We start from the raw sequence: 144,179 nt of genomic DNA, 5'->3' as shown, positions 1-144,179 counted from the left end.
TGTTAATCAGAACTCTTTAGATAAAAACTAAATATGTAAAAGTAAAAATGTTCCTAAATTCTTAGAGAGCAAATACGCAAAATCTTGGCTAAGAGAGAACAGCAATTTCCACTGATATCCCCTCTTTTTGTAGCCCAGTGACCCCTCCTCCCCACTGTGCCCCACCTATCAGCTTCCACCTGGTTCCTTGCAATTTGACTACTTTATATGTGTTGTATCTTGATATGCCAAATATTGCTTGGTTAAAAGATATTTTTGTAGTAGGATTGTTACTGATTTGTATGACAATTTTGGGTTGTTGTGGTATCTATCTGTTACCTTTGTGTATTACTTGTTTGAAAGGGTTGTGTTCACAGAAAGCACCTGTTCTCACAGTCATGCAACTTCAATTGCGTGATGTGACATGCCGAGTAGTATAGGAACCTTAATTGGATGAATAATCTCCTTTGTTATAATTTTGGCAACATGAATTCCGATTGTCATTCATTGTTGCAAAATTAGGGGGGGGGGGGATTATGTGAACAGAAAATAGCCTGAATATTATATTTGATATTTGATATAAAAAGAATCTATATAACTGAAGATTCAAGAGAATTCTTTCTTTCTGTCAAAGCTAAGGTAAGTTACAAAGCAGGGAAGATCTTATCATATCACTAAGGAATTTAGTCCTGGAACAGGACTAAGGATTAAAAACAGCATCTCTCATAGTCCAAAATACATCTTCAGCTAGATAAACGTAATAAATACAGATGTCAAATACAAACGTTTAAAGGTTAGAAGACAGGTAAAATCTAATGAGATAAAGTTTTTTCTATATTTTAATGAACTCTGAAATGATAGTGAAATATATGAAAAGTATATATAACATGTATTCTATTTGAATCACATATTATAAAAATGGCTATTATTTTAACTGTTTTTAGTGAATAAGATGCATGTGAAATCATTTAATACTAGAAGAGGTCACTTTGGAACATAGCCCTCTTCAGAAATGTGGGAAACTGGTTAACTTGATTGAAAGGTTGAAAATAGTTTTATTGCCTGACCTATGGAAGAGGCAAACAAATTAGCATCGTGAAATTTGTGTTTGTGTTAAACTGTTAAAATTTGATTTTATGGTGGAGGGTATGTATGTAAGAAAATCATGGAGTATGCATTTTGAAAGTATAAGAACTGAGAACTGTGTCTGGTAAATTGTGACTCTAGCACAGAGACTAAATTTGAACAGTAAAAATACTCTCTTTAAAACCTAAGTTTTTGGAAATTTTCTTTCTAACTTTTAAACGTGACTGATCTGGGCCAGAAAGGGTTACATCTCGACATATGCACTAATCTTAACCAAAGGGCAATTTCAAGGCTTAGTATTCTTGCAGTTCACAGCAGTAAATCTGAAAAGGATTATGAGATGAAAAATCAAGCTATGAATCCAAAAAGACAACAAGACCTAGTCTCAGTTCTAATGTTCCAAAACATCAGTCAAGCCAAATGGAATCTACTCACCACATAGGGCAATCCATTTCAAGCTCTGATGATTGCACCATAACTTCCAGGTTTTCCTATGTTCTTAAAGCATATAAGTATGACCCAGATTTTAGCACTTTAAATCCACCATGAATTCCCACATGAAAATTCAGCATGGAGTCAACTCTCCATAAAGGGCCACACCCAGAGGTGGGATCCAACCAGTTCTCACCACTTCTCTAGAAGTGGTTACTAATTTTTTCTGAGTGCCGAGAAGGGGCTACTAAAGCAACCTGGATTAGTTTCTTGCATAATATATTGGTTCTCAAAATTGGACATGAACAAATTTGCGACACTTGTACCTAGGGGTGACCCCATGCTCAGGCCGGATTTTTGAATATAATAATTGTCTTTGAATCTGAAATATGTGTATTCAAATATTATTTCAAATAAGGAGATCAAAAAATTGATCTAGATAAGTGGCTATAGGCTCTAGTATAGAGGCAGAATGCCTCTAGCCACTTATCTAGATCAATTTTTACAACCATTTGTAAAAAATATGCCTTCCTATATTAAGGACACAACACACTTGATTAACAAATTGGAGGGCAGTAAATATCCAAAAGGGTCTATTCTAGTGACTATAGATGTAGTATCATTGTACACCAATGTACCCAATGAAGAAGCTAGATTGATACTTCTAAACAAATTAGACACTAGAGAATCCAAACACCCTCCCACACATTTTTTGATCTCCTTATTTGAAATAATATTTGAATACACATATTTCAGATTCAAAGACAATTATTATATTCAAAAATCCGGCCTGAGCATGGGGTCACCCCTAGGTCCAAGTGTCGCAAATTTGTTCATGTCCAATTTTGAGAGCTACTAAAGCAACCTCCCTGCCCAATAGGGACTGGAGGTGCGTGTGTGCAGTGGCACCACTGTTTGAATTCCACCACCATCAGAACCTGTTATTAAAAATTTTGGATCCCACCAATGGCCTCATTTTAATGAAATTCTCAGTACTGTGACAAGAGCTTCACTCAAACATATGGTTCTCTTCCTCAGAGATAAGAGGATCTTACACATGCAAAAGCAACCAGTACCTAAGGACTAAGAAGTCAAAGAAAAGGTAGCCATTAACCATTCTTCTGCAATTTTCAGTTTTCAGATGCTGGATTTTAAAGCTCATCTCTTAAATGAGCTGTGTCATACTAGCTTTTTTCTTAGTACTGATGGAGGGAGCTCCTGGACAAGTCATGTAACCAAAAGTCTTGAGCTGCATGTTTTTAATTATCGAACAGCTTAATAAAGGCTGATTCTGTGCCTTTAAAACTCTAGGGAGGAAGAGGGATCAAATATCTGGCATCTGTAACTGACTTGCTATTATGCAGATTAAAATGATACTTTGGTGTTTAGATTATTTGACATAAACACATCTGGGTGATTGTCTTGGGGTAAATTTGTTGAAAACCCACATCTCTATGTTATCACCTCATTATATTGTCTTTTGGCCTCTGAAGGGCTTTTAGTACTTTCATGGATAGCCGCCCTCATTTAGCTGAAAGGAGAAAGAAAAGATCAGACCTTTGACGTGAGCCTTATCATGTGCTAAACATTTAGGGTATAAAAACAAAACAAATGGATCAGTTCTGTGGCCATAGGGCATGGAAAGGAAAATCCTTTGGACAACTTGCAAGCACCTTGGTCAGAAAGAACATACTCAGGTCATTCTATTCAGACTCTAAGATCTGAATTTCTTATTAACCCCCCTTCATTGGTTTTCATTTTTCTGAAAGGTGTTAGGATTTTACAAGTGCCTGCTTCATTCAGTCAAGCAAGAGTTAACTGTTAAAATCACATGACTAGAATTATGTATGCTTCTGGAAAGATCTCTCTTTTTCTTCTTCCAGCAAAAAAAAGAGATGCAGACACACAGGCACAGTCTGAACAGACACCCAGACTGAGCAATTGCATAGAGTTTGCTGTTAGTGTAAAGTAATTTGCTATCTAGTAAAGTTATACAAAACCACTCACTTGCATCTCTTCTCTATTATTTGCTCAGCTTGCAATACAACAAAAGATTAAGAGCACTGAAGTTTCCATTGCATATACTTTTCTCTTTGATGCAAAGTGAGTTGCTTTTATAAATGAAGCTCCTAAAGAAGCAAGAGGTCAGATGAAGAAGCTTCAGGCAGTGCCTCTAACCCAATATTCGGTAAAATTCGGATTCGGGTTTATTCAGACATAAAATTATCTGTATACCCAATTAAGACAAATATCATATTCGGTATCCTGAATATATTTGGGTATCCTCAATAATTCGGGTCCGTCTGATTTTTTTGGTGTTTTGTGGTGTTTTGGAGGTTTTGGTCAGCAGGTGGCACATGAAGGGGGTGGCACCAAAGAGCGGGGGTTTGTTAGGATTTTACAATTGCCTGCTTCATTTGGTCAAGGAAGAGTGAACTGTTGAAATCACATGACTAGAATCACATGAGCTTCTTGAAAGATCACTCTTTTTCATCTTCTAGCAAAAGGAGAGAGGCAGACAGACAGACTGAACAGACACCCACACTGAGGATTTGCATAAAGTTTGCTGTTCCTATATTTAGTGTAAAGTCATTTGTTGTCCAGTAAAGTTCTACAAAACAACTCACTCGCATCTCTGCCCTATTATTTGCTCAGCTAATTCATTGCAATACAACAAAAGGTCATTGTGACTCAGTGGCATTCAAAACACATGCTACTTCCATCAATAGAAATTGCTGCGGCAGCAAAAAAAAAAAACACCACCAGAGTCTCAGAGTGGATTTGGCACACTGGGGAAGCCCAGATGGTATTACGTGTGATACTTCTTCTACATGAGGAGAGGCTCAACAGAAGCAACCACGTTGTACTGTCATCCTTCCAGGCTATAGTTTTTGCAGAAGCTTTTTGAGGCCAACAATAAAAAGGGTAAATTAGACCTCACACATACACGGTAGAGTCCAAGACTCCTGTAGAAATATTCATTATGCTTATTTGACTGAAATACACCATTAGAAACAGCTTCCTAATTGAACCTTGCAAATGTTTAGTCATTTCTCTCCCAGTAGAATCTATCAGCTGCAATGGACATTGCAAAATTGGCAGTGGTAACATTACAGCTTATTGCCTTAAGGACCAGCACTGTAGCATTTTCAGATATTTTCCTGCCCCAGGCTGACAAACCACATTTAGCACCTTGTTGCTTATAAGATCCGGAGTAGGGCCTGGCTCCCTGCCACACCTATAAAGTTATTACCATTTATATAGACTCTTAGATCCGAACCAAGCAACTGATGGTCTGGTAATGTAGTAATGTGAACATGTATGGATGAACACTGCAGATGCCTGGAAATGCTGAGTTGTTCTTGATGTTTATGTAGCAATATGTCTTATATCAGACTGTCCCTGAATAAAACCAATTCAATAACTGTTTGTTCATTTACATATGAAGGTGACAATTTAAAAAAGCCATTGTGAATGGTTATCCCCTGTTCCTAGTTTTCGTCGTTTAAATTGTGCATAAAGTCTCTCAAAACTATCTACAAATGTAATTAAGAACAATTTCTTAAGTGGAAATAGATAATGTATTTCTGATGGCACAGCTATGTTAGAAAGTAGCAGTCCTGTGTTAAGTGGCTCTTCCTCTTCCATCATATCTAGTTACAACGTGATATAGAACAGCAAACTCTAATCTGGAGAACTGGATTTGTTTCCCCACTGCTACACATGAAGCCTGCTAGGTGACCCTGGGCTAATCACAGTTCCCTCCAAACTCTCTCAACCTCTCCTACTGTTACCGCCAGGAAAATATAAAAATATTTTCCTCAGCCTATCGCCAGACTGCACTGGCTAAGGACCAGAGCAAGAGACCAGTGTTACCTGGTTACCCTCCATAGGGTCTGGAAAGGACATGTATATGTGGTTGTGCCAGTATTTCACATGGTTTTCTCCCTGCTTTTATTTCTTCTAAGACTTAGTGTAAGCCCCTCAGTGTTGGATTTATTGTTTGCCTAATGTTTATGCTTATGTCAATCAATCAATCAATCAATCAATCAATCAATCAATCAATCATTGATTGATTGATTGATTGATTGATTGATTGATTGATTGATTGATTGATTGATTGATTGATTGATTGATTGATGGGATTTCTATACCGCCCAATCCCCAAAGGGCTCTGGGCGGTGTACAACATGGATTCCACATACAGTATATAAACAAAACCCCATTAAATTAAAATGTAAGTTTAAAAGTTTAAATATTTAAAACGCAGCAGTAATTCAGTAAAATGGCGTCAGCAATACCCCAGATTAAACCCTCCCAAAAAAGGGGGAACAAGACAGTAACAAAAGTGGGTCCCCTAGATGACAGGGGGACTCCGAAAACCGGAGGAATAGAGTAGAAGGGGCACCTAATCAGCGGCTGGGCACTCCAAAAGCCCAGTGGAACAACTCAGTCATACATCTTAACTAGGTTTTCCAGTTGATTCAAGGTTTATTAATGTTAGTTTAGGATATTCTTGTTTACATATATATATGTGGGTGCTCTTTATTATATTGTAAGTTCTTTAGGATTGCATCTAATGTTTAAATTAGAAATGTTACTTTAGATATTTGTATCTGTTAGTAAAAGCAATAGCTTGTAGCAACTGATATTAAGACCCAAGGAAGTTAGTCCTGGAATTCAGTTTGGACCAACACCTGATAAATCTCTTTAGCAAAAACAAAGACCCTTTGGGAATTACAAATTGAATCTGATGACGGCACCCCAGATGTCCCAGCCGTTGAAGAACGTGCCAAGACCGCCATTGGACCATTTGAACTTTCTTTTGTTGTGGGACTGAAGCCTAGGAGCCTCAAGGCATAACCCAAGGAAGCCACCCATCTGATAATCAGATGGCTGGGTGCGTTAACAGCCTCATCCAGTTTTATTAATGGACACTCTCCGCTCCCTGTTCCTGCGCTCTTGTAAAGTCTCACGGGAAGACGCCTGACAGTTGTAACTGTACCTTTCTTTTATGTGTTGGTGTTTCTTTATTGTTACGAGGTAAGAGGCCTGCCCTCTTAACCTGCCCCCTTGCCCTCTTTTGATCTTCGTGTATAAAAGGTCCTGCACTCGGCTACGACCGCGCAGTCCCCTGCCTGAGCTGTATCAATCACTTTAGAATAATGATATTTTGTTTTCGAAGAACACCGGCTTCCTGCGCCTCACTACATTGCCTGAACTAAAATTGCTTAATGTTACCTGAGCAGCAACGGTAACACTACCTCACAGGGTGCCTGTTATGAGGGAAGGAAAGGTGATTGTAAGTTGCTTTGATACTTTTGGTGGAGAAAAGCAGGATATAAAAACCAACTCTTCTTCTTCTAATTCAAGTATTAAGTCCTAATATCCCCTTCGGGGATGGGGCTGTATAAAAGTCTAATAAAATTAATTAATTAATTAATTAATTAAGTGACTACATGTCCTAACATCTAGTATAAGTTGCCCAGTGTTGCTCTGTCTTCTTTTTCTCATGATCATTTGCTGTTGGAAATGCATATCATAATCATGGTGGGATAAGGAGTCAGCTGACATTATTTGCAAGAATATAAGGAAGCCATTTCTGGCAGCAGCCTCTATGCTGTTTGTAATGTGTTTCAGTATTTAGGCACAGTGTGTTAATTTTCAATATACAGTCTGTGAAAAACTGCAATTCAGAAGATTATTTCATTCCAGTAGCTCCCGGCGCCATCTGACCCTGTATCAGTTTTACAGTACAAACTCTGCAGCTTTTCAAAAGGTGAGTTTGTCAAGTGTCCTATGATGCAGAGTGGCATTATTACTTATCAGTGAGATCTCCCCCCCCCCCTTTTTTTTAATTTTTAAAAAAGCCTCTATTGCAATAGCCAAGCTGTCCAGGGGAACACCTAAATCATCATGTTAATGAAAGGGATTCCATAGGGATGCATTTATTGAACACTGCCCTTTCTCTGTCATAATTAGCATTACTATCAACAAGCCATAAGAGCCAGTGGATTTGCGAAGTCCAACATAAACAATTCACAACTGTTCAGTAAAAGCACACAACCACGCATGTCCAAGTTAAGTAAAAAGAAATTTCAGGCTAAGGAGCAGACAGAGGTCAAAAGGGAGACCTGGAAATATGAAGACTGTAAGGAGAATCTTGCAAAGTTCTGTATTACTTTACATTCTTCCTGTGAAGTTTGTGGGACACTTTGCATGCCTGAAAACGTGTTGTAAAACTCAGAATATAAATACTGCCAATAGGATAGTATTTGTAACAAAAGACATTGTTCTCTGGAGGATCATTATTTTGCAGCTGGTGGGAGGAGACAGAATCATGATGAATAATAGATGCTTTACTTGTATTTTGGGCGTTTTGGTTTTAATTCATAAATGCTAATAACAGCCTGAGGACCAGTTGCACTAAAGCCAAGCAATGTTATGCATCCTTCATCAAATTTAACTCTGCTCTACTATGCATAGTTGTCAGTACACATCTTTTCTTCACAAGGCCAACGCAGTTTGTGCCTGTAGAACTATAATAGATGACCAACAGTATTTTGGCTTGTATCTTACTATATTGGTCAGTAAAGCTGGAAGCCTTTCTCTAGCCATAGGTGCCTTTCTCCATCATAAGTGACTTTTCTTTGAATTTCTCAGATATTGATTTTACTTTTTCTTGCAGCACAGTGGGGAGAAGGAAGCTGGTTTGAGAGACTTTTTGGAGTTGGGCACCAGCTGATTGGCACCTGTTAGCCTTTCTGCCTGTGAATCCTTTTGAATTTCTATCTCCTTGGAGGAGACTCTTGGGCCCCTTGCGCACCCGCAAAATAATGCGTTTTCAAACCACTTTCACAACTGGTTGCAAGTGAATTTTGCTATTCCGCACAGCTTCAAAGAGCACTGAAAGCAGTTTGAAAGTGCATTATTTTGCGTGTGCGGAATGAGCCTTGGACAACTGGGCACATGCTAGAGAGATCACTTTGGTTGTTCTCAGTTCATTTTGATATGCGCTCAGCAATGGGCTCCAGATAGAGATAGGGTTGCCAGCCTCCAGAGACCAGAAACCTTCCAGAATTGCATCCAATCTCCACATTCCATAAATCACTTCTTTATTTATTACTTCTTTATTTAAAACACTTATTCTATTTATCCTGGAGAAATGGCTGCTTCTAAAGGTGCCTTCCCTCCCTCAACCCCCACTTCCCAAGACTTCACAGTCAAATCTTCAGGAATTTTTGAGCCTGGAGCTATTTATAGTAACTCTAGATAGAGAACACTCAAAGCTCATGATTATGCTGTTGGTTCTGGCAGCAGTTGGAGGAGCTCAGGCTATATAGGACTCTGGGGAGGCTGTCCAGCAGACTCTATCCCAATGAACTAAGGTTAGCTGGACTTTAAGATGTTGTAATTTCAAATAATGCCAGTCTGGCAAACTACATCTTTTTGGTAAGGGAAGGCATGGGAGAGGGCTTTGATAATAACCACGATCCTTGAGGTGCAGCTTAGTGGGAGCTATGAAGACTTGGAAGGCTGCCTACCATAGGCAATCTTCCCAAGGATGGGGCAGGGGCTGATCCAGGTGTCAGTCTTAATTTAAGTCCAGGTTTGTTGGCTGATATAGTTATTTACCCTTCACTCTATCAGGGGAACTTAATGGGATTCATGTGCTGGTGGCAAGCAGCAATCACTATTAACTCTTCCATTTTCAGGAAAGCCAGGCAGGAATTCCCTGCTAGGGGCATGCACCATTTTTTCCTGGTGTTTTTCAGGTTGGGTTATAAAAGACCTGGATTTGTTTTAAGATGAAAAAAGCACAAAGCCCATACCAGTTTTTGTTTTCTTGAGGGGGGAGGGGCTGCAGGTCTTACATATCCCCTCAGCTGATCACTGCACACAACTCTACTGGGAGAGCTGTGTGCAGGGATCAGTTGACCTAATCCCTGCACACAGCACTACTAGCTGCCATGTTGCTTCTGAAGCCTGCTAGGGGGATCTGAGGCATGGCCTGTATCTGAGGATGATGGGCAGGGGTTGATCAAGCAGCAAGCTGGTCCCTCCTCATGCAGTGCAGGTCAAGTTGCTTGAACTGTGTGCAGAACAACTTAAGTGGGTAACCTTGGGCATCATTTGAATGAAGTGTTAGCCCTCAGACCAGGTCTGGGGCCTTGGGGCGTTCATCTAGCTAGGGGTATATCTCCCTCAATTGTCACAAAGTCTTGGCAAGGAGGAGCCAAAGCTCAAATTTCAAAGCCAGGTTGGTCTCACCCATAAATTCAAAGATGCACAAACAAAAGGAGACTTAACTTTTTGCATCCCACCAACTGCACTTCAAATGGGTTTAGAATGGGATTTGATCTGTGGGCCTTTCATCTCTCCTTTGATCAATAAATAATTGAATAAACGTGACCCATTTTATCTACCAAATGAGAGGCTGACTCTGCTTATTCATCTGTCTGTAAGCAAAGAAAATGTATGCCTCCTAGTCCTCCTGTGTTTCCTATTCTTAATTCTTTTGGTCTACTGCTCCAGACAGTATTCCATTATGAGAGGACAATCAAAGAAAACATTTTTGCCCTGACAGACACAGATCTCCACAACCTTAGGGAAGGAAAAGAGAGTAAACTGTATGAGAATATTAAGATCTGTCTGGGCTCGTTTGTCTGACATGTTAGTTGCCATACTACTCGTAGTAGTTTGTTTTTAACTGCAATTTTATTAAGCTATGTCCTGTTTTAATGGTTTATATTCATTTATTGGCTGCCTTGGCATCTTCTTAGTGGAATAGCATTTCCAAGAAATAAATATAATTGCAGTACCATCTTAAGCAATTACACCCTTCTCAATCCATTGAAGTAATTAAAAAAAAACCTCCTCTGCTTAGCATGGCGCTGCTAAGCTGAAAGATCCAAGTTACTTCATTGCTAGCACAGAACTTTGAGATGCAGACTCCATGGAAATGATAGAAACTTGAGCAGATGCATATGTCTGTTCTGTGCATGTCCCATTCAATGAAATGTGCTCTTTGTAAATAGTAGTGGATAAATGTGCCCTGGAATGCTTACCACTGAGTAACACTTGTTTGCCAACACCGTGGAAGAACTGCTTGCTGCTGTGCCACACCCTTGGTCCAACGGGGTGTCAGGGTCTGCAATCCTAAGAACACTTCCCTGGGAGTAAGGGTCATGGAATATAGTGGGAATTATTTCTGAGCAGATTTGTTTAGGTTCACATTCATGCCATTTAAACTGGGAATATCAGGATTCAGCCTAGAACTTCCTGCATGAAAACCATGTGCTCTGCCATTGAGTGACAGCTGAAGCACCCATCTTGATTGACTGCTATTTGAAATAAAACTGCAATATATCATTTAGGCATTATCCCCAAGTTTCTGCTTCTTGTATGTTTTCCCATGCCAATTCCACATGTTTTTGCAGCTGGTAGCTGACATTGATAGCCAACATTTACAGCTAATGTTGGCTAGAGTATTCCCAAAAGCATGTCTCTATTTTTGCTATGTTTCCATATCTTCTAAAGGTTTTTGCATTAGTTTAAACATTCATCTTACAATTTGCATCTCCCCATAGGATAGGGTTTTTTTAAAAAAAAGATTTGACAGACAAGTTAAGATTCTCTGCTTAATACTGCATTGCTTTTTTGTGTCAGTAAAGTCCACACCAGAATTTCATCTTTTTCAGTGCTCGTGTATTACCTCTATCTGTGGGTTCTGTGGGGCAGAACTTGAAAGGAGTTGCAAATAACTAAATTTAAAACAAAATGGTTTACTTCTCTTAACAGATAACACTTTTTAAACATTAACATTTAACATTTTACAGTCCTGTTAAGTTGCATTTCAAGTTCTTATATTTACAGTCGACTGATAATGCCAAGTCCAATTCTTTGCTGGTGGTTGGCTTTTGAAGACTTCAGAGGCTTGGTGAACGGGATTCAAGATGATGAAGGTCCCCAAAAGAACTCCCATCAAACTACATACACAGAAAGCCCTGAAACAATAAATTTTAACATTTATAATACAGCAAAAAATAAATAACTCCCTTCCCACTAGTTCCCAACAACTTTGCAGTTACCTTAAACAAGGTGTTAAGAGCTCATAAAGAAATAAATCAAGGTCCCAGCCTTGTAGCCTTGCTTCCTCCAACCTCCCCAGTTTTTGCAGCCTCCTGCTGCTTTGAGTCTCCACCCCTTTCTGGGTCAACCCATTCTGAACATAGGGATTACACTCCCAATGGACTCATCAATGGCTATTACTTGACACAAGTCATGGCATACAAGTGGAATTCTTTTCATAACTGTTTTATATGTTGAGTCCTGGTAAAACCCAGTTAAATTTGTATTTTTTACTGTCAGTTATGCAAGATTGTTTTTATATAATTCCATCGAGACAGTTCTCAGGCCCCTTCCTCACAGCAAATGTATAACTGGTTGCAGTTGGAATAAAGGAACATCTGTTCCTGTTTTTGCGTTCACATGCATCTGTGCAGGCAGAGGTTGGAGCCCACGAAACAATCCGGGTTGCTGTCGTGTCTTCACATGGAAACATGTCTATTTTTTTTATTTACTTCCCACTGTTGCAAAGCTACACAGGGATGCACAAATGAAGCCATACTGATATACCGATATACTCAATATATAACTATCTGCACCTGAGTAGCTAAGCAGATGTAAGCCGCAAAACTTAAAAAAGGAAAACGGAGGTGAATAAAGTGCCTCCTGCCCAGCTGTTTGCTCGTGAGCAGCTGCAACCAGGGGCATACTGCCCTAGGGACATGGGGACACCAAAGTCTTTTGGTCACATGGGGGGGTGCTGGACAAAACACTGTGGTGCCTCGCCCCGCTCCCAGGCTCCCTGGTGCCCAGCTCCTGCCCTCTGCAGGGACTGGGGAGAGCAGGAGCCGTCCTCCAGAGACGTGGGCTCTGAAGCGGGCGGCAGCGCCCCACCCTCCCAGGTTCCCTGAAGCCTGGCTCCTGCCCTCCCAGGGCCTGGGGAGAGCAGGAGCCAGCCTCCAAGGATGTCGTAGGGCTGGGCCCTGCCCCAGGCCTCCGTGCTTTCAAAAGCTCTGGCTTTCAAAAGTAGGCCTGCACAAAGGACAGGGGCAGGGGCAGACAGAAAGACTCTGGGTGCCATTCTCCCCCACCCACCCCCCAATACACCTCTGGCTGCAACCTGGGACTTTTGAAAAGACATGCTAATTGAAAAGACTGCGATTCTCAAAAAAACCAGTTTTGGGGAATTAAGACAGGGCAGGCTCATTTTAGGGGTGGGATCTGTGTGAAGTTTCCCCCTCCCACCATTAGCTTTTTTATTCTTCTACACCAGTGTTTACTGGCCCATATGGAATGGACCTCAAATAGCTTCTACCAGTTATTTTGTGATACTATTTACATGCAATGTTCACTGCAAAACTTTGTCCACTTTAATCCTATGGGAAGAAGGGTTTTTTTCCAATTATCTCAGGTCTATGGGTGAGAGAGTACAATTTCCTCAATACTGCTCTGGGAATAATCATTTGATATAAGTTAGGTTGAGAGAGAATAACAAGAGCATCATTGCCCATCAAACTTTATTACCCAGTGGGGATTTGAACCCTGGTCTCCACAGTTAAAAGTCCAGCCTCCTCTGGCTCCCTGCTCCCCGCGTGTTTCACTTTTGGCAGGCTATGTTTTGGCACCAATTGTAGTGTTTTTCCAACTATCTAAAGGTACTTTCATATCTACTGGAATGGAAAGGGAAAGGAGAAATGGCATTTTAAGCTGCTTAGACTTTGACTGACTCAAGCTGCTTATGGAATGCAGTCCCCTTGCTTAAGGAGCCAGAAGTATTCACACACTCTACTGACACCAAGTGGGATCTTTAGCTTGGCTGATGCATCAGAATTTTACTTGTGTTCAGTCAACAATTGGAGTGTTCTTTTCTGGAAATTCTTGGCTTATGTTAGTTTGTTGAAGTTGTATGTACCCTGCCTGCTGGTTTATGTCCTCATAAAGTGGTTTCCAATGTTTAAACAATAAAGTGTAGTGTAGGACTTACCTTGAGACTTCATTGCTGTCTGGGTGAGGAGGGGGTTGATGTCATCTCCAGTGCTGGCTTCATGTTGCCCAGAGGTCAAAGCCATTAGAGACTGGGCCGGTGCTGGGGCTGTCCTGCTACATCTGGCAGCTGGTGGTGGGACTGGGACAGGCATGGTTATAAAAGGGCAGTGGAGATGGGCCTTACCTTAAACACCCTTCTGGGACCAATATGCACGCATGTGACAAAATGTACCATTGACCACCCTTTGAAAGGAGGTAATGTTGATTATAAGACAATTATAAATCCACATTTTACCTCGGTATCTATTAATTACCTCAACAAATTGCACTTCTGTTTCAGAAACAAAAGAAAGAAATGTAACAAAATTTCAGACCTGAAAACTGGACAGAATGCCGACAGTCCTGCATAAAAGGAATATGAGATTTTTGGGTTGATTCCACACGTACAAATATAACAGGTTGACGAAAAGAAATATCCTGGTTTGGGGAAGAACTGCACATGGGTCCCTTTCCCAAAGCGGGAAATATGCTGTGTGGAATCAACCTTGGTATCCCAAAGCTTGGATGTTTTAATTTCCGTTTTGCCCCAAAAAGTGACAGCAACAGCAACTCAGAACAAGCTCCACATAGTTTGGCTTGTTACCACAAGACTTAATTTTTTTTAAATCCCTTATGATAAAGAAACTTTTCCGAAATGTCAAAACACCTGCACCTTAGCACTGTGCATTTCTTACATTCTGAAATGAACTAAATATATGGTATAATGAAGCATTACAGCAGGACATTTCCTCAAGGAAGGGGTTATTCCATCCTAAGAACCCATACAGGTGGTTTTTATGCCTCGATGAATGGAGATGTACAGCATTTCTGTATACACTCAGTTACTGATGGGAAGAAAAGACCTAGGAAACAGTTATGGTAGAAGCTTTAACAGTTCAGAGAGAAGCAGTCCACATAACAAATGCCACTAATAAGACTGATGAAAGAATTATTCAGAATAAGAGACAACTAGTTGGGGGAAACTGCAGCTGTTTAGCTGCCTCCATTTTTACAGGCGTGATGTTTGAGTGCCATGATTCTCAAATTGAAAACTGTGCCTGAAAAAAAAAATACAATAATAGTATCAAACCTCCCAAAACATTGGCATGCTAAAAATCATGTCTTTAAAAAAAACCCTGACCTGAAATTCTTGAAGTGCGCACCTCTTGGTGGGGGGAGCCCTTGATCAGTGTTGTGGCACTGGAGAAAATAAAATAAGTTGTCCTGGATTTCCAGGGCCATTGGCAATGACTTCTATCCACTTGTGCTATATGTGTTGATAAATTCACTTCCTGTCGTTGCAGTATAGTGCAAGAAGATAGGGAATACATCTCTGTAATGAACTCTACAACATACTTTTGAAAACAGAAAAGGGCTGAACCAGCTATTGGATCAGGACGAGAAAAAGCAGCAAAGTGGCTTGTAAAATGGTAAACAGTGAATAATTTACCCCCAGTCTACTTTTTTTACAACCAGACTTTTCACTCCTGAAAATGCAATGTAGTGCTGTTGTTACACAACACAGTCATTTGCTTCTTTAGAGAGCCAGTGTGGGGTAGCAGTTAAGAGTAGTAAACTCTAATATAGAGAACCCAATTTGATTCTCCACTCCTCCGCATGAGCAGCAGATTCATATTTGGTGGACTGGATTTGTTTCCTCGCTCCTACACATGAAGACTGCTGGGTGACCTTGGGTTAGTCACAGTTCTTTGGAAATCTCTCAGCTGCACCTACCTCACAAAGTGTCTGCTATTGGGAGGGGGGGAGGAAGGGAAAGGAGTTTATAAGCTGCCTTGAGTCTCCTTACAGGAGAGAAAGGCAGGGTATATGTCCAAACTCCTCCTCCTCTTCTTTTCTTGACTGCTGTAGTGATGGAATTTAAAATTTGAAGACATTCCTTAACATTTAATATTGTTAAGGAACTGGTCATTTGTGGACTTGCTGCCCTTAGGTTTACGCCAGTTTCAATGTCAGAGCCATTTCCATGCGGGCATTAAGTAATGGCGACCTGGAGGCAATTGGTAAAACGCCGCCTCCAGGCCATCGCCATTCGCACAGGGGCGCGCAGCTGCAGCGCAGCCAGCGCTGCCCTAAACGCCGCCACCGCTCGGCGCCGGCCCGAAGCCGGGCGTATTCCCAGAGCGCTTGGGAAGCGCTCTTTTGCCAGGAGACTACGCCGCCCGTGGAAGCCGCTGCCGAAGCGACATGAAGCAGCGGCTTCGCCCGCCTCCCCACCCGGCACTTACCTTGTCCCTGCCATGGGCCTCCGGCGTGTAGCGCCGAGGCCTGCGGGACACGCCACTACCCCGCCTGGCTACTCAGGCGGCAGGTCCCCAGGCCTCGTGTCCCCAGGACAAGCCACGGCGGGCCGAAAGCGGGCGAGGCGCTCCAGCGAAATGGCGCATCTCCTTTTCCGGCAGGACCGTCCCTGTGGGCCGGTCCGAAAATCTTCCCGAGTTGGCTGGTCGGGCGCTAATGCGCCCCGACCTGGCAATAGCGTTCCAGCTGCTCCGGCCTGCAAGCCGAAATGGCTCAGTTTGTTAGAGCAAGGTTTAAAGGCTGCCATACAAGATGGTTTGGTTGAATGGTTGATTCTTTTTCTTTTTTGGACTAATACTTCCAAATATTAGGAAACAACACTTTCAGCGTTTGCTTTTGCAATCCAAATTGAAACCTATAGTTTCAAACTTAACTTTGCAAAGGTTTTTTCCCTGAGCTTTTTAATTCTCCAAACTTTCCTAAATGGTCTACCTTTTAAAAAAGCATTGATGTCAAATGGAGGGACACAGAGAGTTAGACAGCAGAATCTGCATTCATTACAGGACATCTGCACATGCCTTGATGATCCCTTTGCTGCACTTAATTGAAAGAGCTGAGACTGTAAAAGATTGGCAAGTTCACAGAGATACTGCCTTTCATGGAAAGGTGTAATAGTCTCCAAGTGCATTATGGGTTTCAGCTCGTGATTCTCCACAGGGCATGTTTTTTTTTCTATGTACAAAATTGGATGGCTGATGTGAAGAACTGAAATCCAAGAGATGAACACTTTTAAAACCACTGGGGATGATTTTCGAAAAAATATGCACTTAATTACATTCTCATTTGATGTAAATCAAACTTTCCTGCTTTCCTCTGACAAATGTTGCAGACTATGTAGCAGTTATAATCCTGTAAATAGAAATGCAGCTGCTTATCTTTCTGCAGTTTAACTTTATGACTGCTACCTCACAATATGGAGACAAGAAAGCTTCTTCTTCCACTCATTCCCTCTACTGTGTTGCCCATAAATCCTTGTAAGCCCAGGGACCATACAATGCAAAAGGAATATAGGATAGACTACATGTTAACCAGAGCAAAGACTTTTCAGCAATATTTGAGGAAATGCCCTCTCATAGTGAAACTGTGCAATCCAGCCTAAGAATGTGTCTTGAGACTCCATGAGATAGTCTTAAAGTTTTTGGAATTGCAATAGGACCAGTGCTTGTGAGATCTCCAAAATAATGCCCAGCCATCAGATAGAGCAATGAAGGCAACCTCCTGATTAGATTCCCAAAGACAGGACCATTTTCTGCTGATGGCCCTATGACAGACTGCAAAGAAAGAATTATAATTTTTTTAACTGCATTGATTCTGTCTAAAGAAAAGAATTCAATATGCTTACCTTCAGACCTGTGGCACAGGAAGCCTAGGAACAGGAGGAGCCAACTGATTGGCTGTGGTCTCCTGCACTCTGGGCAAGTAACAGCTTGATGCAGAAAGGTGAGGAGGTTATCTCCCTTGTGAACATGGTCTGAGAGGCTTTTGATTGGTATCATTCTTGCTGTTAAGAACTGTCTGTCTTAACGAAAGTGAAAACTAAATATCTCTGAGGGGGTAGTCCTATCTAAGTATGTGGCAGGCACTACTGTTTACAGCCTGAGTGCTGGGAGAAAGCAATTATACACTTAGCAAGTATACTGGTGGGTTAGGTTTATAGGGGAAAGTCATATAAATCCGAATAGGAATATCTTCTAGGTAGAAAAGAGTTCCAGTGTACCAGTGAGTCTGGAGTATAGGGATCTGCTTTAAATTTACCTCAGTAAACAGTTTATGTTTAATGATTGAGGGTGTATCTAACTGGAGGGCTGAGTGAATGTACTGTGGTACCTAGCATATGTTAGGACCCTGTGTGTAAGCTAAGGTAATCTAAGATAAAGGAACTGTACAAACTGCATTAACATCTTATGAAACAAGCATCTAAAGCTGAAGCTTACCCAACTGTATCATCAAAGTGCTGTATTGCCAGTGCCTGTGAAATCAAAAATCCCTAAACCTCTGTACCTTAAGATCTCAGGTGTGGGTCTTGTACATGCGTCTCTCTGTATCTGTCAATGGCATCCTTACTGTGCCTCCTGGGAAGTATGACAGGGCTGAGGAAAAGTGCTTCTTGACACCAAACACTACAATTTCTGAAGCAGATTAGTTCCTGAAGGGAAAAAGGCAGGAACAAGCCTGGTCAGTGAGTGGTTTCGCTGCCTGAGGAATTATAGAAGGTGAAGCTGGTGTCCGTGCAGCCCCCAGTATGACAGCGTACTCCTGAAAGGGTGCAAATTTAGGGGATAAAAAGACAAAATTTCAGCTGCAAGTTTAGGTTCAATTTAGCTTTTACATCTCTAAGCTGCTCACCACCATCATGATGCTTATACAACTCTCATACCTCAAGATCAGGTAATGCATAACTCCTTGTTCCCCTCTGATTTCCTTCCTCCATAGTAATTCCCCTCACCTCACTTATTTCCTCTTATTGTGTCTCTGCCTTTCTTGTTGCCCACACAAGCCTGACTTGGTGATATCTGCCAAGCCTGTTCCTCACAACCTCTTCTTGCTGGCCATCTAGCCTACCCCTATTAACTCAACCAATTTTTCTCCAGAACCTGCCAGTGTAGCACAGCCACCTGAGGCACCCCACCAACTGTCTTCCTCTCCATGTCCCCTCATCTTCTCTGACTCTTCCCATTGCTACTACATTCACCCTTCCAACCACTTGCCCTTCCATATCCCTTGCCCACCTTGCTTTCACCTCCTTTCTGCTCTCTTGGGGACACTAGGCCTCTACACAAGGATGGACTCTATATATCTGGCTACTGCAACTGCTTATACCAGGAAGCACTGTGATGGAACATATTTATTTATTTAATACATTTTCTTCCCCGGTGAACTCAGGGCAGCATACATGGATCTGTCCTCTCCATTGTTTTATCCTCACCTATGAGGTAGATTAGGCTTTTTGATTTTTCTTCTTTTCCTTTTCAATCTCTATTGTAATCAGTAACTCAACCTAATTATTCAGGTATGTATCTTCTTTTCCTAAATATATAGCCAACACACACCTCTGTACACACAGACTTAAAAGTCCCAGCAGCAGGGTCAAGGAGACTGAAGGCACAGGTGGCCCATATAACCCGGGTTGCGTTTTTCCATCTTCGTCAGTCTGGCCATTAGAGGCTGGCCCCCTTTCTCGCTTCTCAACACTGACTACAGCCACTGTAACGATCGCATGGAGCTGGTCACCTCCAGACTGGACTATTGTAACTCGCTCTATGCGGGCCTTCCCTTGCGCTTGATCCGGAAACTGAAATTGGTCCAACATCTGCGGCGTTCGGTTGCTTTCCTGACAGAAGAGCGCTTCATTCGCGAACTATATCTCCCCTGTGCTGCACTCGCCTGCATTGGTTACCAAATTTAATTCGAATCAGTGTTCAAGGTGTGGGTGTGTTGACCTTCTAAGGCCTTACACGTCCCCGACTCCTCGTACCTTCGGGACCCACATTACCCAATATGTTCCAGCTGGGTCCTTCCGCGATCAGATCAGCAGGCGTAATTCTACTGGAGATCCCTGGCCCCTCGATGACGCGGCTGGCCTCCACATGGGCCAGGGCCTTTACGGCTCTGGCACCGGCCTGGTGGAACACATTACCACCAGCTGTCCGAGACTCTTAAGTGACCTTAACGGAGAGTTCCGCGCAGGGCCTGTAAGACCTAATTGTTCCACCCGGGCCTTTGCACGGAGGTCCAACCAATCGATAATGCCACCGCCCTCCCCTGCTGGCAGGGTCCCCCTATCGGCAGCATCATTGGGACTCGCATCCTCATTTTTTTTCTGGAAGAGGGAATTTGGTATATGGGTCTCGTGGGGCCCTATTTTAGAATATACTTGTTTTAAGAATTTTATATTTTATGTATGATTTTGTGTTGTGAATCACCTTCTGAGCTCCTAGGTCTGGAGATAGGCAGTATACTCAAGCAGATAAATAAATAAATAAATAAATAAATAAATAAATAAATAAATAAATAACAATAAGATAAGGGCTATTTGTAAAATACCAGTGCCACTTTATTGTAGGGAACAAGCTTTGGGAGATAGGAACTCAGAAGAGAAAGCATGTAGCAGCAGTGGTGTAGTGCCAATGGGGCCGGGAGAGGTGTGACGCCCTAGGCAGAGCAGTGGAGGGGGTGTGACCAGGCCACAGAGGGGGCATGGTGGCGGAGGTGGGCATTCTGGGGTGGGGGTGGAATTTTCAGTTGTCCAAGGTGCCAAGTTTTCTGAAATTCAGTTCCCATTTTTTCCCCTTTGTTGAATCATCTCCTGAAGGCATTTCTTTATGATGAAATGAGCATTGACTCATTTTGGTTTATTCTGCATAGCAAAAATAAGATACCTTGAGGACAGGAAAAAAGGTGTCTTGGGGGGGGAACACAGCTTTTTCCCCACAGCTTTTCTCTCTTGCGGATGCCTTATTTCTGCTCGAGCCATCTTATATTGAAAACACAAAACTACTGATTTTTTACCCCCCAATTCATCTGTAAGTCATCTCCTTTTGGGCCCTTTCCGCATGGGCCAATTAATCTGGGATAATACCGGTAAAACCCATTTTTTTGGGGGGGGGACTTTGTATGGCTTCCACCACTAAAGAGAGGCAGCCCCAGGTTTCCCCCATCCCGAAACGGGTTATTTGAGAATTGCGCTAGTCACAATGCTTTCATTGTAATGCATTTGGCAGCCGCTCATTAGCGAACAGCTGCCTTGGGAAGTGCTTTTCTCGGTTGCACCTCCTGGTTTTTAAAGTCCCCGCCTAGTGGCTGTGTAGCCACGTGGGGTTGCAGGGACATCTCGCAACAGCACAAGACGTCAGCATGACTGTGGGGGCCATGCCTGCCCTCCCTTGTAACTACGCAGCCAAGGGAAATGTTTGGAAAAAAGCCACGCCTCTGTGCAAAGACACAACCACACCCTGCATTGTCTCCGCGGGCTCCAGTTGCTGCCTGCACAGAGACATGCAAACGGGGCAGGAGGGAGAACAGGTTCCTTTATCCTGCTTGCAACCCACTCTCCCTGTGTCGTACTGATAGGGCCTTGCTGTGTGGAGCTGAGGAGACATCTTATTTTTCCTGCCCAACTATTAAAGCTGTCTGGTCAGTTTCCTCCACCTGAGGAAACAGGCTCTGAGCCATAGAAGAGGGCAAAGGATATATTTCTTTCACAAACCTGTACATTCTATACAAGTTACTGTACCCATGTACAAGTATTTCTGTAATGAAATACCCTGAATAAGAATTCTGAAGAATTATATAATGGTTAGTAGCGTCACTGAGGAGATTACAGCAGAGTATTAGCTTCTAGAAATAGTGGGATGAAAAAGTATCAACCCTAATACTGTTTACTCAAAAGTAAGGTAACTAAGTCCCACATTTCTAACAAAACTCAAGCTCTCTGCTTATGAATACAAACTGTGGATTTACAGCCTGTACAAAAATGTAGTTCTGCTCTCTGGGACTGAGTAATTCTTTATTCACGTATAAATAGTATATGAATAATATGACCTCTGTACTTCTCCATAAGCCAAAACTTTCTGCTGAATTGGAAAATTCATCTGATGGCCGGCTCAGAAGGTTGCGTTTTGGGTTTTATCTAAAGGTTGCTCCCCGCCAAAGGCGGGATTGTCATCTGTTTTTCGTTCATTTACCATGCTGAAGTTGTGACAGCACAGACAGCAATCTGGATTTCATTGGTTGGGAAAGCTGCCCTCATAAACCTGACTTAATACATCTGTCCTTTTGGCTGCTTGCACTTGTGCCCATGTGCTCAGCTGGCCTTCTGCCTGCTCAGTGGTGGATGGATCTGCTTCTGTGGTGACAGCCCAAAGAATCTGTTACATTCCCTTTTTCTCCTACAAAAACAAACTTACCCCAAGACTTGAAGAAAGGGAGATGTGTTTATGAGCCGTTCTGGATGACAGCCACAGAGAGGAAGTTTTATTCTACTGAGACAATGTGAAGAGTCACATTTACATGATGTTTCTGTCTGTCCAACCATATATCCACTTGGCATTTTCGCTACCGTCTGAAGAATTCAAGACTGTAAACACAAGCATTTGCGTATGTTGTCAAAGTCTTTCCACGGCTGGATTCAACTTCTAGGTTGTTGTGGGTTTTCAGGCGCAGGCTGTGTGGCTGTGGTGCTGGAAGATCTTAATTCCTAATGTTTCGTGTGATCTCTCTGTGAAGCTTGGCATCTTCAGAGGTGTATCACAGAGGGTCTGTTAACACTCTGTTAGATGCCAGCCACAGATGCAGGAACAAGATCTACCAGACCACAGCCATGCAGCCCAGAAAAACCACAACAAGCTTTTATGTAGTGATTGAGAAGACTAAGCAGGATTTTACAGGAAGGAATAAATAATTATTTTCTAGAAAATAGAAACACCGTCTCAGACGGGATGTTGTGGGATGCCTCGAAGGCAATAATGAGAGGGTATTGTATAGAAATTACAAAAAAAAAGGAACAGAAAAAGGCATTAAATAATGGAAAAAAATATCAATTAGTGGAAAAAATCCAAAGACTGCCAAGAGATAAACTACAGAATAGAAATAATATAACAGGACTATAATGAATTAAAACTACTAAAATGAAACATAGCTGGAAGGAAAATTGGATCAGTCAAGAGTTATGGGAAAAGACATGGCATGGGTCAAAAATCAATTTCGAAAGAACCAATATAAAAGTCAAATGAAACAATCTAGCCAATTATTTAAAGAAAAAAAGAAAGAAAAAACAAAGAGTTAAATCAATAATAAAAGTGAAAACAATGAAAGAATAACAGGAAACATAAAAGAATTAGACAAAGGTTTGCACACAGTTCCTATCAAAATTAATATTTAAAAGGATAGATACAGAAGAAAAGGATAGAAAGAAAATTACATAAAAAAAGATCCTATAACACAGGAGGAGAAGGAAAAACAAAAGTATGGAGGAAGATATAACACAAGAGGAAATAGGCTTGAAAAGTAATAAAAAAGAATTAAAGAACAACAAGTCTCCCTGGTTTAGATGGATTTTGACATGCAGAAGAATTATTACAAAGAAATGGTAGAAATATTAATACCTGAATTGATTACAAAAGGTTATATACAATAAGCATATTAAAGGGACAGAAAATACCAGAAACATGGAGAGAAACAGAAATAATCACTATATTAAAACCAGGACGCATAATCCAGAACAAGGTTGAATCATATAGACCTATAAGTTTACTAAACCAAGGATTATAAAATATTTACTAAAATATTGTCTTTATCAGAATAAGAGGCAATATTACTAAAAAATAATTGGTCAAGATCAATAATGATTCGCGGAAAGAGTAGAGATATTAGCTATCCCATAAGAAATGTATTGAATGTGATAGGTTTTATGGAACATGGAAAGCGATAAAAAAAATATGCCATGATAAAATTAAGATGTCTATAAAGCATTTTGACACAGTTAGCACATGTGCATATTTATCTCCAAAATAATGGAACAATGAGACGGAGTTTAGAAGCGGGATTAATAACCCATATTAAAAAAGAATTATACAAAAAACAATAAAGCAAAGATTATGATAAACAATGGATGGTCGGAAGAAATTGAGGATAGAAAAGAGGTGTGAAAATAAGGATGTCCGGGCTATCTCCATCATTATTAAATGTGAGTAGCAATGGAATAATCTGAATCAGGAGGATAGAATTAGAAATAACGCGATAGTGGATCAAAGGAAAAGGCTATAAAATCAATAAAAAGAAGAAATAAAGAATAAATTTATTTTTGCAGATGATTTTATTACTACTAATAATAACTAATCCTGTAAGAAATCCTTTAAAAAAGAATTAAAAATAATATTAGAGAGACTTTCAAAAAGTATTCTGGTTTACAGTGGTTAATATGGAGAAAACTGAAATCCTGGGAATAAATAATATAGAAAAGAAGAAAAACTACTAGGGAAGGAAATGGTGAAAAGAAGATTAAATATTTAAAGGTATAACGATTAACTCACAAAACAAAGGAAAGGAGAAAAGATGTTTTGAAACATAATTACTGAAATAATATATGGAAAAAAATAGCACTAGCAATTAAAAGGGAGGAAGTAGCAGAAGAACCCTATCTATTTCTAGAGAGAATAGTAGCATTAAAAATGTGTATAATGTGCCAAAACTCTTTCTATCTTATTTCGTACTTTGCCACTAGAGATTAAGAAGAAACAATTTAGAAAAGAATGTGGGACAAGAAGAAAATTAAATTATGGGCATTTAATCAAAAGAAAACCAAGAGTGATGAATAAAAATAGTTTATATGTCTAAAAAACTAATGGGCCAGCCCTGCAAAAATTACAGGAATACTAATACGAGGCATTTTCAAATAAAAAAAGCTTTGATGGGAATTCAAATAGATAAAAAGAGACAGATGGATGAAGTTCGAAAAGAAATGAAATAGAATTTGAACCACGCAATCGGTAGCTTTGGAACTATATTCAAGTTGTTCTAAAAAATAGAAAGACAAAATTAAAAGGCCCTTAGAAGGGCATCAATGGAAATCTAGGAGAAATGGAAGAGGAAAAATGGATGGTCACCAGGGTTACTGGATGCACGAAGCACCACTTGTGAGCATGGCTAGGAATGGGGAAGGAACACAAGCAATAAAGATCTCTACCTGAACAAGAATAGACAAGGAATATACAAGGTAGCACAACTGTACAATGAAAAGAGGAGAATTAATTACCGCTTTCCAAATTTTTTTAGAGAAAGGAGGTAAAAGAAAACTGGATTTACTATTAAAGGAGGAGAATCTGGGGAAAGAACAAAAGAAGCCTCCAGGAGGGAGGAGAAGAGTGTATAATGAAAAAAAGTTGTATATAAAATATGGCATATGAGGAAAGAAAGAAAGGACAAATCTTAGAGTGTTTTATACAAAAAACATGATAGAAGATCAAGGATTTATGATAAGAATCATAATGGAAAAAATGGCAACAAGATGGAGTGAAAAGACATAGAGCTTATTAAAAAGGACTATAGACAATATAAATAAATAAAAAAATATGATAAATATACACAGAACTTCATAGAGAAGAAATTAATATTAAAATGAGGTATATGAACACCTAGGAAACAAGTTGGCATGCATATGATAAGTGAGACTCAGTCAGGAAATGTTGGCATTGTGGAGATAAAAAAGAAATGCAATATATATACCCATATGTGGCTAGAATGTGCCAAATGTAAAAATAAATATGTGGGGAAAATGTGATAAAATACACTTAGAAAAAAAAAATATGTAAAAGGAGTGAAAAATAAAGATAAATATAGATTTACTATTTATAGGTATAGTGGATCATATCATAATGAGAACAAAGAAAAAAAGAAAACTTTTCAAATTCATGATCAGAGCTGACCCATGCAGTAATAGCATTTGGGGTGGAAAAGGACAAAAAATCTGGACAATGCAGAAATGGTTGGGAATATATATGGGAACAAATACAATTAGAAATTTTTCAGGCACAATGTCAAAGAAATCAAAAATATGGCAAAGAAAAACACAAAAGGGACATATGAGAGGAGATTTTGAGATGGAGATTCAAAGAGACTTGGCTAAAACGAAATTGGAATTACAGAAGAAAAATGGAAGACAAGAAGATTGAAAGAGAATGGACTTCCAGCTGCTACATCTAAAAGAAGAGAGAGAAGAAGGAGGGGGAGAAATAAGGGAAAGATATGTGGAGGGATGTACTTCCATAAAGTTACACACATTATAAATCTGTAATAATTCCGAAATATCAATAAAAATATTTAAAAAAAAAAAGAGAAGACTAAGCAGGGGACAATCCTAAGCAGGTCTACTTGGATATTTAAAATGCTTACTCCAGAAAAGTGTTCCTAAGATTTCAGCTTTAGGATTTCAGTCTGGGAGTAGAGTTGCCAGTTCCAAGTTAGAAAATATGGGGATTTTGAGTGTAGAGTCTGAAGAAGGCAGGGTTTGAAGAAGGAAGGATTTCAGTGGAGTACAATGCCATAGAGTCCACATTCCAAAGCAGCCATTTTCTTTAAGTGAATTGGTCTCTGTCACTTGGAGATCAGCAATCATAGCAGGAAATCTCCAGCTACCACCTAGAGGTTGGCAACCCTATAGAGTATTCTCAAGGCCATATTTGTTGCAGTTCAGTTCTAAACCCACTGACTTCAATTAATTTAGACGGGAATAACTCTGTTTTAGGGTAGCACTGTTATTGTCTTATTAGGTCTTCAGACAATATATGCAGCTCCTGTTTGATACGGGATGACCGCTGTATTAATCCCAGACTCCTGTATTAATATATCCTTTGAAATTTAAGAGCAACAATGAAACAATGTACTTTGCTAGCCTGGAAAACCTCTCATTGTGTTGCTGCTTTAAGGCTAAACCAGAAGTACAGGAATTAATTTTCTGCTTATAGAGAGAAAGCACTTCTGTGAAGATTGGCACAGTATTTCTCCATGTGCTGTAAGGCACTGCTCTGATCCCACAACCAATGGCCGGGTGCAGGATTGTAGGAGTGGATAAGCTGAACCAGCAATTGATTCCTGACCAAAGAAAGCCACTTTAGATGTGCCATTATAAGCTTCACCTCCAAATTCCATATTAGAGGCCATGGAAGAGCATGAAAAAAATGCACTCAATTAAAGGAACCAATCCAAAAAAAACTCAAAACACCTTCACACACTTGGAAAGTAGTCACATGGATAATTTGGAAAGTACTCAGCCATCTATCAAGTACCGCAAAGCCAGTGAGAAAGGCATTTCTGGATTAAAGTGATTTGAATATATTGCGAAATCTAGAGTCTGAGCTGGGTAGCCGATGTCAAAGAATTGATAAAATGAATGGATTACACCACTGAACCAGGTATCTGTTGAGACTTTGGAAGATGAATTCACAATCGTAATTCATTAGCATGTGCAAATCCTACCCCCGAGGGATTGATGGGATGAAAGAAGACTGCAAACTGGAAGAATAGGCTGAAAAAACATGTACTTTGGTTTACTGTTTTGCTTTAATTGAATTTGCAGTTCTGCCCTGGTTTCAGAATCTGTGCTCTCAGAGAGTCAGCTAAAGCACAGTGACAAAAAAAAAAGTTAAAGTAATGGGAAATATCAGATTCTTGAGTGGTGTCCAGTATTGGACAAAAATAGACAGAAAGATTCTCACTGCAAATTTGCCACTGGAATGAAAGGCTTGTTTTTGCAATGTCTTCACTAAAGTCCTCTTCATAGGAAGGGGGATGTGGAAGAGTAAAATACTTCTGAAAGCGGAGGAGATTTTTTCTTGACGCGCTTGTCCCCAGCCATGAAGATTTCAATACTAAGTTGGGTGGATTACATTATGGAACAAACACGCAGCATGCGGGCCACATGTGACAGAGCCCCAGAAGAACATGGGAGGGTCAAAAAATTTACAAATGGCAAACATCAAGGATTTCTCCCACCCTTTCAATAGTGTGATTGCTCCCAGAATTCAGTATTTTGAAAATGGGTATAGAATTTAACATGGGGGCCTGTTTCTGAGTTACATGAACACAGGAAGCAACGCTATATTGAATAAAACACTTGATCCATCAGAGTCAGTATTGGTCACTGTCTTTCTCATTACCTGTTGCTTGAGCCTTCTAACTGGAGATGCTGCTGAGTAAACCTGGGACTTTCTGCATGGCAAGCAGATGCTCTACATTGAATCATGTTCCCTCCCCAATCACGACCACATGATTCAGATTCAACACATGAGAAGGCACAAATACGTTTTTTATTTTATTCGCCTTCATTTATATCCCACTTTTCTCTCCAATGGGGGGTCCCCAATGGGATTTTTTTTTTTGCAATATTCTCCCCTTCTCCATTTTATCCTCACAACAACCTCACAAGATAGGTTAGGCTGAGAGTGCATGACTGGCCCAAGGTTACCCATCAAATTTTGGAAATTAGGAGAGGTAGCTAATACCCTGAATTAGGAGAGGTAGCTAATGCCCTGACAGTAAGGGCTGTTCAACAGTGGAATGCATTACCTTGGACTGTGGTGGAATCTCCTTCTTTGGAGGTTTTTAAAGAGAGGCTGTATGGCCATCTGTCAGGAGTGCTTTGATTGTGTGTTTCTGCATTGCAGGGGGTTGGACTTGATGGCCCTTGGGGTCTCTTCCAACTCTATGATTCTATGATACCCCAAAGGATAGGGTTAGAATTCAAAATGACCTGGACAGATTAGAGAGCTGGGCCAAAAAAAAGAAGAAGAATTTCAACCGAGGTAAGTGTAAGATACTACACTTAGGCAGAAAAAAATGAGATGCACGGCTGTAGTATACTGGCTTGACAACAGTACATATGAAATGGATCGGGGAGTCTTAGTAGACCACAAACTGAACATGAGTCAGCAATGTAATGCAGCAGCCAAGAAAGCCAATGCAATTCTGGGCTGCATCAATAAGAGTACAGTGTCTAGATTGAGGGATGTAATAGTACCACTCTATTCTGCATTGGTCAGACCTCTCCTTGAATGCTGTGTCTAGTTTTGGGCACCACAATTCAAGAAGGATATTGACAAGCTGGAATGGGTACAGAGGAGGATGACCAAAATGGTAAAATGTATGGATCCCATGCCCTTTGAGGAGAGGCTTAGGAAGCTGGGTATGTTTACTCTGGAGAAGAGGAGGTTAAGGGATGACATGATAGCCATGTTTAAATATTTGAAGGGATGTCATGTTGTAGATGGAGCAAGCTTGTTTTCTGTTGCTCCAGAGACAAGGACAAAAAGTAATGGATTCAAGGTGCAGGAAAAGAAATTTCACCTAACCACTAGGAAGAACTTCCTGTAAAACTCTCAGTTCACAGAACAACTCTCTTGATGGGTTCAAGGATTTTATTCATGACAGCAGAGTAACAGCCTAAGGCTGATTCCACATGGGCCAAAAACAGCAGTGTGAAAACAGTGTGAAAATGGTGTAAAGGGGTTTGAAATGGTGTAAAAGGGTTTATACTGTTTTCACACTGTTTTCACACCACTGTTTTTGGCCCATGCGGAATCAGCCTAAGAGAGTTCTGGCAAAATGGCACCAGAACTCTTGATAATATAATTAAGCAATCCCTTCCCCCTCCCCATGTTAACCAGTACAGAACTGAAAAACACAATCAACTACAGAAGCTCAAACACCTGTAAGGCAGAGGCAAGGCATAAGCAAAGCACATTCCCCTAACTTCCCTCCCCCCTTAGGAATGGCATCCTGACACTTCCTGGTGGTAAGGAATGTTCAGCAGTGTAATACATTGCCTTGGAGTGTGGTGGAGTCTCCTTCTTTGGAAGTGTTTAAACTGAGGCTGGATGGCCATCTGTCAGGAATGCTTTGATTGTTCATTCCTGCATGGCAGGAGGTTGAACTGGATGGCCCTTGTGGTCTTTTCCAGCTCTATGATTCTGAGTTTCCATGCAGAGTAAAGGTTTGAACTCAGATCTCTCACATCTAGTCTGATACTCTCTAACCGCTATGCCATATTAGCTTTCTTATCAATATCAGCCGCAATTATTAAATTTTATCCTTTGTGGATATGATCAGCTCTGTTAGAAACATTGTTCAGTTCTTGTAAGAAACATCTTTCATTAAACAATAATCTTTTCATCCATAGGTTGAGGACTGAGACTGGGGTGAGGGGAGTGCATGTCAAAATGTGAAGGCATTTTGAGGTTGAAAATAAACTCGATGACACTTCTGAGAAATGTATTAGATCCAGCTTCTGACTTAAGAAATCCAATAAATGATTTAATATTAGATTGCAATGATTCTAGATCAAGAGTGGGGATGATGGTAAAGTATTTAAAATGACCACTTCATTCTCTCTATTTGCTTTGCATGGGGATGTTTGGAGACTCATTTCGTCAGAAAGAATACTAACACAACTTGTTGGAATAGAAATCGGCCGCAGCCCAAAATTTATTTAACACATAACCAAGAAACCTTGAAGCTGGGCGAAAGCATGCCCAGAGCATCATCCTAGTAAGGTATGCAAACCACTGAACCTGGATTTATAGGGCAGCCCAAGCTGAACCCCATACGGCCCTTCGGACAGAACCCCTCTCCGGCACATCCCCCCAGGGCACGGAACAGGAAGTTACTAAGTGCCACATGGACGAAAATCCAATTTGTGACACCCCTCCCTGCCGGGCAGCGAGCTCTCAGCTGCAGCCTTCCCCAGGCTTAACTGGCTTTCGAGAGCTCATACTCGCCACCACGGACCTCATAAGAGGCCCTGAGGGTGGGAGAGGTCCGGCATGCAAAGCTTCTGCCTTCCCCAACATGAGGATGTGGCTCTTTATGCCCTACCGCCACCGAAGCGCTGTCACCAGCGGCTCCCGCCCCAGCTTCAGCAGCCCAGAGTCTCACAGCCCAGTGCGTACGCCGTACATAAAGTCACTGCAACAGAGCAGACGACGGATTTCGGCCAGCTCAATGTCGAGACGGCTAAGCCACTCCAGCTTGAGAACATGGCGGACATCGTATGCAACCAGATGTCCCTGGCCCTACCGTCCGATGAAGTGGACTCCGTCACGGGTGTAAAACAATGCTGGCAGAGCATGAGACAAATCAACATGGGGAATTAACATCCCCTCCACATACTCCGAAAAGTACCAAGCCCTTGGACTGGGCGGTGACCGACGAAACGCTTGGACCTGACTTTGTTAACTCTGGCCGGAGACTACACGGCGTTTCCTCCAAGTCCTCCCGGCTCCAGCAAAGCACTCCACCAGAACAACTTGGATTTCGGCATCTTGGCGCACGGCTGAAACAACTGAAAGTCTTCCCTCATGGCGTTCTGCAAGCGCTTACTCCCTCTGAAAAGCCAGGAATGTCATGTTTTCCCCCAGCTATGAAGAACTATTGCGTCTGGGAAGCCAAAACTGGAAGCACTACGAAGTTCCGCCGAACTTCGAGAAGAGCAGAGAAGACCACCGCGATGCCGCGCCCTTGCACCAGCCAATGAGTGAATGTCCAGGGAGGTGTCCAGTCCAAAGGATGTTGTCCCCAGTGCCCGACTAACCTTCGCGATAACGCTTCCAGCCCAGTAAAACAATGTCTGTGGCCAACCATCCAAAACAAAGGTAACGACAGATAGCCAACGGAACTATAAAGAGAACAAAGTTACAAGGAAAGGTGAGAGCCGGACACGCATAAACTTCACGATAAGCTAAAGATCTCCAGCGGCCTAAAGCCTGAATTTCGGTTGCAGATTGTCCCTCTTGAGAGGTTGTGGTAGCTGCCCCTATCCGAAGCGAGTGGGAACCAACCGCTCTGGGCTGGGAGTCCTAAAAATTGTAAACACAGCCGTAACACAGCCGTGAAGATTGAAATCTGGACACTGATTGCTCCATCGATTTGTGTGGATAAAACAGGGGAGCCCTGCCCTGCAGGGCGGACAGCTAAAAAACGCATGGCTATATCCTAGCCGCACTGGACAGGGTGCTCCTGGTGGGGAGGGGCCAATGTCACTCCCTCGTTCCTCGACACCGCTGGTCAGTCTCCTGTGGACCCCGCTCAACCATATGAGTAAGATTCCCATCGGCCATGGACACATCAGCCCCTCTTTGCAGAGCCTTAGGAGCCAATGGCTTAATGTGGTGGGAGGCGGGGCCATTAGCTCACCACAACCGAAAAGGCCCCATAAAAAGCCAAGGTAAATACCAAGGCCTGGAACAGTGTAGACTCATGAGGCAGAGTCACAGACTGATTCTGTGGCGTTAAGTAAAAGTTCCCAGGAGCTCCCTTGGTGATGGGGACGCCTACCTATCTTGGCGGTCTGGGGAAGCGGGCTGCCACCCGGCCACTTCTGCTCTTCTAGCTTCGAAGCAGCGGGAGTGGTCCAGTGATCCTCTAAGCAGGGCCTGGCTGAAAAAGGAAATGGCAGCTAAAATGGACCTTAATCGTCCTGGCAGCCAATTGACGGTCCCTCAAGTCAACCAAATACCGGAGCACCAAATCCTTAAGCAAAACCCCTGTCCAAACAGGCTACGCCGATGGAAGCCAAGAAAGCAAAGAAGGTGCTCAGGGCCCCTTCATACGCTGCGACAGGTAGCTGGAGCCAGTGAGTGCAAGACACCTTCGGCTATTGACTGCCTCCAAGATGCCACAGATGGCTGTGGGACACCTCTCGGAGGAAAGTGGCTGGCTTCGAGGAGCCTAGTGAGCTTAAAGCGGCTGACCCAGCAATGACGGCACGCAGGACAAAGCGTCAGCTATATTGTTAGTTATACCTGGCAAGAAAACAGACTTTAAAGGAGATGCTATTAATCAGGCAAACCATTACAAATTGCCCCTTTACTAGCCGCTATCACCCGCTCTGACCAGGCTGGACTGCCGATTTACCACTCCTGACCACAGCCTGGTTTGTCACACCAGAACTTAACTGCATGAATCGCTAAACACATCCTTCCAGATGAACCGGGCCACCAGAGGAACAACAACTCCAGGAAAGTCCATGTCCCTCAAAAATTCCCGGTCTGAGACCACGCTGGTGGCCACTCCCACCGCACACCACTGGCCCCTGAAATAAATACCATGAAAGCCTTATCAGAGCCAGCTGCATCGGTGTGAACTTGAAAACTATCCTGCAGCTCCCAAAGGAACTTGCCAAAAGGAAACTCCTCGTTATAACGCTTCCAGAAAACGTAACCATACCCCTAAGTCTTGGAGAAGACCAGAAGTAACCCTGACGCGGATGATGGGGAACTGGAATAGCCCATGCCAAGGACCTTATGAGGCGGGAACAAAAAAGCCCTTCCCGGGGAGACAAATCCCTGCAGGCAAAGTTAAGGTTACCCCAAGCAGGGACTGTATTTCCGCGCAACCTGCATTTCTTTTTTTTGCAACAAGTTGTCTGCAAGTCAGTGCCACGTAATGTTGTCAGCTTGTCGGGAGGGCAGGGAAGATGTTCCTGCCACCGTGTCCAATGTGAATTCCTAAGTAGGATTTTAAACAGAGACACCAGGCCCTTCAGTCTTTGATGTGGCCGTAAAAGGAACCCCAAGCTCTACCGCCAAGACCTGCTGAAATGCTGACAACATCATCGCGACATTAGTCAGAGCCAGCTGCACCTACAAACAAAAAAATCATCCAGGATAATGAGTGACTTTCGCTTTCGATGGCATGCGATCCATGATTGCCCATTCCAAAAAGGTGCTAAAATTTTTCAAAGGCTGCACAAGCTATGCAGAGATAAACCCATGGGCATGCATTTTATCGACATACCAATGTCCTTCAAATTGAAAAAACCTAACAGTTCGAAGTCCTTGGGGTGTATGGGCAGCAGACGGAAGGCTGACTGTATGTCAGCATTTTTGCCAACATCGAGGGCAGTTCCCACCTCCCGGATGAGACTCACTGCTTCATTCACAGTGGCATACCGAACAGAGCAGATGCCTGGAGTCGAGTGAAGTCAGCTCACCGACCCCCCCCCCTGCTGGGTAGGACATTAAATCGCGTTAGATCATCCCTGCCTACTCCCCGGGGGCCTTTTGGGGTGCACTACCCCAATGGGGGAAACTCCGGAGGTTGGGTAACGGAGAAGCTGTGCAAAGGGACCTGCAATTCTGCCCGCCAAGCATTCTCTTTTGCAATTTTGGCAGCCACTACCGCAGGCAATTCCCTGGCTGATTTTAAGTTGGGAGACTGAGGTTACACCACCCTACACCCTAAAAATGGGATGTGAAAACCAAATTGAAATCCCTCCTTTAAGTACAATATCGTCTTCCCGACACGGATACCTGTCCAGCCATTGGCATAAAGGCTGCACACGCACCGGGGAAGGGGCTAGACTCTGCAGAACCTCCTCGACTTCAGGCCTTCTGGACGGGGAATGATCCTCCCTGGCCGCCACCGTCCTTCTTAGAGTTGCCGGAGCCAGGGTTCCGGCCACGGGCTAAAGGGAGGCCGAGCCAGCTATGGCGCATTGTACTCTGGTAGCCCCAAAGCAACGGGAACAGCTGTGCTCGAACTCTACATTTATCCTTCTTACAGGAGCCTTGCATAAAGGCCCAGCAAGCTAAGCTGGGCGGGTCCCGCTGACTAAACCTCTTTTTCCTCGGCCCATCAGCCCCAGTTGACGCAGAGTAGCACCAGATGACGCAGTTTTAATTACATCGGTCATCCACGCCTGATCGCGGTATTAGATCCCACTCCGCGCCAAGGACGATGTGAGGCACTCTTGCGGAATGCCCTCATCGCATTCTGATAGCAGCCGCATTCCCTGATAGGGATCGTGTCTCAAAACATTAGCCCAGTGAGCAGACAGATGCCAAGCCCTTAGTGGGCAAGCAGCTCCTATCAGAGCCAGCATTCAGCTTAACCCTTTCGAGCTGAAGCGTCGAAGCAACGCTCAGCTCTTTCTGGGCGTTCTCTTCTCTTCTTAGCTGACCGGAAACCTGTCTCTTCTGGATCCTCTTCCCGCTGCAGAACCGTGAAGATATCTTTACATAGCACTCCATCCAGGGCATCGCTCTCTTAACTTCCTCGGCAAATGGGAGCCTGGGGGGTCCCTAGGGTCCCATGCCGAAAGCAAAAGGCTGAAGCCCCTAAGTTCCCGGCCACCGCCCCTCCACTTGCCAGCTCCCCTTTTCTCCTCTCTGAGTAATCCAGGAGGGAAGAGCTGGCGCCTTCTCCCCTCTTTCCCAGTAACCTCCAGCTGCATGGGCGGACTCCTTATCTGCAGACTCACCAGACGAGGATGAGCTGTGGAGACCACCGAGAAGATCTAGCTAACGAGAGTGCTGCCTTTTTTTTCCTCCGTCTGGTTCCGCTCTGGCCTCCGCAGACTGGCTGGCAGAGCCTGCTGCAGCTTCAACACTGCCCGTTGGTCCAGGCAGAGCACAACTCCCCAGCCGCCGGCTCTGGACCACTTAAATTATTGGGACATGGGTCCCTGGGCTGAACTCCACGCTCCGGGGGGCGCCTGGCAAACCAAGCCTCTGATGGACCTGAGTCCCCCCTAAATTGGTGGGCAGAGGAACTCCAAGCTCTGTTGGACTCAAGTGCGTTCCCCTTAAACTGACTACTAGAAGAACTTTGAACTTGAGAAGGCCAAAAATAAGGGGGCTGGTTCCCCATGAAACCTCCTGGCCATTTGCCCAAAACCAGGGGAGGGGTTGAATTGGCCTGGCCATCCCATACCGGGGTTAACATTCATGCCCATATATGGAGAATATGGATAAGTATATGGCATAAAAACAGAGTTTCCAGATATGGGCAGCCCACTTTGGCCATGAGGAGGGCTGAGCACAGAGGGATTGTCTATCCCTGTCCGACCAGAGGGAGTTTCAGGATCGGGCCTGGAGTTCCCGGCCCAGGCTGCCCCAGCACCTCTATGCCGGACCCGTGCTGGACAATCTCACGGCCTCTGGCCGGATTACTGTAGGTGCTCCAGGGTACGGCAGGCGCTCGGGCGCCTGGAAGAGGAGGGGATTGCACCTGCTGGAGTAAAAGAAACGGCCAACTCCCCTGTCAGGGCATGGCATGGCTGACTCAAATTCCGGAAGGGGGGGAGGAGTGGGCCCCACCTGCCCCTGTTCTTTTGAAGGGCCCGAGTGGCATGGCTTGGCCACCCTTCCTTGCTCTCTTCTTTGTGCCTTTAGGCTTCGATGCCATGGCCCTGACTAACTCCACCAATAAAATTGCTTTTGTTAATTCAAAACCGCTCTCTGCCCTTGTTTGCTGTTTGTCCCTTTTTTTATATATATATCTATGACTATATATATGTATATTCCAGTTTGACACAAGTGCAGAGTTCTTGCAGCGTTAAAGTGCCTAAAAGAAATCACACCCGCGATTGGACTTTGTAGCAGCCTGTAAAGCAGCCCAAAAGTTTTCCAAAAATGGCCGCTGCCTTGCGGGGCCTTAAGCTATCTGAAGAATATCAAAGAAAATGGCTGCTCCTTCCAGTCCCTCCCACCGGGAAGGGGACAAAATGGCAGCCGCACTGCCTCGTGTGATGCTGGCCTAAAGATTGTCCCTATGAGCTCACCAAACTGCCGGTCAGCAGGCAGCCCCCAGAGTAGTCCCAAGGGAAGGACAATGTCGCCCGACCCCCTCGTTCTTAAAACAGACGCCCAGGTCCCTCCGGGAGCGTTTTCTAATTAACGCCGGGAGACTCACGAGCAGCAAAAAGGAAGGCAAAACTGGCCGCCGCGCTTCTCGCGCGCGGGCAACCACAGGGGGGGGGAGGCCGCGCCTTGAAAGGCAATGCTGCGGGCTCGCCTAGCGGCCGAAGCCCTTGATATCCCTGCAGGCCTCACGGCCGGGCAGCCAAACGGCCGCACGATCGTCGGGCGGACGGACGGGCTCCGATGAAAGCCCTCCGATGAAAGCCCTGCGCCGCCCAATATCTCCCCCGCCTGCCTGAGAAGCCGAAGGAAGATCGCCCAGTCACACGCATGCACCGCCGCACCAGCCAAAGGCCGGCGCTTGGCGGCCATGCGCATCTACAAACGCCCGTCCCGGTGGAGTGGGTAGGAGGGTGAAAAGCCCTACGAGGTCGGCTGAGGCCGATCCTCCTCTCCACCCAAGGCCGCATAGGAAGCTCCGAAAACAGTCTCCCTTAAAGCGATCAGGCCTTGAAAGAGGCCTAGCCCCAGCCGACGCAGCCTTGGCCTTGCCCGGGCTGCCAGAGGCCCCTGTCACGTGCCGGCACCCGGCCACGTGACCGCCTCATCCGGCCGGCGGGAGGAGGTAGAAGCCTCCAATCGTCCCTCCCCCCTTGCAACGGCGCCTCCAGGCTGAAGCCTGGGGCGCGATTTCTGAGAGAGCACAGCACAAAAATGTAAAAATACATCTCTAAAAACACTTGAATGGATCAATTTTAAACCCCTCAAACACCAACCTAATCTACAGGCTAGTAAAATGAATCCTTCCTCTATTCTGAAATAAATTCATCTAAACATGAGAATACTTGGGACCCATGAATGTACTGGGACTGTGCTTTGGACAAGAAGCAAAGAACAAGGTGTGCATATTGTTCTCCTAGGTGTCCTTTCATAGTGGCACTAGTGCTTCTTCATAGTCCTGTACTCTGCTATCTCAGGATCTTTAGCATAGTTGAACTTGGTTCAGAGGGAATGAAGAAGCCAGTCCATGAATAGTTATGAACATCAACCTATTATTCAATCTCATATAGGCACTTTTTGCCTATATGAGTTCTTGAAGATATTCCCACACACACATTTTATAGGAGAGTATATAGTCAAGCTCACAATATGGGAGGCTGATAAGATCCAGTTGAATCAATCACTTGGAACAATACAAGGCAAGATGAGGTGGTATCTGACCACGTATCCTGCATATATGGGTAATGCTCATGGTGGATAATGGATATTATTGTGAATGTCAAAATTCACATGTGAAAGCTATTCTTTCCTAAATCAATTCTATGAGTTCCATTTTGGGAGTCATTCACAAATGAATTACGACCATCGCATGTTGAGGTTCACTGTCAAAATTCACAGTTAAATTTCTGTGTTTTTGGACATCTACAAATGTTGCTTGAGATTATTAAGCATATCAAAATTCAACAATTTTTGGGCATTCACTTCAGCAGATCAACATGCTGATTTGTAAAACCCTACAGCTATTTTAACAGTGCACCACACACAGTTCTTTACTTTTGCAATGATGGTTCTCTGCCAACAGGCATGTTTTGCCTTGATTCCAAGCTTTATTGCACTCTATAAAGTCTCACTTCTGACGGCATCTTCCAGCATGAGTAAAACATTTCCATTGTACATTCTCAAAGTAATCAGTGTGGCTGATACTCCACAGTGATGTGCCTTGAAGATCTGATTTCAAATGTAGCATTTTATAAGGTGCAGAAATATATTATAGAAAATGAGACATTTTCCTCTCTATGATATTGCGATTTGGGGCTCTGTGAGTCTCATTATGCTAACAATTCCTGGTTTACTTCAAGATCACAAATTACGGAAAAGAATGTTCCTGTTGCAATTAAAATAGATAATAGTAAGCTTCTCAGAAATTTCAGCACATTTAAACTTCAGAACTAGCACAGTGACAAATAACCAACTATGGTTGATTGAACTGTAAAAAAAAAATAAGACAACTGTTGCTGCATTTATAGCAAAACTAAAGCTCTTCTGTATCCTTTATAGGAAAATTTGAAGCCTGTTTATAGGATATGCAGTTTATGTGTCTGAAATCTTCTCTTAATATAGCAACTATTGTAATCTCAGATTAATTTCCAGGCACGATGACTACCCATCTGACAGGTTGAATATGAAGACTAGACTAAATTATAGAATCATAAATGCAATGAAAAAATCCTAATAAATTCCTGTGTGCATGCTGAGAGGGAGATGACAATGAAGGAGATCTCACTGCTTGAAGAGGTGGGCCACATGTGGAGTTAGGTGCCACCTGGTTGCAGCACTAAGCATGTAATGCCCTGGCATTAATGACCTCCAAAATGTCCTATTGTTAGCAGCCTTGCCATGGTCTTGCAAATTGAAAGTGATGGCTTTGTAGATTGAGTCAATTCAATGTTGGGGCTTCCTCTTTTCCTGCTGCCTTCAACTTTGCCCAACATTAAGAGATAGACAGTAGGCAAAAAGTGATCAAACATCCTTTCTGCACTGGAACAGGCAAAGTCTAGGTGGCAAAACACATGTTTTGTGCATGGAACATTGTAGGTTCAGTTCCTCCCATATCAAATGACAGGATCTCAGTGAACAGATGCTGGGGAAAATCCTTGTTTTCCTGGGACCTTGGAAAGCTACTGCCAGTCAGAATAGCCTACACAAGTCTAGATGTATGGATCATCTGACTTGCTATAAGGCATATTCATGTACCCATAAAAGAGACTGACCAGCAGAAGATCTTCAAAATAGACTGGAGCCACTGACTCTTGATCCCTGTGGTCAGTTCACAGGATGTCAAACAACCACATCTGCCAAGAGCAAATTAGGAATTTACCTTCTTGACAAAATAACACAGAAATTTTGGTTGATTCTGCACAACCTAATACCAGGTTACATTCAGTATTTAAAAATCCGGGTCTATTTTATCCTGGTTTCTCCCTTCACATAGGTGCCTGTTCCCATGGAGGAATCGAGATAAGACCAGGAGAAAATACTCTGATTTCTTTTACAAGAGTCCAGCTTTTTTTGTTTTTACAACGTAGATGCAGCACACAAGCTCGAACATCCCCAGTGTGCTGCATTCTGGTTAGCTCTCCCCCCCCCCCACCCCACCCAAGGCAATGCTTCTGATTGGCTGATCCACAGCAACCACGGGAAAATCAAACAGGACACACACACAACCTTTTTCTCTACCTTTGGAAAGGATCTGGTGCAGTGAGCAGCACAGCAAGCATGTTGTGCTATACAAAGTTTTTGATTGGCTTCCCCTTCCCTTTCCCCCCCTCCTCTTCTAAATCCCTCTATCCCCCTCCCTTTTCTCCACTCCTCTTTCCCCACTTTTTATTGACTGGGGTAGGTTCTGGGAGGTGGGAGACTTCATTTTTAGCTTGGTTTGTTTTTACTACATGATGTCTTTCTTGAAAATTCTGACTCTGTACTCTGGGGTATTAAAGAAGAAGAAAAGAGAATGGATTTATACCCCACCTTTCTCTCCTGTAAGGAGACTCAAGGTGGCTTATAAGCTCCTTTTCCTCCCTCTCCCCACAACAGACACCTTATGACATAGGTGAGGTGGGAGTGTTCTGAAGAACTGTGACTAGCCCAAGGTCACCCAGCAGGAATGTAGGACTGCAGAAACACATCTGATAAGCCTCTGCCACTCAGGTGGAGGATTGGGGAATCAAACCCGGTTCTCCAGATTAGAATCCACCTTCTCACCAAATCACTTTCATCATACTGAAACTGTCCTCTTTATGTTATCTCATTCTCGTGTAGGGGTTTAATTTACATATTTGACTGCATATGCATACAACATAAATATGAGCATTATTCCATGCTTCAAAAAAAATCAGTGGTGTACACTGTACACAGACTCTGTTTACAATTAGTACTGAGTCACTATTTTCAGAAAAACTTACTAAGCTACCCCCCTCTAATTTGAATTGTCATCCTGCCACAGATTTGATTAGCATGCCCTCTATTCCATCATCCAAGTCGTTGATAAAAATTGAAAAGTGCTGGGCCCAGGACAGAGCACTGTGGCACCCCACTAGTCACTTCTCTCCAGGGTGAAGATGAGCCATTGATGAGCCTGGGACCCCCAATCTGGTTGTGAGTCTTTTTTGTATGTGTGTGCACCCTTAATTAGTTTACGGGTGTGTGTTGAGTTCCAATGTTTACTCCAGTGCACTGCTGCCTGAACAGAGCTGAATAGTTGGAGCAGGCTGATATTAGTTGTGTTTAGTCATTGCCACTAAAGTAAAGGAAGAAGGATCTGATCAACCCAAAAGTGCACTAACCATGCAAGACTCAAACCTCCAGTCTGTAAACATATTGTCTCAGGTTTTTGTAAGCTCAATGCTTGGCTTTTTGCCACAACACCCAGTATGTATGTTGCTTCATAGCTGATCTATAGAGAACATTCTAGTCCCCTGATGCTCTGATTCTATCTTATCAATGAATGACACAGAATCTTCATATCTAATTTTTTTTCTTATATTTTCCCCTAAGGTTTGGCCTGCTCTCTCTTGACAGAAAATGCCATAAAAGAGGTCACAACATGAATCAAGGTCTCTGCTTGGATTAATTTCCCAGCTATCTCTTTGCCAACTTAAACAAACTGTCTAGCTCAGTTTCTGATCTAAACTAGCTCCATCTAGGGCTCTGCCCACATGGGAGCAGCCAATTCATTGCTAAACTGTAATTGTGGGAAACAGAACCATAAGTAGGAAGTACCAGGTTGCGTAGAGTTTGTGTAATATGTGTCCATGAGAACTTTATTACCTGAATGACCTCCTAAAATCTCCTGATGCATCATGCAGGTTGACAGCAATGTACATAGCCACTGGGACAGTAGTTTTGTGATTTGCAAATAGTAGGTTTGCTGAATAACACAGTTGAACAGAACCCAAATAAAAGAACCATATTCACATCTACTGCAGGAATGCAGACCAGTCTTTCAAAGGAGAAGAAAGTCCAAGTTACTTTGTGGGATGCAAAACTTTCTGCAAGAGCCAATGTCCAGTTTTAAGGAAAATTTAAAGTCTGGAGGGTTTCACTGCGGGAGAAGGCATTATGGCAAGCTGGTCATGCCAAGAAGCCCTGTTAGGAACGGAACCTCATGGGATCACCATGACATATTCCACTCCAAAGGGAACCAAACCCAGGAAGTGTTTCATAAGTGATCTCCGAAAACACCACACATAGACAAAATTTTTTTTTAGCTTTGAAACTGGTGTTCTTGGAACAAGGTGGCAGCTGAGATGAATCTGTTTATCAAAAGACTCATTGGATAAGAACAATCGCAGTCAAGCAGCAAATCATACATCATTTGTCACTGAAAAGGGGATCAAATAAACCTTGCTGTTAACTTGCATGAAAACTAGGCAATTTCTTCCACATACATGTATTAAACATGACATTGAACCAGATGGCAAACATTTACAAAATAGACAACAGAACAGTTGCACAAGAAACCACTCATAGTTGGGGAAATGTAAAGGAAAATAGATAGAAAGAATATAAATTTCTCAAATGTCAAATAAACGTTTAAAAACACTTTCTTATTTATACATCCCAAGACTTGGAGAAGGACAATGTAAAAAAGATTTTCTACATGCAGTTTCACCTGTCCCATCCAGACCACCAACGTCAAGTCAACCAAAGAAAACTGCTCTATTGGAAACTAAATTTTGTTTCTTTTGAATGGGTTGGGCACTTGGAGGAAGGCCAGAGCTAGAATGCACATACATAAAACGTTTCACTACAGTTTAGAGCAGTTTTGAACATTTTACATGAAGCTCCTGCTTGCAATTTGTGATCAGAATTGCTATATGAAAAGACTTTTTACTGATTCTATCATAACAGCAAATGAAGCATACCTAAAGCTCCATTTTCCAAAAGTACCTTAGCAACTGGATCTTTATGTTGGCAGAAGGCAGTGGCGGGGGGAATGCGTGCAACCCACTGGGTGTGTGCCTCTGTAGGGGCGTGGCAACGATTTGGCGGGGGTATGACAGGGGTGCAGGGCATTGTTCCCCCTTGCTCTGCCCCTGGCAGCAGGAGATAGCTCTCATAATAATGGGTAAAAATTAAGGGTAGAAAGGTACTGCATAGACATTAGGAAGAACTTTTTGCAGTGAGAATAGTTCAACAGCAGAATAATCTGCCTTGGGAGGTATTAGCACCAGCAGTCTTCAAGTAGCACCTTGCCAAATACTTGTCAGGGATGCTTTAGGCTGATTCTGCACTCAGCAAAGGGTTGGTCTAGACAACCTGCATGGCCCCTTCCAACCCTATGATTCTATGGTGAAAATTTGTTATTATTTTCAGGGCTGGAGGCAGCATACGCCATTGTGGGGCAGCTGCAAGGCACAGGTTTTCTGCTGAGGACCCTTCCTCTCCCCAGCTGCCACAATTACCACCTTCCATGCTACTTCCTCTTTTGCTTTCCTGAAAGTCCCCATAGCCTCTCTCCTTTTTCTGCTTCATTCTCTCCTTTCCACCCAATAGCCAACCTACCTTTATCTGTCCCTCTGCCTTCAGTTCCCCTCCCCCCATCCTGGCAACTGCTGCCTATGGTCCAGTTGTATTGTGCCGGCCTCTGGGTCAGGCCTACTTCCATAGTACAGAATCTTTAAGAACCTGGAGGAGGGCACATCACTTTTCCTGGTATCCACCTTCCCACTCTATTTCCTGTTTCCTTTCTTCCAGCAACTGCAATATCATTTCCCCTTTCCTTGCCTCATTCTCTCCTTATCCATTCACCAACCTACCTCTTTTCGACTTCCTGTCTTCAGCTATATTTTTATTAATTTATTTCATTTATAGTCCACCATTTTTTCACAGTATGAACCAAAGAAGCTTACATTATTCTCCTCTCCTTTTTATCCTCACAATAATCCTGTGAGGTAGGTTAAGCTGAAAGTATGTGATTGGTCTAACATCACCTAATGAGCTTCCTTGGCAGAAGGGTGATTTGAATCTGGGTCTCCCAAACCCTATTCTGAAGCTCTAACTGGTATACTACTCTGGCTTTCATAGTGTGGCTGCTGTTGAACAGTAGCAAGCAGCCAGCACAGTTGAGTCATACAAGTTAGGTGGTATCAAGACACTCTGTAGTTGCTGCTGCCCTGGTCCCAGTGAGTCCTCCCTCCAAAGCTAAAATAGCCTGGGAAAGGACCCTGTCACCTCTCTCTGCCTTTTACTCTCAAAAACCAAGCTTGGAATGCTGTGGTTGCGTAGCAATGGCCATTGAGGGAATTCATTTTTAAAAGCTACAGGAGTTCCTTTTATCATTTGGGAGATATTTCACATTTTCCTGCAAACTTGGGGTATTTTCAGATTTATAGAAAGATCTGTCTTGCCAACCTAAATTGCCCAGGTTGGCAGAGTCTCATCAGATTTTGACTGCTAAGCAGGGTTGGCTCCAAGCTCATTCCTTTGTGCAGATATTACGCCCTTTCAAGGCTACTTTCAGTGCTCTTTAGAGCTGTGAGGAGATATGTAGAACCCACTTACCTGAAACAGTTCATCCAGAAGTGGTTTGAAAATGCATTCTTTTGCGTGTGCGGAAGGGGCCTCTGAGAAGTATTTTGATGGGAGATCACTAAGGAAGTCCAGTGTTGCTACTCAGAGGAAGGCAATGGCAAACCACCTGTGAATATATCTTCCCTTTTTCTGCTTCCTTCCCTCCTTTCCACCCTTTCTCCCTTTGAAAACTCTATGGGATCATCAAGTTAGCAGTGACTTGATAGCATGTTCCACAATGTTTATATGCATTGCCTTTTCTTCCTCACTGCTCTGAAATCTGTGAAGCAACAAGGACTCCCCTAATTGGAACAACTAGGTTAGTTTCATCTTCACTGCACTATTGTCAATGGAGTTTTCCCAAAGTGGGCAGTCACATCTTCTGCTCATCAGTACTTCAGCTTATCAAGACAGTAACTGGAGAAAGCTTTCCTTGGCCACTTCTAACCAATGAGGTAAATCTAGCAATTCTAGTCAGGGTAACTTTAGAGTTGTCATCATACATAAAGCTAGGGAGAAACCTTTTATGGTTGTGAAAAACTGAATTAGCAGAAGAGCCCCAAGAGTACATCTGAACACACAAACCTGCCTTATCCTGAATCATACCATTAATCTATCAAAATCTGTATGGTCTGCTTTGACTGACAAATGCTCCCCGGGTCTCAGAAAGTGGTTTTTCATATTGCTTATTATTTGATCATTTTAACTAGAGATGCCAGGGATTGAACCTGAGCCACAGTCACTCCCCAAACCCAACTCAACATGATGTACCTGCCAAAGGAATACTAATCTTGTGGCACTGATATTCAGGAGCTGGCAATTACGCCCATCATAGTTGCAACTGAACTGGTTATGATTGTGATACCACACCCACAACGGGAGCAAAAAAGAATATAATATGGTTCTCCCACGGTCAGGCCCACTGCAATAGAGAGTGCCCTGTTTCAGTTAGGCCCGGGACACTTTTAATGGACTCAACAAAGGAATTCAGAGTTTGAAAAACAGCTTTGAACACCTTTGAGGCAGAAGCAACCAGTCACCCATCACACATTCCAAACAGGGTGCTGACTGTGTGGGACAAATCCATTCAGTCAGTCAAACTCATTGTGATTGTACCTATACACACCCTAGTAATGTGGCTAAAGGCCAGGAGAAAGCCATTATGGGTTTGCTGGGTAAGGGTGTAGAACAGACCTCAGACACAGTACAGATCTTTGCTGGGTAATAGTATAATACATGCACTGATCAAGTGTGATGCAATCATAAACATTTAGATCTGTCTCTGTGGTTCTTAACATTCTTTGTCCAAGTGTCCAGAACTCTTACAAACCAGCCAAGTTTTTTTTTGCATGGTTATGCTTAGAACACACAGTACATTATAGCAAACAAAACTACAGCAGACATGTGGGACTCCAACTTAGCCAGTGTCTACACCCTATGAAGTAATTAATCTTTTAATTTAATTATCCTTAACAATGCTGTGCCAGGTGTCTAGCTATCCTAACGGAGCATAGATGTATATAGAATCCATCATTGTTGATTTACTGTTACATGGCTGTATTATGTAAAATGCTGCCTAGAAATATAAAAACACATTTAATGTTTTAACTAAGACAATGTGTTTCAAAGGAATTTGCTTTCTTTGGAACAGGAATGTCCCCATAAAAAGGCATGTTCTGTGTTATGCAGAGCTGTCCAATAATCTTCAAACACTGTAATATGTGACCTGGAGTAAACCCTGTTTTCCTCTAAACCAAACTGATTTGGATCCATCCAGACAAAAAAAGAGTAGATTTTGAAAACATCATTATATGTTATAAATAACTTGTGGCTTAATCCCCCCCCCCACACACACACACACACACACTTTTACCCTCTGCATTTCTTATCACACTCTATTCCTTCAAGTTTACTCCAATAGAAGTCCCTATTTTTGGTCTCTCCACTGTAGTGCAGTATAAGTTGTCTATACCTTGTACAATAACATAGTAAAATGTTAACATGTTATAGCTTTGGGCTACAGAAGTATACCATCTCATCTGTAGCACAACATTAGGCTCACCAGCACAGATTAGCACTGGGGGTGTCTACTTCACCTGGCAAGCCCACAGTGTTGGGGGGTGGCAGCCTCTGCCCACATCAGCACTGGAGGTGGGGAGAAGAGTGGCTGCCTGAGCTAGCATCCCACAGCAGGCTCGCCCGTTCAGATTGGCACCAGGAGAGGGGGTTGGGATTGGAGGGGGTGACCGCAGCTAGTGGTCCCACAGCAGGCTCATCTGCCCAGATTGGCATTGGGGAAGATGGTTGGCACTGGGAGGGGGAGGCAGCAGGCTCACCAGCCCAGATCAGTACGGGGGGGAGCCTTCATTAGGCTCGGTAGTCCACAGTGGCACTGCAGCAAGTGGGGTGGCTACCTCAGTTGACGATCTGGGATAAGCCCAGATCAGCCCTGGGGGAGGTGGTCAGCACTGGGGGGGGGGCTTCCTCAGCTGGCAATCCCACAGCAGGCTCACCAATATCTATATTTCTCAAGCAAACAATCCATTGACATTAGTAGCCCAATCCAGAGCCCTTGGCAATGCTGCCTCCAGAGGGCTCTTTGACAGCATTGAGAGACAAAATACAAAGCAAAACCTTCCCACTGTCAAAAAGCCCTGCATTGGGCTTAGTGGGCTTATGTCACCCAAAAGGCCCAGAATGCCACAGCATACCTAGAGGCAATGCCTGGGTAGAAGCCGATTAACATAGGCTTTGTCACTGCTGTGCCTCCAGAACATCCCCACTGTGCTGGCAGGGCTGGTGGTAGCACTGTGGCACTGATGTAACACTTTTCTCTGTGATACACCTCTGAAGATGCCAGCCACAGATGCAGGCAAAACGTTAGGAACAAGATCCACCAGACCACCGCCATGCAACCTGGAAAACCCACCACAACCAGTTGAATCTGGCTGTGAAAGCCTTCGACAATACATTAAAGTTGGTTTATTGGTTGTAGTTTCTGGTGATGTACCAATTCAGACATCCTGCCTTCCAAAGGGTACAATTCTATCCCCCATTCTTTCCAGTGTCTATGTGAAGCCCATAAGACAAACCATTCACAGTTTTGGGGCTAGTTGTCATCAATGTACAGATGATATTCAGATCTATGTATCCAAGTGATGCAGTTTTTGTTGTTGCTTGTTTTATTGCCACCAAGTTGCAGTCAACTTATGATGACCCCATATGATTTTCAAGGCAACAGACTTTCAGAGGTCATTTGCCATAGTCTGTCTCTGCTTAGCAACTCTGGTATTCCTTGGTGGTCTCCCATCCAAATACAGTGGAACCTTGGTTATCGACGACATCGGTTTTTGTCAATTTCAGTTTTCATTGTTTCTTTTCAGCCGTTTTTTGCCTCAGTTTCATTGGTTGCCTCGGATTTCGTCAGCGTGCCAATGAAATCTGCTGCGACTTTTGCGCAAAATCCCTGCGTCTTTTGTACTCCTCCTGCTCCAACAGCGAAGCCTCGATTTTTGTCGGTTTCAGTTTTCGTCGGGTGTTTCCAAACAGATTACTGATGAAAACCATGGCTGATTCCGCATGGGCCAAAAACAACAATGTGAAAATGGTGTGAAAATGGTGTAAAAGGGTTTAAAACGATGTAAAAGGGTTTATACTGTTTTCAGACCGTTTTCACACCACTGTTTTTTGACCCATGCGGAATCAGCCCAAGGTTCCAGTGTACTGACTAGGGCTGACCCTGCTTAATAGCCAAGAGATCAGGCTAGCTAGGGCTATCCAGGTCAGGGCTGGTGATGCAGTAAAGTTGCTGATGTTTTTTAAAGATATAGGAATCATGCCAGGCTTTTTTCTTTTGATCCTAAAAAAAATTCAGAAACAAGTTATGTAGGTTTACTTCACTAAGAAGTGCCATAGCCAAAAATACATTTCATTCCTAATTATTAAAACTCCTTAATGCAACCTGACTGGTGAACGCACTTTATCATTTAGAGTCTGAGTTGAGCCCACCTGCCTGCTTGATCATCTTGGAAGGATAGTCCTCACTTGTCCTTCTTAACAATTTTCTACTTTAATTAAAATAACATTTTGATAACAAAATTGCTCTGCAAAAAGAAAAAGCAGCAGAACAACAGCTGCCATGATTTGCTTGCCAGGAACTTGCATAATGGAATGCTGATGAGATGAACTAAACTCTTCGTAAATAAAAAAAGAAGGATATTTGGAGGAAGCATTTAGGAAAGTTTTTTTCTTTGCTTCTAAAGGGAGACTATATTAGTTTTCTGAAATAAAAATAATCAGAGACCATCAAAAACACTAGCCAGTTAGTGGTATAAAAGAAGATTAAATGTACTAGATCCTGTTTTGTGAGTTACATGTTGTGGGTCCTCACCTAGCAAATATATACACCAAAGTGGGAAACCTGCAAGGACTCATTTTCCCCTTCCCCACTATTTCCTCTCTCCCTTTCCTGAAAGCTAAACAGCCTCTCCTTGACAGCCTGTCTCTGGGATTGCATAGTGCCAGTCACCAAGCTGGGCCCAGTTGCATGGTGCCAACCAGGCTGGGCCCAGATGCAAAGTGGGCAACCTGCAAGGGGGGAGCAATCTGCCCATGGGAGCAGTGGGGAGGCTGTGCTGGTGGATTCACCCTTTCCAGGGCACCTATCCTGTGCAGAGGTGGGCGGGGGAGGGGCTTGGAAATGAGCCGACATTGATTGGCTCCCTCCTGGCCTTTGCTTGCGGGGTGCAATCCAGACTTAAGCCAGCCTTTTGGCTGGCATAAAACTATTGCAGTCCATTGAGCCTTGTTGGTGGCAGGGAAGCTGTTTCACTTTGCAAGCTTCCCCATGTCACCAGGAAGACTCTTTGGGAATGGCAGAGCATCCACTGCCTCCACTGTGAATGGGGCTGCAAACCTCTAAGACTGCACCACAGTGGCTATTATGTGGTGTCTTCTGTTGAACAATAGCAAGCAGTCGAGCCTGGGCAAGTTATGGAAGTTGTAAAGTAGCAAGTCACCTGGTGGTTGCTGCTGAACCTGGTTAAAGGCAAAAGCAGCCTTGGACAGGGGCTCTAAGCTCTTCTATTGCCTTCTACTTATAGAAACCTCAGTAAAACAAGTGGCAATCGATCACATGATGGTTTTCTAACAGCCACAGAGCACATTCATTTCTTAAAGCTTCAAGCATTACTTCTATCATTTTGGAGGGTTTTGACCTCCAATGTTTGGTTTCTTTTTTAGATTTCAGGTTTTCGTATAAACTTGGGACTTTGCTCAAATTTGTAGAAAAATCTCTCTTGTCTGTTGACTCCAAATTTAATTTTCCACAGATGATGAGAATAAGATATATTGATGGTTATAGAGAAAAATTTTTTTTGAACATCAGTGTCCAAGGGCCATGACATTCAAGATGTGACAGAATTATGGAAAATTCAAATATAGCCAAGGAAAGTAGACTACTCACAATTGCAGTAATTTGTAACTCAGCCTATTTGCGGGGGAAGAAATGTGAAAGATCCTGCTTCGGCTAGTAGCAGCTAAGGGCCAAATTATATGTTGTGCTGTTTAATGTCCCTGGGTCTTCCATCCTGACTTGTAAGTGATCGATCACATATCATGCTACTAAAAACTACTTTCCTATGTACATGGGACCTTGATTGGAATTAGGATCCCAATCAAGGGGCTTTATCCACCCCATGGCAGTTTTCCGATATAAAATAGCTCCACTGGGGAGCTGCACATATAACTTGTCGGTTACAGTGAAGCAAATACAAGCCCCAAACATTTAGCAAGACAAATTCTGGATATTGTCTATTATACTGATGGGGAATGTGACATTGAGGTGGCAGAGTTAAAGCTTACTCCCTTGTCATGGACAGATCCTTATTGGATAGAGTTTAAACTCAATGCTTCCTCCTACCTCTGCAGAGATATAACGTTGATTGGTGCAGCAACTGGGTGACTCAGAGAGGGAGGAGAATATCTCTCTGACAAGAAAAGTTTGGATAGGCTTTTGGATTCTGATTTCTTTGTGTGTACATCTAACTTCCTTAACTGTGTTGAACATATCTACTCTGAGGTTGTATCTCAGTCAGTGTGAGAAACCTGACTGGTTATATGGTGACAGCCTGAGCTGTGACAGCAAAAATTATACCCAGAGAGTGAACTGGTATTTCCTGAGGGGCCAAAGCTGAGCTGGAAGACAAGAGTCTTTCCACAGGGAACCATATAATAAATCAGATAGAAATAGATCTTCTAGGAAGAATAATAATTCCCAGGACCAGTTAGTCTGGTGTCTTGGGTGGGTTTACTTTGTTTTACCTCCAGAGAGTTATTTGTTTAGTTTTGGGTTTCTAACTGAGACAAGGCTGAGTGTGAGGGTACTTTGGAAAAGTACTGGCCACTAGCACCCTATAATAACCCTTATGCCACAAACATCGTGTGGGCTGAAGATTTTTACATCATAACCCCAGGCCAATTGAGACCAATCTGTTACTTACTATGCAGACAAAATTGCACAGATCCACTCTGGGTTAAATGCTGCCGTGGATGATGTTCTTTTAACATCTGCTTGTCCAATTTATATAGATACCTTTGAGCTTGGGGGCGGGGGGCATGAGGATGTCGACAAGATCTGCCTGGGTCCCTGGAAGCAACAAGCATATCTAGGGAAAATGTAGCCCGGTGCAAAATCTGAGTTCTCCCTCCCCTATAGGTGGCTGCCCTCTCCCACCATGACCAAACAACTTTTTTTGCACCAGGTCTTGAAGTCAGTGAACCCAGGGAGAAGGAGGAGGGGTATTAAATACCTACTGACTGATAAAACTGCTACTTGAGTGGGTATGGAGAACTAGGCAGGGGGGATGTGACTCTGTTAGTTCTGCTGATCACTCAGCGGCCTTTGATACCATCAACCATAGTATCCTACTGAGCCTAGACACAGGAACTGTGGGGCACCTTTAAAAACTGGGAGTAGGGGCACTAGAACAGTGCTTCAAGTCCTATCTGGGAGGGTAGTGCTGGGGAATTCTTCTCTGCCTCATGGCCTGTAGGATTCTATAAGGTTTGATCTTATTCACTATGCTACTTAATATGCATATGAAACCACTGGGTGAGGTCATCAGGAGGCTTGAGTTGCAGTATCACCAATATATGGATGATATACCCAGCATTACCTTTCTTTCCCACCTAATTCCAAGGATTCTCTTGATGTTCTGAACGCTTAGAATTGGTAATGGGCTGCAATAAGATGAACAAACTGAAACTTAATCCTGAAGACAGAAGTTCTCTGGGGCCCCTTCCGCACACGCAAAATAATGCGTTTTCAAACCACTTTCACAACTGTTTGCAAGTGGATTTTGCCATTCCGCACAGCTTCAAAGAGCACTGAAAGCAGTTTGAAAGTGCATTATTCTGCATGTGCGGAATGAGCCTGGGTTAGTAGAAAGGCATGGTTTTTAAGGTGCCACTGGACTCCTGATTTAATTGTGTTGCTACAGACTAATGCTGCTGCTATCCCTTTGTTTTGCTAAGTCCCCTTAGTTTTGCTAAGTCCCCTTAGTTTTGCTAAGATGGTTACCTGTGAAAACCTAGGCATGCCCAGACCTTGTTAAGTTCTTGTAAGATGGCATCAAACTTCTTGATGAATACTAATGCAACAGTTTCATCTTGGAGCTTTCCTCTGAAGTTCTTTGGCCAGAGATCAGTGATTTTTAGATAATCAGCAGTGTGTCCTTGGAAATGGAAATGTTCTTCTACTAACATTTGGATATTTCTATTTTATAATATCAGTCTGTGTCCTTTTATTCTTTTATCCTACGTGTTCTGTTCCCCAAGTAAAACAATCTGAAGGTGCCCTGTTCTTGGCTGGAACAGAGTGGGAGACACACAAGCAAGGTGTAATAGTTCAAAAACAAGGTTTATTGCTTAGAAGTTTTGAGACCCTAACTCTTCCCACGGTCTGACTAAGATAAGGAACTTGCTTGACTGGTGAACAAACTTGAAGCTATAGACTTTTATTCTTCCTTGACTCCTTTCAAGAAAGTCCACTTGTATTTGCTTCCTCCTGGTTCCTTCAATCTTTTGTCTGAATTCTATTTTCTGTTGACACCTTAACTTTATGTTCTCCAGACTATATACACTTTAGTCTATGCACCATAGATGTAACAGTTATTGCAGCCTTCCAACTCCCTAGGCACCTTAGACTGACTGAGCTAAACAGGGGCATTGCTGGGTAATGAAGGAAGACTGCCTCTAGGGAAATTTCTTAAAAGGACAGGGTCTAACTACAATACCCTCCTTTAGAACACCATACAAAGAACTAAACCCATGCTAGCTATAAGGAAACTTATGTTTAATAAGGAAAATAACAAGAGCTTCTGTGGGGGCGTGACACTACACAACATTTAAATTAAATTAAATGACAACATGTACAGTTGTTGAAGGGATCTCTGGTTACTTGCTACAAAGGAATTCACCCTCCCTAAATCATAGGCAGAAAGGTTTAAATGTCCAGTTTTAGACTTAAACATTCTACAGACAGACGGTTACTTTATGCCAGATCTTTACTATCTCTGGAATATAGCAGCCACCCTGGAATATAGCAGCATCGCAGTGAAAACGTAAGGTTATCTGACTATGTTTGCCAGCATCATGCTGCTTTGTTTCCAGTTTCACAGCATGGTTCATGTTTTAAATAGATCATGTACTCTGGGCTGCTACTGCTAGTTAATAGCCAGCAGCTGAGTGATAAACTATTGTTGCTGACAAGGACCTATAAGGCTCCAGGCTTTGTACGTGTTTCAGAAGTGCAATTATCATGCATCGGGTCAGCAAATACATTGCCTGTTAATTATTTTGAAATTATTTTGTTGCAATTAAGAAGCCCCACTGCCAGTACAGTTCATCATGAATGCTATCAGTGCTATAATCACAAATGCTATTCTTTCATTATTCTAGCATTTTGAAAGCTAAGACAACCAATTTAACTTGTAACTTCTGTTCCATTTTCCTTTACTATGGGGCTGTATTGTCTTGTTCACAATAGTAAGACCATGTACATGCAGAAAATGGAGGATAACTGGGAGTGCCTGTTTAATCAATTCTGGGTATCTTCAAGCACAGCTTTATCAAGGTTGCAATATATTCTAGAGGATGTCACATGGAGGATCGATTTTCTGTGCCCCAGTTCATCAAATTGATTTCAGTGGAGATTCATATGGCAGAAACAGTTAAGACAAGACAGTAGACTGAGTTCCATAGCAATTTAGTATAATGAGCTGGCTTATAATGACCCATTTATTTGTACACAGTGTATTAGTACTAGGATTTTTATTTATCCACTTTAACATTGAAACAAAGAGAACAAAAAATATGAGTACATGACTAGCAAATTTAGAGTTATTATCAGAGCAGATTAAAAGTTAAGTGTCCGTAGTACAATGTGGAGGAGCTGTGGCATCGTTTCAAGCTATTAAAACATATTCAAGGTTTGAATCAAAATATGTATATCCTCTGCTTACTGCAAGATGTATCTCACCTATTATTTGTTAACTGTTTCCTTTCAAATGACCCAGGAGGGCTCAAAACAAATGCCCGTTGGGTCCACAGTGCTAACTTTTGTCTAGTGAAGTCTTACACTGCAGCAGCATCTCTTCTGCCTTCCCATTCAAATGTTACAAGTTTTTAACAGTGTGAAATTAGGTATTTATTAAAATAGTCGTGGGATAGGAAAAATGTAGCTCTACAGGGAAACTAACAAGAATCTGACAGCGCTCAAATTGCTACTTTGTTGGGATTCTGTGCTTAATTTCAGCCATGACTGATGGTTTACTAGGCTGTCCTAATCGGAGTCACACCTTTCTAATTTAGACTTCAATGGATTAAGAAGGGTGTGACTCTGTTTAGGAATACACTGTTAGTGTCAGACAATACATTCAATGCCCGGTTTACATATTATATTTTTGCTAAACAAAGATAATCATTGGCACAAGGAAAACCCTGTATTCTCTATCTTAAGAATAGCAGATATTATTTGCACTGCAAATTGTGTTACCCTGATCAAACAATTGCTGTGCATATCATCTTACATTATATCTTGTGGTACTTAGAATCATAGAAGCATAGAGTTGGAAGGGACCTTCAGGGTCATCTGGTCCAACTCCCTGCAGAATGCAGGAAATTCAAAACTCCAATACCCCCAGTGGCTCCTCTTCAAGTCCAGAAAAGACAAAAAAAACCCTCCAGGATTTCTGGTTAGTCTGGTGTGGAGGAAATTTTCTTCCTGACCCCAAAGTGGTGATCAGCATTATCCTAGGCAGGTAAGAAAGGGCCATGGAGAGCTCATCCATTATCATTGTCTCTTTCATGATCTGCTAAGAATCATCATTGCCTTGCTGGTGAGAAGTCCAAGATGTATTTCCTCCCAAGTATGCACAGCCTTTACATATAATGCTATGCTTCCTCCTTGCTTTATTTGCCAATCGGTTTTAAACAAGTTGTACCCTTCAGTCCTAACATTCCAATTGTGAGTGTCATCCCATCATGTTTCAATAATGCCTATTATGTCATAATCCCCTTCCTGAATTAGGACTTCTAGTTCCTCCTGCTTGTTTCAAATACTCTGTGCATTAGTGGAGAGACATTGGAATTCATGGTTTATGTGCCCTGAGGATTTTGTTTCTGTATTTACCTGCGAGTTAATCCTTAGTGTTTTTATTGGCATCATGCTAGGCTTTGCATTTTTGCCTTACTCTCCCTTGGGAATTGTTTGTTTGTTTTTCGGTTTTTACCCTGCCCTTTCCCAACAAGTTTAAAGCTCTCCTTATCAGGTTTGCAAGGCTCTTACCAACCACATTTTTTGCTACTCTGGTGAGGTGCAACCATCTCCTGATGGTTTCTTCTCAATAGTATTAAGTCATGATCCCAAAAAAACCCCACAATTTTCCTGACCACACCATCTATGTAGCCAATCATTTATTTGCAGTATTCTTTTTTTCCTTCCTAAACAGGAAAAAATATGAAAACACAATCTGTTCTCCCAGATCCTTCACCTTTTTACCCAGAGTCTTGTAGTTTCATTCTAGGCTGTGTGGGCTGTATCATTTGTTCCCATGTGGCTGAGCAGGAAAGAATAATAATCTTTGGGTATGATGGGGGGGGGGACCCCTTGTTTAAGTGGTCCAGAATCAATATCTATAAGGAGATCCTGGAGTCATTTACTTAGCAACAGAGGCTCAGAATGTTTCCTGATTTTCCTGCTCCTATGGGTTATATTCTCCCACGCACCCTCTTCCTGTGTTGGGGGCTGGTCCATTTTCCCTCTTCCTCCTGTTGTTCTCTCAAGAGTGCTTCATTAATTCTGCCCACAGACTCTTCACCTTTCCTTATAAAACGGAACATGGACAAGCATGCCAGGTTCATGTAACTTCTCCAGTACAGCAACCAACTCCTCCAGTACAGCAACCTCCAGTACAGCAACAAAGGATTGTCTTGCCATTGAATTCATTACTGAATTCCAGGTACCAAAGATTTTTTTTAAAAAAAACCCAACACCTTACTTCCTAATGTATTGTCGAAAGCTTTCATGGCCGGATTCAACTGGTTGTGGTGGGTTTTATGGGCTGTGTGGCCATGGTCTGGTGGATCTTAGTCCTAACGTTTCGCCTGCATCTGTGGCTGGCATCTTCAGAGGTGTATCACACTTACTTCCTAATAATTTCTTTTCTCATTGTTGCCTTCATAAAGTGAGGAATAGGAATTTAGAAATAGGCTGATACTTAGTTTGTTTAAGGAATTATTTTGTTATTTAAAAAATCAGATATATTCAAACATAGTGGTAGTCAATTTACATCTAATTCAGTGATAGTCACCAGAATTCCTATATCGTATAGTCCTATGCAAAGTTACTTTGCCCTAAGCCTATCGAAATCAAGGGGTTTGGGCTGGAGTAGTATTGCTGTTAAACTGTTAAAGAATTATATTGTTAAAGAATTATGTTGACAAACAATAGGATTTTCAGAGGGTAACTGTCATAGGATCAAACTGTTAAAGAATTATACTGACAAACAATAAGCAATCAAAGTCCTGCTGTGCTATATGAGGTAGGGCAACAAATGTTTCTGCTAAGTCATACAATATAATGGTTGCTGCTTTCACACATAGACTTAAAGTTGAAAATAGACTTATATTAATGAAAAATGCATTATTCTGAAATCTTATACCTTTCTACAAAGGTAGGAATTAGCAGAAACTGACTCTCAATTTATTGTTACTTTTGAGGGTCAGTTTTCTCCTCTGACCAGTTATTTCCTGCACAAACTGATTAGAGTTTTTTGGTACAAGAGAGAAATCATATCTCACGTGCTCCTTAAACCCTAAAGCCATCCAGGTATCAAGATGATGTGGATAAGTCAGGCCAACTATTTTCAGAATAATCACAAATTGTAAGTCAAGCATCAAGCATGCTTCTGCTGTGATCTCAGGAGCACCATTTGCATTATCTGACACTCTTTTGTGGTGGTCTACCAGGAGCACAGAACATGGAGCACTTGGATGTGGAAAAGGTCACCCAGGCAGGTGGCAGAGAAGGTGTGGTGGTGGGCATCAGTTGGCCCTGCAAGAAGCCCTGGTCCTCAGCAAGGCCCCACTTCAGGGAATGTTGACACCACCCTTGATATATAGCACCCTTCTGGGCAGTGCACTGTGAGTGGCACAAATCTTACGAATCATCAGCATGAGCCAACAACCTATCCCAGAAGAGCTGTTCTTTTCTCAGGCATTCTGAAAATCTGGGGCATCAGCACTGATTTCCTGGGTCCATCTGGATTGCCTGACATCATGTAATACTGAAGTGTTTCTCAAAGTCAGGAATCCTTTGAGTGTTTCTCAAAGTCAGGAACCCTAAATTGAAGTTCGCATCTTAGACACGAAGATATTTAATCAAGAAAACACAACAGAGAAATGCATTGCAGAATGCAGCATAAATAGTTATTGCACTGTATAATTGTATGCAGCAGTAGAATTTAGCCTGTCTCTCACCCAGAGCTCCTTGCAGCAGTTACTATAAACCACAGTAGACACGTTTGCCTCCATCCCTTGCATGATGAGACCTAAACTTCAGGGACACTCACAACTTACATGCTGCTCCCAGTAGTGGCTGTTTTGAGGTGGAAACCACCTGTCATCCACAAGCCTCACTGGACAAGGCTCTTGTTCACTTTTCTGAAACATAGGACAGGTGCATAGGGCAGGAAACATAGGGCAACAGGGGAATGTGCTCATAAGGAACAGCCACGAGTGACATATCAAATAGCCACACATGGCTTCTGAACCACTGAATGAGGATCACTGGTATACAAACTAAAAATTCTGTTATTTCTGTGGTATTCATAAATCAAGATGTATATATTATTTATTCCTTACAAGTATATTTGTTCAAATTAATCAAGATTGGTGATGCAGAATTCACACTACATATAACACATTTCTAAAGTGACTAAATTACAGCCCTCATAATATTTAGATGTGAAGGAAACAAGACAAAATGTTGATATTACAATAACAAATTATGTCTTAACATCAGATAAATAGTTATAAAATTATTCCTAGTCATAGGTTATTATTGCCTTGCAGAGCATGTCTCTAGTGAAGGGTGAAGCATAGGAAAGCAAAGAGAGTCAATATTATTGGGAGACAAAGTTTTTAATTATCTCCCACAATTCTACAAACATTAGGAAAAACTCACTTTGCTTACTAAGAACCATACTAGATCTTTTGAGTGAGAGACAGTTCAAAATGTGAAATAGAATTTGTCTCCAATCTAAATCATTTACTTCTAAATCACTGACAGATAATAGACAAGGTATGCATCTCCCAACACTTCCCTCTACTGGATGGAAATAGAAATGTTAAATTGCTTTAAACTTCACTGTCACTATATTTGTTAGTGGTTTCACAGAACCTTTGAGTTGCTGTGTAATTAGCATGCAAGAATTGTTTGGATCTGTGGAAGAACAGCTAGTGGCTGTATCCACTGGTGTCAGACTGCTACCATTTCAGTTCTATATGTGAATGCATCAAAATGTGAGATTTACTGAGTGCAGTTTTTTAAAGATCAGTTTATTGCGGATATGATTTTTATTGCTATTTCATAGTTTATATATATATTAAAAACAACAAATCTGCTTTGGAGTTCTATGGCTAAGAGGTGAAGGAGAGGGATAAGTATTTTTATAAAACTAACTAACGGGGCCCGGCCACGCGTTGCTGTGGCAATTGTCCTTCCCATCACAGTCTGCAACCCACACAGATGTCCATGCAGGTCCAATGATCCCCAGCATAGCCTTTTGGGGTGGTCAAATGGAATCCCTCTTTCCCCTTTCAATTCACATTGTTATATGGTGGTGTCTTGTTTTTTTAGTATAAGGTAACCCTTTCCATTCCAAGTCTGTAGAAGCCCACTAAAATCAATGAGTTTAAATGACTTAACTCTGTGTTAGATTGTAATTTCTTTATATATTGTATTGGTGCTTTGTTCAGGAAACTGGAAATTAGACAGTTAATGCAGTAATGACTTGTATATTGGTACAGTATGCTAGCTTTCTACTACCTATTGTGCGGGGATAATTTTAGAGGTTGATTATGCTCCCGCCTACCCATCAAAATGCCTGCATATGTGTTGGACAGATACCAGTGCTAGCCTTTCTCTGTTCTTTATGCCCATTAGTTATTTCATTTATTTACATTATTTATAGTCCATCTTTCCTGTGTCTTGTGACAGTTTGGAAGAAGATAAATGACTATTACCCTTCTTTTATTTTTCACAGTGGCTTTTGTCAAAGATAGTCCAACAAAACTAAGATTTCCACCAACATCTGGTCTCCACTTTAAGAACCTCAAATAAATGCATCATAGATAATCTTTTAATAACAAATACCACAGGAATTAATGACAATCCTGCTACTTCCCAGTATTCCTATTTTTTAAAGCATATCAATATTGCTACTATTCAAACAAGGCTTTCTGAAATAGAAAAGAAAAGCTGCATCTGGTATCCACATACCAGGGCCTCAAGAAGAATATGAAATATCTTACTGTTCATTTTCACTAATATTGCTGAATCAGCACATACTCATCAGACTAGGAATGGGCCCTTTTTTACACCATCTTCACTCACAGTAATGTTCCCGGTTTGTTTGTTTCCTAGGTGTATAGCGTAATGTCCATGTTGTGCTACACACTGATTATAGCGTTTCTGATCGGCATATGGGCAGCACCAAAATCTGAGGATAATGCGCCACTGGGGTCTCCTGCAACATCTGACATTTCGGAAAGAAGCCAGACGGTGCAACACAGAGACCACAACCAGCCTGTTACTGGGGAAGTAGAGGACACAAAAATCGAGCAAGCTACAAATATCGAAGTGGATCCAAAGCTTTTTCAGAAGAGACAATTCCAGTCCCCTCGAGTTTTGTTCAGCACTCAGCCACCTCCTTTGTCAAGGGATGGTCAGGGTGTGGAGTTCCTGGACAGCACAGACTGTCTCAACAGTAATATCCGAGCCAAATGTCCAGCACACCCCGTGCACAACCGTGGGGAGCATTCTGTGTGTGACAGTGTTAGTATGTGGGTTGCCAACAAAACCACAGCGATAGACATCAAAGGCAAACAGGTGACTGTGGTGGTGGATATGAAAATTCACACCACCTTTCACAAGCAGTACTTTTATGAGACCAAGTGCAGAGACCCTAAGTCCAGTGGGTGCAGGGGCATTGACTCCAGGCATTGGAACTCCCACTGCACCACTACACACACCTTTGTTAAGGCACTGACCAAGGAAGGCAAGCAGGCAGCCTGGCGATTCATTCGGATAGACGCTGCCTGTGTGTGTGTAATCAGTAGGAAAACAGACAGCCTCTGAAACAGACCAACTGTTCTCCTCCCCATCCACATACTCCCAGTCCCCTACCTCAGCCTGTAAATTATTTTAAGTTATGAGGACTCTATGGTATATTTATAGTTTATATCGTAAAGAAATGAATCCTCATTATTTATTAAACTTTTTTGAAAACTGCCCATGTTTTGTGTATTTTAATTTAATGGCATATCTCTCCTTTGAGCAGATTCTTCCTTCAAACCTGATATTCAGACAGTCCCTTGGAAATATCAACATTAGTATTTCCAAAAAGAGAAGCACCAGTGTATTGCACACCCATCTTGGTTTTTCTACTAAAACATGTCCACCTTTATAAGCAACTAGCGGGCACGGCCATGCGTTGCTGTGGCAATTGTCCTTCTCATCACAGTCCGCAACCCACACAGATATCCATGCAGGTCCAATGGTCCCCAGCATAGCCTTTTTGGGGTGGTCAAATGGAATCCCTCTTTCCCTTTTCAATGCACATTGTTATATGGTGGTGTCTTGTTTGTTTAGTATAAGGTAACCCTTCCCATTCCACAACGGAACTGTCCAGAGTGCGAATCCCACTGTCCATGAGGCTGGTTGACATGCACAGTCCTGGCTTGGGTAAGGCAGAACTGGGGCAAGGAGGCTATCCCAGTCAGGCAGCAGAGGCAGGGTGGTGAGGCGCTCAGATCGAGGCCAGCTCCTTGGGTTCTTAAAGGGCCATGTGCAAAAGAAGCGGAGCTGGTAGTGTTGGTTCACCCCCACCCCGCAGATTTTCTTAGAAGAAAAAGGCAAACTCCAGCTTGCTTTTAGTAAAAGAGAGCTGTGGTGAATATGGGTGAGGAAGTGGGTAAGTGGTGGTTGGATGTGAGGGAGGGCAGAGCGATGTGTGTGAGGATGAGCTGGATGTATATGAAAGTATGTGTGTTGTGTGGTAGCAGTGGGTGAGGCACAGAGAGTGAAAGTTACCTGCGTGTGAGGGCGGGGGGAACCCCACCTGGTGTCTCACATGGCAAAGTGTGTATGTGTTTCACTTCCACTCATATTACCTAATAGTATTGCCTATGTACTGTTTTCACTGCTCATCTCTGCCCATCTGTATGAACATTCTAAGCCCTCATACCAACCCCTCAGGTCACAGACAGGCTGCATGAACATTCTAAGGGTGACAGTTAAACACAAACAGCTTCATGGCCTGGTGCGCCAGAAAAAAGACATTTTACCTGGCTCAGGTATGGACTTTCAGTGATTTGAAGGTCTGATTACCTGCCCGCAACAGGGAGGAACGTCATGTGAAAATTTGGGGGCGATCCGTTCAGCCGTTTCGGCGTTAGGGAGTGACTAACAAAGTCACTGTTAGCTTTTTATATATATAGATAAATACCGAATATTCTGCAGCATAGTTGTCAAAGAAAAATTGCCCTGTAATTATGTAATATCTGTATTTGACTTCACATATTATTCAAAATGATTAAATGTGAAGAATAACCTGCCCTGAATCTCAGCAAGAAAGATGGACTATAAATACAGTCAATCAGTCTCCTAACAGTACTTATCATACAATTGAGCTGATCCACAAAAGAAGTCACCTCTAATTACCATGATGATAACAGAGTGGGATGGGATGTTAAAATGGTTCAAGAGCAAGCTGAGCTGAATGGCTCATTCAATACAGGCAACACAGGCTCATTCAACACAGGTTGGCAGCTGCCTAGGAGGTGGCAACAGGTGAGACTCCAGCTGTTGCCTCAGTCACTGACGGGGTCTGATCCAAGCCAGCAGCCCCCATGGGGCTAAGGTGAGCTTGCAGCTGGTTGCCAAGAACTTCACCAGCATGTTAAAGGACCAGTCCTCCTCACCCCTCATCCAGATAAGAGTGATTTTCAGTGGCAACCTAAAGGCTGCAGAAACATTTGGAACATCTAAGGAGACATCCCATAATGTGCTGTGAAAATGTGAACTGGACTCTCTTTTCCAAGTTGAATCAGATCCTTCGCCTGCATCACTTTCAGAGTTATTTTGCTTGTTAGGAGAAGAACCAAACATGAGTTTCACAGTTGAGCTTTTACAAGTCCCAGCTGTGTATTTGCATACAGAGTCTGAAGGCATGATTTATGTCTTTGTTGTTGACAAATTTGCAATTTGCTATTAAACATATATGCATATGTCATTTGGAGACACAAATTAGACTGTGCCAGGTTCAGGGGAGTAGTCATGTTGGTAAGAAGCAGTAGAAAAACCGTTGGAACCCAGTGGCATCTTTGTCCAATGGCACCAAGTTTTATTCTTGGTACAAGTTTAATGCAGTATATTTGTATGCGGTATAGTTGTAAAAGTGTAGATGCATACAAACACTTATAGCAAGAATAAAACTTTGTTGGTCTCAAAGGTGCCACTGGACTTAGACTTGTTTCCAGGCTGTGACACACTTATTCATTGTGGTATATGAATATATAGGTCACCCTAGCTGCTTGAAATGGATTGAATCTGTTTCTTGTTCAGTATTTTTAAAGGTGTTGTTCAGAACAAATACATTCAAATTTTATATTATATATAAGAGGTATATGATAGAGATTAAAAGGTAAAGGCAGTCCCCTGTGCAAACAATGGGGTGACTTCACATCATGATGTTTACTAGGCAGACAATGTTTGCAGGGTGGTTTGCCACTGCTTTCCCCAATTATCTACGTTTTACTCCTTACTGACCTCAGAACAAATAGAGCCAAGTCAAGAGCTTGAGTCAGCTATCTGAAACCAACTTCCATCAGGATGGAACTCAAGCTTGAGTACAGCTTGGATTGCAGGACTGCATTTGACCACTCTATGCCACAGGGCTGCTGTGACTGAGACTGGTGGATCATAATTGTGATTAATTCACAAACACTCTCAATTTTCTTTTTGCAAAATTGTTAACTCTTGCTGTTGGTAGCGGTGCTGACTGGTAAATCTGGAATTCCTGTGCTCTAGAAAACGTTTAAATGGTTGCCATTCTTCAGCCTCTGTCGTTTCCAACAGTACAGTTCAGAGAACGCTTTTCTGGGAGTAAGCACCATTGAATAGACCAGAGTAGATTAGTTTAGGTTTGCTTTGCAAAACGAGAAACGGTTATTCATCCTTCTCCCTGATTGGGGAGGCAACCGCTCTTCCACTGCTTGCTTCCACCCTCTATATGTGAACTGTGGGGAAGGGTCTCCACTCAGCCTCGACCTATCAGAAGCCGGGAGGCTGCATTTGTGCCGATCCTCCACGGGAGACCGGAGTTGGCACGTGCCTCCTCACACTCCGCGTCCGGAGCGCGGCCAAGGGAGCGAGTGGGCGGGAAAAGTTGCGGGCTGTCTAAATGAGCGCTCCTAGCGCGCCTTCCTCAGGAGCCAGCCGGCGCACATCTGGGGACGTCCCCTGAGCTGAGTCCCGGCGGCTGCGAGGCGCGCTTGATGGCACTAGGACCCAGGCGGCGCGCGAGCGAGGAGTCCCTCTCGTGAGTGAGTCAGTGCGCTCCGCCGGAGTGGAGGGCGCGCGGTGGATGAGGCTGCTGCTGCTGCTGCGCGCGGGCGAAGTGGATGGCTCGCGTGCGTCGGCAGAGGGGCCACGGAGCAAGGAAGCCACCGCAGCCTGGGCGACGCCGCCTCTAGCCTCAGCCCCTAGGGGGTCTTCCCACCTGCCCGCGGCGCTGAGGTGAGTCAGGCCGCCGGGCGGGGCGAAGGTGGGGCGCTCAGGTGCTTCGGGGCGGCGGGCGGCGGCGGGCTCCCTTGCACAAGTCCGGGAGGCCACCTGCCGAGCGGGAGCGAAAGCTCCCGTTTGGGGCAGCCGCCAGTCCTGCCTCTGTAACCTTCCCAGAGAAACATCTGTAGGCAGGCTTGTGGGGCGCAACGCTCTGTATTGGGGCTTCACGCCTAAAGTCGAGAGAAGATGCGTTATACTCTTTGCAGTTGTGGCCTATGGCAATAGAGTGGCCCGTCTCTCCAGGCATGTGTAAGCGTGACATTCTGGTGTCGATCGTGGCTGCTGCCCCCACCCCCAGAGAAACTTTGAAAGCCCCCGACACCAGTCAGGTTACATTTCTGCAGTCAGGATGGAAACTGACAATGCTCGTTGATTTATGTTTGGCGATTAAACCGGGCGGGAGGAAGGTCCGCAGGGAAAAAGAGATGGGGAGATCAGGAGAGACTGAAGACAGGTTGGGCGGCTTTTATTTGTTTCTCTCCCTCTTTGTAACTTGTTGAAATTTCACAAACTTTTAGTCTTCTGCTGAACTTCCAACCCTCCGTTCTTTCTCTAGTCAGGAATTTGGGGAACAAAGAATTCATAAATAGGAGCGTGCTTGCTTGCTTGCTTGCTTGCTTGCTTGCTTGCTTGTCAGGCTGTTTTTTCCAAGTTGTTGCAGTTTTGGAAGATCCATGGCTAACTGTTCGAAGGGAGATTAATGGGTTTTTATAGGTATCAGAGGCATTGTGATATGAGCTAGAATCAGGTGTAGGGCTTTTTACATGCATGCTGATATATGCATTTCATTGATGTGATACATTTCTGGGATTCTGCATAATACAGTTGGCTGAGAAATTTCTTCCAAAGCTCTTTTACAAGTTCCAGTGATGTCTTCACTGACAAGTCCATTAAGCTACTGTTCAAAAATTTGTGGACTACGACATGTTTGCAATGTGTATGGTGACCTATGGTACTGTTGCAAAATGAGACATTTCATTTGGGATCACAGAGCTATGATCTGGAAAGAATGGACTTATAGTACTCCTCCCGTGATTTTATTTTTAAGCCAAAGGCCAAGTTATTGAATGGGTCCCATGCCATGGTAAGCCAAAGATGGTCAAGACCTTGATGTCAAATGTCAATGTCTGAATCATCACTTGACAGTCTTAACCTCTGGAGGCATTGTTCAGCACTGCAGTAGTCACTGAAGAATTGGAATAATGATTATTCAGCAACTTGAGAAATGCAGAGAACTCACCCTAAGGGACAGAACATGTTTCACGGTGTGGTAGGAGAGGGAGCCATGATGACTGTGTTGTTCATTACTTTCTCCAAGCATTAAGAGAGCACAAAGTAAACTCCATTTCCCCACCCCCATCCCTGTTCTTTTTAAGTGATATATTTTCATTTTTAATCAAGGGATGTTCAGAGTTCACAGTGATCTTTCTTTGTCCCATAAAATGTATTTAATGCATGCAGCCTTAATAATTATTTTCCCTTGCTCTTTTAAAGTGTCAATCAGATTTTAGGGCTGAATTCAGGAAGCAGATTAACAGATTAGGTTGCTGTTTCTAAGTGGAAATTACCCATCTTTTGCATACTAGCATGCAGAGCTAAATGTGATTGACCCCACATATATGATCACACCTGTTGATGTGGATTTGTTAGTCCGTGTTTTAAAGCTTGCATACAAATCCTTATATTCAGTTTGACCAATTCCAAGTTTAAGCAAAAAAGCTTGCGAAATAATTCAGTTTTGTTTGCATTATGGTTTATGCATCTTTTAAAGATTTCAAAAACAGGTATGCTTTTCTCTTAAATATTGTAAACACAACATAAAATTAAAAATAATTTGTCACATATTTTCTTGTTGGACCAACCCTTTTAAGTTTTTCTGTAATAAAGAAAGTACATGCCATTTAAAGCAATGGTGACCTCTGCTGGTAATTCTTTCAAACCTCTATATGTGGAATACAGACATCTGATAAAACTTTAGTTGTTCTTGGTATATTTAATGAACTCCATTAAATGAGGTTAACGATTATAAGGCAGTGATCCCAAACACACGTACACAGAAGTAAATCCTGCTGACATGATAAGGTCTTTCTTCTGAGTAAACAAACATAGGATCAAGCTATTAAAACAAACTGCACCACCTCTCCACATGTGTTTCTTTAGTTTGGGTGGAACTGTGAGCCAGATTACTGACAGATCCCACTTTTGAACAACATAAGACATTGCTTTACATTGTCTGCCAGAAACCTTTGTGATTCTGTCTTCAATCTGAAGCAGAGGAGCAATTTTAATAATAAAACAAAATTTCAGGGGGGAAATTGTTCCACATGAGTATCTGGCATTTCAGATGGAAATAGTTCATTCTGTTATAGGTTAAACATTAAACGGTTCATAGTCTGGAACTAATTCACCTATATAAACTAGCAGGGAAAGTGCTGGCTGTTATGCTTTTTGCTAGGACTTTGTATGATTATAAGAAGAAATAAGTGAACTATCATTAGAGAAAGAGATAAAAGCTACTTCTGGGTATCCATTAAACTACTTTGAAATGCATGGTACTTGTCCAATTGAATCTGGTTTGCTGAACAAGTGTAAATCAGCATAAGAGTGTCAATATGATCCATGGAAATGACAGGTGGACAAATAGCAAGAGCTGTAATGATAGCAGTGGAGTAGAGAACATCAGGGAAACCTCTGCCTTCGAATTAATTTTGTCTACCAGGGCTGGTTTATACTGCTGGTTCAGAATGTGAGATAGATGAAAAGAACAACAGGTCTTGGAACTTCAATTTCTGCATAACAAACAAAACAGAAGTGCTCTGCTAAGAAAAATAACCTAAAGGCTTGTTCCTTAGCAGCTTCTGCAGTGCTGAAATGTTAAAGTGACTGTTGGGTGTGTATGAGTAAAAGGACGTGTGCTTCTTATGCACTGTTCCATTTGGATTTGGGGGGGAGGTCACTATATGGGCTAGCCTGTACTTCCTATCTCAGGCCGTTTTCGCACGGCCAAAAGCAGCGACGCGATGACGTCGCAAATTGCGACGTATGCCAAAAAAAGCGTTCACACAGACAGGCGGAGCTGCGGGCGTCCGCAGCCCCGCAGAAATGTGACGGTTCGCACGGAAGCGCTGCGGCAGCGGCGTCTCGCGATGTTGCGCCTGCGCACTTGCGAAGCCGTGCAGGCCCGACGCCATTTGTGACGACAGCTCCGTGGCGGCTGTTCGCACGAGTGCGGCGTCGATGCGTCACATGGGAAAAAAGAGTGGTTTTAAGCGTTTTCTGAATACACCGTCTTCGCGCCGGTTTAGCGTTTTCGCGACGGCGCGACTGCGCACCTCCGCCGCTGCGCGTGCGAACGCTCTCGCTCTGACGCTTCTTTTTCCGTTGCGACGACGTCATATTTTGCCCGTGCGGAAACGGCCTCAGAAGTTACTTTAAGGAATCAGAACTCTTGACTACAACTGTTATTTCTCCTCTTTGGTCAATTAATATAACACTAATTAGTGCTGAAGTTATTTTTAAAACTATTATACAGTTGTTATTGCAGTAAAGATTGAAAGACTGCAGCCATTTTTTTACATTTAGAGCACTGTGTCTTTGGGTATTAATCCAGGTCCATTTCAGAGTCTCTAATATGATATACAAGGAGAGAACTGGCCAAACCACAAAATATCATTGAAAAAGCTGTATTTGTCAAGGTTTTTTTTAAAAAATAAAACTCTTCAAGATATAGAGTAGCCAGTACATTCCTATTCATCTTGTTAGCAACAAATACCATACTCCCACCCAAATACGTTCCAGTTTCCATTCCGCGAAGTGCATTCCTACTACCAGTGTCCTGTTGTAAGTACATCTGGAAAGTTGTAATATTACTTGTAGAAGAACCAGCAGTATGTCCAAGATGAATCAGTGGATGAATCACAGCCCAATCCAAAGGTGCACAGAGAAGCAGCAGCCAAGGACAGCACCATGGCAGTGCATCCACACAGCCACCAGAGGTTTCAGGCTGCATGGAAAGGGGGAAAAACAGAAAACCCGTGGCTGCCTGAAAAACCCCATAGGGAAGACTGACTTACGCCATACTTTTTGATCGTAAATCGAGGGCTGGCAAAGGGGGTTTCCCAGACTGAAAGCCCGTTGGAAGCCAATTAAAGTTGGCTTTACCTCCAGGAACACTCATGGAATACCCTCCATGACACCGGTGAGGGCAGTTGTGGTGGAGGCCCGCTACCACAGGGGCCAGCTTCCATGTTCAGCTGCCATGCATCCACACTACAGTCCAGGACCAAGGTAAACAGTTCAATGACGTGGCATTTTGTGTGGTGCAGTAGACACGGATGTTGCCATAGGACTCCCGCTGCTTCCAATGCAGCTTTAGCCTCCCTGCCCCCACCTTGGGTTGCACTCCCAATGTTGTAAAGTTCTTTTTATCCCAAATTGAATTGGTTGGGTATTTCTCTTGGAACAAGAAGTCACCAACACCACATTTATGGAATGTGGACCCCAAATGCCACAAGCGGAGAGTATCGAAAGTGTTTACAAAGATGGCTCACATAAATCAGCCCATTCAAAGAAATTCAGAGCAAAATCAGCAAGTGGACGTGCAGCACAAAACCCAAAAAACAGTAATGTTTGGATCCAGATATACTGGAGGCAGAAATTGTTATTCCCTGATTATTTCCCCACCCCATCCCCCGCTCCCCTGTTTTTGATATTTGTCAGCTCCATTATTCCCTAACCACTAAGATTAATTCCTTATCCTTTGGAGAGTGAAGGTACAGGATAGATGTAAATGTGGGGTCTTTACTTGCTAATGTATAAACAGAGATTATTCATGTAGAGAAAGATTTTACTACTTCTAGTGTTTGTGAATGAAGACAAGCCTAAAAATATAGAACTGCTTGTTTTGTGCTAAATAAAATCTAGATGTGTGAAAAGTATAAGTGAGTATGAAATGATTGGAAAACTTGTCACAATAGTACTACCACAATAATATAATGTAGCTAAAAAGTCAATAATGGATTGCTTCACAATGGTTTTGAGGAACATTTTATTTTCATAGCATTGTTCAAGATTAAACTTGTAGAACCTGATACATGGTGTGGCCCTTGCAGGCCTATGGTAAACATGTTTACACAGAAGTAAATCCCACTGATTTCAATGGGTCACTTCCTGGTAAGTGTGTTTGAGAATGGGCCATTATGCTATCGTCCAAAACATATCTGCCAATAGAGTTCCATTGAGATAAACATGTTTACAAAACAGATAAACCCCTATGGTCTAAATACTTTAGGCCTTGTAGCTATTAAGTTTATTGTAAATTATCCTTCAAAGCAATTAATATAAATATTGGTGCTGCAGTAATTATAAGATGCTCCATTTCTCTTGTCATTACTATCATTATTTTAATGATTATCAGCATTGTGTGTGGTTAAAAATTAACATAGGGCCAAAATATATATTGGACAACTGTAACCTTACAGGCCTGTGAAAAAATTTACAGCTTCTTAAGATGTGAAGTAGTGTGGTCCCCCTTGTTGGCAAACTATGCGAGTTCTGTGTTTTTAAAAGTAGACTGAAAACACTTGAATCAGTAACTGCAAGAAGGGGTTTTATCTTGCATATTAAATTGCATTTCTTTAATTTATGATCTTCTGTGAGTTGTAGTGTTGGGAGTTTGTGACAAATAGGAGTTCAAAACTAAACTTTAAAAATGGATTTTAAAAACATTGCTTAATTTAAGCATGAGCCCTTTGATTCCTAAGGAATCCATGGAATACCTCAACTTTCAGATGATGATAACTGAAGACATAGTGAGCACTTGGCATCCTCTTGAACTAAGAAAAGATGCAGCACATCTGTTTCCAACCATAATGGGTCTTAAAGATTGCCTTGCAAAAGTTGAAGACATGTGATCAAGGAATACACTTTTTGACCAAGAAAAAGAAAATTTCATTTATAACTTATTTTCACAAATCTTCTTTTTACATGATAAGACCTGCCAACCATGGAATTTGCAAATTTAGATTTGATTATCTAATGCAGGCTTTCTCCTTTCACCCATATGTAAAAGGATACCTATTGGATTGCTGGTTTCTATAAATTTTAAAAATAAGCATGTCATCCAACATACAAAAATTTTTGCAGCAGGGGGAATGATAAGAAACGTTTAGTGCCTTGCTAGCACAGAAATACGCAAGATGCCTGGCACCCTTATCTGTATATTGCATTTGATCTTAACATTCAAACAGAACATGCAAAGAAGTTTGCATGTGTGTGATAAAATGCCTAACCAATAACATTGCCAAGCACAAGTCTCAATGGAAGGAAGTTTCTGTCACCAACAATACTTTAGTATGAACCCGGGTTTATCCTAATCTCCTTCAGTCTTGTAAGAAAGTCACTGTAAAAAATTGTTAAAGATGAAAGAAATATGGGCTTTCTGGGAAACATCCTTTTTTTTCCTTTCCAAGGTCTTGGAGTTTATAGCATTAAAGTTTTTATGGGGGGCGGGGGGGGGGGGAAGAGGCAAGTGACCATATCAGATTCTAGACAAACCAAGTTCTTCATTACTGGGAAGACTGAAAACACATGATTGCACTTCCCAGTTACTGAAAGTTATCTGCCTTAGACAGTGGAAAAAAAGAGGAAGAGTGTGATTAGGTATGTTGTAGTTAATGATGACTAACATGATCTTTTTGATTAAGGGATGTAATGTTGAAGAGGGAGTTTTCTGCTGCTGCAGAGACTAGGACAAGGAGTAACGGATTCAAACTACGAGAAAAGATATTCCATCTAAACATTAGCAAGAACCTCCTGATTGTAACAGCTACTAAATAGTGGAATTCCCAACTGAACTGTCAGGTTCCTGGAAAGCTTGCACTTTCAGAATCAGATCTTGCAGTTACTTACTGTTTTAGGCCTAGTTACATCTTTTCAGATTTAAACTGAAGTCAGTTAGCTTCAAAGAGTTGTTTCTGTTTAAGATTGCATTGCTTAGAAAAGTTCTACTGCCCAAAACTGTTCAAGTGTGAACTTTTGATAGTATTTTGAACCGGTACTTCAAAAGGATTTATAGTAAAGGTTCCAAATAAGTCAAAAGTATGTATGTATGTATGTATGTATGTATGTATGTATGTATGTATGTATGAATAAATAAATAAATAAATAAATAAATAAATAAATAAATAAATAAATAAATGTTCCAAAATGGCTTTCTTCTTCACATATATTGCCGAGGGGGTGGGGGGGGGGGGGAGAGAGAGAGAGAGGTCAAAGAGATACTATGGCTTAGCATGCTTTTAAGCCCTAGATGTAATTGACATCTCCAGTTACAAGGCCTTAGGTAGAAAGTGCTAGGTAAGAACTTTTTGTGCTTGAGACCCTAATGTGAAAGGTCTCTGCCTGAGATTCTGGAAAGCTACTCCGAATCCTAGCAGTCAATGCTGATAAATCAATGTTCTGACTCAGTGTAAGGCAGCTTCCCATGTTCAGTTTCTTGGTTTGTGTTATAGTAGAAGTTTACAGTATAGTGGAAGTTAATAGTTGTGGAAGATTTTTGAAAATTCTGGGATACAGAATTATGGGATACAGAACATTCTGAAACAATTTAACTGATCTAGACATTTTATACGTGGTAGAGTTACACATGATTTTCTTGGGAGTTGATCCATAAGCTCTGGAATTGACTTAGGCAGGGTTCTTCCACACAACTGCCTTTTTTGTGCAGTTTTACAGTTATGGAGTTCATTTTCTTCCACCCATGGCTTAAATAATGAAGGGAGGATGCTATCATCTTGTCATTATTGGCAAATTCAGAGCACCCCACTTATTATTTTTTTAAAATCCTAAAATAGTGATACAATGTTGTGATATTACACTAGTAGTTTAAGCAAGTTCTCTGAATTCCCAGCTTTCATTTGAAAAAGTAAGGAAGTCTCTGGCTCTTTCCTTCAGAGAACTACAAGGAAAATAGCTTATCTACATGAGGGAACAGGCTAGAAACTTCCTTTAAAAATAAATAAAACTGGGAATTCTGAAAACCTGAGAATTCTGGGAACCTGAGAATTCTGAGAACTTACAACACTATAGCACTATATTGATATTTTAGGGCCTTAAAAAACCTGGATAAGGGAATGGGTGATTTTCAAGAACAGTAGACTCCTGGATCTGGAGGGACATAGGAGATTTGGTTGGCATAGATACTTGTGGTGCAACAAGGGGAAAATACACAAATATTTTTCTAATCATTTTGTTAGAAGGAGCTTGCTATGGATATTGTTGAAATATAAGAGTTTTGTTGCAGCAGTTAGCCCTTCATGGTTGTCTCCAATTGCAGTGTTTTCCAGAAAAGAACTGAGCATGCTAGAAAAATGGCATAGAGAGCTGTTGATTTTTCAAGATTGTAGAAGTGAACTTAAGCCTATGAATGATTTAAAAGATACAATTAAAATTTGGTTTCATTATTACCAACTGTTAGAAACATTTGAAGATGATAATAAGAAATCTGGTTTTAATCCACAATATCAGATTTTGAATGTAACATGTGTATAAATAATGACAAATTGATTACCAAAATGTATAAGTTGCTATTTCTATGGGATACAAAAGATGAGGTGGTTAAATCTGTAATGATTAAATGGTTTATAAATGTTAGCCATGATAGTTTGATGGAACAATGGGAGAGACTGTGGCAGAAAGGTTTAAAATTTACATCATGTTACAATTTGAAAGAAAATTGTTACAAAATGATTTCTAGACAGTATTTAATGCCAAAAATTTGACAAAAATGTATAAAGGTATGTCAAACAGATGCTGGAAGTGTCAACAGGAAGAGGGATATTTTTCATATGTGGTAGACATGTAAAAAGGCTATTTACTTTTTGTGATATGATAGACAAGAAACTGTAATTAATTTTTTAAAAAATAACAACTTTGAAAAAACCTGAGGCCTTTCTGTTGGGAATAATGGGTGAAGACTTTCCTGGCCCCATACCTCTCCCATCCTTTTTTAATATAATTTTTTTACTGTATCATTTGAATTTTACAGTTTATAGTAATTTCCTTCTCCATACATTTTCAAACAATACTTTCCCCCCTTTTCCCCCTCCCCCCATTTCTTCTTCTTCATAGTTTCTTCACACAAACAGCAGTAAGTTCATTCTCTGTAGCCTCTTCTCCCATATTTCTTCATTGACTCGAGCTTCTTTCATCCAGTCCACGTATATTATCCATATCTTCAAAATTTCATTCTGTTTATCTTGCCACATCTTATTTTTGGTTAATATATTGAAAATATCAAGTGTCACTTGTTCCCAGATATATTCTATACCTCTCCCATCCTGATCTAGCCACTGTAATCCATGCAACGGTCACCTCCAGGTTAGACTACTGTAACTTACTCTACACGGGCTTGCCTTTAGCCTGGAAATTAAAACTCATTCAGAATGCGGCAGCCAGGCTGTTTACAGGTAATTCGAACAGGGATCGGATTACGCCAATCCTGCATGATCTGCACTGGCTGCCGATCAAGTTTCAGATTGTGTTTAAAGTGTTGGTTTTGACCTTTAAAGCCATTCATGGCCTTGGACTTGCATACCTGAGGGACCGCCTCTTCCAATATTGCCCTGTTAGGCCCCTCCACTACTCGGAGGTGGACCTACTCGTGATCCCTGGCCCCAAAATGATGAGGCTGGCCTCTACGAGGGCCAGGGCTTTTTCAGCCCTGACCCCTACCTGGTGGAACAGGCTCCCTAAAGATATCAAGGCCCTTCAGGACTTGCAGCCTGGTTAAATACATCTACCTTTCCAACTGGCCTCCTGTGGGCATGGGGAGTGGGGGAAGGGAGTGCAGCTAGACACCATCTGCATTTTTATGGGTTCTTGTATTATATATACTGATGTATTAAATTATGGTTTTATGTATGTTTTAAACTGTTGTTCAATGCCCTGAGTCCTTAGAGGGAGAGTGGTATATAATAATAATAATGATGATGATAATGATGATGATGATCCACTGGAATTTATGCAAGAATTACAACATAAGAACAGCTAAGAACTGGTGGGAACATTGTCCAGAGAAAGTAATGGAAAATGAGAAGGTCAAGATCCTGTGGGACTTTCGAATCAAAACAGACAAAGTGTTGAAACACAATACACCAGACATCACTGTGATCGAGGACAAGAAAGTGACCATCATCGACATAGCAGTACCCGGTGACAGCAGGGTCATTGAAAAAGAACACGAGATACCACGATTTGAAAATCGAGCTTCAGCGTCTATGGCACAAACCAGCTGAGGTCGTCCCAGTGGTAATCGGCACTCTGGGCGCCATCCCAAAAACACTAGGGCAGCACTTGAAACATCTTTGAATTGACAAAATTAACATCTTTCAAATTCAGAAAGCAGCCCTGCTGGGATCCGCAGGAATACTACGCCGATACATTACAACTTCCTAGGCCTCTGGGTGAGGCTCGAATTTTAACCAGCTAAAGATCTGGCAGCTGTGAAATCTACAATAATTGTAATAGTAATAGTAATAATAAATAATTGTAATGAAGGTCAACAACCAGCTAAAGATCTGGCTGCTGTGAAATCTACAATAATAATAATTGGCAGTATGGACCTGTAAAAGCTGTCTTAAAGAGCCAGAACCGCCCCCTGGGAGGGGGGATGACAAAAAAAACCAAAGTAAAAACTAAAGGCACAAAAATATGTGTGAAAATTAGGGGATAAACTGAAGTAGAATGGGGCCAGAATCAATTTTTAAAAGCCCATGGAGAAGCTCCAGATATGAAGCTGAATTTGCAGTAATTGTACTGGAAATTAAACCAGCAGTACTGACTGTTCAGTGAATTCCACTCCGCTTCTGTTGAGCACACTGGGCTGTTCCAGGCTGGCCATTGTTTTGTTGATACATATTTAAGGAGCACTCATTTTCAGATGAACAGGTTCAGGCACAGAGATAGGAATTCATTCAATAGCAGGCATGGTGATTTATTTGGCATGCTTTGGGGGATTTTCCTTTGTGTTGGTTAAATGTGACAAATGTTGTCAAAAATATCATATGTCTTGCCTCCTAACACTGAGGTGCAATAAAAATGACTGTAAAATTCACAGCCTGGCAGTTGGTCATTTATTTTATTTTTGAGTAAACTGTGCTTGTAAAGCAAGCTGCAGTTTGAAAGCTGCTGCACTTAAGGATTATTTTGTTTCCCTGCGAAGTAGAGACTGCTTGAGAAACGAATAAAAGATTAGTCTTCCTTCACACTGTTAAAGAAATTTGCAAAATTCATATTCCAATAGGAAGGAGACTATAGTTTTGCAACTTGCATATTATTTGAACTGTATCTGCTTTTTCTCCTCCTCCCCTCACCATGAAAGACTGAACTATGGTTTGGTAGCTCTGGCCCTTTCTGCACGGGCCATAAATGGCAGCTTGGGGATGGCAAAAACGCCGTCCCCAGGCCGCTGTTTGCACAGGGGGCGCAGCTGCGTCACAGCCGCGCTGCCCTCGCACCGGCTGCCCGTCCCGACGCCGGCGTTTCTCCAGTGCACTTTGAAGCGCACTTGTTGAGGAAACGCTGGCTGGAAGCCACTGCCGTGCGAACGGCAGCGGCTTCCCGGCGCTTCCCCCCACACTCCCTCCCTGTACTTACCTTGTCCCTGGGCCTCCGGCGCGTCGCCGAGGCCTGGGGACATGCCCCCCTGCCCTGCGCTGCTGGAGCAGGCGCGCAGGGCCAGGGGGGCGTGTCCCCAGGCCTCGGCGATGCGCCGGAGGCTCGGGGACACGCCGGGTCGGCCGGGTGCGGCGCTCCGCAGCGCCAGCTGCCCGGCTCTTTCTAGGACCGTCCATGTGGACGGTCCTAGCGTCGTTGGGTCGGCGTCGAGTACGCCGACCCGGCTGCTTCCACATTCGTGCGGAAACGGCCTCTGTTAGTGGTGAGAGTTTTGTCTTGTTTTTACAGCTCTCATTAATTTCACAGTTTTTATTCAAAGTATCTGAGTGTGAAATTATAGCTCAGAATTAGGAGATTTTTTTAAAAAAGCAATCGAGCCTCATTCATATGAATCCAGGTTAACAAAATCCAGAACAAGTTTTAGTACTGTGATGTTGGTCTCCCAGACTCTTAAAGCCTAGTCTGTTCTGCACCAGTTCCAACATGAGGACATACTGTGGCAAAGTATATACAAAAAGACCAATATTCAGTAGCCATGGTGAAGTCAGGATGCATTCTGCACAGCCCAAAAAAGATGACCGTGGGACGTCTTAGAAAGAGGCGATTGCCTCTTTTCACTCCACACACCCAAAATAAGATATTCCGGGGATGTAAAATGGTTGGCTTCTGGCATGCTTTCCAGACAGCAAAGGCATCAGAGGGCAAAAGAGGCTGTTTCAAGCCCAACTGTTTTGCTGTCTGGTCAGCTTCACCCTCAGCTTGTGCCCAGCATTTTGTATGCAGTTGAAGGGATTCTCCCTGCTGCCATTTGCTGAAGGTTAGGACTGAAGAGAAATATTATGGTCAGTAGACCTGTCCTCTGCAGTCCCAATTCTTTTCAGTGGGAGTCCTCTGAGAGGCTAAGATTCTCTTATGTGTGTCTGTGGCCGCTTTCGCACGGCCACGCTGGGGGGTGCATTGGCGTATACGATGCCGACACCCCCTCGGGACCATTCACACGAACGGTCCCAGTAAAGGAAGGGAAGATGGCGCAGCGCTGCGCCATCGACTGACCGACGTACCTTCTCTGCGACCTTCCAGCACGTCGCCCAGGCCAGGGGACACGCCCCCCGCCCTGCGTGACTGCTCTGGTGTCGCAGGGCGGGGGGCGTGTCCCCAGGCCCGGGTGATGCACCAGAAGGTCGCAGAGAAAGTACGTCGATCAGGAAAGGGGGGATGGCGCCTTCCAGCTGCTGCCATTCTGACGGCAGAGGCTGGAAGCCGCTACTTTCCAAAAACCTCGCTCGGGAAGCAGGGTGGGAAAATGGCGGCTTCACGCCACTGGGGGGGGAGTGAGGGCGGCATGGCTGCAATTCAGCTGCGGCCCCCATGCAAACAGCTCCCTAGGGACGGCGTTTTTGCCCGGGTGTAAATGGCCCGTGCAGAAAGGGCCTGTGTATCTTTGAAGATAGCTCCTCCAAAATTAAAAAAGGGAAAACTATATATAAAGTAAACAAATTGCTTCAGTCACTGTTTATGACCTGATCTATTGATTAGCTATTGGTCAGTCAGATAGCTATTGCTTACATGTTAGTGAGCACATACATCTGAAGTTATAAAGTTAACTGTGTTTCTTTGTTTGAGCAGACACAACACCACCACCACGAGCATGAGACAGCAGATAGGTACCAAGATGTAACCAAACATATAGTAATGTAGATGTGCAACAGGAAAGAACGGATTTCTTATTTCCATGTAACCCTCCCTTTATAGTTAGTAAACTTGTATTTAAAAAGCAACTGAGAATCTGTCTCTTCTGTTCTGCAAAAATATATATACTTAATGAAGAAATATAACTGGCAAGATGAACATCTTCACTTATCCAGTTTAAATTCTCTGACATTGTTCATTATGGCTAGCGAATGACTGGTATTATCTTTTTTTTCCTGAATGCCAGTATTCTTTCATGCACTGTGCATGTTATAACCATGGTAATTGGTTATAGTGCAGATCTCTGCTTGCATTTCAACAGTTATGGATGGGAAAAGATATGTCTTAATTTGTATGTTTCTGTCACTATGATAAGCCAGGTCTTCTTACAAATGCAGATGTATTGAAACATGCAGATTGAGTCCAGATTGCTTTTCACAAATTGTTTTGCACATATATTCACTAAAAATAGTCTGTGGTCAGAAACTTGTAATCTTGACCAGACTGCCTATAAAACCAGATTTAAGATTTCAATATGATGGTCAACTCAGACCTGAAGGACTATATTACATTTTGATAAAGCTAAACTTTCAAGAGAACTCCATTTATATTGAACTCTGAGCAACATTCAAGGCTGGGTTGGTTCCAGAAGTGAATTCAGAAGGTGATAAATTTCTCTCTACAGAATTAATTTCTGTCTACTGTTCCTGCTGCTTTGAAAGTGGTGTTTACAAGACTGGTCCTGAAGAAGGCATCCCTGGACCTGAAGACCTAAATCACTACCACATAGTGGCTAACATTTCATTCTTGGGATAGAATGCACAAATGAGTAGTAGCTATATGGCTTCAGGCAGTCTTGGAGGAGACGGATTATCTAGATCCTTTTCAATCTGTTTTCAGACCTGGGTTTGGGATGGAAAAAGTCTTGGTCACCTTAACTTATGACCACCACCAAGGAAGTTATTGGAGGTGTGTTCTTATTGATTCTCTTTGAACTTGTGATGACTTTGGTATCCTTCTGGCTTTGGTTTAGAGAGGGAGGACATTTGTTCTTTGGTACTTCCATTTGACTGGCTAATTCTAGTCCTGGAAGTCCTGAATAAGTGTCAGGAGAAAATAATGGGATGGATGGGGGCCAATAAAACTGGAGCTCATTACAGAGAAAACTGAGCTGCTGTGGATCAGTGAAGAAGCTGCTCAGGGACTTTAGTCAACGTGTCATGGAGGGGGTTGCACACCCCTAGAAAAAGCAGATGTATAAGTTAGGAGTACTGCTTTCTTTGGCCTTCAGTTGGAGGCTCAGATTTCCTTTATGGAATATACCGATAATCCTTATCTCAGCTTGGGCTGTCCCTTGGAAAGTTTGATCTAGCCTCCATAAGCTGTGCTCTGATCACATCCATATTAAATTACTGTGAGGTTCTCTTCCTGAGGCTGCCTTTGAAAATCATCTTGAAATTTCAATTGACCCCAAATGTCATGGTCAGGTTATTGTTAGGAAATGGTAACAGGGATTGTATCACACCTGTACTGAGAGACAGCTACCTGTCTGTTTTCCAAGCATCATTCAGAATGCACATTTTTACTTTTAAGGCCCTATACATCTTGGAATCAGGGTACTGTCCTAAAGGACCACATGTACTGTCCAGCCTCTATGCTTTCACCCTCAGAGGTGAGGCAGCTGGCTGCTAGAAATGGCATTTTCTGTAATGAAACCTCACTTCTGGAACATCCTCCCCTCTGAGACTTACCAGGAGGCTACTTCACTGTCTTTTTGGTACCAAGCTAATACATATGTATTTTACCTATGCTTTTAATTAGGGGTTTCATCTGTCCATTTGCTTTGTTTTCTGCTTGTAGTCTGATGTCTGTTTTATGGATTGGTTGATGGTTTTATCTCTCTGAGTTTGTTTTAATTATTTTTTTATACTGATAATTTATTGTTTTAATTGTAAGTTCACTTGAGCAGCACTCTGAAGCAGTCTAGAAATTACTTAAATACATAAATCTCTGTTCTTGTCTCCCCACTCATTCCTTGACCCGTGTTCTAAAGCCCTTTTGTAGCCCACGTAAAGGGCCTTCATAGAAGTGCTCAACATGGCTACAGCTGCACAGGCTCTGGGTTGAATCCAGGCTAATTTGGCAATTTCTACTGATACTCCCTTTCTACTTAAGATACAGTCCCATGTTATTCCTCAGGGTTCTCTATCCCACTAAGTAGCATTTCATCAAGATTAATGCATTGGTGTGGAAAGAGGGAGGCAGGAAAGTTCCATTCCACTAATGGAAAATTTAGTCTGGCTCCTACCCTATGAGGGCAGACTTGAGAATGCCCCCTTTGTATCAGCAGTGGGACCTTTAGGATGGATCTTATGTGCAATTGCTTTTAAATAGCAAAGCATGAGATATGAATGCAAAGTAAATTGTGTTCCATTATTGAAATATGTGAGCTCTGAAGCCTTTATGTCAGGTGTCTGATATTTTATCCCAGTTCCTTAAAAACTGAACCATGTTTTTTGTGAATTGACTCTCAGCTTCTTTTGTTTTTTTGACTGAATCCATAAATTCCAATTTTTAGACTAATAGAAGGCCATACTTAATTGAACCATTCTAAAGGAAATAAAATATGTGCACAGATAAAAACTGGTTATTTTGTGAGGAGAAAAAGACAGTGAATACATAGCATTCAAACACAGAAGGAAAATTTTAAAAAATTAAAAAAAATTAAAAGACTAGAACCAGATTTAGACCCATTTAAATAAGTAGGATTACAACTAATTTTTCTACGGGCTACAGTCATAGAAAGTTCCTGAAATATCTTTGCATCATTTGGTCTTTTGGATGTCCCATTGTTTGGAAATAATTTAGTTCACTGGAAGACTTCTGCGCATTATGCTCCAGAGTAGGGTGTTGTTACTGGTGCGCAGGGATCGATTGGCTCAACAAGATAAATTAACCCTGTTAAAAGATTCTGTAATATCAGTTGCAAGGTCCCAAACTTTGCAAAGCAATATGCTCATTTTAAAGAATGGACAGTGTGATCAAAGGTAAAACATATTTCTTCAAAGTAGAAAGGCTGGACAACATGTGTGCAACAAAATCTTCAGAGAGCCTGAGAGGTTCCTTCTTCAAGGCAAGAGATAATGCAGCACATATTTGGGTTACTAAAGTTACAACTGTCAGAAACAATTTAAGGAAGCTTCACACATGAGTACAGAACACAAAATATTTTGCAGTTACTGGGGAAACTTCTATTCTGCTAGATCTAAACATTGTCAAAACATGCTGAAAGCAAACAAAACAAACTGAAAGTAAATATCCAGTAATTTCAGTTTATAAGTTGTAAATTATAGATATATAGTAGTAGAAAATATCAAATTTAGTTTAAAATGTACTCAAATGGCTTCTTTTAATATGTAAATTCATAACATTTCTGTCTATTTCACATTAGACCTCTGTCTGGTATCAGAAACTGAATGCCTGGGTTGTTTTAATAAATGTAAGACATCAGAACCTCTCTCCACTCAAGGTAGTAGGTGGAACATTTTATAACAAGGACTGTCCACATACCAAAGAAATGAGAACAGTTAAATCATTTCCATACATGTGGTCTCAGTTCTGTAAACTGTGTACACCTGGATGCATGAACAACATATACATCTACTTGCTTTTTGCAAACTGTATTGCAGAATGGATCTTTAGTTGTTTATAGTTAGGTAGGGCATACATTACCATTTCAGCAAAAAGTAAAATCTACAGAATGTTATTTATTTCGAATTCTGCTAATTGTTCCACTTAGAGGATGTATCTCTCTTTGAATATGGTATTTCTGTTTGTATTGGCACTGATATTCATTCTTGTCATTCTTGCAAATCTCAGTGTACCATTTAGGGCTTCACAGTTTAAAGTCTTAAACCAAGCGCATCTTTAACCTTCTTCTTGTAAGGTAATTTATACTTTGACATCACTAATGGAGGCAATTATCTGTGCAATCCTAAACAGAATTACACCCTTCTAAGCCTATTGACTTCAGTGCATTAGAAATTTTGTGGATGGTTATACAGCTTTAACGTCACCTCTGTTACAAACCAAAATGCTGGCAATTCAGAGGGAAAGCCAAATGGTATAGCCTGATCTTGGAAGCCAAGCAGGGTCAGTACTTTGATGGGAGACCACCAAGGAAGATTCTGCAGAGGATTGCTATGGCAAACCACCTCTGCTTCTTACTTGCCTTGTAGGTTCCCTCCTGGAGTCTCCATAATTCAATTACAATTTGACCGTACTTAGGTATGTATGTTCTGTTGTATGTTCATTGATTTAAGCACTGCAGTCACTTCCTGCTGTTTTTTTAAGATGTGAAAAAGAGAGCATTACTTCATTTTAACAACAGAGCTGTTTTTTCATTGATGGAAAAAATAGTCCCACAGTTTTTTGTTGTTGTAATGACTATGTTTGCCTTATATCAATAGTGTTTAATTTATGAGGCTTTGCTCTGACAAGTTACAGGTTTACATGTCAGGAAGTGCAGGGATTGAAATGTATAATACTCAAACTAGACAAAAGCCACTTTCCAAAGCAAACTGAATTAAGACTTGGTGGCTCAGAGCATTTTTGGATGCTGTCCTCTTGCACTGTAAAGTATGTTTCTATTGGATTTTCAACAAATAAAAAATATTGTATAACAGTGAAAAATCAAATGAAACATACACACAGTCCAAGGATTCTGCACAGCACAAATATAATGTCTTTAGGATGTTATAAAAAGTGTTTTGGAGAAGAACTTTGCACAGCTGTCTTCCCTAAAATGAGTGCAGCTCAGAGGTGTAGCGGCCACAGGGCAGGAAGGGCGTGATGCCCCGGGTGGAGCCACAGCAGAGGCATGGCTGGGCTGTGGTGGGGCGTGGTAGGAGCGTTACAGGGTGGGGGTGGGCAGTGCTGTGGCAGGGGTGCAGGGCACATGCACCCCTCGGGCACAGTTTCCCCTCGCTCCACCTCTGCTTCAGCTTGTTATATTTTTCTCAATCCGGGCTTTTCAAAAATCATTAAACTAGTGATCCCCCCCCCCCAACTTGGGTTAAAGGCAAGTCCTGTCTGCTAAGCCAACACCAGCAGGCAGGAACCGCTTTATTTCTCCCAGCCAAACCTCTGACTTTCAATTCTGTCATTCACACCCACCATTTTGTGTGCTACAGCAGACTCTCCATGGAGATTCTCCCCATAGGTTTCCTCTACTTATAGTTAATCCTTTTGCTATTTCATGGTCAAAAGTAGATGAATAATCAAGTAGATGAATAATCAAGACCAATTAATAATAATAATAATAATAATAATAATAATAATAATAATAATAATAATAATAATAATAATAAAGTTTGTTTTGCCTAGCAATCCTGTGCATATGTAGTTTCTGTAAATTTTAGTGAAATACCTACAAAAAATGGCGCACAGGGCAAGCACTGGAATTGTGACACCCCCCCCCACCCCACCTCTGGGCACGTGTCGTTTTCCACTCTTTTTTATGTTTTGAGGGAGATGCCTGGTTAGCCAGGTCAGAATTAAGGATATGCATTCGGCAAAGCCGGACTGAAAAACCAAAAGAAAAACTCTTATTTTCAGGGAGGATCCACACCCCACACACAATTGTAGTAATATAAGGGTGCTTAATATCAGATCCTGAAAAATACCCATTTTTCATGCTTATGTAGCCCTGCCTAAAGAGTGCTTGGCGCACAGAAATGTAATACGTAGAGCTTTTCTTAGCATGGAGTAAGGTGCTAGAGCAGGGGTAGGGAACCTGTGGCTCTCCAGATGTTCAGGAACTACAATTCCCATCAGCCTCTGTCAGCATGGCCAATTGGCCATGCTGGTAGGGGCTGATGGGAATTGTAGTTCCTGAACATCTGGAGAGCCGCAGGTTCCCTACCCCTGTGCTAGAGCCTGGAAAAGATGCATTTTCAAAGTTTCTGTGGTGGTTTCCACACAGCCCAAATATAATGAGCTGAAAAAGGTATTCATCCGATTTTGGAAAGAACTTCATACAGGGCTTTTACCCAAAACAGGTTCAGCCTGTTATATTTCCCTTAACCCAGGTTTTACAAAATTGTGAAACTAGCAATCTTTCTGGAGGAGCCAAAGAGCCACAGAAGCCCAGACTGTTTGCAGTCTTTTCCTGGAGGGATGAAATCTCCAGTGCGAAGGCAAAAAGGGAAAACTGGGTTCATTAATAACGTGTTACACACGTTATTAGCGTGCTGTACAGAAATCACCTATGTGTCAGACTGTTCTGTAAAGACAGAAGAATAAGACAGAGGAATAAGAATCTGACCTAAAACACAATGGCATTTAATTTATAACATTGAATTTAATGGTCTTGAGACAAATTAATCTAAAGCAGTTTGCTTATGCTTAGAAATAAATTCTGGGCAATGTATATCTTGAGAAACAAATTAAAAATAGGCCAAGTCCAAAAATATTCCCATGAGGACTATTAATCTAATTTAATCTTGTTTGCAAACATTCCCCATTTTTGAATGCTGTGATTCTTGCAGCTATGGGATTATTTTCTTGCATTATGGAAGTAGACATACTGTGATATTATCATATCTTGCTTAACTGTGGGGACAACCCAAAATAATTGTTCTGGCTTTCATCTAAAGTTGTAAGAAATTATGGCATGTGATGTATAGAATTTTGGCTTGCTATAAGTGAAACCTTCCATTAGATTCTAAAAAAAAAATTCTCCTGAATTTAAACCCTCCTCCTCTCACAGGTATGGGCCTTACCTGTAGCCCAGATCAAAAGTACACTGGAAAATGCACCAACCCCAAGCTCTGACCCCACAGGTGGAGGAATCACATAGGTGGAGCCAGTGAAGTTCTTCCTTCCAGTGTGTCATGGGAGAGAGTGCAGGAATGGAAACCCTACATTGTTACCATCACATGGTCAATATATTTACTCAGAAAATATGGGAAGCAGTTCCCATAGACTCTTTAATAAATGGCAATGCACTCTTATAATATGTTGTACGATATGAATGAAATCTTGAACATGATCCATTGCTAAAGGCAAAGTCTTAATTGGCAAACTTTGGCAAAGTCCTTCTTTGCTTGTATATGTGAAGTTCTTGATGGATCCTGTTCTTGGTCAGGAAGAAGGGTACATTTACTGCACTGTTACCACTTTACTGCTTCACTGTAAAATTATCCTATTAGTCAATTAGTAAAGGGTCATGGAGAGAATGCATGAAAGTAATGCTAATCTGGAGGAATTACTCTCACTCCAGTTGCATCGTCTGGCAGCTGGTCTATTTTTTTCAACAAAACATACAGTCCTGAGGCCTGTCCCAGAGACCCATCAAATGCAATGTTTCCCTGGATGAATTGTTTCAGATTGGTGGCAGATTAATTTATACTGTTATGAAGATGAAGCAGCAACATTTTCTAGTAGTATATGCATCATAAAAGTTTGCATCAGTAAGCTTGTTGAAAGTGATATCACACCTTTCTCTTCCTCTCTGGCTGCTTTTTTCAACCTGTTTTCTATTCCATTCTGCAATAATCTTTTTCTCACTTGTCCTATGTACCCACACTCCTCTTGTAGCTACTTTACACTGACAAAAAGCTGTGAGGCACAGGAGATTTTTAAAAAAATTTGGGGGGGGGGGACTTTGTACAGGTCCTGTCCCCAAAATGATTGTACTGCATTTTATTTCCCTTAACCTGAGATTTTTGAAAATTGCTAAACCAGCGATCCTTTTGCAAAATCCTGGATTGGAGCTCCTCCCAATGCAAACATACTGACAGGAGGCACTTTATTTCCTTCCTTTCCACTGCACAGTCCACAGTCAGGGAGAATTCACCTGCCATTGCCCTGCCATTGCAGGAAGTCCCTTTTTCTTTTTCTTTTGGGTGCTGTCCATGTGCAGCTACATAGGTGAAGCCAATTGTATTGTGGGATGATCGGCATGGCTGCAGGGGTTCATGCCTGTATGCCGGTGCAGCTACACATGCGTTGCAGGAAATTAAAAAAGAGAGAGAAGTGACTCCATGTGAAGGCGCGAAAGCAACCTGGAATGTTTCCATGGGCTCCAGTTGGATAGAGGTGGTTCGGTGCTGCTGGTGTTGCTCGATCTCACCACAGCACTTGATGTTGTAAATCATGACCTTCTGGTAAATCACGACCTTACCGATATCAGAGTTCGAGGGTCACTCTTATGTTGGCTGACCTCATTTCTCCAAGACTGGGGACTGCTGGTGGCATTGGGGGGAGAGAACTCTGGGCGTCTCCCCATAGTATGTGGGGTGCCGCAAGGGGCGATCCTCTCCCCGATGCTTTTTAACATCTACATGCACCCCCTGGCAAGTTAAGTCCAGAGTTTTGGGCTGCAGTGTCACCAATATGCAGATAACACCCAACTCGGTTCACGATGGAGGGCAGCCTGTCTTCAGCCCCTGGAGCTCTCCTGCGATGTCTAGAGGCTGTGGCTGTCTGTTTGAGAGTTAAATCCTATGAAGGCGGAGGTGTTGTGGCTGGGTTGCGAGGAGCAACCGGTGGACTTTTGCCTGCCTAAGTTGGACGGCAAGGCGTTGCACTTAGCCTCGTCCATCAGAAGCTTGGAGGTAACCTTGGACTCGGCTTTAATGCTTGAAGCCTAGGTTACTCAGGCTCCCTGGGCAGTGCTTCATCATTTGTGGCAGGCACAGCAAATGGTCCCGTACCTCTCCTGTTCTGACCTAGCCACAGTCATCCATGCAATGGTCACCTCTAGGCTTGACTATTGTAACTCATTATATGCTGACCTGACTTTGAATGTGATCCGGAAACTTAAACTCGTTCAGCACGCGGCAGCCAGACTCCTTACAGGGACATCGAGCTGGGACCAGATTACAATGATCCTGTACCACCTTCACTGGCTTCCCATCAAGTTCTGGGTCATGTTCAAAGTGTTGGTTTTGACCTTTAGGGCTGTTAGCAGCCTTGGACCTACATACTTGAGGGACTATGTCTCCCCATATTGCCCAGTTAGGTCCCTCTGATCGTCGGAGAAGAACCTATAGGAGGTCCCCGGCCCAATACACATCTGGCTGGCCTCTACTAGGGCCAGGGCTTTTATGGCCCTGCCCCCTCTCTGGTAGAACAGGCTTCCTTGGGAGACCAGGCCCTGCAGGACCTGCAAAGCTTTCGCAAGACCTGTAAAATGGACCTGTTCAGCCAGACATTTGGCCAGTCGGGTTGATTGAGACCCAGGATGATCTAGGCCTCCGGTGGGCTCAGTTGGGGGGTGGGGGGCTTTTATCGTCATCTGTTGAATATAAAGTTCTTTTTAAAATATTTATTATTGCTAGTTTTTAAATGGTTTTAAATTTGAATGGATTTTATATTTTCATAAATCATATATTTTATGATTATTGTTATAATTTCATGTTGTTCACTGCCCTGAGCCCTTCGGGGGAGGGTGGTCTAAAAATCTAAAGTATAAATAAATAAAATAAATAAACTGGGTGGTATCTAATAGTTATAAGGCATATTCAGGTTCAGGTTCTTCAAACTTAGGATGGGGTAATGTAACAGTATAGCCTACAGTAGAAAAGGATTCTGTGACAACACTTTTCACGATTCAGTAACAGAACATATTATAGCTGAATATATAGCTGAGTTTTGTAGTCAGTTTCTTGTTTGCGCAAAAAGACAGTATTAATTTTGGAAATATTTGAGAATGTTTCAGGCTGTAATACTGTGCACATTTGTTTGGAAGTCAGTGTTATCTAAGTTGAGAAGATTTGTATTTGAGCAAATTATTTAGATTTTAAGGCTGTTGTCCTTACCTTCCTTTCATCTTCCGTGAAAAGGATCAAATAGTAGGTGATATGAAAGACCTTTGCCTGAGATCATAGAGCTTGGTCAAAATAGGCTATGCCGACTTGATAGAGTAGACCGTTGGTCTAATTTGCTATAGAACAGCTTCAAGTGTTCTCTGTGCAGTTCACTGACACTTTAATGGAAGCCAGTGAAATCAATAGGAGGTAAGTGTTTACATAGAATAGCTGCCCAAAGGTTACTTCACCTAATTATAGGGACTTCCCATTTCTTCTGAGGCTAAACGCTACAAGCTAAATAGCTGTGTGCTTGAATGTGTGCACTTAATATTGAGTTTTTCAGGGGTTCAGTACCCTAGAGGGCATAAACAGGCATTTATTCTTGTGCATTAATTGAAACATAGCCGCATACTGCTGGACAATCAACATCAAAAGCCATAGGCATAGTCTTGCTCCATCTTTCTCCTTCCCAAATAGGTTTTGCTGTTGTGTCAAAGAGTCAAAGAGTCTAAGCCAGGGGTAGGGAACCAATTGGCCATGCTGACAGAGGCTGATGGGAATTGTAGTTCCTGAACATCTGGAGAGCCGCAGGTTCCCTACCCCTGGTCTAAGCAAAGATAGGCTTTTCTTACCATTCCTGGACATGGTCAACAGCAGGAGATGCAAGCTGTATTTCATGACAATATACTTAATGCGCAATATATTAAGAGACAGAGATGTAATTCTGCATTTAGGGGAAATTGGGTGCATTGTCATGGGTGTGTTGCTTGATGGATCTACTGTACATACTTTCCAAGTGTAGTGATTTTCATTCCCTTGCATACTTAGAAAATAATTTCTTTTCCATATGTTTCATGTCCTCACATACTTCTTTGTAAAAGTCAAATCTAACAAGTAGTTAGTGGTAGACTGGGATCTGGGAAACAGGTTCAAAGCCACTACCACTGAAACTTGCTGGGATACCTTGGGCCAGTCACTCTCTCTCAGCTTTAACCTACTTCACAATGCTGTTGTGAGGCTAAAGTTCAGAAAGGAGATGCAGATATGCCACTTGAGCTTCTTTCAAGATAAATATTTAGATATATTTCAGTGACATTTAGATATATTTCAGTGACATAAAAGTGAAATGAGGCAATCTCATTATGCTTTTGTCCTAATACCAGTTCACTTCATATCTCCTCTGTTCTATCAATGCTTATGCCGCTTACAGTCAATCCACTCTAGTCAGGGCCCAGAAGACCTCTGTGACTCTCCAGATGTTCAGGGAACTACAGGTTCCCATCAGTTTCTGTCAGCATGTGCCAATTAGGCCAGTGCTGGTAGGGGCTGGGCTGATGGGAATTATGGTTCCTGAACATCTGGAGAGCCGCGAGGTTCCCTACCCCTCGCCTCTGGCACTCCTGATGAATGATAATGCTGCGGCCATGTCCAAACTGGAACAAACCAATTCAAGTTGCATCTTTACTGCTTAGGAATTTCCCTCTGCGCTTCTTCCTGCTACAGGCAACTTAGCCCATTCCCACCCTGATCTTGTTCTTGGGGATCAGTGAACCCCCAGGAGAAGCATAGGGGGTAAAGATGGGGTCTGTTCAGTGGTGGGATTAAAATAATTTAACAACTGGTTGTTTACAAGCACCATTTTAACAACTGGTTCTGCCGAAGTGGTGCGAACCTGCTGAATCCCACCACCGGACCATCTGCACTGGGAAGGGGGAATCAGTAGAAATCGCGATCCCATCTTCTGTGAACAGAAATGCTTTTTTCTGGCAAAGAACTATGTGGTTAGGTACATGTCATATCAATATTTTTTCTTCCATTTTCTTCTTGGACATATACAGAGTGTGTGAGATTCATTGCAAGAGTATACTTGGAATCTACAAAAACACAGGCAGGCTTAGCCAAAATGTGTTAATCCATCCAAATAGTATAAGAAAGAAAAATGCAGTCACAGATTGTTGACGTTGCTTTTTATCGAAGTTCCATCTTTCTCCTGAGATCTAAGCTTCTTCCAAAATAGAAGTTGATTTATGATAGGGGCCATTTGCATTACTTATTTTAGGGTTGTCAGGTTTTTTTCCTTCCATGGGAATGTATCTCCAAGCAGATATCAGTGTGACCTGCCTTTCCAGTATAATGCATGTACAGAAAGTTGATTATTTTGAAATGCAGTGTTAGAGGAGAGTTACCATGAACCACACAAAAAAAATACAAATAAGTGGGTTCTAGATCAAATCAAATCTGAATTCTCCCTTTTTCTAGAGAACAGAATATAGGGCTCATTTTCCAACAAAGGATGCAAGAGCCATTATAGTCTAGAGAATAGGTATAAGCTTCACAGAGAAGTACTGGAAACTGGACCGTCTCCCCTCCCTGGAAGAATGGAAAGCAAAAGCTCAGCAGCTGTATGTAATGGACAAATATGCCCATTAAATTAAGTTATTACCCTCTGAGACTTGTACCAAAAACTGGCATCAGTGGACTACATTTATCTCCAAGGAAAATGACATACCACTAAACATTTTACCAGTCGAATATTAATGCATTGTAGAAGTTTGGTTCAGGGGGGCTGTAGTTATGGACCCTCAAAGGGGTAGCCCCTTTCCTGTTAGCTCCCATAATGGAGGATAGGGCACCCTCTTTGGGGAGTCCATAACTTTGCCCTCCGCAACCAAACTTCACCAAACTTGGGTGGTATCATCACAACAGTCTCCGGATGATACCCTGAAATTTTGGTGCCTCTAACTTTAAAAATGCGTCCCCTGCAGACAGAAACGCAACCCCCCTCCCAAAATAAATACCCCCAAAAAGCCTGAATACCTTGCATTCGGATTCATTAATATTTCGGCAGGACATATTCAGCCAATTTTTGCCAGAATATGCTCAAATTCACCCAGATTTGGGCCAAATCTGGTACTTGTTTCACCCAAATCTCCAAGCCTAGTGATGGCTAACTATAACCATAAGAAGCAATGTAAGATGATTTCCTATTTTCTTCTTTTTTTCTAACTTAATATATGCCAATAACAGGGTTTTTTTACTTTGTTGTTAATCCATTAACTTTTGGTTCTTTTTCTCCAGATGATAGATTTATAAGGATTGAAGGAGAAGTTCACTGAAGTTTCATTTAATCATGATACCAAGTTTGTTAACTATTAGTTATAATTAAGGTTTTGCTTTAAGATGTGTTAAATCTAGATCTGTGGTGGCGAACCTATGGCACGGGTGACAGAGGTGGCACTCAGAGCCCTCTCTGTGGGCACAGAGTGCCCCTCTCCCCCACATCTAGGCTGGCCTGGGCCACTGGGCTCCATTATTAACATAAAACCTAAGTCCAAGTTTTGGGAAAGCAGTGTCGGTAACCCTGTTAAGCACTGTTAAACCCCACTGATTTTCATGCAAAGAACAAAAGCACAATCCTTTACCTGGGAGTAAGCTCAGTTGCTGGCAATGGGGCTTGCTTCTGAGTAAACCCTCCTAGGGTTGTGATTCACCCATTGGAAGAGATACACTGTTGCTTCAAAGCAAAGCCACCGATTACCACCAAGCTTACTCCTGAGTAACGCACGCCTCGGAGCCAACCATTTTTTCTAAACTAAAATTTTTTCTCTTTTTCTCACAATACTAGAACCAGGGGGCATTCATTGAAAATGCTGGGGGGAAGAATTAGGACTAATAAAAGGAAACACTTCTTCACACAACGTGTGATTGGTGTTTGGAATATGCTGCCACAGGAGGTGGTGATGGCCACTAACCTGGATAGCTTTAAAAAGGGCTTGGACAGATTTATGGAGGAGAAGTCGATCTATGGCTACCAATCTTGATCCTCCTTGATCTGAGATTGCAAATGCCTTAGCAGACCAGGTGCTTAGGAGCAGCAGCAGCAGAAGGCCATTGCTTTCACATCCTGCACGTGAGCTCCCAAAGGCACCTGGTGGGCCACTGCGAGTAGCGCATTCGCTGAATTCCATTGACTCTGGGTCTGATCCAGCTTGTTAGTGTTGTTCTGTCTTAAAACCTCAGTATTCAGGTTAAATTGCCGTGTTGGCACTTTGCGATAAATAAGTGGGTTTTGGGTTGCAGTTTGGGCACTCGGTCTCAAAAAGGTTTGCCATCACTGATCTAGATCTATTAAGAATAAGCAGTTATATTCCTAATGAACTTTGGAAATGTACATTGGTGAATTTAAACTTTCAATGTTCATTTTCTTATTGTATTTTAATTTCATTTTGAATAAAGATTATTTTAACAAAAAAAATATTTTTAATTGTAGTTTTGTAATTTTCCTGGGAACAGAAGACACTTTTTCAAAACTGTTTATCTGGTGATCCAGTTTTGTGAATTCTGATATGTCCATACAATATGGAACAATTTCTCCTAGACATGAGATCATGGCTATGTTTTGTATTTAGTTGTACATCCTAAACAAATTATTTAGGATTAGTGAAGAAGATTTGGTTGTAATGCTCCACTAATACCAGAATAAAACTCCATAAAGGGCCCTTAAAATGTCCAGACACGAGGAAATGTCATTATGAATCTTTACCAACAATAACAATTACAACATAGTGATGGCAAACTGTAGCTACAATGGTCTATTTTACTGTTTAATTAATGCTAGCTTGCAATTGATTGGAATATGGATTTTCCGTCAGACTTTATTTAATTGATGCTCTGGAGTTACAGAAATGTTCACACACTTCATGTACATCTATGCCCATGTTATCACCAAATTCCAAATGATCAGAGTCTTAATGTAAAGGGCAGGAAAAAATAGGGTTAAAACCTGTCTCTTTTCACTCATTTCCAAGGAATTCTTATAACAATTGGGAAATTTAGCAAGCCCTATGAAATATTTTTGTTTTTATTTTTGTTTGCAAACCCTACGAAATTGTTTTGTTTTGAGTGGAATCTTTTTTAAGACAAGGTTTTACTCACTGAAATTGATTACCAGTTTTTTTAAATGCAAAACAATCTGCAGCAACAGAGAATGGTAATTCCTATGCATACTGTTGTCATCTGCAGTGTCTTTTAACTGTTTTCTTTATTGTTTGAATGTGTATAATTTTGCTGACATGATTTAATGTTTTAGGTAGGGCATTATTGGTTCAGTGTTTTCAACATAGTAAAGTTAAATATGCTGGTAGTCCTATTGTAACTGTTCAATATTTTTGGTTTTGTGTTCAACTTATTTTTATTGCTTTATTTAGAAAGTAAGTATTGCAAACATTTCAGTTTTTCCCAAAATTCTGTTTTCCCCTTAACCCCGCCCCCTCATGGCTTCAAAATTGCTGGAAGTTTTGCATTTCTAGGAAGGCGTTGTAGTTTCAGGGCTTTACAGCAGGAAGCAAAATTAGGTAAATCCAAACAAATGCTCATGCTTATCCCATATCACAAGTTGTAAATAATAAAAGAGAACAAACTATGTGTATGATACATAGTTAAAACTTAAAACATTTAAATGTCTAAATCTTCACCTGTTATACAGGTGAATAAAGTCTTTAACATAATTATCAGATTGATTCCAATATAAATTGTTTCATCAGATGGTTGTTCATTTTCATCCTCCCACACACTTTTCTTGGTTATCATAATTATGAAATATCTTTATGTTATTATTTGATCCTGGCATACGTTCCACAATATGTTTTCAGCTTGGAAACAATGGCATGGCGCCAATAGAACATCTCAACCAGTGAAAGGATTTCTACCTGCAAAGAATGAATTTCTTAATTTCTTACTTTTCTTGTGCTAACCCAAATTGCTATCTGGGGTTTCAACTCCCCTCCCCTGAGCAGCATTTCATGGATCATTTGAGGCAGTAGTAAAAAGTGAGAAAGTTGCTCTACAAAGGTTAAAATACTTTCCCCTGTATTCTTTGGCTCAAAGCCAAGGCAATTCAGACTGAAGTACTGTGCTTGGGAGTAAAACCCCATTACTTGGGAGTAAAACCCCATAACTTATGAAGACTTGCTTCTGTGCAAACGTGCCTCTCATAATACTGCAAATGTTGTAAAATGCTGTCACTACAGTGACCTCATAAGTTTGCTAGGCAATGGTTTGCCATAGCCCAGTGATGGCAAACCTTTTTGAGACCAAGTGCCCAAATTGCAACTTAAAACACGCTTGTTTATCGCAAAGTTCCAACATGGCAATTTAACCTGAATACTGAGGTTTTAGTTTAGAAAACAGTTGGCTCCGAGGCATGCATTACTCGGGAGTAAGCTTCGTGGTAGTTGGTGGCTCTGCTTTGAAGCAACCATGCAACTCTTCCAATGGGTGAACCACGACCCTAGGAGGGTTTACTCAGAAGCAAGCCCCAAGCTTGCTCCCAGGTAAAGGATTGTGCTTTAGTTCTTCACATGAAAATCAGTGGGGTTTAACAGGCTTGTCAGGGTCACCTACACTGCTTCCCCAAAACTAGGTCTTAGGTTTAATGCTAATAATCAAGCCCAGAAGCCCAGGCCAGCCTAGATATGTGTGTGTGTGGGGGGGGAAATAAACTCTGTTTGTACGTGCCCACAGAGAGGGCTCTGAGTGCCACCTCTGGCACCTGTGCCATAGGTTCGCCACCACTGCCATAGCCTACCTCTACATTGTTGCCATAGACTTCCCTAGTGGTCTTCTATCTGAGAACTAACCAGGGTCAACCCTGCATAACTTTCAAAATCAGATGAGATTGCACTAGCCTGGGATAGCTAGTTCAGACCAAATGCCTTTTTATGTCTTTCTGAATATCTTAAACTGAATTTCTATACTACAGATACTGATCAGGCACTAAAACTGTGAGTAGAGTGGTTGAAGAATAGGACTTGGAAAACCCCACTCTACCATGTTGTTTACTGTGTGATTTTTGATCAGTCACACTCTCTCAACCCAATATTGCTCAGAATAATATATAGAGGGGATGCAGAGAACAGTGTATGCCTTCCCTAGAGAAAGGATAATGGTAAAATTTATTAAATAAGGAGAAAGTCCTATTTCCCCTACCCCCATGTTGCTCCCAAGAACATATGAGGCTGGAGAGAATGAGTGCGCGAGTGTGCACCACTTTTGTTTTATTTTAATTTTGTGAGTTTTGAAAAATCTGAAAAAGTCAAACCCCCATATCGGTATGAGGGTTTTTTCAGCTTCTTTTGGGTATTTGAATTTTTTGCGTCAGTTAAACCTGAGCCCAAAACATTTCATGCTGCCTCTGAAGTCCATGTGGAACTTGGAGGCGGCAGGTGGTGCAGACCTGAATGCAAGGCTCAGTTCAGTCAAGCCCAGTGTTCAGCTCTGTATCGCCACCTCTGAACTGCATGTGGGTCTCAGAGGTGGCAGGTGAAGTAGAACTGAATGCTGGGCATAGCTCAGTCTAGCCCAGTGTTCAGTTCTGTGTAGTCTTGGAGGCAGCAGATGATGCAAAGCTGAATGCTGGACCTGGTCAGCTGGCAATTAAGTGATGAGGAGAGAAGATTCCCCCCCTTTTTTTAATGACAGTGAAGTCCAAACAGCCTGAAAAATGCCCCCCCCCTTAAATGGCATTATTTAGGATCCACTTTTTGGCTACCTGAAATCACCTCTGTTTTTTGCAGGGAGAACCCACCCACCCTGCCAAATACTGATAAGGTTTTTCCACGGGGTTTTTTTTCTCAGTTGGGCTTTGCTGAATGCACATCCCTAGATGAGGGTGTGCGGGGCAAGGAAGATTTGTTCTGTAAGTTGACAGTTCTTTGTATTCAACTCTATGCTTAATTAATGTTAGCTGATACTCCAGTAATAATTAAGTCTTTCTTGAGGGTTCTAAAAGCTAGCTGACTTCCTGTATCCTGTATCGGTGAAGTTAGGCTGGGGAGAAGGGTTGATTTTTTTAAAGCACTCTGAGGGTAGACCATTATAACATAACTCAATGTGTTGGTGATTTGGGGTGGGGAAATGGCATGATGGGGAAAAGTTATAGTTGCTCTTCACACACTCTCCCTCCCCCCCCCCCCCCGCCTTTCTTCGTAAATTGCAGTCCCGGCAGCTATGTTTCTTTCTTTTTTTTCGTTTTAAATGGTAATATTTAAAACATAATATTTGAGTGTACGTTCAGGTACCTCTCACCCATTAAGCCAAGCATAATATTTGAGTGCACGTTCAGGTACCTCTCACCCATTAAGCCAAGCAATATCATTGTAGCACCATGTGTCTCTGTTTTTCAAAGTGATTTATCAGGAGGTACCAAGGAAAGGCTCCACATTGCCAAACAGCTATCTGCAAAATTTCTTGCAAGTACTTTGCAGACTTCAGTTTTTAAGCAACGTCTTTTGAACTATGGAATGAATTTGCTTGGGGCACATGGCAGGTGATGACTGACAAGCTTAGCAGTACTGATTATCAGTTCAAATAATTAAATGCATTATTTTTGAAAACTACTGTAGAAACATGTAGTGAAACTGTCATTTTAGAGATGCTGCTTCCTGTTGCCTGTGGGACTAAGTTGTGCATCTTGGAAAATATTTGCTGTGAATGTGTGCTATTTATTCTTCTTATAGGGCCAAAGTCGATGATACAGCTGCCATGAGCTGGGTTCAACCCAAATTACAGGCAGCCATTACATTGGGCAATTAATGTTCCCGAACATGCCAGGTTTCAGTTCAACAATGCAGCATGAGGAAAGAGGGGCTTTCCCTTCCATACCATTTGCTGGGGCAAAAATAGCTATGGGAGGGATAGAGGAATCCCAATCTAATTACTCACAAATTAGGATTGTCAGCTCTGGGTTGGGAAATACCTGAATATTTTGGAGATGGAGCCTGAGAAGGGGAGGATTTGGGGGGTGGGGGGGAAGGATATCCATGGCGTATAATACCATAGATTATACCTTCCAAAGCAGCCATTTTCTCCACATAAATTGATCTCTGTAGACTGGAGGTGATTTTCCACCCCACCCCCCCATGTGACAAAATGGCCTGCACCCAGGGATATGTCACCCTGCATGTTCCCGTGAGCACTCTGCCCCTGGAAAGGCCACAGCTAATTAGTCAAAGCTGGTAAAAGGCCACATGCTTAAACAGCAGTAAGCCTGGGTCCAAGAGCACCCTTATGTCCCAAGTCAAACCTTCCTGTCACTAGGAGCTAGGGTTTCCACTCTTCAGGTAGCACCTGGAGATTTCCTGCTATAGCAGTTGATCTCCGGACAACCAAGATCAGTTCCCCTGGAGAAAATGGATGCTTTGTAGAGTGCTGAGGTTCCTCCCCACCCTCAACCCTGCCCTCCTCAGGGTCCATCCTCAAAATGTCCAGGAATTCCCAACCTAGAGTTGGCAACCCTATCAGTAGCACTTCCAATTTATCAGGATTACGCTTCCATCTATTAGCCCTCATCTGATTCAAAACTGCCTCTAGGCACTGGTTCAGAGTTTCTACAGTTTTTCTGGGATCTGCTGGAAGTGCAGGATATTGTTGTTAATATGGTTGTGATTATCCATTCTTGCATTAACTCCAACACTATAGAGACATTTCCTAAACATACAAGTGTGGTGAAATACCTCTAAATGACAAATCAGATACTTCATGAGAAATCATCAAGGCATGTTGAAGTAAAGCTGTGTGATTATTCAGGGGAAAGCTAAAAGGATTACTCAGTTACAGATGATATTGTGATACAACTTCTATCATCCTAAATACCTGCAGCACCTTAAGTGGATTATGTGGATGCCCAGAGAAGATACTGTGTGCTTTATTTTGCTGCTTTCTAAAGGGAAAATAGATGTAATAATCTGTAACTACATCCATTGGGTAAAAATAGCACATTGATTTATAGCTGTTAAATATATACCATTCAAATAATATCATTTGGTTTCATTTGTTTTATTCAAGTCAGCATTTACACTTCAAAATGATCCACTGTTCTTCATGATGATAATATGTCTGCCTTTATTTTGATGTTACCATAGGAATATGTGTAGTTTTACCATCAGGTGCCTTAAAGTATAAAACCTGGAATGCTTCTATCTCCATTCTGCAATTCAATTTGTGAGGTCAAGAGGATTCAAAACATGGTTTTCCTAGAAGCCTTGGAAAATAACAGATTTTGAGAAGTTTTCAGCAGTTTTCAGTTCCTACTTTTATTGGTGAAGATATACTTGATGTCTTGATGTTCTGAGACAAAAGACTGAAAACATTTATTCAGTTTCTGTAGAGGTTTTTTAACACAATGAATGCATTGAAGTATTATTTATTGGAAATATGTCAGAAATCAAGAAAAAGTTCACCTGGACAACAGGATAAGAGTATGCTTGTTGTTGAGAATTTGGTTTCCCTTTGTTTAATAAATTCTAGTGGTGTATGAATGCAGTCACCATCCCCAAAATGGGCTTGGAGTCCATTGCTCACCACCTTGGACTGCTGCCGCCTGTCTCTGCCAGCCACCTGCCACCATTGGCCATTTCTTCCCTGAGTTTAGAGGCCACCTCAAGGTTCTTTAATGGCACTGACAGGTGGTCAGGCATACAGGGAGAGGTATGAGGCCAGCACTAGGAGGTGGAGCAGTGTGGCAACTGCTGGAAGTGGCATCTCTCAGAGCTAGACCAGCGATAAGCAGCCTTGCCTCACTGGGCATGCCCACTCAATTTCTACATAAAACCCATCAGAGTCAATCTCTGTTCATTCCCCAGCTCCTTCCACCCCTCCTTGCCATCGTATTGTACCAGATTGCATGACTTGGCCTATCATTCCACTCTGTTGTGTGGGGATGGAGCAGGGAAGGGGTGTCAGAATGGGGGGCACTGGGCTCGGGGGGAGGGGGTTGCAATTCCAGTACTTGCCCCAGGTGCCTTTTTTTGTAGATACTCCACTGAAATTCACTGGAGGAAAGGACTCTATGAAATCACATCATCGCTTACTTTCCTACCCTCCCTAAACTCTGCCCTCCCCAGGCATTACCCCCAACTGTTCAGGAATTCCCCAAATGGGTCAAAATCCAAATAGCAACATTTAGGCATACTAAGCATGTTCCGTGGGATTTTTGAAATCATTTTCTTTGAACAATAACTCTAAATAACTCACTACTCTTGAAGTTCAACTTGGTTTTAAAAGTAATTTGCCATGATACATAATATGTCATACATGGAGATCTGCCATTTGTGCAGATGCAAACCCAGAGTTCAATTACTGCAATTCTGCTGACATGTATGACCACATAAACTCCTTTTAAAGTGGCTATTATGTTCTTAAGCTTCATGCTTTTGGTTCAGTTAAAACATTAGCAGTTCAGTCCTGAGGGCTGCCTTGAAGGTGGCAGCCAGCTGTTGACATAATAGGGGTAGTGCCGATTGGATACTTTTGGGCATTCTGCAAAGAGAAAAAACAGCATGAGCCTTCTATGTAGGAGGCATGTCAGAGGCTATGGCATCCCTGGCAACACTCACCAATCATGCAACAAGGCCCAATAATATTCCTCTGAGTAGCAACAGAGGTGTAGCCAACTACTGCCTGCCAATACAGGTGCAATCCATTGATGCTATTTCTCCCCTCCATGGTTATCAGAGGACAGGTAGGAAATACTCAGTCACAGCACAAACCCACAAAAGGATTGAGTGGGACACCTATGCAGCTTGCAAGACACCCACCCATCCCCCAAGCAAGGGTGCAACTGCCCTCAAAAGTACTGCCCATGGGCAGCCACACTTACTTCAAGTCACATATACTCTTCCTCCTAAAAAGAAGAAAACAAAGAAGAGCCTGGGCTTGAACCTCAAGATCACCAAACTAACCACTTGAAAACTCATAGTTAACTACATGTTATCAGTTTTTAAAGTGCCACTGGACTGGGTTGTGTTTTTCAGCTAAACAAAACAGAGGTCAAAAGACACCATAACGACAGACAGTGTTGATTCCACCATGAGCCTCCGGCTCATTCCACACACACAGAATAATGCACTTTCAAACTGCTTTCAGTGCTCTTTGAAGCTGTGCGGAACAGTTGTGAAAGTGGTTTGAAAACGCATTATTTTGCATGTGCAGAAGGGGCCTCCCAGAGCCAAAGTTCTGCCTCTCAGATAAGTGAAAGATATTGGGAGCAATGATGAGGAAATCATAGAGGAGCGCAGAAAATGGCATGCTGTGAAGGGGTGGGATGGGGTAGGGTTCTGAAATGGGACATGTCACTTTCACAGCAAGAAGATTTGCTCCCTCTTTCCTTGGGTGCAAGTGAATAAGTGCCTTCTCTGTGCATTTGCCATCACCAGGGTGAAACACTATCCTCTAAGGGTGCAAGTCAGAGATGGTGACAGCCACTCACCTTGTCATCTGAGCTATGAGGTGTCCTGTCTTTGGCTTATATAGCGTGTGAGGGGTGTGGCTGTTGGCCACCACAAGGGAATGGTGTGGTTGGCTATGGCCATAACTGGCATCTTGAGGTGTGTAGGTAGGACTGTACCTCTGGGGGTTTTTGGCAGGGGAAGTGTTTTGTCTTTTCTGTTGCATGAGTGCCTATAGGCTGTGCTGCAGTAATTGTATGCCAGGGTGTGGTTTTTTTTGGGGGGGGGGATTGTTCCCAAGCTGAGGTAGCTTAGCATGTTGACTAATTTCTGTCATGCTGCTATGTGTGCCCCTTTCCCCTACTGAAATTGCTCTGGCGGGGACTTGCAGTATAGTCACGCTAGCAGCTGGTTACAGCACAGTGATAGCAGGGCATTACACCACACATCTCTGAATTATGCCAGTGTAGCAATCGTCATCTCCCTCAGCATTCCCCCCTCCCCTGGGTTGAGGAGAGGAATAATCCTCCCTCTAGTATCTGGGAAAACTGGTAGGTTCCAATTTGTTCTTGGTGGTTGAATTTATGTTAACTGTATAGTGGAAATGTTGCTGTCAACAACACTGTTCTTTCCATAAAAGTAAACAGGTAGTTTCTTTCCAAATTAATGACATTTGACTGTGGAGTACAGTTTTGTGGAATATTTAGAGGTCTCTGCAGTCAGTGTAGAACTTGTGCTTGCTGCCTTTAACTTTGCTAACTGAGTTTATCATAGGCACAAAACAAATTATGAGGAGTTCTCTTTGATATAAAGTTGAATGTCTGACAAATGCAGTTAATGATGCCAAGTCTTCCTGTATATCCTGCCAGCCATGTGGAACTTCACCCTTTGTGGGAAGATTTCAAGACGTCTCTTTAAATTACTAAGGACCTTTTAAAACTTTTGGCCAGAACCAATTTCTTCATTGGAAGCACATGGTTCCTGTTTCATAAATAAAGTAAATGGCAATGTCAGTGACCACACTGGACACTGGATTTACAGAATGTGTGTGTCATTAAGGCCGTTTATGCACGGGCAATTTATGGCGGCCTGGAGACGGTAAAAACACCTTCTCCAGGCCGCCATTCGCACGGGGGGCGCAGCTGCAACGCAGCCGCGCCTCAAGGCTACGTTCGCCGGGCCTGAAGGCGGCGTTTCCCAGAGCGCTTCCCAGCTTTTAGAAATGGCATGAAGTCCGCTGCCGAAGCGAACGGCAGCGGGCTTCATGCCGCCTTCCCCACTCCGGCACTCACCTGGTTTCCAGCCTCGGTTATGTCGCCGAGAGCCAGATGACATGCCTTCCTGGCCCCGCGCTACTGCTCCGAAGCGTGCAGGGTAAATAGTGCGTGTCCCCAGGCCTATGACGCCGAGGCCCGGGACAATGGTCGGCTGCGCCGGCGCTCCGCGGCGCCGGCTGCCCAGCTGCTGCAAGGACCGTCCATGCGGACGGTCCCAGCGTCTTCGGGTCGGCGCGCAATGCGCCGACCTCGCCGTTTCCGCCGCCGTGCGGAAACGGCCTTTGTGAAGCTAGAATAGATTCAGAACCTTGTAGTTTCTGTGAAGTTGTGACATACTTAAGAAGAATAGAACAATTCTTAAAGACATACTTTAAGAAGAATAGAACAATATTTGGGGGCATATCTGTACAGCAACATGGCATATGTTGTTTAGTGAACTGGTGCAGAAAAACAAAGCTGTTACCTGGAAATTGCAAGTGGCTTCTTTCCCAAGCCAAAAGCATGAATCCTTCCCTCCATAATTCGTTTTGCCAAAGTCTGCAAGAGACCAGGGCAAGTAAAAAACAGCTGTGGAAGTAGTGCATGGCATCTCATGCACATCAAAATAATTTCAAAACTGTTGTGCCTGGTGCATTCTATGTTTATTAATTTGCTCTTCCTTCTTTACATATGAAGGTTTTTTAAGGCTATGAAGGGCAGAGAATGGAAGATTGTTAGTTACTGAAGTTATAAAATTGGATTTCAGGGCAGGCTGGCACTTGTGAGTTACAAAAAAAAATCTTTATTTTTTTTAGTTCTTGGAGGAATGACTGTAATCAGACCTCAGGTGGAAATACCCTGTTTCAAAGCAAAGGCATATCTGTATACTAATAGCTTGGGCTTGCCTTTGTGTGAAAAATAATTTATCCTGGTGGCAGCAGATTTTAAGGTAGCAATTTTAAGTGTTGCTTTCCTCCTTAATATACTTATCTTTTTGAAAGTTCCACAGACCAAAGAAATAAGACCTGAAAGAATTCCTATCACACAGGAAGGTTTGGGTTTGATCTTTGTGGTCAAGGGACCAAAATTTGTAGCTGATTTTCCTGCCTCTGATTATAGTAGCCTGCATGAAGGGAATTATCTGCACATAATGTTGAGGGTAAGGCTTTGGCCATAGAGAGAATCCAGCCCTGAAGACCCTCTCAACATACTGTGTGGGCAAGAAAATTGCCTGTTTTGTGAGGTCTGTAGCAGCTGTCTTCGCTCCAGCACTGGTGAACGGAAGAGGAGAACACCCACTCATGCATGTTCCCCAGTTTCACTCCCAGGATCTGAGGAGTTTATGCCAAAACATGGTTTCAGTCCAAGCCCTCCCTTCCTTCCAGGCAGTAGCGGGTGGCCTGTGCAGGAATTGACACCTTCAGATGGATTGTAGTGCAGAACAGAAGGTATTTCTGGCTTGATTGAGGTCTCTCTTGGTTTCTGATTAGATCCAAGTAAGCGCAGCTGGAAGCCATAGTTCATCCACAAACTGTGCTGAAAACAAAGGCTCTCTTATGGGCTATACTATCACATCACAACAGAGAAGTTACTGTTATTACTATAATGCCACCTTTTTACGTTCCCTTCTCCCATGGGTGGCTCTAGGAAGATTTGGTACTGTTGAATGTAGGGTAGAAAGGGTCTAAATTGGTTACAAGCTAGATATCATGCTGTTTGAAACATAACCACAAAGCAATGTGGCAAGATAATAAGGGGAGACAATGAGATTGAATTGTACATCAGAAATTGGTTTTCTATGGACAAAATAAATATGGTTTTATTTATTTACTTTGCTCATCCCCTATTTTTCTCTCCAATGGGGACTTGCTGTTTTATCCTCACAAACAATTCTGTGAGGTAGGTTAGGTTGAGAATGATTGATGGGCCCTCCATGGCAGAGTAAGGATTTGTACCTGGGTCTCCCAAAACCTAGTTCATCACTCTGACTGTTTCATCTGCACTAGAACTGCCATACTGAAACTGCAGCAATTCAGTGCTTGACTTTCCTCAGTTCTGGGAAAGGTTTCAGATATGGAGATCAGTGGATCCCAAAATAAATAAATCCAGAATATTCTCAACAATGCATGCTTTACATGTGCTTTATATATTTGCCAACGTTATCAACCAAGTAGGTGAAATGTTTTGGGCCTTTGAGTGAAGAAACACCTGCAAATGGATGAAATGCTTAAACAGAGCAGAAGAAATGATAATAGATACTTTCAAGTTTAAATGTAATAGATTCTCTGAGGGCAAATGCCAAGTATTTCTAAAAAAACAAATACTTCAAAAACAGTTCTTTAAACTTGAAGTGCCCTTGTTATTTTGAAAGCAGAGCTAATACAAATATTTTCCACACTTAAAAACTGGCTGGTCAAGTGTTGTTAATTTGATTTTAAACATTAGTGCAAGTAAACACATATTGTAGCTTCATATTAAATACAATCAAATAGTAGTTATAGTATTTACCAAATATTGCAGGACCACACCACTTTCTTTTTCTTTGGAAAATCTATCCACTCATCTGTAGACTCTCTTGAATTTAAACTTCACCAAAGATAACCTCTGCACAAAAATGCGTCTGAATTTCCCCGCAATCTAAGGTTCATTTCACCTGACTAAGAGTGACCTGCATTAGCAAACAGAAGAGGCTTTTTGAGGTAATTATTTGTTAGTCTATGCTCGAAGGAGAGCTGAATACACTAACCTAGATTCAGGAGCTTCTTTCTCCGCTGTCCTGATCTGCTTTACTAATACTTTATCAATTGTAGTATACTCCTATCTACCCTAAAAACAAAATTGATGTGCATTTTTTAATTTTATCAAAGTGAGCCCAAAGTGGTGAGGAAAGTTCATTGTATAGAATAAATGCTTCAGAGATGTCTTCAGATGTTTGATGCACTCATTTCACTAAATGTAAAGTAATGTGTAATTTAAGCTTTCATTTACCTTTTCCTCAGTATAGCAAGTGTGTTTTCAGAGCTGTAACATGAAGCAACAAAGAGAGAATTCATGTAAGGAAAGCAAGCCCCTGAGGTCTCATATGGATAGCAGCCCTCTCTCATTTAGAAACATGAAGGAATCTGGTTGAAGTAACCATAGAAAAGAGGAGTGCATCAAACTCAAATGAGAAGTTGAATTTGTCATGAAGCAATGTTCTGAGGATATAGTTGATTACCCAATTCATCACATAACATTCAGAAAACAAACAAAAGGCATGGCATGAAAGTGAAATTAAAGAGTCAGTTTTGGAAGGATTAAGAAGTACTGAAGCATGGAGCTCTAGTGAACAATCTTTAAATACTGTGATAATGAAGTCTGATTCCTGAATGTCACTCTGCAACAGGCACCCAAGTCAGCAATAGTCTATCACTGCTGTGGCCTAGTTGGATGGAAGACGATATCATGGAGAGCAGAAGCATTAACTTTGAGGAACCAGTGTTCTGTCTCAGTATAAGGCAGCTTCATGTGTGCATGTGCCTTGATAGTTCCTCATGCAAGCCTCTCAATTCAGCATGATCCTCGGATAGACACCATGCATTTGAAAAAATGAGCTGTAGCATTTAAGCAATTCCATGGCATTTGTTTTGTGATACTTTTAGAAGGAAATTTTAATGTAGGATGATTCAAAACATTTATGCAATTAACTGTGGAGAGAATCCCAGAGAATAGTACTTTCCAAGTGTAACCTCAGCTTGTGGGTTCTGTGGGGCAGTACTTGGAAGGAGTTGCAAAGAACCAAATTTAAACAAAACAGTTTACTTCGCTTTACAAATAACATTAAACATCAACATTTAACATTACAATTCAAGGTCCTGTTCAGGTTGCATTTCAAGTCCTTCTAGTTACAGTCTACTGATACTGCCAAGTCCAATTCTTTTTTCAAGTGGGTTGGCTCCTGAAGACTCCAAGAGCTTGATGAACAGGATGCAACGTGATGAAGGTTTCCAGGAGAACTCTCACCCATTACAGCCACAAAAAGAAACCCTTAACAAGGTGTTAAGGGCTTGTAGAAATCAAGGTCCGAGTCTGGTAGCCTTGTCTCCTCCAAAGAGCTCTGCAGCCTTTCTGCTGCTCTGAGTCTTCACCCCCTTACTGGTTCAACCCATTCTGGGCATGGGGGTTACACAAGCAGTTTCTCTCTGTATGAAACTACCTTTGTCAATTCTGAGGATAAACTATGACAGCAATTTTGCATTTTTGATTTTTAAAAGTCAAACAATCTTTTAAACACCAGTGACTCTGGGTATCAGGCTTTGCTGGGGGAATATATAGTGGTTTCACACCCTAAGCAGAAAGACAGAACCCAGTTAGGATGTCTAAATTGCTACAAACTACCCAATGAGACCTTAAACTTACAGGACACTCTATATAAAAAAATGCAACGGTTAAAGTGTTGGATTAGAACCTGGGAAACCCCATTTCAAATCCCAGCTTGCATCATGGAAGCTTTCTAGGTGACCTTGAACTTGATCCTGGCTAGTAATTGGATGGGAGACCTTGAAGGAATATCAGAGTCATGATGCAGAGACAGGCAATGGCAAACCCTCTCCAAACATAAATTGTTGAGAAAATCCTACAGGGTTGCAATAGGTCACCTGTGACTAGACAGGAAAAAAAAGTACAATATGTTCATGAAATTCTACCTGTTGATCAGTAATGCTAAATATTTATAAATATTTATAAATTTGTTAGCTGAGAAGGGATTCATGTGCTTTATGTTGGTAAGGGGTGTACAAGTTTGTCCCAAATAATACAGTAATTTTTTAGAATTGGTGCCACTTATAAAAGTTTGAGAACCACTGCTCTATCCAGGAGTCACAGAGACTGATGACCCAAGCAAATAAAGTTTGCTCCCCTATCCATCTGGGCATCCTCCCTCAGTTTACCGTCACAGCCAGCTATCTTCATCTTTTAACCAGAGGCGTAGCTGGACCAAACTGCACCAGTGCTCAGTGTGTTTTTTTTCCGCCCGCCGCTTCGCTCACATCTTCTACTCTCCACGGGCATTTTTTTATTTCCAGTGCACTTTTTTTGAGATGGAGGTCCGCAAGTGTGCCTCTTCACAGTTCAGGGGAAAAAACTGCCTGACAAACTATACTTCCCAGGAGACCTTGTGAGCCCCAAGGTCTCCTGGGAACTGTAGTTCCTCAGCCCGTTTTTAGCCAGAACTGTAAATAGGCCACTTTTTTCAGCCTCAAAAAGTACTAAAAATAAAAGGAACGTAGGTAAGTGTGGGAAGGGGGCAGTGTGTGTGTGCCACGGGGGTGGCCCCGTGAGGGGGCTGCAAGGGGGGTATGGGGAAAGGAGGAGGGGCCGGGGGTGATTTTCTGGGGGGGCAGGTGTGCGCCCGGTGCACGACACACCCCTCCGCTCCCTTGGTGCTCCGCCACTGCTTTTAACTGATCCCAAACTGCGATGAGCTGTTACTCTGACTAGATGCAATGTGCTTCCTTCCACCAGAAGATTCAGCAGAGAGAATCATATTACAACCACTGATAGAACATGCAGTTGCATCCTTGGATTTGAGGAAACTGGTTTCCACGTTCATCATCACTGCCCTTTTTACGACTCTGTGTGGAAAAACTTACTTGAACTCATTTTGTCTGGCTGGGAAAGCATTGTGGATGCTGCCAAAACTCTGTTTTTGTTAGATAGCAACTCTGTCTCAATACTGGAACCTATGGCCAGATTTCTGTGTGCCGTCACCACACGTTCCCAATTTTTCGCTGAACAAAACTTTTAATCCTTTCTTTTTAAAATATTGTTTTATTTAATGATCTTAATTTTTATATTCTTCAAGCCTATTGCATGTTATATTGTTAAATGCCATTAAAGGTTTCAATTCAATTCAATTTACTGCTCTATCAATGCCATTCTAAGCATTATATTCTTCTAAATGCATTGACTTGAGTGGATTTAGAAACATGTAATACTGCTTAGAATTGCACTGCAAGCCAATTAAAATGTTATAACCACATGAGTGTGAGTGCAGTCTATAGCTTGTTTTCATATCCTGTGGCTCAGTACTTCATACACTAGTATTTAGTCTTTGATTAGTGAAACTTGGTAAACCCATATGCTCTCTGAAAGCTAGTCACAATTGTTCTTACTTATTAGCTTTGTGGTTAAATTTAATGCCGTAAGTTTGTCTAGCCAGTGATGCCTGGCTTTTTGCCCAGTTCTCTAGGTGTAGTCTGTCCCAACCTTATTGCAGGTACACAGCTTATCTTGGCTGAAGCATCATGTGCAAGCCCTTAGTGAAAGCAGAGTTTTCCACAGCTTTGCCTTCCCCCTTACTATGTTGATGGGCCCCTTGGCATGATTGGCCTTTGGACTGCTAATTTTAGAGCTGTTTGTACTGGAGCTCATTTTTGTCTTGGCTATCTAGTTTAGATTACGCTATCTTTACAGTCAGAATAACTCAGCAGTAGCTCTACACCATGTTAGCACTTGGGATTGTCACAGCAACTGCTTGGTCCTGTGGCATACCCTTAACAGAATGGCTGCATGCTGAAGGTCATAGTTTGCCCCAAATAGCAGTCCCAGCTCTTCAGGTAGTTGCTAGTCCTCAGAATTGTATGCATTGTCCATCTTGTGGGTGAAGATGGTTGCTGGCAAATTCAAAGACATTGAGATGAGGAATGGCAACCCTACATTTGGTTCTCACTTACACGGTTTCACACAGTTGATAGTGCCAGGGAGATAAACATTCTCTGTATACTCCCCACTTTCTGAAAAGCATCCAGCTTCATTTATCACAGCCTCAGTGTGCTCGGCAAGGGTGTTCCCTCTGCTACTGTTTATTACCAAATAAAAGTTGACTATGGAGCAATTTTCAGTCTGATCTTTATGAACAGAGAGACCGTGCTATCTATCAATCAGGCCACCAGCTATTGTTGCTTATGATCTAAGCTGGTTGCAGAAAATGAGGAGGCGGACAACTTCATAGCTTAATTATCCACGCCCAACCTTCTATAAAGCAGAAAAATGCTACAGCCCTTGCCACAGTGTTCTTTAAAAATATCATGCTTTATTGTTGCAGCCCTGCACTGGTAATACAGCAGCACGCTGCATAGGTAAACACAAATACAGGCAGACAGATACTGCAAAATACATTATTTTTACATTCATGTCATGATTTATTATTGTTTTACCAGCCTTAGGAAGAAAATAAAAATTCCTACTTTTCTAACTCCAGTTAGGTGAGATCAGTAGCAATTAAGAATGAGTCCACAAGATATGTTTAAAAGCAGAATGGGATACAGCTGCCAGTTAAGTCACTTAAGCCTTTGAAGTGACATTTTACCCTGTAATTTACACACAGTTGATATGCTTTGATTTTTTGTTTACATGTCTTGCTACTGTAGTAAGTCTTGCTACTGTTCTACTGTGAACGGAACCAGATGTTTTCCAGGCTCAGGTTTTGCCTTGAAAGTTGTGAGTTTAGAGAATCTGAATACAAACCCCTGACTCCTAACATTTTTGTGACTGCTTACAACTCAGCTTCATTCCTCCTTGAGAGAACCGAGTCAGTCAAGGATCTTTTACTGAATGTGATGATGTTACAATAGTATGTAGCCAGTCAGTTTCAACTATGTGCTGATGCCACTAAAAAAACCTGAAGTACGGTAGAGTTAGAACAGTATTTTGTGTTTTGTTCTTGTGAGCAACCATAATTGCTTAGGGTTATCCCAAAGAATTTGCACTGATCCCTAAAAAAGTAACCAAAGAGAAGAGGATCTCTCTATTCTTATGAATGGCTCTTTTATATTACCAAATGGAGATGTGTATTTCAAGCTACTTACTTCCGCAAGGCAAATTTAAGTATTTGGCATGAGACCATTGATCAGTGATGTGTAAGGAACGCTATGACTTATTTGTGACAGGCATTTACATCATATATAACAGGAATATGACTAGATTTCTGTCGCCAAAATGTTTAGTTGTGACACTGTTCTTAAGAACCCATATCTGCAACTTTGCATCATTGATGTGCAAGGTTGGTGTTGAAACAGTTTATTTCAGAAAGTGTTCACACAGAGGATAATCAACAATACAGTGGCATAAGCATGAGGTTATCAAATTGCACTTTGCTTTCTACTGGAATTTAGTGAATTGAATATAATGGCTGTTATTTCCAAGGTAACGGCTGTTCATTTCCCACCAGTTCTATAATCGGTTCCCCTAAAACGTATCTTTTTTATTACATTGAAATTCACCCACATGTTTTTTCCCTTGAATTTTTTCCCCAATCAATTACTATAAAGTGGGAGAGTGGGGATAGAACTCAACCAGAACAACACAGAGATCCTCAAAGGTTGAGCTGAAACTGTAAAATCTGTTACAAAACAATTATGTTTTTAATACAATGTTATACAAAAACACTTGTTGAAAACAAAAGATCTGAAATACAGGCTATCCCTTAAAAATCAGTATGAACTGTTAACACAGATCTGTAACACCACTGATGATAGAATCATATAAATGACCAAAAAGGGACCATACTCATTTTGGCCAATTCAGCCTTCCTCAGTGGCCATACATATATACATAATCAATAACACATCTGGAAATACACTTTACAGGTATTTTTATCTGCAAATAAAAAGAACATTTCATTCTGTGTGACCTGATGTTGCCTATTAAACAAACCATGGGTCTTTCCCCATTGAAACTGGCTCATACTGAATTAAGTATCTAATTACCAACGTTTCCAGATGTGTGTGATTCAACCAGTAACTGGAATGAATGGGATCCATATCAGTAATCAATAAGTAATCAATTCAAATTGCAAGATGCCAACATATTCTTTAACCAGTAATTCTGTTTTTTTAAAAAATCCAACTCAAAAAACAAGTTTGTGACCATGCAATTTGTACACCTTAGCAAATACCAACAATTCCTGCAACTAATAATAGGAGGACACAATTAGCAAGGCCAGATACTGAGGAAACTGGTGTCCTACAAACCCAGCAGAAGGTGCTCTGACTGGTGCTGGTTTGTGAAAAAGTGTTGCTCCATCAGCATATCTATAGCTTTTTCCTATTCCTCTAGTGTTGGTCATATTTTAGTATAAGCCTGTCTGTTAATTTTGTGCTTTATAAATCTGTTAGTCTCTCTGCTGGTTATTTGCAGTGCACACATACCCAGTGTGTCACTCATTGCACTGTCCACAAACATAAAGTGATGACCGCTAGTATTGCTGTATTTGTTTTTTCACTACCTAAAGTCATCTGAATAGTGCAAACCTTGGTCCTGGGATAACTGCCATTTGTGGAGTGCCAAATCAAACCTCTTTGCAGCTGTTGCCTGGGTTTGCCTAGGATAATAACCAATATCTCACTCAAATTACATCTCGCCTTTAGCACAGTTCATAAAACTAATCACATGGCTGTAATTTCTGGTCTTTGGTAACTATATGAAATGTTCAGATTTGATATTGTTGTGCTTTGCTTTCTGATTTCAGTTTCCTGGCAGGAAAGGTAGATATAATCCCTACCAGGTTCATTCTGCTGGATCCCTTTCTAATTAGACTGTGCTGATTTCCAGTGGCGTATCTGCCCGAGGACATGGGGTAACCCATGTCTCCGGGCGCCCATCACCTGGTCACGTGGAGGGGTGCAAAATCGGCCCCCCATGTGACCAGAGAGTCAGCCTCCTGTCGGGAAGCACAGAACAGGCTGCTTTTTCAGCTGGCAGTCAGTCAAGCCTCCTCTGGGCGCCCCCACCCTTCCCACTGCAGGGAGGCCCTACCTACCTACCTACCTACCTACCTACCTACCTACCTACCTACCTACCTACCTACCTTCCTTCCTTCCTTCCTTCCTTCCTACCTACCTACCTACCTACCTACCTACCTACCTACCTACCTACCTACCTACCTACCTACCTACCTACCTACCTACCTACCTACCTACCTACCTACCTACCTACCTGCAGAATTGGGCCTCCCTGGAGAACAGGGACATGGCCCTTCCTTTTGCTTTTAACAGGCCTAGTCCTTCCTTGAACTATGTTTTCAAGTTATGGTGAGCATTTCAACAATGTACACATGAGCCTTTGCTAAATATGTAAATTACATATTTTAAACAGATTAAACACCTCCATGTTCCTAATTACCACCCCGCCCCCCTGCCCCCACACAAGTTTCTTTTAAACCACATCTTTATTCTGTTCAAATGATCCTTGTTTACTAACAAAGTTTGGTTTATGTTGATCTTTCTCAGTTACTATGGTCCAACAGGCAGAGAAGACACACTCCTTTTCTGAATGGAGTGAAATATATGAATTGCACAATAGAACAAACTAAGGCCTACTTCAAATTTTGACTGTGAGGATTTGAAGCATTAAATGAATGCCCATGAACGCTAAAATGAGCATCATTGTAAAGTACCCTTAGACTAAGGCCCCTTCCGCACACGCAAAATAATGCATTTTCAAACCACTTTCACAACTGGTTGCAAGTGGATTTTGCCATTCCGCATGGCTTCAAAGAGCACTGAAAGCAGTTTGAAAGTGCACTATTCTGCATGTGCGGAATGAGCCCTAGAGATAAAGTCTTTAAGAATCTTCAAGAGTCAAACCACTTGTAATGTATGAGATTTATGAATGAAGCTTCTAAAATTTACTTTAATATTATCCATGAGATATTTTTTATTTTAAAAATTTACAGACAATTATTAGCAAAAGGAACAAGTACAATAATTATAGCAACAACAACAACAACAGACCTTTATTAGGCATAAATGTCAAGCACAGGATATATAATGATTTATCAATCCATGTAAGTGCAAATAAAACCATTATCCCTTCAAATAACATTTTTTTAAAAAAAATGGGACACATGGATTAACACTGGACTTTGGTGTTCTGTAGAACATCAACATCAGTGGTCTAATCTCAGCAAGCCTAGGTCTTTCCCTTGCTGTCTTCATTCATAGGAAGAGATTTTCAAGATTCCAATAGAAAAGGGAAGGGTACTGCTGTACCCTCTAAAGAGAAGAAATGGGGAAAGAGAAAAGGAGCATAATTTTCCCCATTTTTTTGCCACCAAGTCACAGATGTTTTATTGCAATCCCACAGAAACACAGAAGCATACTGGTGGCCAAACATTGGCTTGCATGTTGGGTAATCCTGAAGACAGAATACCAAAAGGAAGACTTAAGTATCCAGGGTGTTCCAAACTTGGGGAAAATACCCTGGCTTGAGGGCCTTAAGGAATTTTCTTCTGCTTTGCATGTATTTGTACTATACCAGCATATTAATAACAAGACAAGAATATAAACAGCAAAGGTGAAAGATCACTAGCATACCAGCACATAATAAAAAAGGTGAAAAAGGAAGTCCTTCTTCAACTGAGGAAACCTCACTAACTCACCTCCTGCCATAATAGAAAGCCATGGATCAAGTATAGTTATCTTGGGCTAATTCCGCATGGGCCAAAAACAGCAGTGTGAAAACAGTGTGAAAATGGAGTAAAAGGGTTTAAAATGGTGTAAAAGGGTTTATACTGTTTTCACACCATTTTCACACTGCTGTTTTTGGCCCGTGCGGAATCAGCCTTGGTTAACTAGAAGTATAATTATCTTGGTTAGCTTGGTTAACTATCTTGGTTAACTAGATAATTGTTGGTGAATCATGCAATGCAGAGGAAAGATGTTCAGGAGCTTTTCCCATTGTTTCCCATAAAAATTATCCAGGTGCCCCTTGTTGTTTTTGCCTGTTGGGGACTATGCCATCAATTATGTGATTCTTTTAAGCATGTCCTTATATAAACTCAGGACCTTGGTTTTCATTTCACACTGAAAGCCACTCAAGACAACAGTATGGCTTTAATTACTGATTGTGCAACCCAGGTTTACTATATTTCAAAGTCTTCCATGTTTCTTTATGAGCAATGAAATTACTGGGTTTTTTGTTTTTGTTTTTTTAACTGAGCTGCGGAATTCAAGGAGGAAGACCTCAAAAGTAAAACTGAGCATCACAGCCCTGAAGGAAAATGTGGGTAGTGCAAATGCATTCCAGCCAGACATAGAATTATGAGGTGTTAATAGATAAGACATATTTTGGCTGTATCAGGTTATTAATGAGAATGTTTCAGGACTCATGTTTATCAGGAATTAGCAGTTTATCAACTTTCATTGCACATAATCTCCTCTGTCCAAAACCATCTGCACAGCAGTTGGTATCTGTGTGCATCTAAATGGAAGTCTCTAATTATTATAGTTTTTATTTAAAACCAAATGGTTTTGCACATGGAAGGTCAACTATTAGAGCTACACAAAATTTCTTTCTTTGAATTTCCTCCCCCTAGAAAGCACTCCATAAACCTAATGTTCCTCTTCTTCAGGAGGAATTTATTCCTATTTAGAGCCATTGTTTTCCTAATCTGCTGCTACTTCAATGCCATGTTTTAGGGCTTTGTCTTTGTTTTTCATTAGGTAACCTCAGCAAATCAGAGATCATGTAGTGTGTTTAATAGTATCCCATAATCATGTAGTCAGTTGGATTTTTCACTGCATGCAAACAAGCATTACTGCCCTTCCTCCCAAAGATCCAGTTCAGCACTAGTTATGTCAGGGTACATATTGAGATGTGTATTTGATGTACATTAAAACATACATTAAAACATCCGAGCAATACATTGTACATAAATAACATCTTGAAATCAGATACTCATTTGAAAATATATTTAAGTGCAGTATCTTGGCTGATTTGTTCTGATTTTGTAGCAATGGCTTCACTGTCATAGTACTGAACAACAAGCATTTACCCCAAAACAGAGGTAATGACTTCTTTTTTTGCAACAATATCTGTGGTCTGTCAAGTGTTTCTGTATCACCAGAACTGGGAGACACTTACAAAGGTACAATAGTGTTTGAGAAGCACATGTTCTCAATTCATTTCAGTATTAAGCAAGTAATTTTTTAAAAAAATATCTGAAGTAAATATACAAGCCTCAGGAGTTCAGCACTGCCATCCGTTCTTCTAGTAAATGTGTACATCTCAGTTCTGTTAACAGAAACCAGAAAGAAGTCATAAAAGATGTAAACCAAACAATTGCATTAAATTTTATTTTTTTTTAAATCGGAGACATTCTGATTTTACATTGTATATGGTTACATTGTGTGGTTACGTTGTGCTGAGTAATACATATTGCTTATATGTTTGAGACGGAACAGTTATTTGGTAGGTGTTGCTTCAGTGCAAAAGAAGTTATTTGATTTTCCAGACCATCAACAGAAAAACTTTGTATGGAGAACTGGAAATCATGATACTGAAATATTTGATAACTCAGAGAAAGACAGAGGAATTTGGAATGAGCTACAGTGGTAATATTCTGGCGTAACACCAAAAGCTAGACATTTCAGTGAACTGTTTTCTGTATGTGAATTCTGCACTGCATGGATTGTTTTTTTTTGGGGGGGGGGGCACTTTTCATTAAGAAACGAAGCTGATGTTTCTTTCCCAAAAACATGGTGACTAAGCTTCAGACATCAGATATAATTGAAACAAGACTGTCAGTACAGAGAGAGACAGACGGACATTTCTGCTGGGAACTGTTTGAATTCATGGGAGAGGGAGGTTAGTCTTAAATATCTAAATTGCATGGAGTTAGTGGTGAGGAAAGAAAGAGCCTGTTTTCCTTCATTCTATAGGTGTGGGGAAAAAAAGAAATCTGCTCTTAATCACGAGGATTCTTTTACTCAAATAACCTAAGTCTCTTGAGGCAGATGGGTTCTATGGAGTTCTTGTTAACCCCAGAGCCAATTCCCTAGATGGAAAATTGTCCTTTGTTCATGATGTCATGGTCAAATGGAACCAGAAATACGAAACATTAGAAGATTGGAATCCTTTTCTCTCTTTTTTTTTGAAATGCAATTATATGTGTATATCAAGTAAATTTTGGATAGCAGGTTTTCATCTCCCCTGACCTTTGCTATTGAGTTAATGAAAGGCTAGATGAATCCACTTTAAGTATAAGCTTCAGAATACCTTTGATATTCAGTCTTCATGAGAGCTAACTGTGCTGTTTACATTTTGTCCGATATCAACCAGGTGTGTGTAACTTATTTATTTATTTAAAGCACTTGAATCCTTCCTTTCCAAATCCAGAGACGGCTTCCAGAAAATAAGTCATAAACATATCCAGTATGAAAGCACAATTTCCAAATAACCATCTCATGAAAAGTAATTGCTAAAAACAGTGCACACGGTACAGTGCAATCCAGGTGAGGGGGGAACCACTCAGGAAGCCATAGGACCCCAGCATCAAAGTTGGCTGTTTCTGCACAGCACAATTATACCAGGTTGCAATCAGTATCTTACAATCCGGGTCTATTTTATCCTGGTTTCTCTCTTCACATGGCTGCCATGTGAAGGAATTGAGTGAAGACTGGGAGAAAATACTCCAGTTTGTTTCGCCTGAGCCCAGGTCTTTTATATTTACACCGCACATGTATCCGTGCATCCACAAACATCACAGATGTCCCACGTTCTGATTGGCTGTGGTTTTTGGACAGCAGCGGGGGAAAGTGAAGCCCCCCTTTTTCCAGTCCTGGATAGGGCCCAGTGCAGGCCTCAACACTGCAAGCAATAGCAAAAAACCAATATCCCAATTGGAACCCGTTATACATTTGTTGTGCGGAAGGGGCCTAGGTGCCACATCTCAAAATGATAAGTTGGGGGAGGCATGCTAGAGGTTTATAAATTTTTTCAGGGGGCAGAGAAAGTGGATAGAGAGAGCTCCTTATTCTACCCTACTAGAATCAGCAGAAGTCCAGGAATGCTCTCTTTTCTGGGGCATCTGGTCTATTGCGGTGGAATCCTAGACTAGATTAACCATCAATCTAATCGAGCATCTCTCTCTCTCTCTCTCTCTCTCTCTCTCATGTTCTTAAACAGAGATGTACAGTTAAATGGAACTCACTTCAAATCATAGTTAAAAGGGGCCGTACAAGCCATCTAGTCCAACCCCCTGCTCAATGCAGAATCAGCCTAAAGCATCCCTGACAGGTGTTCATCCAACAGCTGCTTGAGGACTGCCAGTGGGGAGGAGCTCACCACCTCCCTAGATAGCCAATTCCACTACTGAACTACTCTCCTTGTTAGACAGTTCTAGGTGGTAATTTCAGCCCATAAATGAAACCTACTACTGCAAGTTATATCCTCTACTGACAACAGGAACTGTTCCCTGTTCTTCTCTGACAGCTTTTAAAATACTAAAAGAAAACAATCATGTCCCCTCCCCACTCAACCTCCTTCCCTCAGTATTCCCCAATCTCTCAGGCTTTCCTTATAGTCTTGAAGGCCATGATCATCTCTGTCACTTTCCTATGTACCTGCTCTAATCTGTCCACATCCTTTTTGAAGTGAGGTCTCCAGAGCTGCATATGCTACTCGAAGCACTGCCTGACTAATGCAGCGGGATTGTGACATCTTGCAATTTAGATGTTATGCCTCTGTTGGTACATACCAAGTCTTTTTGCTGCTACATCACATTGGCTGCTCATATCCAGTAAACAGTAGTGCAACAGTTTTTGCCCATTCAAACTTATTAATCATGTCTGCGTACATAGCTGTTAAAAGGCAAAAGACAGTAGTTCCCAAACAACATTCCAGGGAATTGTATGGTTCTTTGGGAGTTCTTCAGACAGAGTATGAATAACAGCAAAAATACAGCACTTGCCTACTCTTGATCATCTCTTGCAATTTGCAGAGTTAAAGGTGTGTGTTGGAAAGATCTGTTTACCAATGGAGCTAACAGTGAGAGTCATTAATTCCTTGTCCTAAATGGCTACATTCTAAATTTGCAGTAAAATAAATGGTGGTGATGGTTAATCAAATCAGTATTTGACACCAATGTTAGCCTTCTTGGAAAAGCCTGGTCATTTGTCCAATTGGGTAAAGCAGACATTTAATTTACAAATACACTTTCTGGTGACCGGTTACCCTAGGGCCATTGGGGTAAGGAGCAACCAGAGCCTTTTGGGTAAGGAGCAATTAGGGCCAACTAGGCTTGGAGATTTGGATGCAACAAATACCAGATTCGGGGCGAATCTGGGCGAATTCGGGAATATTCAGGCAAAAATTGGCCGAATATGCCTTGCCTGAATATGAACAAATCCAAATGCAAAGTATTCAGCTTTTTTTGTATTTTTGGTGCTTTTTCACCAAGCCTAGATTCTATTAACAGGAGGCCTCCTGGAGCCACCTTGAAAGTCTGGCGCCTCTATCTTCAAAAATGTGCTGCCAGTGCTTACATACTCAGAAATTCCCCAGAATCTGCCAGGCTGTTCAGCAAGTTCTATGGTGGGAAAAAATAACTTTTCCTATCATAGACTTCAGTCGGGCTTGCTGTTATGACCAGCTGGCTCTGTGGTAGAGGTTTCAATGGGGGGCACTCTGGTGGGTGTCTTGCTCTAGGTTGGGGCACTTATTTCCTGCTGGGCTGCTGGTGTGAGTCTTCTGAAAGGAACCAGCCAAATTTGCTAAAGTTTGCTTGGGAGGGGCAAACACTGCGGGCATCAGGTTTACCTTCAACTTTGCTTCTGGAGTGGGGGGCATGTTGAGAGAGTTCAGAGAGAACTTAGCCAGCAGGCTTCACTTGCAGGAGTGGGGAAACAAAATAAGCCTTTTGGGGGCCCATAAAATTGAACCCCAAGAAGAAAAGTTCACCAAGCCTGGATGCTATTACCAGGAGGGCCTCCTGGAGCCACCTTGAATGTCTGGTGCCTCTATCTTCAAAAATGTGCAGCCTGCTTACACACTCAGAAATTCCCCTTAGTCTACAGTGGAGCCAAGACACTGCAAAACAGAGAATCTGGGCAAATTTCCTGGGGTGCCTGTCAGGGGTGCAGTTTTAAAGCTAGTGGCACCAAAATTTCAGGATACCAGGCAGAGACAGTTATGATGATACCACCTGGATTTGGTGAAGCTTGGTTCAAGGTGTCCAAAGTTATGGACCCTCAAAGGGGTAGCCCCATCTCCTGTTAGCTCCCATTGGAAACAATGGGGGATGGGGCACCGCTTTGGAGGTTCATAACTTTGCCCCCCCTGAACCAAACTTCACCAAACTTGGGTAGTATCACCAGGACAGTCCTTGGATCAAACCATGAAATTGTGGTGCTGCTAGCTTTAAAAATGCACCCCTGCAGGCCCAAATTTAAAAAATTCAAATGGACACGAATTTTTCGGATATACCCAAATATTTGGTTTATCCGAATATGTTATTTATCTTATTCAGGCATACAGATAATTTTATACCCAAATAAATCCGAATCCAAATTTTACCAAATTTCTAGGGTATTTAGCAACCCTAGAGCCAACAAACAGCAGCTCCACCAGCACTGTTGGGAACTTGTCTCAGACCCTTCCATGGCACTGGAAATTGGCAAAAGAAGTTGGCAATTTTTCAGGAGGAGGAAGAGGGGGTGAGCTAATTCATAGATTCTGACCATTAAATTTAATAGATTTCTGGATTGACAATTTATGAAGAAATTTTAGTGTATGATGTTAATCTCTGAGAACTGTGCAGACAATGGAAACACAGATACCCTCCTTAGTATCATTTGTTTCATTTACTGGATTTGGACTTGATGGCAAATCCACGAAATCAAGACAAATAGAACATTCAGAAATTGCTGAAATGGGAACATTTTTGTGTGGTTAAAATGAGCGCCAGTGGAAATAGAGGCTTTGTTTTTTTAAGGTGGTAGTTCTTGGGAACCTGTTCAATTATTTTTGGCCTAAATGTGTAACAGTAGCTGTGTGATTAACTGTGCTTAAAGTGGTGGCCTTTACAGCAAAAGTGTTGTTATTTTAATAGGATAGTCCTGAAGAAAAAAGTAATCTGGTATGGTTTTTACTATGACTTTTTGTATTTTGAGGAACGAGGACAAACTCATGTGGAATGTATTTTTCCTCTCCCTGCAAAATACAAAATACCAGTATGATCCTGAAACAATGCTGTTAACAAGGACAACTCCACAAAATCAACTGCAAAGTATTTATTGTAATGATGCTGGGGAAGATGTATCACATCAGAGTATTTGTGTGGAATCTTTTTAAAAGAGTAAAAAAATCAAAATGGAATCTTATAGCTCTTCAAAGACAAACAGATGCATTTAAAGCATAAATATTTGTGCACTACACTCACAAAAACTTATCTATTTACTAATAGCAAAGCCGACCAACTCTGAGGATTCCTAAATCCGATGACTGGAGCTGCGAATGAGCAATACAGATCTTTTAACAGAATACCCGCATGCTTTATTCTTTCAGCAGAAATGGACAATGAATTTCTTGGTCGCTGTAAATAGGAGCACCAACTGAACCATGTCTCTGTACCTTTAAACACTGTGGGAAGGTTCCTTGGAAAGGTTATGGTTGTAATGACTATTGATGACAACACTAAACTTAAAATATTCAGTGTTACCTTGGCCTTGCATCCAGTTCCAGTTTAGTTTTTTATTCCTTGCTGATAGAACAGCTTTCTGATAACATGATGTGACTGCCCACACAGTGGCAAGCATATTTTACTAGATATGGAAAGGCAGTAGAAGATGAATGCATAGTAATATATTGGTGGGCTATTCCTGCAATAGTTGGGCATGATTTCCCCACTGATTTTGCAGTTTGGGTATAATGTCCCATCTTCATTGACAAGCAATGGTTTGCACTTGTCTTTCAAATCAGAATGGAAAACCAAGTGGGTTCCAGTTTTCGTTTGGAGAGCAAGCACAAGCCACAGCTTAATCACACTATAGCACATTGTGGTTGTCACAACCCCAAAAAAATGAGTAAGGGAATTAAATCAGGGGGCCAAATCAGGGCTGTAGAGGGCCTGCTTTACATCTCCAGCTGGAGAAAATCAAGGGACAGGGTTTGAAGTGACCTAGAGACTGAAGAACTATATTTGCTACTCTGTTTTATCTTCAGAGACACAAACACACTTCAGCTATCTTTGAAGGAAAACTGTATATCACCAGAATTGGCAGGAACAGTTGAGTTGATTCATGTCATTTATTTACTGTAAAGAAGCCTGGGCGCAATACTTGCAAATGTCCCAGGGCGAGTTCAGCAAATGGCCAACACAATGGAGGATTCACTCTCAGAAAATGGTGGATGCCAGTAAAATTGAAAGTGAGAGCTTTACTGGGCAGGAGAAATAAGTCATCTCCTGAGCTCCACACAGTGGCGTACGGTGGGAAAATGGTGCCCAGGGACAGCCATTCTCTGGGCACCTCCCCTACACTCAGTGCGGTGGGGCTCAGGGGGTGCCCCTGAGCCCCGCCCCCCCAGCTTTCAGCCAGCAGCCGGCAGGCTCCTCTGCCCTCCCTTCTGAGGAGAGCAGAAGCAACAGAGGCTCCGTCCTCGTCTCCTTTGCTTTTATAAGCACGAGGGCAGGGTTCCATTTGCAACCCCACCCCCATGCTTATAAAAGCAAAGGAGTCGAGGATGGAGCCTCAGTTACTTCTGCTCTCCCCAGAGGGGAGGGTAGAGGGGGCTGCCAGCTGCCAGCTGGGAGCCGGGAGCCAAGAGGAGGGGCAAGGCTTGGGGGTGCGGTGTCCTCAGGTTTCCTTGGCCCTGCCCATGCTGATAATGACATGGGTGGGGCCAAGAGCGCCCAAAGACCACGAGGCAGCAGGAAGGGACTTGCTGTCTTCCTGGTCATGGGGGGGGGCATGTGATTTTCTAAAACAACTCCAGGAGTATTCATTTACTTTTTATAACTTTCCTGAGATCATCTTCAGTTTAGCAGAGTGTGAAGTGTTCCGTTAGCACAAATTGAAAACTGTTCCATATGTATTAATGTGGAATGTCATCCTTTTCCTTTTTCATAATCACTCTCATAGTCAAAATACTGACATTGCCCTCTACCATGTGTTAAAGAAACGTACCACTCTTAATCCACCTTAGTTGTAAATGTGACAAGATTATTAAATGGTTGTTAAGTATCAATGTTATTTTTAATCATTTGATTATTCACAGAATCGTTAACGTGGTTTACTGAAATCAGGTATTTTGTTCTTGAAGTTCAGAAAACAGCCTGTATATATATAAAGTCAGTGAATTAAAAGTAAACATCTTTTATAGCACCCTTTGAGGACTTTGAGGTAGTAAAACCTATTTTGGTTATAGAGAAGTCATATAGATAGGTAGATGTTGATATTTCTTAGTTGTGAAAAGGCATGCTTGATTCTTGGAGAAGACCCCAAACTAAGTTTCTCTCAGAAGGGGCAGGGGAGTGGTCCTCAGACTGCAGAATGTCTTGAACAGACCTAATCATTTGGAGACAGTTTACTAATTGTTATGAGAGTAGAGGCTGATCCAGCTGGTATTCCCATCTGTCAGAACATATTTTCTTCCCATTAACACAGTGGTGACATTTTTGATGTTAAAACTATTGTGAACATCCTTCTTGGCAAAATTTGTAAGGAGATATGCTTGCTCTTCATGCCTGCTCCTTGGCACTGATACTTTTCTGTCAACAAAGAGTTGAATATGCCATTCTGTGTGGGTGTTAGTAAATTATTCAGGAACTAGATTGATGCCAGACCTGTGAACAGAAGAACAAAAATAATGTCCTGTGGTCAGATCTCTGTATTTTAGCCTGAGAAACCCAGAATGTGTTGCATAGAATCCGAGTGACTTTGTTCATAAGCTACAGTACCTGACTTGTTCTTGCTTTTTAAATTCTTCCTTCTTCATTTCCTACTGATCTAATCATAGACAGAATGATCCAATTTAATTTTTTATGTTAGGGGGCTGGAAGCAAAGGCTATTCTGATGCTAGTTAACTAAACAATAGACATTCCTGAGGAAGGGAGGTAAATTTTTCTTTAATGTTGTTGGGTTTCAAAGCAGCAAATCCCCCTCCACACAACCCCAAATGATATTTTATTACCATCCTTCATGTCTATCCTTTCAGAGTGGAGTTATAAACAAAGAATCTAGGATGTAAACACCAAAGGTAAAGGCTACTATAGGGGTATGTAAATTGTGTCTGGAGATTGCCATGCAAATCGTGTCTTTTAACAACTTTGTTGAAATTGGAAGACTTACTTGAGCTGATCTGAGACATCTGGCTTTAATTTGAGTTGTGTCAAGGAAAGAGGGGCTGACAGATTCCTGCAGTGTATAGCAGTTGTGGTACTCTCTTCCCTTACACAAACATCAGCAGCATCTTTGCTCCTGCAGATAATAGGATACTAAGCAGCTCTGGGCCATACTCTAAATCTAAACATAGCTTGATTGCTGTTTCTCCTTCTTCATTCAGGATTTTCTCTCTCCATTCTAGCTTATGTGATGAAATTACTGTGACAAAAGTTCTAAGGTTCCTCGCTTAATATTTCAGGCATCACTGTTGAGATGGGGGAATGGGGAAATAAAATCTCATGTGCCCATGGATCCATGATTAATTTTCATATTATTACTGAATTAGGTCTGGCTGCTATTGGAGGAGAGCAGAGGGAATCTTTAGCAGGGTGATTCTTGACAACTCTGATTTCAGGAACCTTCTGTAACTAACTATGGCCTTTTTTGCACATGCAGAATAAAGCACATTCAATCCACTTTCACAATTGTTTGAAAGTGGATTTTGCTATTCCACACAGTAAAATCCAAAGTGCATTGAAAGTGGATTGAAAGTTCATTATTCTGCATGTGCAACAGGGCCTATCAGTGCTTTATAGCTTGGTGTTTAAAAATTTGTTACATAGATAATTTCCCCATCAAATCTTAGGCCGTTTCCGCACGGCCCATAAACGACGGCCTGGGGGTGGTAAAAACGCATTCATTCATTCACGCGTTGCAGCAGCGGCGACCTGAATGCGCTTCCCTCCCCCCAGGGTGGCGTCAGGCCACCCTAAACAACAACCCTTTAAAGGGTTGTTGTTGGGGAGGAAGCGTCTTCCCGGCGGCGCGGCGCTGTCGCCCTCCTCCGTTCTACTCACGATGTCCTCGTACCATGCCGCTGGCCGTCCGAGGCCCACGCTGTCACTCCAGTGGTCGGAGGGCAGCGGGCGGCCCGACGGCCAGCAGGCGACGAGACACGTGAGTAGAACGGAGGGGCCGGCGAGGCGCCCGTGTGGAGCCACCTCTCCCGCGGCGTGCCTCCTTGGCCTGCTCGGCACGCCATATGGCGGGGAAAGCAGTGCCTCCCACGCCAGCACTCTTGGCGGCGTGGGGGCGCAAGGAGGCCGTGCGGAAACGGCCCTAGAAAATTTAAGGATCCTCGGTTCTCCTTGGCTTAGTAAGCACCATGAATAGGTGCAGGGAGGGAGGATCTGTTAGAAGCCTTTCTGGGGAACAATCTTTGTTGGAAGATGTCAAAACTGATTAAGAAGAAGCTACAGAGAAACATTAGAATCTTAAAACCTTCCTTCCCAATAAAATCTGGAGTTTTTGTCTACTCACTGTACTCAGTGAAAAGCTAGACATTGAGGGGGAAAAGAGGAAATGCTTCTTGATAACAGGTTGTCTCATACAGCTGACAGCACTGTGTTCCTCTCATTCAGATACTTCTTTCAACATGAAAAGAAGAGTCTTATGTCTCAGAAAGGCTCCTTGCACAGAATAAAGGCACCCCAGTTAACTGAGCAGAATGATATGATATAACCAGGGTTGTCAGGCCCAGCCTGGCAACTAGTGGCAGACTGGAGGGCTGGATATATGGATGGGTGGCCATTAACAGTGGCATGATGTCATGCTTGGTAAAATTCCTAGAGAGACGTGACATCAGCCAATGGACAGTTTTTAATATTTTTTCCTCCACTTCTCTGAGGAGAAGTGAAAAATGCCAGCTCTGGGTAGCAGTGGCATACCTAGGCAAACTGGAGCCCTGGGCAAAGCTGAGTTTGATGCCTCCCCCATGGGCAGCCACCCTCCCCCACCGTGACCAAACAATGATTTTTTACATCAGGTCATTTCAAAGTCACCATCACATTATAGAACATGCCCCAACTCACAAATCTGTACACAGAAATGGGCCATGCCACACAGCAGAAATATTTTTGAAAAACATTTTCAAAATGCTTTCAAAATGTTTTATTACTACTATTAAAACATTTTATGGTGTTGTATCCAGTCCCCCCCCAATTGAGGGAAACAGCATCACTTTCAATGTTATTTAAAATGGGGACCCCAGATTCTCCCTTTAAGGTGGATTTAAAAGGAGAATCTGGGCTCCCTAGTTTAAACAAGTGATGCTGGAATTCACCCCCAAACAACATAATTTTCAATGGTGTTTAAACTTGGGAGCCCAGATTCTCCTTTTAAATCCATCTTAAAGGGAGAACCTGGGGTCCCCAGTTTAAACAACATTGAAAGTGATGCTGTTTTGGGGTGGATTCTCCCCCACCCTGAAACAGCATCACTTTCAGTGTTTAAACTGGGGACCTCAGATTCTCCCTTTAAATCCATGCCAAAGGGGGTGGATTTAATAATAATAATAACCTTTATTAGGCATTGAGAGAATAAAAGAAAGAAAAAACAATCATTGGCAGGAAGGGGGTGGATTTAAAAAGAGAATCTGGGGAAATTTGGGGGTGCCTGCTGTCAGGGGTGCAATTATTAAGATACCAGCACCAAAATTTCAGAGTACCTTCGTGAGCCCCTATTGATGATACCAGGTTTGGTTCAGGGGGTCCAAAGTTATGGATCCTCAAAGGTGTAGCCTCCATCTCCTATTAGCTCCCATTGGAAACAATGCGGGATGGGGCACTCCCTTTGGGAGTCCATAACGTTGGACTCTCTAAACCAAACCTCACCAGACCTGGGTGATATCACCAGGAGCATCTCCTGAAAGATCCCTAAAGTTTTAGTGCAGCTAGCCTAAAAACTGCACCGCCTGCAGGCCAAAAATGGAAAAAACACTGAAAATACAAAAAAATCCCACAAACGAACCAGCATTTTTGGCACACACTACAAGGGGGCACCCTGGGCAACTGCCCACTTTTCCAGTGGGAGGGACACCCCTGCTGGGTAGGGTATCCCTGTCCCTATATGGACGCTGGCAACCCTAGACATAACTTGATAGAAGTTAGTTTGTACCCTGGCCACAATACACCACATACTTAAGTCTGTAGAAGCCCACTAAAATCAATGAGTTTAAATGACTTAACTCTGTGTTAGATTGTAATTTCTTTATATATTGTATTGGTGCTTTGTTCAGGAAACTGGAAATTAGACAGTTAATGAAGTAATGACTTGTATATGAGTACAGTATGCTAGCTTTCTACTACCTATTGGTCAGGGAAGCTTTTTAGAGGTTGATTATGCTCCCCCCTACCCTTCAAAATGCCTGCATATGTGTTGGACAGATACCAGTGCTAGCCTTTCTCTGTTCTTTATGCCCATTAGTTATTTCATTTATTTACATTACTTATAGTCCATCTTTCCTGTGTCTTGTGACAGTTTGGAAGAAGATAAATGACTATTACCCTTCTTTTATTTTTCACAGTGGCTTTTGTCAAAGAGAGTCCAACAAAACTAAGATTTCTACCAACATCTGGTCTCCACTTTAAGAACCTCAAATAAATGCATCATAGATAATCTTTTAATAACTAATACCACAGGAATTAATGACAATCCTGCTACTTCCCAGTATTCCTATTTTTTAAAGTATATCAATATTGCTACTATTCAAACAAGGCTTTCTGAAATAGAAAAGAAAAGCTGCATCTGGTATCCACATACCAGGGCCTCAAGAAGAATATGAAATATCTTACTGTTCATTTTCACTAATATTGCTGAATCAGCACATACCCATCAGACTAGGAATGGGCCCTTTTTTACATCATCTTCACTCACAGTAATGTTCCCGGTTTGTTTGTTTCCTAGGTGTATAGCGTAATGTCCATGCTGTGCTACACACTGATTATAGCGTTTCTGATCGGCATATGGGCAGCACCAAAATCTGAGGATAATGCGCCACTGGGGTCTCCTGCAACATCTGACATTTCGGAAAGAAGCCAGACGGTGCAACACAGAGACCACAACCAGCCTGTTACTGGGGAAGTAGAGGACACAAAAATCGAGCAAGCTACAAACATCAAAGTGGATCCAAAGCTTTTTCAGAAGAGACGATTCCAGTCCCCTCGAGTTTTGTTCAGCACTCAGCCACCTCCTTTGTCAAGGGATGGTCAGGGCGTGGAGTTCCTGGACAGCACAGACTCTCTCAGCAGTAATATCCGAGCCAAACGTTCCGCACACCCCGTGCACAACCGTGGGGAGTATTCTGTGTGTGACAGTGTTAGTATGTGGGTTGCCAACAAAACCACAGCGACAGACATCAAAGGCAAACAGGTGACTGTGGTGGTGGATATGAACATTAACACCAGCTTTTACAAGCAGTACTTTTTTGAGACCAAGTGCAGAGACCCTAAGCCAGTGTCCAGTGGGTGCAGGGGCATTGACTCCAGGCATTGGAACTCCTACTGCACCACTACACACACCTTTGTTAAGGCACTGACCATGGCAGGCAAGCAGGCAGCCTGGCGATTCATTCGGATAGACACTGCCTGTGTGTGTGTAATCAGTAGGAAAACAGACAGCCTCTGAAACAGACCAACTGTTCTCCTCCCCATCCACATACTCCCAGTCCCCTACCTCAGCCTGTAAATTATTTTAAGTTATGAGGACTCTATGGTATATTTATAGTTTATATAGTAAAGAAATGAATCCTCATTATTTATTAAACTTTTTTGAAAACTGCCCATGTTTTGTGTATTTTAATTTAATGGCATATCTCTCCTTTGAGCAGATTCTTCCTTCAAACCTGGTATCCAGACAGTCCCTTGGGAATATCAACATTAGTATTTCCAAAAAGAGAAGCACCAGTGTATTGCACACCCATCTTGGTTTTTCTACTAAAACATGACCACCTTTATAAGCAACTAGTGGGCCCAGCCACGCATTGCTGTGGCAATTGTGCTTCTCATCACAGTCTGCAACCCACACAGATGTCCATGCAGGTCCAATGATCCCCAGCATAGCCTTTTGGGGTGGTCAAATGGAATCCCTCTTTCCCTTTTCAATGCACATTGTTATATGGTGGTGTCTTGTTTGTTTAGTATAAGGTAACCCTTCCCATTCCACAACAGAACTGTCCAGAGTGCGAATCCCGCTGTCCATGAGGCTGGTTGACACGCACAGTCCTGGCTTGGGTAAGGCAGAACTGGGGCAAGGAGGCTATCCCAGTCAGGCAGCAGAGGCAGGGTGGTGAGGCGCTCAGATCGAGGCCAGCTCCCTGGGTTCTTAAAGGGCCATGTGCAAAAGAAGCGGAGCCGGTAGTGTTGGTTCGCCCCCACTCCGCAGATTTTCTTAGAAGAAAAAGGCAAAATCCAGCTCACTTTTAGTAAAAGAGAGCTGTGGCGAATATGGGTGAGGAAGTGAGTAAGTGGTGGTTGGATGTGAGGGAGAGCAGAATGAAGTGTGTGAGGATGAGATGGATGTGTATGAAAGTATGTGTGTTGTGTGGGTGAGGCACAGAGAGTGAAAGTTACCTGCGTGTGGGGCGGAACCCCACCTGATGTCTCACATGGCAAAGTGTGTATGTGTTTCACTTCCACTCGTATTACCTACCAGTATTACCTGTTTACTGTTTTCACCGCTCATCTCTGGCCATCTGCGCGAACATTCTAAGGGCATACCAAGCCCTCAGGCCGCAGACATGCTGCACGAACATTCTAAGGGTGACAGTTAAACACAGCCAGCTTCATGGCCTGGTGCACCAGGAAAAATACATTTTACCTGGCTCAGGTATGGACTTTCGGCGATTTGAAGGTCCGAGTACCTGCCCGCAACAGGGAGGAACGTCCTGCGAAAATTTGGGGGCGATCCGTCCAGCAGCTTTTGAGGGAGACCATCAGGGACAAACACACGTTTAGATTTTTATATATATAGATATTTTGTTCTGTAGACAAACATCACAAGTAATCAGGTTAGTCCATTAGAGAGTTTCCAGATAAAAGCAACAGTACACTCTTTCCTTTCTCAGAAACTATCTATTCTTCCACCAGCCCCAAATAAGTCAAGTAAAACAAGAAATGTGTCTTGATATTTACATTCATTCAGACCACATTTTCAAAATCCATAATAAACTGCATAATGTTGTCATTTTTCCATTTAAGTCTTTGCTTGGATTTCTTCCTGTTTATACATTCTCACAGAAATGGAGCTGACCTCTTACAGCGCTTGTTTTAGTCTCATCAGTTTTCACTGTCTTAAATTTTATATATTTTTCTGTCTTCTGTTGGCGAGCAATCCTCTTTTTAAGGAAACTTTTCTGCAAGTGTTTGTAACACAGAAACAATTGTTTTCTAATGTGTAGTAAAGGCAACATTCCTTACATTCTATTTTTACAAACATAAATACTTTAAAAAGTTAAAAGTTCATTGATTAACATTATAGTATGTTTATTTAGTTCTTCCCAAAAAGGCTGGGAATACCAACATAACAAAACAGGGCCAAAACAGCGCCCAAAGTATGACATTTTCATTTGCTCTAGAATTATTCCTATATTGTAAAAATGGTAATTCAGTATGAAATCTTGCAAAAAAAAGCCTTTACATTCCCACATTAGCTTGTAAGTCTTTATATTACCTATTAGCATTAAAAATCAACCTTCCTGCAATCTGTTTTTCATTCTAGCTGGTTACATCCAAAGTATAAGAAAGTCAACTGATGCAACATTATGGCTAATGCTAATACACAATCACAAAACGCATTGCATCCACCGCTTTTTATGTGCTTAAAAGGTGCATAAACAATAAAGTGCATATATACAAATCAAACCCAGTGCAACAATGTTATACAGCAAGGCTCTATACACTCAACAGTTTCCAAGACACAGTTCCCAGCTGCAACAAGTCTCAGCTGTAAAAGTATCTGCGTTCATACGCAGTGTTACCAGTTCATTATCTGCGTTGACGTGCTGTCCTTTAAACTTGACGAAACATCGTTATTTTGTAACAACTCATTTACGAAGTATCAAAGAATCAACTGAATTCGTCTGTGCTGTTATGTTATTTGCATTGACGTGCTGTCACGCAAAGTCAGGCTCTGATCCAGCTAACAAATGTGCAGCCACATACCATTTTAAATCAATGGTTACATGATTAACTTCAGTCCCGCTGATTTCAGTAGGATCTGTAGCCTGATACTGATCCAAAATGAGTCTCAGTGGAGTAACTCTCAAGAAGGTTCAATGTAGCAAAATGTAAAGTGATGCACATAGGGGCAAAAAATCCAAACTTCACATACACGCTACAGGGGTCAGTGCTATCAGTCACAGACCAGGAAAGGGATTTAGGCGTCTTAGTTGATAGTTCCATGGGAATGTCAACTCAATGCATGGCAGCTGTGAAAAAGGCAAACTCTATGCTGAGGATAATTAGGAAAGGAATTGAGAATAAAACTGCAAAGATTGTCATGCCCTTATATAAAGCAGTGGTGCGACCACACTTGGTGTACTGTGTTCAGTTCTGGTCGCCACATCTCAAAAAGGATATTGAAGAGATAGAAAAAGTGCAGAGAAGGGCAATGAGGATGATTGAAGGACTGGAGCACCTTCCTTATGAGGAGAGGCTGCAGCGTTTGGGACTCTTTAGTTTGGAGAGGAGATGTCTGAGGGGGGATATGATTGAAGTCTATAAAATTATGCATGGGGTAGAAAATGTTGGCAGAGAGAAATTTTTCTCTCTTTCTCACAATACTAGAACCAGGGGGCATACACTGAAAATGCTGGGGGGAAGAATTAGGATTAATAAAAGGAAACACTTCTTCACGCAACGTGTGATTGGTGTTTGGAATATGCTGCCACAGGAGGTGGTGATGGCCACTAACCTGGATAGCTTTAAAAAGGGCTTGGACAGATTTATGGAGGAGAAGTCGATTTATGGCTACCAATCTTGATCCTCTTTGATCTGAGATTGCAAATGCCTTAACATTCCAGGTGCTCAGGAGCAACAGCCACAGAAGGCCATGCTTTCACATCCTGCATGTGAGCTCCCAAAGGCACCTTTTGGGCCACTGTGAGTAGCAGAGAGCTGGACTAGATGGACTCTGGTCTGATCCAGCTGGCTTGTTCTTATGTTCTTATGTTCTAAGGTTTACATGAGATTATAGCTGGAACTGACAATTAAACTGCCCATGTATTCAATGGGGGTTAGTTTGAATGAATGAATGAATGAATGAATGAATGAATGAATGAATGAATGAATGAATGAATGAATGAATGAATGAATGAATGTAATTATCAGTAGTTTATCATCCAAAGATTTTAGCGTTGGCACATTTGGGAAAAAAAACTTCCGATGATCATAGCCTATTTTTGTATTCTTGAGGCATCCACTATATCTTGCCAAAGCAATAAAAAGCTGGCATCCTGGTTCTTGTGATGTGAGCAGCAATTGCCAATGAGCTTATTATATATTATATGAAGACTTCTTTTCAGAGCCAGCAGAATTTGGAAGGTTGTCTGGAGGCAAGAAGAAAATAAACTTGAATATGCAAAAAAATTATAAGCCCAGGTCACACAACTGCTAGTATGTCTAATAATCAGTGTTAGAGTGCTGGGCCTGCAAGTGTTTTCCTTCTAACTGTTTTAATACACTTTACAATGCAGTTGTAAAAGTTTGAAAATACTTCCTCCTGCCAAGAGCTCTGGGGGAGGAAGGTGCCTTTGTTTATATAGCATGAAAAAGATCATGTTGGCCATTGTTGAGGGAAAATTTTCCAAATAGTTCCTGGTTTGTCTGTTCCCACGCTGGAAAGGCAGCTTTCTGTTCAGAGACCTCCATGCTGTAGCCTTCAGGCTGAAGGCTGTGTTATGTGTTCCAACTCACAGAACTTGCATTACAAAATTTTAGTTCCATTGTTTTCTTTGAAAAAGCAGCTGCTGTCCAGTTAAGAAAGCAGTTCAAGATAAATAGCCCACAAAGAAATAAGGACATTCAGAACTTGGGAGAGCAACCAGTTTGAGCTCTTCACAGTAACTGCATATCCCTAGGCTTCTCTTCTGCCTCCCATTCGTCCTTTCATGCCCAAATCAAGGAGCCTTGAGTTACTGTAGCTTTGTTCTTAATCATGCATTAGGACTGCCAATAATGAAATCAATCAAAAATCAGGCCTGAATAAAATTGTCTTCAACTGCCTCCTGAACATCGACAACAAGCAGGCCAGGTAAACGTCCCCAGGGTTTCAGTTCCATAATTGTTGGGCCGCCACGGAAAAGACACTGTGAGTAAATTTCCGGTTTGAATAATAATTTACTCATTAAAAATTATGAGTAAATTTTTGGTTTGAATAAAAACCCAGAATTTTTTGGTAAAGCCAGTTAAAGCAGATCCCCATTGGCTTAATACAGCTTTTTTGAATTTTTGTTTTGTTTTTATCATCCAAATGCCAAAAAATTTATTTCTCACTTACCACCGCTTCTCAAGTCCACAGGGACTTGAGAAACAGTGGTGAGGAAAACTGCAACAATGCTGCACTTGACTGTGCCGAGAGCAGCATTCAGTTCTCTCTCCCAGGTGTACTCTAATCTGGAGGAAGCGGGTTTGATTCCCCGCTCTGTTACCTGAGCGGTGGAGGCTTATCTGAGGAATTCAGATTAGCCTGTACACTCCAACACACGCCAGCTGGGTGACCTTGGGCTAGTCACAGCTCTTCTGAGCTCTCTCAGCTCCACCTACCTCACAGGGTGTTTATTTTGAGGGGGGAAGGGTAAGGAGTTTGTAAGCTCCTTTGAGTCTCCTATAGCAGAGAAAGGAGGGATATAAATCCAACTCTTCTTCTTCCCACCAAATCATATATGATGGCTTTTTTTATTTTTCTGAACCACCATCCCTACTACCCATTAAACCATTTTTAATTAATGGGGACAATCTGGAGGGCATATCTTAATCCCTGGGTTTTGTACGTATAGAGAGATGAGTCAGTATTAGAGCATGCATGCAGAAGGCATTCAGTCTCTTGCATCTCTAGACAAAGGGGTGGCTGATGTTGAGAAAGGCCATTCTTTGCATGAGACTCTGGAATGCAAACATCAGTAAGAACAGACAGGACTGAACTGGTTAATTTCTGTATAAAGTAGCACCTCTTTGCTTCAGATTTTTTTAATGTCTGCTTTCATCTAGCACCACTGTTTGCAGATTTGGCCCAACAGCTTCCAAGCTGTTCATGTCTGGTTTATACAGTGCACATAGAGCAACGGAGTTTGATTCTGTCATTTGTTCAGATATAATGTTATGTGGTTCTTATTTTCTTTTCCAGCATCAGTTCCAGCTAACTTATGTGTTCCATTTGTTGAGCCTGCAGCTCAAGTTGTTGTCTGCACAAGCTCTGTTTTGTTCCAGCCATTCTTACTACACCTATGAAGAACAATGTCCGCTTCCAAATTATATGGTGGGAAATCTGCAATCAGGTTTCTTTACTGTTGTTTTAAACTGACAGGCAGCTATACGGGCCTCACAGTGACTTAGGTCTCAGTGCTTGGAAAAATGTTAACATTCTCTCCTGGTGCCCTTGCTGTAATAGAAATCATCTTCTAAAGCTGCTGTTATTTGTGATGGGCATTCATAAATAAGGGCACTTATAGTGTACCTCTCTTTTTCCCACCATGGCTATATAACAGTTTTATGAGGAAACAGTTTTTATCAAGGAAATTGCTGACAGCACCAGCACTTCATCCAAACTCCTTCTTCCCAAGTTGGGTTTTTTTTAATCTTAAAAAAGTAAGGGGTCCATCTGCATCTTATATACAACATGTAGTTTCTCCTTTCACTCTCAAAGAAAAAGAAATGCAGTATAGTACAGAGTGAGCTTCCCAAACTCCTCTGCCCCCAGAAGGCCTTTCCCACCACTGCTCAGATGAACAGCAGGAGAAAAATAGAGAAGGAAGTTGAAGGGATGGGAGTTGGCAGCCAGTCTCCCAGTATGCTGATATCACCCTGCGACCACATGGGATGGGACATCAGTGCATTACCAGCAAGGTTGCCAACTTCCAAGTGGTGGCTGAAGAGCTCCTAGGGTTACAACTGATCCCTAGGCAACACTGATCAGTTCACCTAGAGAAATTGGCCATTTTGGAAGGTGACCTCTATGGCATCATATCCCATTGAAACCTCTCCCCTTTCTAAAACCTGTCCTCTTTAGGCTCCACCCTAAAATCTCCAGGTATTTCCTAGCCCAGTGCCAGAGACACTTTACCTAAGCTCTATAACTAAGTAAACAATGTTTTAAGTTCTCAGATTATAACAGGCCTCTAACACAATTTTTAAGATTAAATTGCCATTCAGGGTAGTGCTATGGGGCCTCTTAAAACATAACCTAGCTTAGGCCTCAGCATGTCTTAATCAGGCTTTGACAGCAGCCTGGATGCTCCCTCAGTCAATTGGCCTGTTATGATTTTGAATTGGTCATGGGTCAGTTTCTTGTTTTTGGACTGAAATCATAAGCAGTGATGCTTAACTGCAAGGAGGTCTCCTTGAGACTGAATGCTTGAGCAGTGGTTCTGTCAGAGCTGGGCTTCAGAATGGCAGCTGTGAGTCCCATCTTAGTAGGAAGGGGAAAACAAACTAGCTTTGCAATTGAAGTTTACATTAGCATCAAAAGGAGGGGGAGAAGATAGTTAACTTCAGAGTCTAAAATTAGGTTGCAGCATTGTTCATGAGCTCACCATTGGAGAAGCTACTTTGCATTCAGAAAGTCCCATGTTAATTCATCAGCATTTCCTGGCAATGTGAAAGTCCTCTGCCTGAGAGACCTTGAAGAGCTGCTGCCAATCAATTGGTAAACCAACACTCTTACTTAGTATAAGGCAGCTTCATGTGTTCACAATGTACTTTAGACCAGGGATCTGCAACCTGCGGCTTTCCAGATGTTCGTGGACTACAATTGGCCATGCTGGCAGGGACTGATGGGAATTGTAGTCCATGAACATCTGGAGAGCCGCAGGTTGCAGACCCCTGCTTTAGACCATCTTTCCAGGCAGATGTTGCAAGGAATATTGCAGGAAGTCCCTCATTATGAAGCAGAATACTAATCAGGCACACTGCCTTGGAACCTGTGGATGTGTATGAAACCCCTACCAGAGCTGATAATTGCTGCTAGGAAGACACAGCATATGCTCATATGTCCAGTAAGTGTTTTAAAAATGTTACGTTCACTAGGAGGGCAAATATATAGAAGTGTTTTTCAGCAATCTTCACATAGGTGTTGTTGTAACATGTTCATGTTAAATGAAATATTGGGGGGGTGAATTTATGGTGCATCACTTCTGGGGGAGGGAACTACTAATGTTCATTGCTTTCTATTGGTAAATACAGCAACAGTTAGGAGTGGAAGAACTACTTTCTCAACAATTAAATAAATGACAGGGCACATTATAATATTGTAGAAAATTTTGATGCTGCTTATTGAATCATCTAACAGTACCTTTTTCCATAGGTGAAATGTATATGGGGGGGGGGGGGCATTATGATACTGGCAAGAATATTATGCCACTAGTGTAAATGGCATCTTAGATTCCAGGGGACATTAGGCAAAGATTCTGTGGCAAACTTGTTGATAACTAACTTTGGAAATGCAGAGAATTTGTAAAGAAACATGAGCTGCAAAGTCATTTGTGCAGACCAGCTTACATGATTTGTCTAGGTTCTAAGCTTTAAGGAACACATTGTGGTTAGAGGGCAAACAGATTGTAGCTCTTGACCCCTTTCAGTTCCCGTAGTTCATTGAGTTTCAATGTTACCATTGCTATAGCAGAACTGCAGCTTCAGTGCTGTCTCCAGATTGCATTAATTTGAAACATGTGTAAGACCTGGCAACTCTTCAAAGAATACGGGATGTCTTGTCTAACATAGGCTCACTCTTCAGATTGCTATAGCAGTTAAGGAGCTGGCATGCATACTTCAACTGTTTCCAGTGACACCTACACTGCATAATTTTGCCAGGGAGAAGATAACTGCCAATCAGCTTCATTTTCAGATGACTTTATAGCTTGATAGAATCACCAGACAGCCTTTCTTATCCACCTGAATTATGACCAAATGTTTTCAATATTATGAAGGTCTTTTCTCTCTCTGTCTCTTAAAGTTAGAGATATTTTTACTGTAGAATCTGAACCTATGACACTATGATGAGGATATTTGCTACAGTACATCTGTATTAAGTTACATTATCAAAAGTTCAGAAGAAAAGGAAAATGTGAAGCAGTTGTATCTCCTCAGGATCCTAGAAATAACGAATGGAATTCCAAATTTCAAACTTAATAGATTGGTACAAAACTTGTCCCCATGCTGCTTTTGCCCAACGAAGGAGACAAAATAAAGAACATAACAATAGTAATCCCTTTTATTTAAGAAGACTGTTTTGTCGATGCAAAAGTCTGTATTTGAAAGAATTGTTTATTGGTGAGAATTTTTAGAAAAGTAAAAATCATCACTTCTAAACATGTACCAGATCAATTAAAAAATGTTAAACACAACAGTAGTGTTTATATATGATAACTGTGATTATAAAAAATTCACTAGTCTTGTTACCACTCTGAAGGTCAAAACCTACATTTGATTCAATGTTCTCTGCATTAAAAAAAAAGTCAAAATTTTAATTCCCTGATAGATACTAGCAGATGAGGCCCAAGGTCATAGTTAGAAAGAAGAAAAATAAACAGTTATACAATTTGGCACTAAACCTTGGTATCTTTGGCTGCAAGAAACCCTGCCAAGGATTCCTGCAGCATTTGACTGCAGGAATATCCGTGATAGTCCTGTGAAAGTAGTCTAGTCTTCCTATGGATGCCAGGGGAGAAAAAGAATGGAAAATGCAGTGATATCTTTGGAGATAGCATAGCTCAATGGTGAAATAGCTTTCTCTGGATAACCCAGATTCAGTCTCTGGCACCCACAGTTTAAAGAGTTTCAGGTAGCAGGGCTATCTGAGACCTTTAAAAGCAATTTCTTGCCATAGTAACATAAACTCATTGGTCAGTGGCCAGAATGGTGTAGTGGTTAAGAGCAATGGACCCTAATCTGGAGAATCAGGTTTGATTCCTCAATCCCCACTCTTCCACATGAGTGGTGGACTCTTATTTGGTGAACTGGATTTGTTTCCCCATTCCTACACATTAAGCCTGCTGGGTGACCTTGGGCTAGTCACTGTTCTCTCAAGAATTTTCTCAGCCCCACCAACCTCAAAAGGTGTCTGTTGTGGGGAGAGGAGGGAAGGAGTTTGTAAACTGCTTTGAGACTCCTTACAGGAGAGAAAGGTAGGGTATAACTCCAAACTATTCCTCTTCTAATGCAGTTGAAAGGGAAGGAACATGGCAGCAGGAGAGCTGCCAGGTGAGCTCATCCTCTTAACCTTGATCCTGACACAGTGGGGAAATGTTCTGGGTAGAAATAACATCATTCAGTATATGATATCACATCTAGCCCAAAACCCAGATGCTATGTCAGATCATTGGCAGAAGTTCTGCCTGTCGTGAAAATTCCATGCTACCGTGATGTCATGTGTCACATTATAACATTTTCATCCCTTGCTCCACCCAATTTAAGGAAATATGACATCCTTAATGACATTTATTGAATTGGACAATTCCCTGGTTTAATTTCTAGCATCTCCAGTTAACAGATCTCAGGTAGTAGTTGTTGGGAAATATGTTTTTACCTGAGAACTGCAGTAAAAATAGACAGTTCTGAGACAGATGGACCAGAGGTCTCATTCAGAGTAAGGTAGCTTCGTATGTGTATCTGTTGGGGTTTTTTAAGTTGGAAGTTGTGGTGTTACTAAGCCAAACCACCCTGGAATTCCTCTGTAGGATGGAGGAAATCAGTGTTTAGGGCTGCCAGAGAACAAAGTAGGATTTGCTTAGCTGAGAGGAGGAACCAGGGCTTGTAAGTTCCCTCTGATTTCTAATGTAAGAAACTTCACTCATGTCCACACAGACCTAGAAAGTCAATCATTATTGTAAATTTCTACAAATTCAAACTCCTATTGCCAATAAACATTTGAGTTGAGCATTTCTGTAGTTATGTATGCAGTTAATTGTGTTTTAGGTATCTCATAAAACAGGAGTTTATTTGCTTAAGAAAATCAAGAAGTGATGATTTTATTACATCTTTTGCATTATTCTTCCAAGGTTATATCTGAAAGGCAAAGCTGAGAGGGAATAACATTCCTGAGGTCACCAGGGAGCTAAATAACTGAGCAAAGGATTGAGCTTGAATGTTGCATATTTAACACATCACCATGTTGGTTTTGCTGCACACATAATAAGTGGTAGAATATTTCATTCAACCTGGCATAAGCATTCCCTGCCTGTATTGTTGAAGGGTTTCGCAGCTGGAATCACTGGGGTGTTGTGTTCTAGTAGCATTTTCTCTTGGCATTTCACCTGCATCTGTGACTGGCATCTTCAGAGGATCCTCTGAAGATGCCAGCCACAGATGCAGGCTAAATGTCAGGAGACAATGCTAGTAGAACACAGCCATACAGCCCAGAAACTGCACAGCACCCCATTCACTGCCTGCCTTGGAGCTTGGTGGCCTGCACTGACTGCAGCCCAATCTATGCTTGTTGCCTCTTATTCTGAGCCCTTACAGATCCGCTCCCCATGCCAGCATCCTTTTTTAATTTCCTACAACACATGCATAGCTGCACAGGCATACAGAAATGAACCCTCATAGCCAAGCCAATTGTCCCACAATCTGATCAGCTGCAGCTGCAACACACAAAAGGGGAAAAAAGGACCTCTATGCAATGGCTGGACAATAATGAACATGTTGCTTTAGATCTATGTGTTGGTCATACTTGCTGCCACAAGGAGAAAACATGCTTGGGGGACTTTGCACACCATCAGGTGTTCAGAGAATTTGCCCACAATGTGCTGAGCAACCTGCACAGAATGGCAGGTGGGCAGATTCACCCTGAAAGTGGATGGCACGGAACCTAAAGTGAATAGGTGGAAGGAAGGGAAATAAAGTCTCTCCTATCTGTTGTGTTCATGCAGGAGCACCTCCAACCCTAAGTTTTGCAAAATAATCACTTGTTTAGCAATTTTCAAAAATCTGGGTTGAGGGGAATAAAATGGGTCAAACTCATTTTGGGAATGGGACCTGTGCAAAGTCCCCTCTCCCAAACAGTTTATATAGTGTCCTACACCTATTACATTTCTCCCTGCCAACTGCATGATTGCAAGCACCGCAGCCAAAGTCTGATAGACTCCCAGGCTCATTCCGCACATGCAGAATAATGCACTTTCAAACTGCTTTCAGTGTGAAACAGTTGTGAATGTGGTTTGAAAACACATTATTTTGAGTGTGCGGAAGGGATCCCAGTTACAGCCCAAGCTGAGTCAAAAGATCCCTCAAGCTTGTTCCCTCTTCCAATTTGATCCCTACAGCCTTATTTTTCCCAAATAAAAAGTTTGTTGTTAGGTTTATAAAACTGGAATCATCTGGATAAGATTCTGTCTCTTCTTCCCTTTCTATACATTCCATCCACAAACAGGCATTTGGAGTAAAGATTTCAGCCATACCTTCCTCCTCCCAGCTGTAGATTATATCTTCACTGTACAAGTTTGAGCTCAGCCCATAAAATAATCAAAACATTTTAAATACAGTGTATTATTAAAGACTTTCATGGCTGCAGTCAATTGGCAGTTGTGGGTTTCCTGGGCTGTGTAGCTATGGTCTAAAACTATCAGTTCACAGTCACCCTGCCTGGAAAACCCACCATAGCCATTTGAAATACATTTTTGGCCCATGTATGCACATGTGTGAAGGGGAGAGAGAGATGAAGGGGCACAATTTTATTTCTAAGATTCTGTTCATGTCTAAGACTCTGTTGCAGGACATTTACTTCATGGTTGCAGCAGTTATCTATGCTGGATTCTCTGATCTTTACTAAGGCAAGTCTAGAGGTTTACAAGTGGTCTAGAACAAAAGGAGAAATAAGTGTAGTTAAGATGTGGTTGAAGGAGGACAGAAAATACTAAAGCAATGTGGCTGAAATGGTAAAGGTAGTCCCCTGGGCAAGCACTAGATCATTACTGTCTCATGAGGTCAACGTTTACTAGGTAGGCTGGGTTCACAGGGTGGTTTGCCATTGTATTCCCTAATCATTTACACTAGGTAGACTATATTTACAGGTAGTTTGCTATTGCCTTCCCCATTTACACTTTACCCTCAGCAAGCTGAATATTCATTCTACCGACCTCAGAAGAATGGAAAGCTGAATCAACCTTGTGCCTGCTCCTTGAAACTGACTTCTGTTGGAATCAAACTCAAGTTGTAGGCAAGCTTTTGGCTGCAGTACTGCAGCTTATCACTCTGTGCCAATGACCAAGAAATTGTGTATTGTGCTTTGGAATTTGTCTGCTGTTTATTTAAATTGTATTGATATATTTTGTAAACTGCTTATAGTCTCCACTAAAATGAAAAGTTGGGTTAAATAATAAAGTATAAAATAATGGAAGTCACTATCAGAATTCACTGCACAGCAAAATTCTCAAGTTAAAACAACACTGTGCCTAAAAAGTCAAGAATAAAACCAGCAATCTTTAACCATTCAAAAAATCACCAGAAGCATATTAAATAATGAAGACATAAATAAACTATACAATAAAATGTCTGGCAAAGCACAAATGATGGCCAAGGAAAACAACAGGACGCAACTGAAAAAGCCCTGACCTTACCCATCTAACTTGGAAAGGGCATAAAGTATGGCTGGAATGATGGACATAACACTAAGGCAGGTTCATTTTTAGGGTTGCCAACAAACTGGAGCAAAATTGACATGCCCCTTTAAACAGAGGTTGAGTTGGAGGAAAATTGTTGGTTTTTATACTCCATTTTTTCTTTACCTTCAAGGTGTATCAAAGCAGCTTACAATTACAAACCTTCCCTTCTCCATAACAGATACCTTGTGAGGTAGGTGGAGCTCTTGAGAGAACTGTGACTGGCCCAAGGTCACCCAGCAGGCTTCATGTGTACAAGTGGGGAAACAAACCCAGTTCATAAGATGAATGTCACTCATATGATGGATGACGTGGGAATCAAATCTGGTTCTCCAGATTAGAGTCTGCCATTCTTAGCCACTACACAACCCTGGAATGTTATTTATCAGGTAATGTTATTTCTCTCCATGCCATGAAAAGCCTGAACAGTCCATTTCCACACATTAAGTCTCTGTTAAAGGGATGTTTGCTTATTTTTAAGTTTATTGGCAAAATTATATTTTCAGGATCTCGTCACAGTGTCTGAAGGGGAGTATTTAGAGAGGAAATTGTCAATCATAATATGTTCTCAATCATTCTATTTGATCTAATAGTTGCTGTTCTCCAATTGTGTCTGTATATTGGAGAAGAAAGTGTTATAAGTGCTCAGATTTCAAAACATTGTGTAGACTTGTGGGACTTGCCGCGGCCCTTCAGGTCCATAAGTAAATAATTAACGGATTGTGAAGAGGCACACATATTTTAATCATTAGTGGACTAAGTCTTGCTCTTCAGTGCTGAATGAAGTGAGCTGTTCCAGATGAATGTATTGTCGAAGGCTTTCACTGCTGGATTCAACTGGTTGTTGTGGGATTTTCAGGCTGTGGGGCCATGGTCTAGTAGATCTTGTTCCTAATGTTTTGCCTGCATCTGTGGCTGGCATCTTCAGAGGTGTATCACTGTGATACACCTCTGAAGATGCCATCCACAGATGGAGGCAAAACGTTAGGAACAAGTTCTACCAGACCACGGCCACACCACTTGGAAAACCCACAACAACCTGTTCCAGATGACTTCAAACCTGTACACAGAAACATGGAAAAAAATGAAGAACATATATGAATGTACAGTAGCCATGATCCAATCTCATTCTCACACCAAATTCAGTTTCAGTCATTCTTAAGACAGATACTGATCCTGGCTTTGTACACTTGTTTATTTGCCTCAAGCCTGTCACAACAGAGTGAGTTTAAAATCCAGGTAAGCAAACAAACTTCCTTGATGAGCTGCTGTGGCCAATGAAAATTCACCATGTTTCTACTCTGCCAAGCATTGCCAATCTCTGCATGTGGGCTGGAGTTCTCCTGGAATTACAACTGATATCCAGGCTGCAGAAGTCAATTCCCCTGAAGAAAATGGGTGCTTTGGAAAGTGGACTGACATCCCTGTTGAGCTCCTTCCCTTTTCCAAATTCCATCCTTCCCAGACTCTGCCCCAAAATCTCCAGAAATTTTCCAAATTGGAGTTGGCAGCCATAACTCCACCTCTTAACATTTACATCCACCAATAAGACCATTACCTTTTCTGTACATCATTTTCTGCTGCTCTATGGATCACTGCAATGGATGATTTGCTGCAACTCATGTGCTTCCAGTTCCTCTCTAACTTTGAGTTCATTGCTGCAGGATGTATGGCAATTGTGGCTTCCCAATCTTGATGGAACAGACATCAGAGTTTCTTAGATCACAGTTTACATTAGAATTGTTGAGAAGTGAAGCAATTAAGTTTCCATGTGATGGTGATCATGACCACTAGATGTGTGCAAACAAAAATCTGGCAAGATTCAAATATATTGGACCCAATTTTTTTAGGATTCCTGAATTTTCCCAAATCCCACACCAGTATGGTTGTGGGATTTTTTCAGCTTTTGGGGGGGAGGGGATCTGAAAGAAATTTGACACCTTATACCATATGGGGAATCTTTCCCAGGCTTAGAGGATATTTATTTTTAAAAATTGCAAAAAACAGCACAAGGGATACAGTCTCTATCACACCTGCACTGCAGGACATCACTGATCATTTGGAGGGATGTGTTTGTAACAGAGGAATACCGAGGGCAAATGGTACCCAGAGACAAATTTTCTCCAGGTGCCCCCCTGCACCTGGGGATGAGGCTCTGCCCCCTGCCCCCGCCCCCACGTGACCAGGAATACAGCAAGGCAGCAGGACTTCCTCCCCACCCCACCTCCCCTTGATCCCATCTGGGCTCCCAGCCGGCAGCCATGTCACCAGGCAGATAAACCTCTGGTTTGTAAGGACCCTCAAAGATTGCTGACAACAAAATATTACAATATGCTAACTTAAAAGCTCTCCTGTATTTTGGTATTCTATAGGTTTTTTAATTCCTAGCACCTTTCTTAAATGCTAGAAAGTTTAGGTCCAAAGTTAAAGGTGAACAAGGCTCAGTTAGTGAAGAGGGAGGACTGAATGGGGATATGGGAAGTGCACTCTTCCTTTCTGTTTCCCCATAATGTGCTGCACTGTCTCTACATGTGGTTGTGCTTATGTGCCAAGCAAGGGCGCTGTTGTGCGGGGTGCAGTTGAAGACCTGTGAACATGGCTGCCTGGCCCCACTCTCCATGTGGAGGTCTAGAGTGAGGCTGTCTCCACATAGAAAGGGGCCCACTCAAGCCTGGCGAGGAGGGCCAGGCTTAGATCCAGCTCTAAACATCAGTCTGAATCTAACAGCTGGCCCCAGCCATGCTCATACTGAAGCTGGCTGCTCTGGAGCCTCTACCTTTATACTGTTGACTCTTCCTTTGGCCATGTGGAGCTTGGGGGCAAAGCCAACAGTATACGGCTAGATGGATCAAGAGCAGCCAGCTTCAGTCTGAGTTTGGCTGAGGCCAGGCTTAGATCTAGCTCTATGCTGCAGGTTGCAACTTACAGCAAGGTCCAAGTCTGGCCTTAGCTGGGCTCAAACAGACCCTCCACATGGCAATCAGCTGTGGCACACCCAGCCTCTACATGGAGATGGGGGCAGAGTGAGCCTGGCTGGCCCTGTTTGCAATTACTGCATGGAGATTGTGAATGGCGTGAGCCCTGCTTGCTGGCTTTCAACTGTGCCCTTAAACTAGGAGTTCCCAACAAGATAGAGAGGAGGAGTGCACAAAGTGCATCCCCCCCCCAGAAGTGGCACATGACTCTCAACTCTCCTGCACCCCCCCCCCCCACCACCCCGATATAGTACTGGTGCCAAAAAGATGTGGAGAAAAAAATAGCTCTATTCCACCATTTGGGATCCCTGCAGAAACAGCAAGGATTGTGTCCATGGTATTTGAATAGGGCTTCTGTTTGCCTTGTGTCCTTGCAAGAATTAGATTGGGTTTTGGACTGAAGATACAAATATGAGGCAGCATGTATTTAACTTTCTCCCTGTAAACATTCTGTTTCTAGTTGCTGAACTGTAACATCTGTGGTCTCAATGAATTACTGATTATTTCCAAAACATCCTGAAAATTGTCACATGCAAAGCTGCATACATTAAATCATACAACTGTAATACCGTTTATCAATGTGTCTACCACGTGTATATATTTGCAAGACAAACTAAGTTATTTATATTTAGTAACAGTACTAAATTTTAGAATAGAAGTACTCAGAATATATTTTCGCCTCCCTAGCCTTTTCTAATTGGGATGAAGACTAGTTCTGAAAGGTCTCACTGGACCCTATTCTTCTTTCCCCAGTAGAAATCCAACCCAGTCCAAATTTACAAATAATAATGCTGCAGAGGCCCAATAGCCTTTGGACAATGCTCCAGGACTAGGATCACTGAGCAATGTAGGTTCCTTACTTGGGATTTATGCAAGCACAGTAATATCCCTGTGCCAAGAACTCCAAGAAAAAATAGTTGCTAGGACTCAAGTAAAGGTATTGTGCATCCTGAGACCTACATTTTCTTAGGTTGCTCCCAAAGGAATTCAAGCAGAACTCTGGTCAGAAAGTCACTTTATCATAAGCTCCCTCTTCACTACCCACTGCCAAAGAAATTTGGGAACAAGAGATGATGGCCCTCACAGGGAGAAGCTTGGGAGATCATGGAACAGTGCCAATTTCATCCCATTACATTCCTAGTTACAGCATTTGGAATAAGGCAGGACTCAATTTTGAGAAGAACCTGAAAAAGCCTTTCTTCCATTTCAAAACAATTTAATTAGTGATCTCATTTGCTCAGAGAAGAACCTGGAAATGGAATAATTTAATTCACGTTTTACTTTGTTTTTAAAGAAAACAGTTTCCGGAAAGTCCATTCTGCACTGAGAAAGTAAGATCATTAATTATGTTAGGAGGACTCTGACAATCAAAATGCAAGAAGCTGGCAAAAGCAGATTATCCTTGCCATATCCTTTCCCTGATCCTGCATTGAGCCAAGGGTTGGACTAAATGACTTATATGGCTCCTTCCAACTCTATGGCCGTTTCCGCACGGCCAAAAGCAGCGACGCGATGACGTCGCAAATTGCGACGCATACGAAAAAAAGCGTTCACACAGACAGGCGGAGCTGCGGGCGTCCGCAGCCCCGCAGAAATGTGACGGTTCGCACTGAAGCGCTGCGGAAGCGGCGTCTCGCGACGTTGCGCCTGCGCACTCGCGAAGCCGTGCAGGCCCGACGTCATGCCCACGCAGCAGTGCGATGGACAACGTGACTGCCCTGATGTCCTGCCCGTCCCCCATCTGTCAGTGCCTCCCCTCCCAGCTACTGTCAGTCCCAGTGCATGGGTCTGGGAAAGGTGCTTGGCCATGCAGGGAAAGCACCAGGGACAAACGTGTGTGTGTGGGGGGGGGAAAAGGTGACCCAGCTTGGCCGTCTGGCAGTCGCCATTTTGAAGACGGCTCCCTTGCGGCTGTTCGCACGAGTGCGGCGTCGATGCGTCACATGGGGAAAAAGAGTGGTTTAAAGCGTTTTCTGAATACGGCGTCAGCACGCCGTTTAGCTGCTCACGACGGGCGCCACGCAAGACTCCGCTGCCTGCGGCGAACGCTCTCGCTATGGCGGTTCTTTTACCGTTTCCACGACGTCATATTTCGCCCGTGCAGAAACGGCCTATGATTCTATGATTCCCCAGCAACCCCGCAGACCCTCACATAGCTGATTCTGAGAATCAGAGGCTCTGAGAGGCAAAATGGCATGCACCAATGGGGTCATGGTGAGGAAGAGAAATCAGGCAGTTCTTCCTCTTTTCACCAGTGGAAAATAAGAAGGAGAGGTGATTCTGCCCAGCTGCAGTCCCTTATATTGCATGGCATTAGAGACACAAGAATCCTGACCTTCAGCACTGGCTTTTTGTAGCTACAAGGGGCTGCTAGGGGAAGGCCATAAACTAAACTCCTTAGTGTGGTACTTTTTAAGATTTCAACCAAAATGCTAGATATTATTAATTAGTAATTACTTATTACTCATTGTCCCATTATATACATGTTTTGTGACCCTCACTTCTGAAGAAGTTGGCTTGTA

General features: G+C 42.1%; 2 protein-coding genes across 2 annotated transcripts; both read left to right on the top strand.

The window, feature by feature from the left end:
- Positions 1-55,009: 55,009 nt before the first annotated feature.
- Positions 55,010-59,609, top strand: LOC125433031 (venom nerve growth factor 1-like). The gene is made up of 2 exons (XM_048497314.1): positions 55,010-55,129; positions 58,816-59,609. The coding sequence occupies exons 1-2, from the start codon at positions 55,019-55,021 to the stop codon at positions 59,527-59,529; spliced, it is 825 nt and encodes a 274-aa protein (XP_048353271.1). The 5' UTR covers positions 55,010-55,018; the 3' UTR covers positions 59,530-59,609.
- Positions 59,610-62,833: 3,224 nt separating this feature from the next.
- On the top strand, positions 62,834-125,649 carry LOC125433970 (venom nerve growth factor 1-like). Its single transcript, XM_048498940.1, has 2 exons — positions 62,834-63,189; positions 124,783-125,649. Exon 2 carries the CDS (start codon positions 124,795-124,797, stop codon positions 125,500-125,502), a length of 708 nt encoding a protein of 235 aa, XP_048354897.1. The 5' UTR covers positions 62,834-63,189; positions 124,783-124,794; the 3' UTR covers positions 125,503-125,649.
- Positions 125,650-144,179: the final 18,530 nt, after the last annotated feature.

The sequence above is a fragment of the Sphaerodactylus townsendi genome, linkage group LG05, assembly GCF_021028975.2.
Source record: "Sphaerodactylus townsendi isolate TG3544 linkage group LG05, MPM_Stown_v2.3, whole genome shotgun sequence".
Taxonomy (NCBI): domain Eukaryota; kingdom Metazoa; phylum Chordata; class Lepidosauria; order Squamata; family Sphaerodactylidae; genus Sphaerodactylus; species Sphaerodactylus townsendi.
Note: the sequence above shows the minus strand (reverse complement) of the source record. Positions and strands in the feature narration are given on the sequence as shown.

Bases quoted from the DNA above. Each gene is read 5' to 3' on its own strand.
- LOC125433031 (XM_048497314.1), top strand. From the start codon at position 55,019: ATGCCAGGTTCATGTAACTTCTCCAGTACAGCAACCAACTCCTCCAGT. The intron at 55,130-58,815 runs GTACCAAAGATT...TTTGTTTCCTAG, and splicing joins AATTCATTACTGAATTCCAG to GTGTATAGCGTAATGTCCAT.
- LOC125433970 (XM_048498940.1), top strand. From the start codon at position 124,795: ATGTCCATGCTGTGCTACACACTGATTATAGCGTTTCTGATCGGCATA.